The 121,896-nt window shown below is 43.5% G+C and overlaps 1 protein-coding gene across 2 annotated transcripts; it reads right to left on the reverse strand.

Annotated features, from left to right (window-relative positions):
• Window positions 1-1,700: 1,700 nt before the first annotated feature.
• Window positions 1,701-120,441, reverse strand: LYPD6B (LY6/PLAUR domain containing 6B). Of its 2 annotated transcripts, XM_054043205.1 has the most exons (7): window positions 120,293-120,441; window positions 85,765-86,046; window positions 21,757-21,836; window positions 18,946-19,100; window positions 17,621-17,719; window positions 13,209-13,339; window positions 1,701-6,894 (listed from the first exon to the last, which is right to left on the reverse strand). In XM_054043205.1, the coding sequence occupies exons 4-7, from the start codon at window positions 19,058-19,060 to the stop codon at window positions 6,730-6,732; spliced, it is 510 nt and encodes a 169-aa protein (XP_053899180.1). In that variant the 5' UTR covers window positions 19,061-19,100; window positions 21,757-21,836; window positions 85,765-86,046; window positions 120,293-120,441; the 3' UTR covers window positions 1,701-6,729. The 2 variants fall into 2 exon arrangements, with proteins under 2 accessions (XP_053899180.1, XP_053899181.1); XM_054043206.1 differs by lacking the exon at window positions 85,765-86,046.
• Between the last annotated feature and the right edge of the window lie 1,455 nt (window positions 120,442-121,896).

The raw sequence follows: 121,896 nt of genomic DNA on the forward strand, positions 1-121,896 counted from the left end.
CCTGGGCTTGCTGGCTCTCCAGCTGCCCCCTGGCAGGTGGGTGTGACTGCCCAGCTCATGAGCTCCCTGGACTGGCCAGCACCCTGGCTGCCTGGGCTTGCCAAGCACCAGCTGCTCGCCTGGGAGACAGGCAGGCACAGCCTGGCTCTCCACCTGGTAGGCAGGCTGCCAGCTCCCTGCAAACTGGCCAGGCAGTCGGCCATACAGGTAACTGGACATCTTAAGAAGCTCACCAGCCCAGGGAACTTGCAAGCCAGGCATCCTCAGAAGCTGGGCACTCAGGTATCTCAGGTACCTGGGCAGGCAGCCAGATGCGGAGCCGGGCAGCCTGGGAGCCAGGCAACTCATCAGACAGTATGCTGGGGTGCTAGGCAGCCTAGCAGGTAGGCTGCCAGGGAGCCAGGAGGGATGGAAGGAAGCCAGACAAACAGGCTGACCAGCCTGCCTATATTCTGTTAAAAGTGTTGATGGAATAGACATGTCCACATAGAACGTTTAGATTTCATTGAATCAGCATTCATTTCATTGAGTAAAATTTCTGGCACAAAAGTTTGACCAGCTGTAATTGCAACCTTGTTGGCCACCAATTGAGGAATCAATATGGTTCCATATGATGGAACATCTATTTTTTTTTCAGGTTTTTTTTTAAATAGCAAGTTATATTGTTAATAATAATTGCATTAAAAGAATCTTAAGATTGCAAAATCAAGCACTCAAAGTTAGGAAATGCCAGAAATAAGCAGTCCTTATTCAGTCTCCTCATTAAGAGCGCAGTCTTTAAATACATGACAACATCCTGTGCTTTCCACAGGATCCCTGCCTCACTCAGTGCACAGGGTAGTATTGTGAAGGAGGCTGCTGTCCATAGGACCCCGTTTCATTAGTTACAGAAGCTGGAAGTTATGCAACTGAGATAGGGGATTGCAGAAAAAGAAAGGATAGTCTTGTGGTTAAGACAGTTGAATGCTAAATTGAATTCTATCCCTGCCTCAGCCCTGGGCCGTCTCTAGGCACCAGCCTCGCAAGCGTGTGCCTGGGATGGCAAATGGGAAAGGACGGCTTCCCAGCAGCCTTAGGGAGACACTGCGGCGGCATGCCAGCAGCAGCTACTCCGGTGGTTCCCTCTTTCGTGGCGACGGCTCCTCCGGCGGTTCCCTCATCGGCATCAGCTTTTTTTTTTTTCCCCTTTGCCGCTTGGGGCGGCAAAAAAGGTAGAGCCAGCCCTGCCTCAGCCACAGATTTCCTATGTGATGCTAGGAAAGTCAAACTTTTCACAGGTGATCATTAATTGCATGTTTCTTGGTTTTTCTTTGTGCCCAACTGGAGACTTTTCCTCCACTGAGACGCTGACCTTCAAACCCAAGAACTCTGCTACCAATCAGCAGAGGGCAATGGTAGTGTCAGAAGCTGGGCACTGGCATTGGAAGACGGGGTAACAGGAATAAACAAGAAGAGTATAAACATCACAATCTGACCTCAAATTCTAGATCAATAAATCCCACAATACCAAAACCTGCCACTCTTATTACCAAATTGAGTAATATACAAGTCCATTAGAATCGATGGACTGGAATGGCTCCGCCTGAGTCAAAGTGCTAAGAAGAGTGACAGTCTCTGGCCCACACTATTTAATTTTTTTAAGTAACAAAATTCCATTCTTTCTTCTTGGCTATTTCAATATATAAATATTCTCCACCAACTAATATTTTAATACCTTTAATCAAAAGTGCCAGTTTTTCAAAGGACGCTTAAAACAGGAACAGAGATAAGAAACACTGATACAGACACAAACATTGAATAGTGAAGATGTTTTGTTACAAATACATTCAAACTTTGGAAAAACAATCAACTCTAGACTGTGCCTAGTACAATGTAAAAATGCAATATTTAAACAAAGCTGTTTACCACTTAACTGTACAAATTACTTCAAAGACAAGAGCAATACCCTTTTTGGGTCCTATTCGTTATAAGCTTGGAATAAACATTTTGTGGTCATGATAGCTTAATCGTCATAGCAGTTCAACCTTGGTATAACTCCATGGATTGGATTTCACACCATATATTTAATTTTATTTCAAAGCATAATACAAAGGAATTGTTCTGTCCTGGGATACACTTGAATATAGTGCTCATTGATTTTAATGATTGCTTGCTGCATCCAAAGACATTTAGCCCATCACTGATGACAATGCAACCACACTTAATGTCTGTTTGGTAGGAGAAAATGCATGTGTGTAAGTACATGCAATGCCTAGCTACTGAAAATCATACTCCTAGAGTCAAATGGTGCCCCCAGATGCTCCCACTGAAATTAATAGGATTTGCATATTGATAACTGAGGGCAGAATGTAGGCCATATTTTAACCTATTTCTTAAATACAAAAATGCTACATTAATATAACATGATTGCACATGCAAGCCTTATAAAGTCAAAAATGTGAAAGCTAAGGTTTAATATGAAACCGCTGTATCCCACTGTGATGCAGTCTTAAATTATGTAATCACATCCTATTTCTCTAATAATAGAACACTAGAATACAATCTTTTTCTATGAATTTAAATTCACAAGTATGTATTTTATCTTGGACAATCACAAATATAGAGGTTTTACAATAACTCCTCACTTAAAGTCGTCCCGGCTAAAGTTGTTTCATTGTTACGTTGCTGATCAATTAGGGAACATGCTTGTTTAAAGTTGTGCAATGCTCCCTTCTAATGTTTGGCAGACGCCTGCTTTGTCCACTGCTTGCAGGAAGAGCAGCCCATTGCAGCTAGCTGGTGGGGGCTTGGAACCAAGGTGGACCAGCAGCCCCCCTATCAGCTCCCCACTCCTCTAAGTTTCTGGTGCTGCAGCCGCCCATCAGGCTATCAATTGACAGTTCAGCTGTCCCTCCCCCCACTGCCATGTGCTGCTCCTGCCCTCTGCCTTGGAGCTGCTCCCAGAGACTCCTGCTTGCTGGGAGGCGGGGGCTAATGTCAGGGTTTCCCCCTCCCCCCTGCTCCTGCACCTCGCTTACCCCTTCTCCAAATAGAGCAGGATGGGCACACGGACGGAGAGAGACAGAGAGAGCTTGGGACAGGAGATGCTGCCTCAACTTCCTGATCCACTTAAAAAGACAATGCACTTAAGAGTGGGTCAGCTTACTTAAAGGGGCAGTGTGCATCTCTCTCTCTCTCTCTCTCTCTCCCACACACAAGGTGTGTGTGTCTGTCTCTGTCTGCTATGCTGTCTCCCCTCCCTCCTGTTCATGCTGCCTTGATGAGAGGCTACATTAACACTGTGTTAACCCTTGAGGGCTCAGCCGAGTACCAGTTCATCATTTAGCAGCAAGGCATTCCCTGGGATATATCCCTCCTCCTTCCACCCTCTAACTTCACCACCTCAACCAAGCTTCACAATCATCATAGCTGTGAACAGTATTAAATTGTTTGTTTAAAACATATACTGTGTGTATATCTATATAATGTATAGTTTTTTGTCTGGTGAAAAAAATTTCCCTGGAACCTAACCCCTCCTATATACATTAATTCGTATGGGGAAACTGGATTCGCTTAACATTGTTTCGCTTAAAGTCGCATTTTTCAGGAACATAACTACAACGTTAAGCGAGGCAATGATGCACAGTCAATCTTAGCTTTCACATGCCCTGATCCGAGTGCTTAATTGCAGCCTTCATGTTGAATTGACCATTTTTTGCATTTATTTCCTAGGGTTTCTTAAAAAGAAAAAAACAGTGTTATAACTAGCAGGCACCAATTAACCAAGGCCAACTAGAGCCTATCAATGTCATTAGCAGCCTGCACATGTGCAGATTTAACAAGCACCAGACTGCCAGTGAGGAACTACTGTCTCTTATTATTGTCAATTGCATTTCTCACCTCTGCATGCACAGGAGATAATCTTATCACTTCAAGAAAATCTTAAAGTAGCATAAGCATGGCCAACCTTCTGGCCAGTACTTCAAGATCCTAGCTCTGCTCCCAAATTGTGTAGTTTGGAATCTTATTTGCAGAATAAACAAATCTAAAGTTTTAGAACTTCTTAAACTATTTACAGTAATCTCATCTAAGGCCACAAGCCTTGTTAAGCCTTATATTGTCATTTTCAACTGCACAAATCATTCCAAGGAATAGAATTTGAGGGAGCACCTGGAGGGCTGGCCAGTGGTGGGAGTGTGCAGGTTAAGAGGCAGAAGTCAGGAAAATGTATTCTTACATGCTTTCATAGTTCAATCAAATTAAAGCAAAATCTTTTCAATGGTTTTCTGAAGAATTCACTTCGGGCAGAGAACCAAGTCCCGAAAACGTCAGCCCAAAAGAGAATGTTTCAGAAACCTAAAACCAGGAACTAACAATGGAAAGTGTTCTGTGATCTCAGCTATAGCTGTCATTACCTGCTAGACTGATATAACAATTAAAGAAGCATTAAAGACATTACATTTAAAGAAAGAAACATTTTGCTTAATACTAGGAAATTCTTCCTTATAGCTTGATCTATTAGGCTTTGGAATAGTCAGTCTTCCATAAGATGATTTCAAAAATCCATTGCTTGAAATATTTAGATTTAGATGGCAGGAAAGAACCCTGCATTGGCAAGCAAAGGGAGTGAATGATCTTTTCCATCTGTAACTTTTTGCAACTCTAAATTATTTTTTGTAAGTACCTCTTCATCAGATCATGGAGATAGATTTTAGACATGTCACATATTTGCATACAAGAAAAAGGGTCACCATTCTAAGAACTTCTCTGGATATTTGTTGGTGTAGACCATCATCAATTTTGAAAACATCAGCGAAGGAGGTTTTCCAATTGCCAATTAAAATTAAAATAGCTAAGTGTACTTAAACAACTTAGAGAGAAATACAAAAGATTTGACACACACAGGCTGAAACTACAGAGTTGGTCAAAATTTTCAGAGATTCAATTTTTGATGAAATCTTTATGTTGCACTGAAAATTTCAATTAAAAATCCCACAAAAATATTTGGACAAAATTTTCACAACTTCCCGCCTCCCCTGAATTTTTCAACCAATTCTGATTAAACAGAAAGCTTTGTTGAAAACTAAGATGACGAGAAATCCAAAGAGTCTAACTTGTTAGTGGTGAATTCACAAATAAAGTACCAAAAAAAAATTCTGAAACAAAAAATGCAATACAGTGCCCTGTTCCAACTGTATGGGTCAGACTCATGACCATGTTGCAGTGCAAAGGGGATGGTGGATCCAGTAAGTGAAGGCTCTGGGTGCAGGCTTGGGCAAAAAAGGAGGCATGGCTGAAACTTCCCTCCATCCATAACCATCAGCCCAGGTCCCAGAGACTGCTGGGAGCCTTGAGGCTTGAGGTTGTGCTCAGGACCAGGCTGACAAATGCTGGTCCACAGGATGAGGGAGTTTTCAAGCACAGAGAATCTGAGCCAAAATATTAACAACAAAAATAATCAACATTGGCGTATGTTGCAAATCAGACCGAATACTGACTGAAAATAAGTGAAATCAATTTCTATCAGTCTTCAGGATTGACTTCTTCATGTGAAAGAGACAGTGAATCTGAAAGTATCCAGCCCTTGAACCAGAGGGATGAGAATACACATAAATATGACACACACATTGTTCATTGCAAGGCCTACAAAGAAAAACAGATTTTTTTGTAACGTGCAACAGTAACCTAAATTCTACCATTTCTAATTTTTCCAACTGGTCAGATGTGCGACATTAGTCAAAATATGCAATAAACCAGGCTTTAAAAAAAAAAATCTACTACAGCTATGAAAACAAAGGTAAGACTGGCAACATTATTTTTAGAAACTTAGGCCATACTTTTCAAAGCTGGGTGCCTAACGTTAGACTCCTAAATAAAAGTGGTGAGAAGAACCACTGGAAGAATCTGGAAGAACTGATCACCCACAAATCCTATCAAAGAGATACAGGTATTCAGCACTCTTGAAAATCAGACCGCTTTTAGTTACATGCCTAAATAGAGACCTATAGGAACCTAAGCAGTTGGGCATCTTTTGTTAGGATTTTGTGTGTGTGTGTGTGTGAAAATTCATCATTGTATAATCTGAGGAGGTGTCACAATGTTGTAGTAGGAGAGACAAAAAAAAATTTTACAAATATTTTTCAGTTTTTCCATAGGACATGAAAGTTCTGACCAAAACTGAATTTAAAAAGGCACTTTTGTCTATTTCTTAGACACCTTGTTGGAAAATGTACAGTTCTCCATGAACACCATGTTAAGGATGAACTTAAACGTAACATTTTCTCATCAATAAGGCAGACAAGAGACTCAACACAACAAGTCAACACACAAAGTTATGAAAAAAAGTGGCTTCTCTTGAGATAAGCTTGGCACAGCTTTTGCATCTAGAAGTACCTCTTTATCTCACCTGGTCAATTGACTGCCTACAGACAATCAGTTTCCTTGTTCAAGTAATGTGCAGAGTGTATACACGCTTCCACCACCAAATGAAGAATTCAGATAACTGGTTAAAGTCTACTGCAGTGTCTGGTCAGCAGTTTTTTTTTTTTTAAATACTTCAGACTCTTTGAAAGAATTTTCAGTAAATGATCAACAAATTTCATGATGTGCATGTCCATGTTTTCCTACCATCTTCTATAATCTGAAGGAGGACGGAGACTTTGTTCAAACTGAAACATTCTTCTTATAGCGTCATGTTAGAGCCCATAAAGTTTATCCCTCTGAATGACATTTGGCACATGGAAAGCTGCATCATAACAACATAATTGTTATGACTGATGCAAGTACCAGAATGCTAATTGTCGTCCTGCTGCCATCTGATTTCCTCTGAGCATGCATTACTGAAAACACTGCATTTGTTTGATTGGTTGGTATTTCTACATTGCAGATCATCCCTTCACAGCAAGAAACGCATTCCTGTTAACAAAAAGGAGATTGGTAGGCAGGAGTGACTGCAACAGAAGTTTATAGAGTATATGCTTTCAATTGCAAGGTTTATTACTAGGGCTGTCAAGCAATTAAAAAAATTAATTGCAATTAATCGTGATTAATCATGCTGTTAAATAATAATAGAATACAATTTATTTAAATATTTTTGGATGTTTTCTACATTTTCAAATATATTGATTTCATTTACAAACAGAATACAAAGTGTACAGTGCTCAGTTTATATTTATTTTTGTTTACAAATATTTTCACTGTAAAAAACAAAATAAATAGTATTTTTCAGTTCCCCCATTGCAAGTACTGTAGTGCAATCTCGTTATCATGAAAGTTGAATTTACAAACATAGAATTATGTAAAAAACACCTGCATTCAAAAATAAAAGAATGTAAAACTTTACAACCTACAACTCCACTCAGTCCTACTTCTTGTTCAGCCAATCACTCAGACAAACAAGTTTGTTTACATTTGCAGGAGATAATGCTGCCTGCTTCTTGTTTACAATGTTACCTGAAAGTGAGAACAGGCATTCACATGGCACTGTTGTAGCCAGTGTCACAAGATACTTACATGTCAAATGCTCTAAAGATTCATATGTTCCTTCATGCTTCAACCACCATTCCATAGGACATGCATCCACGCTGATGATGGGTTCTGCTCGATAATGATCCAAAGCAGTACAGACTGATGCATGTTCATTTTCATCATTTGAGTCAGATGCCACCAGCAGAAGGTTCATTTTCTTTTTTGGTGGTTTGGGTTCTGTAGTTTCCGCATCGGAGTGTTGCTCTTTTAAGACTTCTGAAAGCATGCTCCACATCTAGTCCCTAGCAGATTTTTGGAAGGCACTTGAGATTCTTAAACCTTGGGTCGAGTGCTGTAGCTATCTTTAGAAATCTCACATTGGTACCTTCTTTGCGTTTTGTCAAATCTGCGGTTGTTCTTAAAACAAACAACATGTGCTGGGTCATCATCCGAGACGGCTATAACATGAAATATATGGCAGAATTCGGGTAAAACAGAGCAGGAGACATACAATTCTCCCCTAAAGAGTTCAGTCACAAATGTAATTAACACATTTTTTTAACAAGCATCATCAGCATTGATGCATGTCCTCTGGAATGGTGGACAAAGCATAAAGGGGCATACGAATGTTTAGCATATCTGGCATGTAAATACCTTGCAATGCCGGCTACAAAAGTGCCATGCGAACGCTTGTTCTCACTTTCAGGTGACATTGTAAATAATAAGCAGGGGCAATAAGCTTGTTTGTCTTCGCAATTGGCTAAACAAGAAGTAGGACTGAGTGGACTTGTAGGCTGTAAAGTTTTACACTATTTTGTTTTTGTGTGCAGTTATGTAACAAAAAGAAATCTACATTTGTAAGTTGCACTTTCACGATAAAGAAATTGCACTACAGTACTCATATGAGGTGAACTGAAAAATACTTTCGTTTATAATTTTAGAGTGCAAATATTAGTAATCAAAAATAATAATATAAAGTGAGCATTGTAAACTTTGTATTCTGTGTTGTAATTGAAATCAATATATTTGAAAATGTAGAAAAACATCCTAAAATATTTAATAAATTTCACTTGGTATTCTATTGCTTACAGTGTGATTAAAACTGTGATTAACCGCAATTACTTTTTTTATTCATGATTCATTTTTTTGAGATAATCGCGTGAGTTAACTGCGATTAATCAACAGCCCTAGTTGTTACTAAAAAATAAGCTAATCACCATTGCTGGGCAGGAAACCGTTTTCCTGTCCCACAAGAGTTTAAGGTTTTGCAATTTTTTTCCCACCCTGAATCTTGACAAAAAGTCAAAGTCTCAAAAAAATTTGTGAACCTAAAATCCAATCAAAATGTTTCATTTAGATTTTGACCTTTTTAAAAATAATACAATAAATTAACTAGTATTTTGAAATGAAAAGTCCTTTCAACCATTTCCCCCCCAAAAAATTAGGAAATCAGATTTGTTGAAACGGACCCTTTCCCACAAATAGTTTGTTTTCACAAAATCAATGTTTAACCAAAAACAAACAAAACAAAAACATTTTACCAGGAAATTCCCAACCAGCAATATTAATTACTTCCATCTGGTAGCCTGTGATCTGAATTGGCCTATCAGTTACGGCTGCAAAATCATGCACGGCAGTGTTCTCCCAGCTCATTATCATGCATTGTAATTAATGGACTCCTGTTACCATGATCTGATGATAGTTAATGGTTAGCTATGTCTGACAGATTTCTCAACATATAAGAAAGTAGGGAAAGCGTCCCATAATTATCACCTTCCTATGTATTAAGCACAAACATGCTTTTGAATGTTTTCTTGTCACACATTTTTTAATGAAAATAGATTATGATCATGTTTAATTTCCCTTTTAAGCTTTTATACAGCATAATCTCGTATTTTGATCTTTACATTTGCATCTTCTGTCAAATTTCCAGTGCTAGAGAACAACTGTTAATGTTCATCATCTTCTTCACTAGTAGTTTATTTGGGGAAACATTGAAACTGATGTTCCTTACCTGAGCAGTTGCAGAGTGTACCCATTTCCACACTGCAGTTTGCATTGTATGCAAAGGAACAATAGTATATTTTACAAGATAAAATGCAGCATAAGATAGGCTGGAGCTCCTAAAGGCCATATATTTTCTTCAATCCATCAACAATCATTGACATCAACGGGAGTCTGTGCTCAGATCAAATGCAACATATATATGTCCTTTCATATTTAACATGCAGATTGTCTGCTATCTTCAATATATCTGAAATCTTACACACTAAGATCATTCAAATCCTGCTAAAAGATTTTACTAAGACACTGATTTCTAAAATATCCTTCCAGTTCTGTATTATATAGGATATAAAACATCCTAACCATTTTACCTAGTGTGACTAAGTTCCTCTGCCTTGGTGGGTCCTGCGCTTTCTGGCGGATTTGCTCGCCTCAGAGATTCACAGCAGTCTTCAGTTCGGCCGCTTTTGCTAGAGAGACTCAAACCTGCCATTCACTCAGCTAACCTCATCGCTGGCCAGCATGGGGGAAATGGAGAACAATCTCCGCAGTCTCTGTTGTCCCACCTAGTGGGTCGGGGACAGGTCAGATCCCTTTCCAAATTAGACCTTCCCCTCTGGTGTGTCTCACAGACCAGGTCAACTCCTCCTGTGTCAGATAGGGAGTTGGAGGGATGGGAGGAACCCAGGCCCACACTCTACACTGGGTTCCAGTCCAGGGCCCTGTGGATAGCAGCTGTCTACAATGTCTCCTGTATTAGCTGCGTGACAGCTACAACTCCCTGGGCTACTTCCCCATGGCCTCCCCCAGCACCTTCTTTATCCTCACCGCAGGACCTTCCTCCTGAAGCCTGATAACGCTTGTACTCCTCAGTCCTCCAGCAGCACGCCTTCTCACTTCCTGCTCCTTGCACGCCCCCCACTAACTGATGTGAGGTCCTTTTTAAACCAGGTGTCCTGATTAGCCTGCCTGCCATAATTGATTCTAGTAAGTTCTTAATAGGCTCCAGGTGTTTTAATTAGCTTGCTTGTCTTAATTGGTTCTAGCAGGTTCCTGATTGCTCTAGGGCAGCCCCTGCTCTGGTCACTCAGGGAACAGAAAACTATTCATCCAGTGGCCAGTATATTTGCCCTCTACCAGACTCCTGTACCCCACTAGTCTGGGTCTGTCACACTAGAAAGTTTGCTATACTTCCTTTTCAAAAGCAAGAGTTATAGCAATGGTTGTTTATGTCAGTCAGTATGTATAACACACTAGTACACAACTCTTCAACATTATACTGTATTCTATATTTTTAAAAATAAAGATATTCATTTTTACAGTGAATTGGACTAGAAATCAATGGTTTATACCACCTATATAAAGTAATCATCTATAATTTACCAGATGCTAAAATTAGGTCATAACTGAAATGGGACAAAAGCAATGTGGTAATAAGAATGACATGGTGTTAAAGTCTGCTATCTTGTTAATCAGACATATCAACAAACGTTGAGGTAATTTTTTTTCCACTTACAAATGGTTGTGATCAAAATCACCTCTCTATTCACACCCCACACATTATTGTATTAATCTATGTGCAAAATATACTTTGTGAGGTATCATTTAAAAACTAATAAACAGATCAATATTCTTGTGTAAAACATGAATATTAACAGTTATGAACATAAGCTGAAATTCTGACTACAGTGTGTATACCAGACAAGTCTGTGGAGGGGGTAAACTGGTTTCTCAAAGACAAATGACAAGCTGATGCCTTTAGCCAGATGCCAAAGTTGATTGGCAATCACTGGTCAAGTGGCCATTCTTTGGCAGTGAAGGGAGGGCAGGAACAGATTGATCTGCAATTTAGCAAACAACAACATGGAATCTCTTTCACCACAAGAGTCCATGTCTCCGTTCTCACGGCTGGAATGAACTTTATCTAGGGGGAACCCTCAGGAAAACGTATTTCAAAGGGTGACTGGACTATAAAAGTGAGGGGCAAAAACACCCCAAATTCTCTCTCTCTTTCTCCTAAGATGACAAAAGAACCAGCCCCTTGACTTTGGAGGGAAATCCTGACCTGAGAATTTGGTTAGTCCTGTTACTGGGAACATGTAGTAAGGATTTTACCTTGAACCAAGTCTAGCTTGTTAAGTTTTAGCTACTAGAAAGCATTCTTTTGTTTCTCTTGTAACCATTTCTGACTAATAGATTATACTTGTACTCACTTAAAACCTCTCTCTTTGTAGGTAAATAAACTTGTTTTATTTTTATCTAAAATAATCCAGTGTGTGTTTAAACTGAGTGTTTGGTAACTCCAGTTAAAGTAGCAAACTGTTGGATATTGACCCTTTACAGGGGCAATGGACCTTTGATATCTGAACTGTCCAGAAGAGGGCTGGACAGTGCAGAACATGTTTATGGGAATGTTTAGGACTGGGAGCATGTCGGAGTCACCCTGCAAGTAGTAACCGAGGCTGGCAGAAGACAGAGTGTGACTGAAGTGTTGCTGATAGGCTGCTGGAGTCAGAGTTGCTGGACCATGGCTGTAGCTGTACAGAGACACTCCGGGTGTGACCTGCATGCTGTTAGGCCATTTATGAGTGGCCCTGGTTGGGGCTACAATGGCAAAGCATTGAGAGCTTCCAAGGTTGTGGAGCAGGCAGTGACACAGCCCTTCACTAGTCTGGATTTCACCCCAGAATGAGACAATGGTATATAGCTTTTGTTTCAGTCCCTTGTGGTTTGTAAGGCGTGGGTCCTTTTAACTTACACCAGCCCCTTAACGTAGCAGTGCTTTTTTGACACTTCTGTCCAAAGAAATATAGCAAGTTCCAAGCCTAAATCCAGTGTTGTTTTGTTTCCATGACTTACACTGGGGAAATTATCCTTCTGACTGAATAAAGCTGAACATGGCTGCCTCTAGCCAGAGAAGTCACTATAGAGCTACAAGAGGTGCATCCTCTCCAAAGGGAAACTACTTCTTTTATGAGCAAGCCAGCCAATTGACATCTAGAAAAGGAATGGCCAAGTTTGAATTGGAACTCTGATCCTCTACAAGGTAGCTTGATGTTATAATTACCATAATAAATGGTATTATTGAGCTAAGTTTGACTCAAGAATTTGACCGTCCCTCGCAAATACAGCTTAACTTCTTCATAGAAAAATAGGAAGAGGTGCTAATCTGGCTCCTGTTCTAGAACTTTGACCTCCATTACTAAAACATTTTCATGATCCAGGGGCCTCAAACCCAGATCTACAGGGTTTACAGGAGAAGCCACACTTCAACCTTCCACTTGGCAGCCTGCTGACAACTGCTGACCCAGGACGCCGAGCCCCAGTTTGAGGCTCTACCCTTGACATGCCAGGGTAGCCAACCTACTTAAACCAGCAACAGGAAGCTGTCCAAATGATTGGGATCCATCATGCTCTATACGGTGTACTTTGTGCCTCCTGGCTCCCCTGACTTGACTTCCCGGTGCCCTGACCTGGCTTGGCTCATGGCATCTGACTTGTGGTTCTGATCTCCAGTTTGTATTATGCCTCCGATCTCCCAGTATCTTGACCCAGCTGACCCTTGGCTCCTGACCGTGAACCCCAGCTCTGACTACAAGTTCCGGCTCCCATGACCCAGCCCTGACAAACATTAAATAGTCTCATTTGGCAGGTGTTATTCACTCCAGCAGTAGTTATTTGAGTAACAAGTGCTGAACAGGACCCTTATTTAAAATGTCTTAAAACAAACATTCTCCATTACAAAAACTGATGCTTACTGTATGGCCTGTCTCTCTGTGGGGGTGACAGCCAACAAAATGGCATTCATCCTTGGTAGCACATTTTTTGGTCACAGATGTACTCCTTCCATGGCTTGTGAAATGATGAACTGTCAAGCAGTACTTTGTATCTAAGAAATAAATCAAAATTAGGTTTATTTTCATGCAGCGTGTTCTCTTTCACATACTTCAAAAGTTTTCACTAAATGACAAGTTACAATAAAGTGCTTGCACTGAGAAAAGTTAGATTGTGTGGGGTTTAGAGCAGTAAGATGGCATTATGTTCCAAAAAATTTGTCATTTAACAGTCATGATGTATTAGCTAGACCTTAAATTAAATGGGCCATTTGGCACCTAGACTGCAACTTATGAAGAAGAAGGCCATTGAGATTTGTACTGTGTATCTAACACTTCATCTCTAGCTAGCTAGTTTTAGCAGCGGCTCTCCTGGTTCTTCCTTTCCCTCTTGCACTCCCTTCTCATTCTCTTTCCCCTCCATTTAGACTTCTTTACCTTTTTCATTTCATTCTTCCACCCCACCTCGCCCCTACCCCCCAACTCCCCTTCTTCCAACATTTTTCCTCCTTTCCCCTCTCTTTGGGGTACGTTACCTTCCTTAGTTTCAGTGACCCTGCTATTCTCTCTTCCAAGTGTGATCTTCAGGTCTTATTGCCAAATGTTTCTGCACTACCAATGGATGCACTAACATGACACTTCCCATTTTGAGAGTTCACATACAACACATCTGAAACCACATGCAACAATGATGTATGCCTACAGCTTAGCATAAACCTTGCATTAGACCTTTTATATAGCTGTCTTTTCTAAAGTCATTCCTAAATAACAAATCTGCACTAATTATTAGAAGTAATTGTTTCGGCTCCTATGTTAACTTTTCAAAAGACACTAGGACTGATGGTAGATTTGGTAGCACATTTAGCTTTGATTGCGGGACTGAATTAAGAAATAGTCTTTACCCCTGAACAGCTGACTCTTGGAGACAGTACTAAGGTAATAACTGGCTTTGGAGAGGGGAATATCATTTGACAGTGCAAACTGTTTTCCCACCATGTATCAGTGTTGGATAAGTTAATCACTAAGTTCAGAGGAAATGCAAACAAGACCAACATTACATTAGAAGTATAAAGACAACCTAATAAAACTATTTGTTTCTTCGCAAGCACCGGGAAAACAGGAAAAAGGGATTGGAAAACAGGAATCCAAAGTGTGCTGCTAGAGATTTATGATACATATTAGATTAATCTGGCATAAAACTACAAAGAGGGAGGATAACATAAGAATGGCCAAACTGGGTCAAGACCAATAGTCCATGTAGCCCAGTATCTTGTCTTCTGATAGTGGCCAGTGCCAGATACTTCAGAGGGAATGAACAGAACAGACAATTTTTGAGTGATCCATCCCATCACCAGACACAGCTTCTGGCAGTCAGACGTTTAGGGATACCCAGGGCATGTGGTTATGGCCCTGATCATTTTGGCCAGGGCCGGCTCCAGGCACCAGCTGACCAAGCACATGCTTGGGGCGGCACCTTGGGGCAGGGCGGCACTCGATTTTTTATTTTTATTTTTTGGATTCAGTGGCGCAGCGCTCGGAGCGGGGGCGGGGACTTCAGGTGGCACGGTGCTTGGAGGGGGGCGGGGGCTTCGGACGGTGCTTGGGGGGGCGGGGCGGGGCTTCGGGTGGCACGGTGGCTTCGGGTGGCGTGGTGCTCGGAGGGGGGGGCGGGGCTTTGGGCGGCGCTCGGAGGATGGGGGCTTCAGGCGGCGTGGTGCTCGGAGGCGGGGCGGGGCTACGGGCGGTGCTTGGAGGGAAGGCGGGGGCTTCGGGCGGCACGGTGCTCGGAGGGGGGCGGGGGGCTTTGGGCGGGGCTTGGGGGCGGGGCTTCAGGCAGCGTGGTGCTTGGGGGCGGGGTCTTGGGGGGGCGGGGGCTGGCGCGGTGCGGCGCTCAGGGGGGGCAGGGGCTTCAGGCGGCGCGGCACTGGGGGGGCGGGGCTTCGGGTGGTGTGGTGCTGAGGGGGCGGGGATTTCAGCAGCACTCAAGGGGCGGGGTACAGCAGGGCGGCTCTCTTCTTTTTTGCCTCAGGTGGCAAAAAAGTTAGAGCCGGCCCTGATTTTGGCTAATAGCCAATGATGGGCCTATCCTCCACAAACTCACCTAATATTTTTTTGAACACGGTTTACTTTTGCCCTTCACAAAATCCCCTGGCAACGAGTTCTACAGGTTGACTGCGGGTTGTGTGACATACTTCCTCGTGTTTGTTTCAAACCTGCTCCCTATTAATTTAATTGGCAACCCCCGGTTCTTGTGTTAAATGAAGGGGTAAATAACTCTTCGCTATTCACTTTCTCCACACCATTCATGATTTTATAAACCTCTCTCTTATCCCCCCTTAGTTATTTCTTTTCCAAGCTGAGCAGTCCCAGTCTTTTAAATCTCTCCTTGTATGGAAGCTGTTCCATACCCCTAATCATTTTTGTTGGTCTGCTCTGTACCTTTTCCAATTCTAATACAGCTTTTTTGAGATGTGACAACCAGAACCGTATGCAGTATTCAAGGTTTGGGCATATTGTGGATTTATATATTGGCATTATGATATTTTCTGTCTTCATAGCTATCCCTTTCCAAATGGTTCCTAACATTCTGTTTTGACTGCTGCTGCACATTGAGTGGATGTTTTCAGAGAACTATCCATGATGACTCCAAGATCTCTTTCTTGAGTGGCAACAGCTAATTTAGCCCCCATCACTTTATATGTATAGTTGCAGAGGTGCTGGAACAAGTTGTATAGTGGGGGTGCTGAGAGCCATTGAACCAAACTGTAAACCCTGTATATGATGGAAACCACTTCAAGCTAGGGGATGTGGCAGCACCCCTAGTTTAAGCATCTATGTATAGTTGGATTGTCTGTATTACTTAGCACTTATTAACATTAGCAAAGAGTCCTGTGGCACCTTATAGACTAACAGATGTATAGGAGCGTGAGCTTTCGTGGGTGAATACCCACTTCTTCGGATGCATCCGAAGAAGTGGGTATTCACCCACGAAAGCTCACGCTCCTATACGTCTGTTAGTCTATAAGGTGCCACAGGACTCTTTGCTGTTTTTACAGATCCAGACTAACACGGCTACCCCTTTGATTATTAACATTGAAATTCATTTACCACTATGTTACCCAGTCATCCAGTTTAGCGAGATAGGTTTGTAACTTTTCACAGTCAGCTTTGGACTAGCTATCTTGAGTAATTAAATGGAAGTCTCAGATAGGGCTGTGCTTTGATCATTCATTTTGAATCTAGACTGTATACAGGGCTGAATTCAGCTATATACTTAATCTCAAATCCTATATTCTCCACTCAGTGCACACACATCACTAGAAGGCCTCCATCCACCCAAAAATGTGACTATGCTTTAAGACTACAGTACTCAAAAATTCCTCTAAAATCTTTAGCACAAGCTAGCCAGCCCATCAAAATGGTCGAGTTACATTAACGAATTTCTAGTTATACATACTCTAGTGCAGTGGTTTTCAAACTTTTTTCTGGCAACCCGGTTGCAGAAAATTGTTGATGGCCGCGACCCAACAGAACTGGGGATGGGGTGCGGGGATGAGAGCTGTGGGGTGGGGCCGGGAATGAGGGGTTCAGGGTGTGGGAGGGGGCTCTGGGCTAGGGCAGGGGGTCAGGGCTCTGGACTGGGGATGTAGGCTCTGGGGTGGGGCTGGGGATGAGGGGTTTGGGGTGTGGGCTGGGGCAGGCGGTTGGGCTGTGGGAGGGGGTCAGGGCTTTGGATCAGGGATGTAGGCTCTGGGGCAGGGGATTGGGGCATGGGGTTGGGGCCGGGGCTTACCTCCGGCGGTTCCTGGTCAGTGGTGCAGCCAGGGTGCAGAGGCAGGTTTCCCGCCTGTCCTGGCACCACACCCCGGAAACAGCTAGCAGCAGGTTCGGCTCCTAGGTGGAGGCACGAAAGCAGCTCTGCATGGCTCTCGCCCGCAGGCACTGCCCCCCCAGCTCCCATTGGCCAGGAACCAATTGTATTAAGTCAATGTTCAGTTGTAAAACTTCTGAAAGAACAACCATAATGTTTTGTTCAGGGTTACGAACATGTCAGAGTTACGAACAACTTCCATTCCTCATATGTTCATAACTCTGAGGTTCTACTGTAAGTCTAACATACAAGGTCTTCAACATGATTTGTAGTATTGCTGAGCATATTCAAATGGCTGGAATATCCATCTCAAGAGAAATCATAAGACTCATTACTAAATATATCCCCAGGGCATCAGTGTGATGGTATGTTAATCCTATATAACTAGCTGCCTGAGACATGGTTAAATCAGGGGAAAAACAAAATTAAATACCTTAAAGAATCTCCCTAAGACAGGCACACTTACTTTCAGGACACCATTTATCTTCAGCCCATCTGTTACAGTTGTAATTGTCAACTGCATTTGCACAGGTGAAACACTTAAAGCTGTTTGGAAATGGAGTGGCTTTAAAAATATAATAAGTATGTTAAGTTTGCAAATATCAAAAATTAAAATTTCAAACAAAAAGTGTTTGCTTTTACATTTATTAGACAAAAATACTTATATAAATATTAGCATATTATATATATATTATACACACACACACACTCACACATTTATACATGTGTATAAGAATAGCATATACAGTTCATGTCAATCTATTGGGTAAATAAGAACTATTTCATACCTTACCATAGAAGCTTTTACTTCTCGTACTATCATCATGTCTTAACTTTAAAACATTTCCTGGCCTTTTCATTCTCTCTCACAATTAAAACGCTATTTAAATGGAGAGAGCGTGTATCATTGCACATTACATATACAATATTATAACATAGAAGATACACATATCTTCTTTATGTATGTACACATGTACACTGTCGCACAATCTACATTTAATCAGTTTTTGCTTCCCTAGATGTGGCAGATACTGCTTTGAAACCAACTCCAAGTCACTGCCCCCAACTCTGAGCAAGAAGTTGCCAATTAGGGATTAGTGAGTTAGATTTCAAATTCTGTTTTATAACATTTTATATACACACATGCGAGAGTTTTAAAGCAGCTTGGCATCAAACACCCCACCTGCTAACCATCACTACTTTTCCACTTTAATCCTTTATATCACAGAGACTGTTATCCAATGTGAGTGCAAGGTAAGAAGCAGACATGTGATGCTATTACTAACAGCTGATTTCCCAGCTACTACAGTGGTTTTAACTTCGTACTAACTTTCATACTTTCATTTAGTGATAACTTTAAAAGTGTTCAATACACCTACCTCCCTACCCCACCCACCAAAAAAGCAGTACAACAAACAGAAACAGCTAGTCCATTGCAAACATTTATATTGTACAAAATAAAGTCATTTTGAGACATAAAACTGCAGTAAAAGCATCCAAAATCTGAAACGGTTTATCATCGAAGTACAAATCAAAGAGAACAGTTCTCTCCCTCTCTGTTCAACTCCATTCAGACTGTATCTCAAATGTTAGGAATGATACTGAGTAACCATAGGAGACACCGAAACGAATGTTTTGTTTTACACTCTAGAGGAGATCCCAAATGTCTAAGAGACAGCCACTTTATGTTTAAGAGTCAGCCCTGAAAACAAGGGATAACAATGGAAAAGCTGATAGCTGAAACATTAACCTATGTTCTCAAATACAAGAAAGCTGCAACTGGCTACTTACGGTCTAATGGAGGTCTCACATTATAGAAGTTGATGTTCTTGGCTAGCGCCCAATTCCCTGAGAGGATGAAGATCTGAAGAGAAGCTACAGCCAACATGTGAGAGAATAATAGCATGCTGACTATTACTGAACAGGGAAATCTAAAATAGTTGTGCCTAGAAAAGAAGAAACATACATTATGACAGAGGAACCATAAAGAACGGAGAATGTGGAGCATTGGACTTTCTGTAAACTTGATTTGAAACCTTGACAGTTCAGTGATTGGATCTGGACTGCTAGTGCCTGTAAGCATACATCACTAACCATTACGAGCCATTCAAAGCTGAGCAGCTGCTGCCTTCTACTGGTTAGCATTTTGTACAGGACAGCTACATTTCTACAATCAGTACTGTAGTAATTTTGGTATGCTATGTTATTCAGCTACATGATGAGTTCCCCCAGGCAATATCAGTCTTAGAAACGGCTTATAAGGGTATGTCTACACTGTGATACAAAATCTGAGGCACTGAGTCTCAGACCCCATGTCAGCTGACGGGCTCATGGGCGCTCAGGCTGCAAGTCTAAAAGTAGCAGTGAAGACATTCAGGCTTGGGCTGGAACCCAGGCCCAAGGATATGTCTACAAGAGGATAAAAGCCCCACAGCATGGCTGCACCTGGCTCAGGTCAGCTGACTCAGTCTCACAGGGCTAAAAATTACTATGTTCAGCAATTTTTCAGCCCCAGGAGCCTGAGTCAGCTGACCCAGGCCAGCTGTGGGTTTTTTATTCCCATGTAGACAGACCCTGATACCCTCCCCCTCGTGGGGTCTCAGAGCCAGGCTCTAGCCTGAGCCTGAACATCTACACTGCTATTTCATAACCCCACAGCCTGAGCCCAAGTCTGCTGTCCCAGGTCAGTCATGGCTGCCCCACAGGGTCTTTTATTGCAGTGAATAGGGTTACCATATTTTGTCCCTCCTAATGGAGGACACTCCCAGGGGCCCCGCCCAGGGGCCCCGCCCACGCCCCCACGCCCCCGCCCCAACTCCGCCCCCTCCCCTGCTTCCCGCGAACATTTAATTCGCGGGAAGCCTGAAGCAGGTAAGGGGGGGTGTGGGGGGGGGGAGGCGCGGCCCAGCCCAGCCCAGGCTGGCTCCCCCGGCGGCTCCAGCCTGGGTCGGCTTGGGCCCTGGGGTGCCGGCCCCGGCCGACCACCCCCGGCCCGCCCAGCACTGCCGGCCCCCGGCTCCCCGATCCCGGCCCGGCTCCCCGCCCCGCGGGCCCGGCCCCCGGCCCGACTCCCCGATCCGCGGGCCCGGCCCCCGGCTCCCCGACCCACGGGCCCGGCCCCCGGCCCGGCCCGGCACCATGCCCCCGGCCCCGCACAAAGAGGCCCCGGCCGAGCCTCCCGATTTTCCCGGACATGCCCGGCTTTTGGGGATTTCCCCCCGGACGGGGATTTGAGCCCCCAAAAGCCGGACATGTCCGGGAAAATCCGGACGTATGGTAACCCTAGCAGTGAAGAACTACCTTTAGCGTTCATGGAAAAATACTTTCCTATCTTGCTTATAACACGAGTTTGACAAAATGAAAATATTTGTAGACCAGGCAAGATGCAATCTCAGATGTTGTTTTTAACATCAGCAATGTAAAATCTAAACTCAAAGGGCCAGATCCCAGCTGGCATAAATTGGTGTAGCACTACTGACATCAATGAATTATGCCAATATACAGCAGTGCAGAATCTGGTCTAAATTGTTGGTTCTTGTTTTTCATAAGCACACTTCTGACTGGCATGGTATTTAAATACATACGCTTTTACAATTTAATTTATCCTTAAAAAAAAAATGTATTCCTCAAAGAAAAGCCGAAGCAAGCTGTCGTCATAACCACAAATTAGAGGGAGAACCGTTAATAGCATTCTGTCATTCCTTTACCCTGGTGCACTTGCAGTAAAGAGTCCAATCATCTTGGACTCTTTACTGCAGTCCCCACCAAACCTCTTTTGTACACATTCCGCTTTGTGTTCATACTTTTCAAGCAACTGCATGCACAGGTCATAGGTCTTCAGTGTGAAACTCTATTTGTCTCCTGAGCTTTTGCACGTAAATTCTAGCGCTGGTTGAAATCATTTCACAACTCAAAGTTTTTCTTTGAAAAACAGGGACACATTTTTTGCAGACATTTTCACAAACAATTCATGCTACTTTTCTTTTTTTAGCCAGTTCCAGTACATTCTATCCCCTGCATGCTCAGGCATTAAGTCCTCTCCCCTGTCTGTGTTAGTGCAGAGGAAATATGTGTGCGGGCATTTAGGTGTGCATTATGGAGGCAATCCTGTGCCCCTCTGCATGGATGTGGAGGACCTCAGATTCAGTGGAATGGTGACATTCTGCATGGAGAAGGATAGGGTTGGGATGGACGTTGGGCAGGCCTTAGGGGCCCACTGCACACAAGTGTGTGGCAGACCTTTGAAGACAGAGCAGGGATGGGCAAGGAGAGCTGATTCGTGAATCCTCCAGTCAATCCCAGTCCATGGGGTGGGGGGAGTCAAAGTGCCATCAAGTCAACTCCAGGCCAGTAGCTGCACAAACTGCATGTGTGGCACACTGTGGGGAAAGGGAGAAGGGCCTGAGACTTTCTTCCTGCTCCTGTGCTTCGGAGAAGAACTACTTCAAACAGACTCTTGGCCTGCAACCAATCAGTGGCAGAAGGTTTTGTTTTGTGCACTAGGCCTTACTAACTTTTGTGAACAAAGATTTTTTTTAATTTATGTTTATTTTTAGGATATTTTAACAGATATTTGAGAAACTGTTTTTGCACCACACTTACAGTGTATCTCCAGGACTGTTTCCTGCGGATGCCCCAGGTCTTCTTAGTACTAGAGCCCAAATTGTTCACAAGAAAAGCATCTAAAAGAACCAAACAGTGGCTTTGTGATCATTATTCGGTACACAGGGAAAGAGTCAGCTCAGACAAAATATGCCTTTAATATTATTGGTAATAAAAGAAAAGAACATATGTATCTAGGCCAATAACATATATGCCATAAAAGATTTGAACTATATTACCTTACTATTCACTAGTGAGTGCCATGCTAATCACGTTGCCAACTTTCACGTGGTAAATAAGCACCCCGACTTTCACAATAAACCAAAAATCAAGCTAATCCCATTTCAAAACAAGGCCAAAACAAGCCAATTCCTAAGAACCCCAACATTTAACAGATGGGACAAGTGTGTGTGTCATGAGTGATACTTTCCTGCTGGCAAGGCATAAATCAACATAACGTTGCATCACAATGTTGTAAATTGATGTCATGATGCACTGATGTTCCATGGGTGCTGAAGTCTATTTAAGGACACTTTAATATTCTGCAAGATAGATTTGCAGAGCCTGGGATTATCCCATAGAAATCAGAACCAACAATGGGAAAAAAACAGGATGGTGACCCTAGAACAATTTACCATTGTCCCAGCATGTCATCTGGCTTATTTTGTCCTCATTTAATCCTTCCTAGAACAAATGGTTTGAACCAACATTTGTTGAGAGAGCACCAGTCCCCCAAAAGTTCTCTGTGTGTTCTGTATTATTTGCTTTTATTTTAAATTAATGCCTGGAGAAGGTCCCATGGCAGAAACACCACTTATGCTCTTTTCCCACCCTGTACATTATAAATCATGTGGTTCGTGTCTCAGTTCTTGCTACTAGATCAACATATTATCCGTGTCAAGAGATGGAAGTTTTTCAGTTCCTTTCCTCTGAGAGAGCCATTGAGAAAAGTGATGAGTTCCTTCTTTGCTTCATTGACGAAGCTAAAAAAAATCCTCAGCGTACAGTAAACTTGAAGTTTTCTGCTCAGGTTTCAATGCACTGCACAAGGGAAGAAATCAAACACTGCCATGCCATCATTCATTAATAAAGCCATACCACCACCCCAGGATAAATGAAAAAGTGCAGTTGTAAAAGCTCTTCAGAGTAAATCCCCATTTAAATACATTGCCTATAAAGATACACTTCCCCTAAAAACAGCCATATTAGAAAAAGGTTATCTGTTTAAATGATCAAATTAAATGGTCAAGATACATTGGGGCTAAAACTTGGTTCTCTCTCCTAGCTCTCAAATGAGAGCACCAGTGTGTGCATTTAGAACATCTAGGAGGGGAGATTAATTAATCCTAATTATGATCCATTTAAACAGCCAGCTCTTTTCCATTATGCCTATTTTTACAAATACAGAGGCCAGTCCCCACTCACACAACATACCATATGGGTCACTCTGGTTGCACAAAGGGAACTAAGCTGCCCTAAATGGGCAGGGTGGGATTCTGCAGCAGTAGAGGTCATTCACACATACAGCATCCCCTTCGCCTTCCCTGCTGCACATACCCCTTATATGTCCCTGGCATACTAGGGTAAGGACATGGATGGCCACTGGTGCACCCTTAAAATTATGTCTGCCCTGAGGCTGCTCTAACTTGAGCCAGGACAGGGGTGACAAAGTTGCCTTTATGCCTCCACCTCAATCCCTGCACCCCTTAGACGGGCAGCATGACATGTTTAAACTCAGATCGATTTTGAATGTTTGCATCAAACCCATAAGGGCTAAACACTTAATTAGGCCCTGAATCCCTGCATGATGCTTTGAACATTTTGGTGGCACTGCCCCAACTCAGTTGTTTTTTTGCTCCGAATGCAAACAATTAATCTTCCATTCTTTCATTAAATAGCCCATGCTATGCTCTTCAAATATCACAGATTAGTTGCTTTTACCTAGTCAGGACAATTTTAATCAATCTTGACTCTAAATGTACTTCTGACAGCTGAGCTAGCAAGCCTATTGTTTTATGCTTGCTCTGTGAAGGACTGAACCATTTCAATGCACAGCAGTAGTGAGGTTTATCTGCCTCATATACATTTCCTTTAGTTTGTATTGGCAAATTGGGAAACATTTGCCTTTCTATAAAGAAAGATCTACAAAACCAGTGAACTTTATCAAATACACCTGGGTAGCACATAGAAGCACAATTACACCTGTGCCGGTGTTCTACAAATTCAAGATTTCCCCACCCTATCCCAGTTCCCATTGCTCAAATCACATAGCCTGTGGCAAATGGAAAATTTTAGGGAATACAAATACAGAAGGGCGGGTTCTCATCCGTGCACAGGCAGGGACTTTTCCCCATGCCACTCCAAACACAGGGCCTCAGGATCTCCCTCCTTCACCCAAAACTCTTCTCCCTTTCTCCCCTCCCCCCGCCCTGCCCCTAGGACTCTCTCTCTGCAATGAACCTTCATGAGAAGCACTGCTCAGCAGCCAGCATCCCCTGCTGGGATTCAAGAATATAGCTCCACATACCAGGAATCCAGCAGGCAGGCAGGGCCCTCTCCCCACAACACCCTTCACGGGCTGAGGTGGACAAGCATGCGGACAGCAGAGTGGCTCAAAAATAGATTTGGGAGGTGAGGGGGTGAGGGCTGATCCTGCTCTAGCCCTGGCCACCTGCTGCCTATGACAAAGGGTGATAGACATATGTGGGCACTGGAATACTGGCAATCTAATGCACACACTATGGCCCCACTCCTGCAAACACCTATGGATGTGAGTAATATTAGAAATGGCAGTATTCCCACCAAAGCATTTGCTGGATTGAGGCCTACATTGGTAGACACATACACACCCCATGAGTAGGGTTGCTAACCAGGATTGTCCTGGAGTCTCCAGAAATTAAAGATTAATCTTTATTAAAGATTATGTCATGTGATGAAACCTCCAGAAATATGTCCAACCAAAACTGGCAACTCTACCCATGAGAAAAAGTGGTACCTATTTAACATGATGATTTATCATGTACCTTTCACTGTCTAACCTGGTCTCTGCCCATTGAGCTGTGTCCATGAAAATTACTCTTAAAATTGCAAAGCTCAGATCATCTTTGAATCACCTTTTCCCTTCTTCCTTCCTTCCATCCCTCTTTTAAAAATAGAACCGGCCATGAGAATGTTTCCTCCTCCGCTCTGCAAATGTTGAATTTTGTCAAAGAATTACACTTGCCGAAGGGCAGGGATAGGCAAGCAATTCAATCCTGGACCTATAATAGCAATCATGTAGAACAATGTAATGACTTTAAAATCTGCATCTCCCAACATTGGGAGCTTATACCAGTCAGGAAGAGGAGTTTACTTATCTGTAACTGGAGATATGTGGTCCCTATCTGTGTTCCACTGAAGGTTTCTGCATGCGCACCATGCATCTGGAGCCAGAGAATTTGAGAGTAGTAGTGTTCGTTGGTCTGCCCATGCACCCTTGTTCTGCCTTATGGTTTTGACTGTGGTGATAAAGGGCGAGGCAGACCAGGCTGCACCTCCACTTCCTTTTTCACTACAAATTGAACAGATCTGCAACAAAGGGGAAGGAGGGCGGGAAGTGGAATACAGATAGGGACCACACATCTCGAAGAACCTCCAGTTACAGGTAAGTAACCTCCTCTTCTTCTTCGAGTGATGGTCCCTATTGTATTCCACTGTGAGTAATTAACAAGCAGTACCTATTTTGGAGAAGGGTACAAGGAAGAGGATGGAATGGTGGATTGGAGGACAGCCATGCCGAATGAGGCATCCGTCACAGAGTCTTGCACCAAGACATAATGCGTAGTGAAGGTATGTACCGAACTCCACATGGTTGCCCTACATATGTCTGGAAGCAGTATATTGTGCAGGGTGGCCGTAGTCGATGCTTGTGCTCTCGTCTAATGGGCTCTCACCCAAGGCATGGAGGCAGTCCTGACAACTGATAGCAAACTGTAATGCATCACGAAATCCACTTAGAAATCCTCTGTGTGGAGATTGCCTTCCCCTTAATTCTTTCAACTATAGCAACAAACAGTCTAGGGGATTTCCTGATTGGTCTTATTCTCTTCAGGTAAAAGGACAAGGCCCTGTGGACATTGAGAGAGTGAAGGCACCACTCCTCCACTGAGACATGAGGCTTCAGAAAGAAAGCAAGTAAGCGTATGGGTTAGTGGAGGTGAAACCGGGATACAATCTTTGGTAGAAACTTGGGGTGCAGATTCAGGGAGACTTTGCCCTTATGGAATATGGTGAAAGGAGGAGTCCGCCATCATGGCCCCCAGTTACCCTTCTCATGGAAATAATAGCTACTAGGAAGATGACTTTCATGAAAAGGAGGGACAGGGAGCAGGAAGCCAGTGGCTTGAGGGGCAATGTCATTAACAAAGAAAACGAGATTGAGGTCCCACTCAAGAGCAATAGGTTGGACGGGTGGGAAGGTTCTGAGGAGACCCTTTCAAAATCTGGCAGTCAATGGATGCGTAAATATGGAGTGGCCTCCATGGGGAGAGTGGGGGGATGGAGTGGTGGGTACTAAGAGCCACTATGTGGACCTTGATGGAGTTCAGAGTGAGTCCCAACATCTTCAAGGAGAGGAGGTAGTCTAAACAAAGGGGAATGTCCATGTTTTCAGGGACAAGGCCCCTCTGTTGGGCCCAGGAGGTGAAGCACTTCCCCTTGGCCCAATGGGAATGCCTTGTGGACTCTTTCCTGCTGCTCGAAAGGATGTCTTGTACTCCCAGGAACATTCCCATTCTAGCGAAAATGCCCATCCAAAAACCAAGCTCTGAGGTGAACTGTGTATAGATCGGGATGCCTGATCCCGCCGTGTTGCGTGAGGAGTTTCAGGAAAGCTGGCAGGGGACACAGGGGACAAGTCAACATGCAAAGAAGCGGAGGAAACCAGAATTGGAATGGCCAGAATGGGGCAACCAGAATGACTATGGCCTTCTCCCGCCTGATCTTGTGGAGGTCTCGTGGCAGGAGCAGGAGATGGGGAAAGGCGTAATTGATCTGGTCCAACCAGTGAAGGACAAAGGCATCGCCTTGGGAATGGACACTAGTACCCCTTCCCATGGAGCAGTAGATGGGGCACTTGCTGTTGGCATGGGAGGCAAAGAGTCCCCCATTGGCTGAAAATGTCATTGATTGCAGTGTCATGAAGTTTCCATTCATGGTCGGCCATGAACTTCCCGCTGAGAGAGTCTGCAATCACATTCTGAGGCCCTGGAAGATAGGCTGACGACAACAGGATCTTGTGGGCAATGCACCAATCCTACAGATAATCCACTTCCGCATAGAATACAATTGACTTCATGTCCCCTTGTTTGTTGATGTAATAAATGGTGGTGGTGCTGTCAGACATGATGAGAACACGGTGGGAGCAAATGAATGGGAAGAATGTTCAACATGCTCTCCATGTCACCTGAAGCTCCAGAATGTTGATGTGCATTCTGGATTCCCGAGGGGTCCAAGTCCCTTGCGTCATGTGCTCACCCATATGGGTACCCCATCCAGTAAGTGAGGCATCCATTATGATAATCATGTCCAGGGAGGATAAGAGGAAAGGCATCCCAGCACAGACCTGCCTCAGGTCCGTCCACCACTGGATGGAGAGAGTACTATGGGGAGGACTGTCAACAGAAAGTCCATAGTATGTTGCATGGGTGAATAGACTCTCTGGAGCCACAGCTGAAGATAGCGAAGGAGGAGGTGAGCGAAGGCAGTGATGTACATGCAGGCTGCCATGTGGCGAAAGAGGGATAGGCAAATCCTGATCGGAACAGGACCATGGACCACTTGGGTGACTAGTTCCTGCAGGATCTGGAACCTGTCCCTCAGTAGATAGGCTTGTGCTGAGACCACATCGATGAAGACCCCTATGAAATCCAGAGACTGTATGGTAACCAAAGTCGATTTTTTGACATTTACACTTACCCCTAGGTAGGAAAGGATTCTTAGTAACATGGAGGTCGAGGCTCGAGCCTCCTCTGTTGAGGACCCCATGACACTGGAGGTGGGCTGCTACAACAGAGAAAACCTTGGTGAAGACCACGGAGCAGTGGTGAGTCCAAATGGTAGAACCCTGTACTGAAAGTGCTGAGGCCATACCATGAATCTCAAGAACTGTGGATTGAATGGATGTCTATGTGAAAATAGGTATCCTGCATATCGAGAGCCGCAAACCACATGCCTCTTTCTAGCGACAGTATGAGGGCTGCTAAGGTGACCATATGAAACTTGGGTTTGCAGAGGAAACAATGGAGGCAGCAGAAGTCCAAGACTGGTCTCCACCCACCCTTCTTCTTGGGTAACAGAAAATAAGTGGAATAGAACCCCATGCTTAGACAGTTCAAAAGGAATGTGTTCTATCGCTCCCCTTTGCAGTAGGGAGTCTACCTCTAGAGTAAGGATACTGTCATGAGAGTGGTCCCTGCGGAGGAATTAGGGTGGGGGATGTGGATGAGGTAGTGTTGTGAATGAGTTTGTATAGCCATGTCCAATGACATCCAGGACCCACTTGTCCAGTGTTATCACACTCCAAGCTAGTAAAAAGAATACTAGATGATCTCTGAAGTGTCGGGTGCATGGCAGGAAGCAAGGTGGTTGGCAGCTATCTAGGTGCATTCAGAAGTATCACTTCTAAGAGGACTGAACATGTGGTACTGAAGGCTATGAAGGTGGTCCTGGAAGACGGGATTGCTGGGACTTCTGTAGCTTGTGAGGTGGGTTGTAGGGTCATTGGTGGAAGAACTGGGGAGTCCTGAACCCTTGTGCAGGTGGCAGATCGTAGAAGTTTCACTTGGGTGCAGGTGTATGAATACCCAGGGATAGTAGTCTGGCTCAGGGAGTGGAGGGAATCATCGGTCTTCTTGTTAAAGAGGTTAAACTCATCGAAATGGAGATCTTCTATGGTATTTTGTACCTCTCTGATGAATGCAGCCACGATTCCCTCCGCATGACAATTCCCATAGCCACAGTATGCAAAGTGGTATCCGCTATGTCCACAGCAGACTGAAGCACCATTCTGACGATCAGTTTACCCTCTTTCAGAATAGCCAGGAAACAGGCTCAATCCTGCTGGGATTTGTCAGTAAAGCCCTCCAGTTTACTGTAGTTGAAAAAGTCATATTTGGCCAATGAGGCCTGATAGATAGAGATCTGAAATTGAAGGCTAGCCAACAAGACCACCTTTTGACCTAGACGGTCTAGTCACTTACCCTTCCTGTCTGCCAGGGTGGATCGTGGGTGCTGTTGCCTGGCCTGCTCCGTTGCCACTTGGATCATGAGGGAATTGGGCGAGGGGTGAGAGAACAGAAACTCAGACCCCTTTGCCGGTACATAGTGCTGTTTTTCTGCCCCCTTTGAGGTAGGTGCACAAGTGACTGGGATATGCCCAACAGTTCGAGCTGACTGAAGAATGGCATCATTAATTGGTAGAGCAACGCTGGTCAGTACCAAGGTATGAAAGATGTTATGCCCAAATAAATTTATTAGTCTCTAAGGTTCCACAAGGACTCCTCGTTGTTTCAGCTGAGGATGTCTGTCTTGTACTTCCTCCAATGGAATATGAAAGTCAGCAGCCACCCTGTGTAGGAAGTCTTGGAACTGGCGAAAATCATCTGGAGGTAAGGGGGGGAAGAAGAGGTCACAGTAGCATCTGGAGATGTTGATGGGAAACGTTCCTGTTCCATTGCTACTGAACTGAGTGGCTCCTTAAAAACCAGTACCGAAAGCCTACTCAAGGATGGCTGAAGCAGGGATGAGGTGAACCCTCTCTTGCTGAGCAGGAAGGCTCCAAAGGAAAATATTGAGACCAAGACTCCCAATACAACCAATAGGATGGATCTGGAGGATGCTGCAGAGTGCCTCATGGAGTAGGATACCAGTTCTCTGCTGGGGAAGTGGAGGGTACTGCCACAAAGCTGGTGGTCCCTTTGGGTATTCCTAGTGGCGGTAAGGGATGGGCGTCCCCTGCGCTTCATCCAAATCCTCTGATGACAAAAACTCAGATGCCAGTTCCAATGGCAGTACCGTCGGAACCGGTGGAGCGGTGTACACCATAGGGGAATGGGTGGAAGCAGGACTCGGTAAGTCCTGGGTTGGAGATCATACCTCCCTAGGTGCAGTAAAGGAAGGCATGGAGATGACAGTTCCCCAAGGACAAAGAGTTCATGTGGTTCCAGCACAGTCTCCAACTTCCCGGTGTTAGCGGCACCCACACTTCGTAGCCAGAACCAGAGCCAAAGTGGAGGACTGTCTCGAAATGATGGTTTCTCTTGACTTAAGGTGGGGGCCAACATGGAAGGCATGTGTGGCTCTGTGCTCCGTACTGGCGGATCAGCCGGTCTGCATGATTTCTTGTCCTGCTTGTGAGCCTTGGAACGCGCCACTTCTCCGTGGCTGGAACTCGTAGAAGGCACATCATCCTTCTTAAGCCTGGAGGAAGACTTACTGCCATGCTTCCTTGCCTCCCGACTAGGCCACAGCACAGGGTCTGTAACATTGGTACCGCCGGAACCAGACTCAATCTCTGCCGAAACTGGAATCGATCTCTGCGGTCCAAGACACGCTCCTGGGTTTCTTAGGCCGATGCACTGGAGGGTTTCCCCAGCCTGGATCCTACTACGGCCTCATGGTGACCTCCATGAGGTGCCTCTTAAGGCAGAGAGCCCAACCTTCTCAGGTACAACTTGAGAAGGATAGGCAGATACTGCACCTGGATGAAATGTGGGCTTCTCCCAAAGCAACAGAGGCAGTTTTGGTGTTCGTCACTTACTGAAAAAGAACGCAGGCAGAAGGCGCAGATCTTGAATCTGGATGTCTTTGGCATAATCCAGTATTCAGGCATGCGTACTGGATCAGGGGTTGGGGAAGCCTCACTGGTAAACCGATTCCCCAAAGACTCTTCTCTCCTAAAAACTACTACTTTACACTAAACTGACTTAAAACAGCAAAAACTAGAAGAAAATAAATTTTATACTATTCTAATACTATGTGGGTTTTTTTAAAATGCATCAGAGACAAGAGGACAGTAATGGCTCCAGCTCAGACCTTGTGGCCGTGAGAAGAAACTGGAGGCCCTGCCCTTTGTCACTTCAGCTGAAACTGTGAGGCAAAGCAAGGGCGCATGTGCAGACCAACGAACACTGCTACTTTCAAATTCTCTAGCTCCAGAAGCATGGTGTGCATGCGTATACCCTCAGTGGAATACAATAGGGACCATCCCTCGAAGAAGAAAGAGATGTTTCCCATGTAGCAGAAAGCTTTTACTTTCCTTGTGGAAAATCAGAAGGAAAGGATTTATCCACCCTTGCTTCAAATTGAGATACACACACACACACACACACACACACACACACACACACACCTTTCCTGCTATCTCTGAAAATATTTGAATGCTTCTGCATGTCTCATTTCTTTACTACATTGCCAAAATTGCTATATTTAGGAGCTTAAGCTTCTTTCAATATCTCATTTAACTATTTTAACATGAGGATACTATATAACATTGTAAAATATTATTATTTTATATTAAAGCTGACTTAGCACTTTACATGGTCAATGATTGAGTATTATTTCTTTGCTAAAAGCACTCATAAATTAGACTGTTTGTTTTACTATTTTACACTTTTATGGAACTTAACTTTCAAGTCCCTCAAAGCACTAAATCATCATTAACTAACTGAGTCTCAATACCCCTGTGAAGTAGGTAAAAATTAGTACACTCTTTTTACATATGAATAAACTGAGGCACAGACAGGTTAAGTGATTTAAATAAGGATCATATAAATCATCATCAAACAAGCTGGGAATACAACCCAGGACTCCTGACTTGCAGTTTCTTGCTCCAGATGTGTCTCCCTTCTTTTACATTATAATGTTCTGTATTATTACATACATAGGAGAATAAAGAGAAATATAAACTATTTGTTTCTCTCAAACAGTTGCTCTGTCATTAGGTAAAATTATTATTATATTGGTGACAATTGGTACCATGAACAACTTTGTTCCAATGGGCTGAGATTAAATCATTCCTACCCTGTGTAATTCATGTATGATACAGTTTAACACTGCATGTTCCATAAATAGCAAACCAGAATTGTCCAGTATATCTTCTGGGGGGAAGGAGAAGGGAGGACAGACAGTGGTCCAAAAAACAATGGATCAGATCTTAAATCAGCCTGGCTCCACTGATGTCAATGGATTCTTGCTGATTTACACCACATGAGGATCTGGCTCATCATGCGTAATACTGAGTAGAAAATGGAAGTGCCAACTTGTTGCTGTTTTTTAAATATAGCATAAAACTCCAGAATACAGTTGCTTCATTTTTGTTGCTTTTTATGTTTCAGGAGGAATTCTGTTTCTGATACAAACTGGTCCCCAATAACTTAAATCTAGATGCAATGCAAAGATTATGCACCCACAATCCATCTTGTAAAGTAAGTCATTCTAGGTAATAAAAACTGAGAACATTCACAAGGTATTTTTGTTTATCATGAGTCAAAATGCTATCTTAAGCTTTTATGAAAAGGATTATAGCAACAAATAATCTTCAGCCACAGCAATACAAAATAAATCTTTTTTGTACAACTGTATAACCAGCTAAAAATAAATTTTAAGCCAAATTAGCATAACTGTGATTAAGCCGGTTAGAAGATATGGCCTGACAGCTTTATCTCATTATTCATAACAATATTTCTCACAAGCTTCACTCTCAATTACATCTCTCAACCAAGATTTCAATAATTTGCTACCTTGATTTCAGAGCTGAAGAGAATGCTTCTCTCACTCTGGTAACCCAGCGTAACTGACACAGGGCAAACCCCTTGATATCAGCCTCCACTTATCTACACCTGCTCATTGATCTCATTTCATGACACTTTGTCTTCTTTCCCACCAGCAGAAAGTTGATTACAGTCACACACACCCCAAAAATTTGGGTTCTCTCTACCTGATCTTTTCTATTCTTCCCCCCTTACATAGGGCTACCATATGTCCGGATTTCCCCAGACATGTCCGGCTTTTCGGTCTATAAATAGCCGTCCAGGGGGGATTTTTAAAAAATCTAAAAATGTCCGGGATTTCCCCCCGGTCTGCTATTTATAGATAGAAAAGTGGCGGCCAAGCGCCGCTGGGCAGCCAAAGCCCCTTCCTGGCTCCCCCCATCCCCTGCAGCCTTAGCACGCCCCCGGCCCTGCAGCTGTCTTCCCCCTCCTCCCGTCCCCTGAACGCTCCGCCCACCTGCTCCTCCCCCTCCCCTGCTTCCCGCAAATCAGAGCTTCGCGGGAAGTGTGTAAAGAAGCAGGGGCAGGTGGAAGGCAGCAGCAGATAAGCTGGGGCGGGCGGGGGGGGCGCAATGAGGAGAGCTCCGGGGTGGCGCGGCCCTGGCCGAGCGGCACCCGGCTGCCCCAACAGCGCCGGCCTGGCTCGGGCCCCAGCACCCCCGGCTCGGACCCGGCCTGGCTCGGGCCCCAGCAGCGCCGGCTCGGGCCCCAGCACCCCTGGCCCCAGCACCTCCGGCCCGGCTCGGGCCCCAGCAGCGCCGGCCAAGCACCTCCGGCCCGGCCCCAAGCCCCGCAACCCCAGCCGGAGCGCAGCCCGATTCCTGGGCTCTTTAAAGCTGGCCCTGGTCAGGGGACAGGGAGGGAGGGTTGGATGGGTCGGGAGTTTGGGGGGGGCCTGTCAGGGGGGCAAGGGTGTGGAGAGGGGTTGGGACAGTCAGGGACAGGGAGCGGGGGGTTAGATGGGTCTGGGGGGGCTGTCAGGGGGGCAGGGGTGTGGAGAGGGGTTGAGACAGTCAGGGACAGGGAGCAGGGGGGGTTAGATGGGTCTGGGGTTCTGGGGGGGCTGTCAGGGGGCAGGGGTGTGGAGAGGGGTCGAGGCAGGCAGGTAGCAGAGGGGGTTGGATGGGGCAGAAGTTCTGGGGGTCCTGTTGGGGGCAGGGAGCAGTTGGATAGGGCATGGGAGTCCCCGGGGGTCTGTCTGGGGGCAGGAGTGTGAATATGGGGTGGGAGCAGTCAGGGGACAGGTAGGGTCGTAGGGCATTCTCAGGAGGGGGCAGTCAGGGGACAAGAAGCAGGGGGGCTTAGATAAGCGGTGGGGTCCTAGAGGGCAGTTAGTGGCAGGGGTCCCAGGAGGGGGCAGTCAGGGGACAAGGAGCGGGGGGGGGGGGTTGGGAGTTCTGAGGGGGGCTATCAGGGGTGGGAAGTAGGAGGGAGTGGATGGGGGTGGGGCAGGGGCAGGGCTAGAGTGGGGCTTCTCCCCCCCCAGTGTCCTCTTTTTTGCTTGTAGAAATATGGTAACCCTACCTTACAGCCAACATCTTCCAAGTCAAAACCAGTTCAGAGCAGTGTACATGTTAATGTAAACTCTAATCAGTGATGCCAACTTCTGCTTTCAATAAGTGAAACTCAAACTTTGAAGGAGGGAGTTTTTTCTTGCCAGAACCTTTCCGTGAAAGCACTAAAGGTTCCAAACTAAAAACAGTGTCATACAATAATAGCTCCACTTTTACAATGTGTATGTGTGCTGTTCTTTCATATGTTTCATGCTGCAAACTTGAACAGCCACATTCCTAACCCTACAATTCTCTTTTTTTTCCCCCACTCCTGCCCCTATTAGCTCATTGACAGAAACTTTGGTCTCTTATCACCTTTCTCTCCAAAGGTCAATTTTAGCACCACACTGGTTATGTCATTTCTAACAGAGAACACAAGATATAACACTCCAGATAGAACTAATCAGTCCCTGGCTCCAGCACAAAGCAAACATGCAAGATCATCTTTCAAAATGTTTCTGCCCCCAGTTTATTTTGTAATTTTTGAACAAAGAACTAGGCAGGAAAGAGTTAACTTCCATTTTTCCATGTGAAAGATGAGGGGGAAAAACAAACACAGCAAGGTACAGAGAAATATATTTGCTCTAGTAGTATGAATGATCCTAAATGGACAGAATAATGAACAATCCACTGCACTTAAATAGAGCCACAGTCTATCAAAGCAAATTAGCAACATCAATGAATTTAGCCTCACAAGAGCCTTCTGAGGCAGGGAAACAATCACATCTCAGTTTTATGAATAGAGTAACTGAAGTAAGGAGATTGACTGACTTGCCTCACATCACACATGAAGTCTGTGGCAGAGCTGGGAATAGACCTCAGATCTCCTGAGCCCCCAACTCATGCTTGAATCTCGACACTACCAAGGACCTTAATGAAAGGTCTGCACCTGTTCAACACAACTGCACATACTGCGGTGTCCCGGGTCCCTAAATTATGCTCCTTTGGATTTCCTAGCACATCAAAATAGTTTGAATGAATAATGCACAAAGTCAGTTTGTTGTACTGTTATTCATTTGAGTTCTGATCTTTTCTCAGTATATCACTGGAGATGCTGATCAGAATGGGCAAAGCCTGACCCATATATTCATGTGGAGATCAAGGGCTTCATTCTTCCCTGCATACAAGCTCTACTCAGCACAGAGGGGAGCATCAAGTAGTGATTTAAGTAGTCCCTGTTTCAGCATTGACGGACCCCTAGGCTGCATGAATTGGAGCAGCCTAGCTCTGCCATGCCCCCATCCACCTTCTCCCTGTCCCAGTACATCCACTGTCCCAGTGCATCCACTGTCCCCCACCACACACCCCATGATGTGGATGGGAGAGGCAGCTGGGTTTTGTACCAGTGGGTAGCTCCCTGCTGCCAGCATCAGCCTCCATTGGCCAGAATCTGACCATTTTGCACTGCCTGAGCACCACAAAGTAATGCAGAACTCAGACTCTGACACTCCCTCCCCAGAGTTCCCGAAAGATGTAGTGATGTAGTCAACCACACAGAGCCTAAAATTCCATGCAGAGATGAACAAGGTCAGTTGAGAATTTTGTTCACATGGGTGTTGTGACCCGAAGTGCCTAGGGTAGCCTACATTGTAAATGCCAAAGTCAGGGCAGACAGCAAAAAGAAGAGCAGATTCCCCCAAAACTGGTGGTTAACACTGTAGTTAGACTCACCAACCAGTCACAAACTGTGCTTCTGATTCCCCACATGAGTTATCAAGAAGCTGAATTAAAGAAATCACACAGCCCCCTTTATTGCATTCCAGTCTCTGACTCCCAGTCAGCAAACAGGCCCAGTAAACTGAGAGGCTTCTTAAAACTCTATTCAATATACAAAATGTTTTTCTGATACTCAAAGGGGCCAGCCACATTACCAGATCAATACATGCTCACAAACATAGGATGAAATTCAATAAGGACAAATGCAAAGTACTCTCCTTAGGGAGGGACAATCAGATGCATACATACAAAATGGGAAATGACTGCCTAGGCAGGAGTACTACAGAAATGGATCTGGGGCTCATAGTGGATCACAAGCTAAATATGAGTCAACAATATAACTCTAAAAAGAACGAGGTGTATTTGTGGCACCTTAGAGACTAACATTTATTTGGACAAACTTTCGTGGGCTAAAACCAACTTCATCGGATGCATGCAGTGGAAAATACAGTAGGAAGATATATATACACAGAACATGAAAAAATAGGTGTTGCCATACCAACTATAATGAGACGAATCAATTAAGGTGAGCTATTAGCAGCAGGAGAAAAAAAAAACTTTTGTAGTGATAATCAGGACGGCCCATTTCCAACAGTTGACAAGAAGGTGTGAGTAACAGTAGGGGGAAAATTAGCATGGGGAAATAGTTTTTACTTTGTGTAATGACCCATCCACTCCCAGTTTTTATTCAAGCCTAATTTAATGGTGTCCAGTTTGCAAATTAATTCCAATTCTGCAATTTCTTGTTGGAGTCTGTTTTTGAAGTTTTTTTTGTCAGAGAATTGGTCTGTAATTTTAGGTCTGTAATTGAGTGACCAGGGAGGTTAAAGTGTTCTCCGACTGGTTTTTGAATGTTATCATTCTTGACATCTGATTTGTGTCCATTTATTCTTTTGCGTAGAGACTGTCCGGTTTGGCCAATGTACAATATAAAACTGTTGCCAAAAAAAAAAAAAAAAAGGCAAACGTCATTCTGGGCTGTATTAGCAGGCAAGTTGTAAGCAAGATCTGAGAAGTAATTCTTCCACTCTACTCCATGCTGATTAAGCCTCAGCTGGAGCATTGTGTCTAGTTCTGAGCACCACATTTCAGGAAAAGGATTGGACAAATTGGAGAAAGTCCAGAGAAAAGCAACAAAATAATTAAAGGTCTAGAAAACATATGTGGGAAGATTGAAAAAATTGGGTTTGTTTAGTCTGGAGAAGAGAAGACAGAGGGGACATGATAACAAGTTTCAAGAACATAAAAGGTTGTTACAAGGAGAAGGGAGAAAATTATTCTCCTTAATCTTTGAGGATAGGACAAAAGGCAATGGACTTAAATTGCAGCAAGCGCAGTTTAGGTTGGACATTAGGAAAAACTTCTAACTGTGGTTAACCACTGGAATAAATTGCCTAAGGAGGTTATGGAATCTCCTTTGTTGGAGATTTTTAAGAGCAGATTGGACAGACACCTGTCAGGGATGGTCTAGATAATATTTCGTCCTGCCATGAGTGCAGGGGACTGGACTAGATGACCCCTTGAGGTCCCTTCCAGGCCTACAATTCTATCTCCAGTGCACTGTAGGCGGAGGCTGCCTGGGCACATTGAAGGAGCTAGCAAAGCCAGCTTTTATGAAATAATCACAAAAGTGTATTTTTGTAAAACTGAAGTGAATGGAGATTTCAGGTCTGAGAATTATGTTTTCATGGCTCATGTGTTCTTATGTGTATCAAGTGAATTGATTTTAATCAGAAATATGTTGGAGGCCAGGGGTGAAAAAATCCTGGCTCTATTAAAATCATTGGAGAAACTCCCATTAAACTCAATCAAGCTAGGATTTCACCTATGGTGTTTGTGTTTTCTGAGAGGTTTGCTAAAAGCAGCAACTAGCTAATTCATATAAAACCTCTTCACTTAAAAGGTTTGGACCCTAGATGTTTTTGTATCATTATAACTTAGCATAACATGTCACATTTAATGCTGCAGTGAAGTCATGTAGTACAATTAATTTCAAACAGAAAATTATACACAGTACCACCCATTATACCTACCAGATAATGCAGACCTTATTGTACAAGTCTGAACTCTACCATATTTCTCATATAGACACAGGTTCTGGCAGTTGACTGAAAAATACTCTCTCTCCCCATCCACATCCATCATGAGCTCAAGAGACTGCCCCATCTCTCCTCTCTGCTATCTCAGAAATTCCCCTTTCCCCGACAATAACCTCCTAAATTTCTCTGCCCTTGGGATGTCTTCACTGGACAGCCTGCAGATCCTCTTTTTCTCAGATAAGCCTGAGCCACCTGACGCATTCCTATCAAGCATTGCTCTATGATTTTTCTCACAGAAGCACTTTACATAAATAGATCAGTCTGGATTGATGGATGCTCCAATTAAAATTTCTTAAAGATGTAGTAGTAGGCAGCCTATAAAAAGCTATGGAGAGAAATAAATGTGATTCAATTTCCACTATGAAGTTTTCCGTTTACAGTATCACTGAGGACTCTTTCCACTTGAACCCTTTCACTCACACTACTTTCTATCAAAGGGTGAGATGATAGGCTGGAGTTGATGAGAGTTACCAGTGCTTGACATGTGTGGCAGTATACATGACAGCATTTGCTTTTTAATTAGTGGCTTGCAAACAAGGTACAGATCCCCTCCACCTCACAATAAATGCAAGTGATGGGGAAAGGAGAAGCAGTTTTTATAATGTTTGACAAGTGCTAAAAGTTTCCCATGAGTATTAGTGGACAGATGTAAAGTCAGTTTTAATTCCTTATGTGCTAACTGTGGTGTCTTGAGGACCATGTTGGATTTGCAAGCTATCACTTTAAGCGATCACTTTAAGCGTGGCGCTGGGGTTTTCCTGTTTTTTTCTTGCAAGCTAGGAGGCAGGCTCTGCTCTGTGTGATCAACAATCAGTTTTTCTGAAAGCCAACTTACAATAAGATGGGGCACGTTGTGAGTGAGTCTACCCTAGGTAGCAGCCCATTTTCTGTTTTGGGGTTCTTGCATGGTTTAATTCTGAATTCTCAGAAATAAAGTAGACTATGTTGCAACTTTTCAACAAAGGTAATTCTAATTTTTCTGTGTGTATGCTGGGAACATAAACAGTAACAAACTCAAAAAGAATAGGAGTTAATTGCTGTATCTCTGGACCTGGTTTCACAGATTTCCTGCCCAGAAGGAACTGTTAGATCACCTAGTCTGACCTCTGTATAACACAACCTTTGTTTCACACCATCCAACAGTACAACCCAGAAAGTGGAACGTAACAAATGGCAGATCACGCTGCTCGGTTTTCAGGCTTGCTAGCTCACAACTATTTTAGTGAAGCATTGTTTGGCTCAATTTATCTTTCCAACGTAATGTATTACTTTTGGCAATGTAATAGCCAAATGAATTGCCTATACTGCTGAATGGTGTGTGAACATAAATATCTCCTATTCAGAAGTGTCCAAACATGTATGTAGAACTGCAACTCGAAAAAACAAAGATTGCTCTGCTTCATTCCACTCAAAGGGTCAAATCTACACAGCTGTGAGCACACAACTTCTACTCACAAAATTCCACTGGCACAATCTGCTGCTAAGCGGTAGGTTTTGTACAATTTTTTATGCTCCAACCTCACCACGAATAACCTGTCTCCAGACTATTGAGCTGGAGTTGTGGTTTATTCTAGAAGATACGAGAAACTTTATTAACCATTGCACATGCCAGCTGAAAGTGAGACCTAGCTTCCACCATCTCTGGGTTTCTAGGCTCATTTGCTAGAGTGAATCATCCAAACACACATTCCCAGGGTTCAGAAAGAATCAGAACATCCAAAGATACAGGGCACTTCAAGGTGCTCATTGTCAAAGCCAAGCTGATGTTTATTTTATTAGAGATACATGGGGAGTGAAGAAATAGCTTTTATTGGACCAAATTCTGTTGGTGAGAGAGAAATGTTTGAGTTTACCCAGAGCTCTTCTTACCCTCACCCACCTTGTCTCTCTATTATCCTGGGACCAACATGGCTACAATAACACTGCAAACAACATTTATTTTATAATATTGTTTTCACCAATGATTCTCTTTTCTTTCAGTCTGATGCGAAAGGCACTGCAGCCTGCACAGGCCTGGGAGTCAGGAGCACCTGATTTCCAACCCCAGCTTTGCAAGTAACTCACATATGAACTGCAGCAAGTCACTTTATCTCTGTCTCAGGTTCATTTCCATACCTCTGCCTGTATCTGAAGAATACAAATCACCACACTTGGGACCCTTCCATTCTCCAGATATTAGGAACAGCCCCATCCTTATTTTAGTACACAGCATCATGGAAGGATGCAGTAGGCTAGTGCGCTCTAACCTTTTGCCTGTGGAGAACTGAGTTCAAATCCTGTTTTGACCACAAATCAAAGCGATTGTGGGGTCTTTTTTCCTAATCTGTGTGCATGGTAAAAAACACTGTACTGAGCTGTACGACTGGCATTCTCTGCTCAAACAGAGATCCACCAAATGGACTGCCTTTCTCAGTGCTATGTACACCTCTCTCCCTGCCCAGAGGCTCTGTTTATCTTTTTACAAAGTGGCCCCAACCAGGCAGAGAGGATTTCCCATCAGCAGGGCTGGCTGCAGCATGTCCTTGGTTGAGAGGAACCCTATAGAGAATTAAATAAGAGTTCTGTGCATGCCTGCTCTGCTCAACCATTGCACATGTATCAGGAGAGATTGAGCTATTGCCCCTCTCCACCTCATGGACAGAGGTCCATCTCCCCTGTTGCATTCCTGGCATAATGACCTGCTACTACACCCATTAGCAGTTGTTTCACTCAGTTGGCATGCAGAGGTTGAGAGGCCTAGACATAGGTACAGAAGGAGTTGTACAAATTACATTGCTTAGGGGCCTGCAAAAACTGGGTTTCGCACTGTCAAGAACAGACCATCATGCTAATGATGATGCTATAAATTCACTAGAGGTTCCACTGCTAGGAACTTTTTCCATTATACAAAAAAAATCAATCTTTCCTTCCTACAAAGTGTATGCACTATGGGAAATGCCGCCTCCATAGTAACATGGAAAAATTCATTGCCTCTGCTTAAACTTGGAATTCTTGAGTGAACTGGGAATGCCAGCAATTGAAGAGCAGTAGCACTTCTCTCGCGAACAAATGCTCTGTGAACAAATGCAGCCTCTACAAACCCTGCTGACAATGGTTAGACTTTTAGTGTGCATGCCAAGGTACAGTAACATTAAGCTTTATCCAAGTTAGAATTGTGAAAATTTGGCAGTTTCAGTTTTCAAGAACCTTTTCTTCATCCTAGTTCCTACATGTTCACAGCCTCTGATTTTAACTTAAGTTTGGGATTTAAACAAACACTGAGCTGAAAACCAATAATTGTACCTGCTTCTTAGATGAAATCATGGGGTTTGCATGGTTTCAACTACAGGTGGTCTGAATTGGAATATCAGATCCACATACACACATCAAATGTGGGAGTAGGTGGGGTTTAGAGATGATCCTAGAGCCAAATTTTACTGTTTGACCATATCTCTAGTTTCAGGGCAAAACCATATATTGGTCCAGCCTGGAAAGTTAAGCAAAGATATTATTACCTCTAGACTATCCTGGGCCTTGTTTCTAGTTAATAATGAAACCCAAACCAGGCATGCTCTTCAAGGGTGGAGCTTTTGGTTCTAGTGAGGTCTCACCTTCCATAACACCTGCCTTCTCCCACCCTGCCTTCACCCCAAATTACCATTAAAAAGCAGCTGACATAATCCTTGTTATTACACTGGAGAACTAAAAAGTCTCTTTGAAAATGGGCTGTTTAAACTGCAGAAAACAAAACGCTGACTGCTTTGAATACTTCTAATTAATTATTGCCTACCACCAGCAACTTCATTAATCTAGTTGGTTTTGCAAGTGTAATGGTGCATAACAGAGTCTGCTACTATATGGCTTCCTGAAGCAAAGGGCAAGAACAACTAGTGAAGTTTAGCAAAAATCTGGCATTTCTTATACTTAGAAACTAAAGAGAATGCAATACCTCCACTAGTTTTAATTTCTATTTTTTATTAAAAGGTAAATAGAACTACTGACAGTACCAGGCATCCTTTTACATAAGACATAAGAACATTAGGTGTACAAGAGAATACATTGAGTTATAGGTTAGCCTGAATACAAACTAAGTCATAAAAGATATAACAGTGATTTGTTTTTAATCAAGTCTTTCCATTTGCTCCAACTTTCCTTATATAGTTGTGTTCAGTTATAGCAAAACAGGCAATAAGTCTTTCCATTTCTCTTAATTGTTGGCTTTTATTCTTGCGAACAGCAGTTTCACCTCAATTCACTGAAGATTATTTAATGTATATTAACGTTTCTGTCAAACATAAAGGTTCTCTAAAGATCTGCACTGTACCTATTTTATTTATCAGTAAATGTCTGTCAAATCTTCCAAGGCCTTGGCTACACTTGCAGATGTACAGTGCTGTGAGTTAAACCTGACTTTGTGCAGCTGAGTAGGGAAAGCGCTGCAGTCTGTCCACACTGACAGCTGCCCAGCACACTGTCATAGCCACATTTGCAGCAATTGCAGCGCTATTGGGAGCGGTGCATTATGGGCAGCTATCCCACAGAGCACCTTTTCCCATTCTGGCGCCGTGGGTTGTAGGAAGGGGGTGTGAGTGAGGGGGATTCTGGGTCCTGTCCCAATGCCCCGTGATGCATCGCTTCACATCCCAGAAATCCCTTTGTTTTCGTCCACCTTTGGCGCCATCTTTCAACGGTTTCTGTGCCGCGCGATCTGTCTGCGGGAAATGGAGTCCGAACTGCTGAGGTGTATGCTGACGAGTCTCGCCAGCACGTCACATTTGGCTGTCGAACTATTCCTTAAGATCCAAAGTGACAGTGAGGGTGAGGAGTCCGACGATGCTGTCGAGCCGCATAACGCGTACGACACAAAATTGCTTGTGGCATTCATGGACATGCTCAGCACCGTGGAACGCCGCTTTTGGGCTCGGGAAACAAGCACCGAGTGGTGGGATCACATTGTCATGGAAGTCTGGGATGATGAGCAGTGGCTGCAGAACTTTCGGATGAGAAAAGCCACTTTCATGGGACTGTGTGAGGAGCTCGCCCCCACCCTGCGGCGCAAGGACACGAGATTGAGAGCTGCCCTGCCAGTGGAGAAGCGGGTGGCTATTGCAATCTGGAAGCTGGCAACTCCAGACAGCTACCGGTCAGTCGCAAACCAGTTTGGAGTGGGAAAGTCGACCATTGGAATTGTGTTGATGCAAGTTTGCAAGGCCATTAATCGCATCCTACTCAGAAGAACCATGACTCTGGGTAACGTGCAGGAAATAGTGGATGGCTTTGCACAAATGGGGTTCCCTAACTGTGGAGGGGCGATAGATGGGATGCACATTCCTATTCTGGCACCACCCCACCTAGGATCCGAGAACGTTAAGGGGTATTTCTTTATGGTTCTCCAGGCACTTGTGGATCACCGTGGGCGTTTCATTGACATTAACACAGGCTGGCCCAGAAAGGTGCATGACGCATGCATCTTTCGGAACACTTGGCTGTTCAGGAAGATGCAGGCCAGGACTTTTTTTCCAGAGCAGAAGATCATGGTAGGGGAAGTTGAAATGCCCATTGTGATCCTTGGAGATCCCACTTACCCGGTAATGCCGTGGCTCATGAAACCCTACACAGGGAGCCTTGACAGCAGCAAGGAACGGTTCAACTACAGGCTGAGCCGGTGCTGAATGACTGTGGAGTGTGCCTTTGGCAGTTTAAAGGGCCGCTGGTGATCTCTGTATGGGAAACTGGACTTGGCCGAAAACAGCATCCCCGCGGTTATATCCGCGTGCTGTGCCCTCCATAATATTTGTGAAGGGAAGGGTGAAAGCTTCACTCAAGCATGGACCTCCAAGGTTCAACACCTGGAGGCTGAATTTCCACAGCCAGAGAGCAGGGCTATTGCAGGGGCCCAGCGCGGGGCTGCAAGGATTAGGGATGCCTTGAGGGAGCAATTTGAGGCTGAAAACCAGCGGTGATATCTGATACCCTGCACAGGAATGAAGTGCAGTAGTTCCAATCTTTAGGAATCAGTGTCTGCTTAGCAGACAAGCAGACTTGCAGTGCCTGTTTATTTCCTGGGCTAAGGAGTCTTTTACTTTATACAATAATAAAGAATGTTTTCAAAGCCAAAGAATCCATTTATTGAAAAGAAAAAAAATGTATTTATTGAAAAGAAACAAGGGGGTGGAGTGGGGAAAAATGCAATCACAGATTCGTATATGTCCTGTCTGGTGTGCTGTGCAGTGAGTGCTGCACTTCAGGACAGCTATACTGCATGGTGATGGGAGTTGAGTGCAGAGGGTAAGGGTTGTGGTGAAGATACTGGTGTTGGAGGCAGCGGGGGCATGAAGAAAACGGAAGTTGGGGAAAGTGGGTTGGAGGTGACAGTGGGGCACAACGGAAAGAGTTTTGGGACAAGGGCTGTAGGGGGGGTGGCGTTTGCAGTACTGCTCCTCTTTCTGCATGGCTACCAGCTCCTGGATAGCATCTGCTTGGTGCTCCAGGATGCTTATGAGCCTATCAGTGCTTTGCTGCCGGTGCGCTGCGTTTTCCTGGCAGATCCGGCTTTCTCTCTCCCTCCAGTCCTATGCTTTCTCATTCTCTTTAATAGATTGCCGCATCACTTCTTGCGGCATGTCTTCTTTGCTTTTTTGCGGTCTCTTCCTGAGTCTTTGCAGTCTCTGAGCAGGCGATAAGAGGGACGGCTGAGGTCTCAAGTTTGATGCAGCTGTATAGGCAAAATGCAACATTTAACAGAGGCAGCATTGTTTATACCAGACAGAGTAATGATTCCCCCCGCACTTAAGGAGTAGAAAACACACAGGGTCTACACAATAGCATAATTTTCCCGTCTGAAACAGAGCACACATATTCCACAGGAGCCTCAAAATGGTGAGTAAGGGGGACTGATTGTTTCAGGGCTGCACTGTCCTCTGGGTTTCTGTGTCTTGGGGAGAGCCAACAGCTTCAGGGGGCACCTACACTGAACACTGTCGCAACATTTTCCACAGGAGTTCGTCCTGGACGATATCTCGCTGCTGAGGGTGACCTGGGAAGCAAGGGAGGGTCTTCTACTGCAACGCGGCTTCCGCCCTGGCCCATATGCAGCTTGTCTGTGTGCAGCAATGGTCCCCCCCCGCCCCTCGCGGCACAGTGACGCGGACACGTTAGTCTGGCTGGGACAAGGACCACGGTGGCTCTCCTGATAAACCTGCGCAAGCACATTGCACACGTTCTGGATGAGACATTCGAGGAGATTACCGAGGCCGATTACCACGATGTGATAAACCACATCAATGCACTACTCCGCATCTAGGCATGCATGTCTAACCCTCCTCTCCCAAAGAGCCCGCACTGAAAAAATTCCTTCCGGAAAAAAAAAAAAAAAACGCTTACCGGGAACCTGCTCTTCTGTTTGTCCTCCACCAAGTACCGGCCGCTGCGACTGGCTACCTTCCTCCTGGCTTGAGAAGAGCTCCTGGCTGCATGGCTCCAGGAATTCTGGGGTGCCTCCATCCGGCCCACCACCATCACTCCCGTTTTCCTCCTCCTCCTCCTCTTCCTCCCCCCCCCACCGGCTCTGAAGTGTCCACGGTGGTGCTTGGAGTGGAGGTGGGGTTAACCCCAAGTATCACATCCAGCTCTTTGTAGAATCGGCAGGTCACGGGGGGGAGCACCCGAGCGGCCGTTTGCATCACGGGCTTTACGGTAGGCACGCCGCAGCTCCTTCACTTTAATCCTGCACTGCAGGGCGTCCCGGTCATGGCCCCTTTCCATCATATCCTTTGATACCTTCCCGAAGGTATCGTAATTCCTACGGCTGGAGCACAGCTGGGACTGTACAGCTTCCTCCCCCCAAACACTGATGAGGTCCAGCAACTCGCCATTGCTCCATGCTGTGGCTCGCTTGGCGTGTGGAGGCATGGTCACCTGGAAAGATTCGCTGATAGCACACTACACCATGCCGGGCTGAGCAAACAGGAAGGGGATTTTTAAAATTCCCGGGGAATGTAAAGGGTCGGTCACATGGTTGGTTACCTGAGGCCAGGGCAGTAGAGTTTGAACTGATGACCAGAGTGGCTAGAACAGGCATTGTGGGATACTGCCGAATAATTCTGGAGGCCATTCACAGCGCATTGGGCGACCACACTGGCGCTGCAGCGGCAGCGCAATACTCGCTTTTCCTCTCGGAGAGGTGGAGTACATGCAGCGCTGCAACCACGGAGATACAGCGCTGCAAATGCCTTGCCAGTGTGGACGGGGAGTGAGTTACAGCGTTGGGGGAGCCTTTACAGTGCTGTAACTCGCAAGTGTAGCCAAGGCCGTAGCCAAGGCCCAAGACTAAGAGTGAGTCAAGTGCTCACAGAATGTTAAGATTCCTAAACACCCATTTTCTAAAAGTAGAAGGCAGACACACTCCATGAGCGTTCGCTTTTGACATTTCCAAACCATTTTACCAACCCATTGTACTGCAGCTAAATTACAGCAGGGTTTCCCGACTAGCATCGCTTTTCTTTTGTTCTATAGGGCTCGTTCACTCAGTAGAGCCTGGAATTCCTGAGTTCAAATCACCTAGGATGACAGCTGTTAAGAGATTGCTCTACATTTGTATATATGTAAATAGTTAATAAATAAGATGTCAGTAGATGGTGCTCAAAAATATTTAGCATAGCTCCTGGGTTTTGTAGGGCCGCTAAAAATACTTGTTCTTCTGCACTGTAAAAGGCTTAATCTGTGGAGCGTTTTACATCAGCAAACAACTTATCTTTACAGTGTCAATCAATATACGGTGAGTGACATTAACAAATAGCATTTACTGCATGATATTTTATTAAGTTGGTTAACACAAGAAATACTGCAGATACATTGGTAAATGTACCAACCACAGGTATTAAATGCTAACTGCTTTTTAATCTAAGCTCCTTGGGGGTAGGAATCGCTTTTCTCCTCGGTGTATGTATTACTTTATAGTACAATAAGGCCCTATCCAATGGGGGCTTTGAGTTGCTGAAGCAATACAAATGATAAACTACAATAATGCCACCCAGAAAGCCTTGGACAGGGTCCCTCACCAAAGGCTCTTAAGCAAACTAAGCAGTCATGGGATAAGAGGGAAAGTCCTCTCATGCATCAGTAACTGGTTAAAAGATAAGAAATGAAGGGTAGGAATAAATGGTCAGTTTTCAGAATGGAGAGAGGTAAATAGCTGGGTCCTCCAAGAATCTGTACTTGGACCTGTGCTGTTCAACATATTCATAAAAGATCTAGAAAACAGGGTGAACAGCGAGGTGGCAGATGATACAAAATTACTTAAGATAATTAAGTCCAAATCTGACTGCGAAAAGTTACAAAGGGATCTCACAAAACAGGGTGATTGGGCAACAACACAGCAGATGAAATTCAGTGCTGATAAATGCAAAGTGATGCACATTGGAAAAATACTCCCAACTATATATACAAAGCTCTGGGGTCTAAAAATTAACTGTTACCAGTCAAGAAAGATCTTGGAGTCACCACGGACAGTTCTCTGAAAACGTTTGTTCAATGTGCAGCAGCAGTCAAAAAAGCTAACAGTGTTAGCAACCATTAAGAAAGGGATAGATAATAAGGACAGAAAATAAAATATTGCCACTATACAATTCATGGTATGCCCCACCCTGAATATGCATGCAGTTCTGGTTGCCCGATCTCAAAAAAGATATATTTGAATTGGAAAAGGTGCAGAGAAGGGTAATAAAAATGACAGCTTCCATACAAGGAGAGATTAAAAAGATGGGGACTGTTCACCTTAGAAAAGAGACGATTAAGGGGGAATATGATAGAGAGCTATAAAATCATGAATGGTATGGAGAAAGTGAATAAGGAAGTGTTATTTATCGCTTCATAACACAAGAACCATTGAACATAATAGGCAGCAGATTTAAAACAAAGGAAATACTTCTTCATACAATGGACAGTCAACCTCTGGAACCTGTTGCCACAGGATGTTGTGAAGGCCAAAAGTATAACTGGGTTCAAAAAAAGAATTAGATAACTTCATGGAGGATAGGTCCATTAGAGGTTATTAGCCAAGATCATGAGGGATGCAACCCCATTCTCCAAGTGTCCCTAAACCTCTGGTTGCCAGAAGCTGTGGCAGGACAACAGGGGATGGACCATTTGAAATTGCCCAGTTCCATTCATTCCCTCTGAAGCATCTGGCACTGGCCTCTGTCAGGACAGGATACTGGGCTTGATGGACCACTGGTCTGACCCAGTATGACTGTTCTTATGTCCTTACTATAAAGGAAACCACCACCAATAAAAAAAATATTCTCTTAAGTGATGGGAAATAATGAGATCTCTGTCCCTTTGGATGATTTTGAACTGACTACTTAAAAGCTGCTGTTTTCTTTTAAGATGGGATGCTGGTTCCTGCTTATGAAATCCCCATACTTTCAGATTAATGATGAATTTCTGATGTAATATCACAGACTTACAAACTGGTTATCAGGGGGCAATGAAAGGACTGGTTAAAAAGTCAGGACACAGATGCTCAAACTATCCTTTTTACTTATCTGAAAGACTCCTCACTAAAACATGGCATCACAACCCCACCTCGCCAACATGCATGGCGCAGCATCACATACTCATTGGAACAAGCAAATCATTTCACTACTTAAAGATAAATGTTACCTGCAAGTTAAGACACAACTTCATATGTAATCTATGCACACAAATACACACTGGGTGTGTTTCAAAATGGGTGAAATGGGTAAAAGAGCGAATAAATGCTTTATTCCTGCTGCTCCTCCTTACTTTCTTCATTATCAGCATGTACACCAGGTCCAAAATCTATAAGACACTATTTCAAAACGCTACCTCTATACATGAACACCGTTGAAAACTTACCTTACTGCTATTCCACTCTAAACAGGAGGTAATTCACTGGGTGGGGGGAAGGAAATCCTATTCCTTTTGTGTGTGGAAGCTCTCATTCAAACTATTCACAATCAAAGCTACCGGGTGCTTTTCATAATGATACCCAAAACTTTGCACAGATTCTTTGAATGACCTTGGATGTATTTTAGGAAGATATGGTACTATCAAATTATCAATAGAATAAGTCGGACATAAAGGCAAAAGAAAAACATTGGTAAGCAATATACTGGGATCTCTGAATGCAAGAGCTATTCCTTGTACATGGAGTCTTTGGTGATACTCCCATATCAAGAGAGTTTTACAACCTCCAAAAAACAGGCTACATTTATTCTCTTCATTGATCACAAATAATTATACAGTACATGCAAAGAGAGGGACTGCCAGGAAACAAGGGAGTAAGACTATTTCATTGATTAAAGGTTGCATTCAGATTCATTTATATCTAAGAAAATAAGACTATAGAAGACAGATCTCCTCAAATGGTCTTTCCTTTAAGTTTGGAAATCAATATTCCAAGGTATTAAAGCCAATTTTCATTAGAAAAAATAAACGTAGGGACCTGATCTATAGGGATTTAACTCTGCATATAAGATTCTTGGATAATTTTAAAGCATTAAAAATATATATATATAGATATATATATAGATAGATATATAGATATATAGATATATAACTGTGTAGCTTGGGGGATTGGCAATGAGACATGGATCCTTTTACGTCTAGGTCACCAATTCAAATTCACATATTAGCTACTTGCAGGAAGGCAGATTGGTCGCACCAAAATCCAGGGTTCATTGCCTAATGGATTTTTACACCATGATAAGTATCTTATGTTTAAAATCTATATTCCAGCCTCAGATCAGTGAAAGGGACATACAGGGTTTAATAGAATGAGAATGAATAGATCTGCTCACCTGACTAGAGGAAGAGACATACGTGCTTATATACAAAAGCTCCACATAAGCAGATTAGGTAAAACATTTGTAGAAATAGCGTAGAGGACAATCCTGCACTGTAGTAAGTGGGCTTATTGGGGGGGGGGGGGGGACAAGCTAGATGATTCTACAGGTCATTTCCAGAACCAATCATCTATGATCCATGTTGCTTTAACCACCACATTCAAAATAAATAAAAATCATGACAAAGTCCTTAATCTGCATTCAAAAGCAATTAATGTTAGGAGTATTCAACTTCTGCTTTGGGGAATTTTTCCAGAGAGAAGCAGATCTCCTTACACCTTTCCTGAAGAGGCCTTCAAGCTTAGTGGAAGGGCCATCACATTTACATGTACACCCTAAAACGTCATACCAGGCATGCCTATAAATGTATTTGGACAACTGTTGTTACCAGCTCTAATAATCGTATTGCAAGTCTTGAGAGATTTGGCATTTCTTTTCAAGTTTTTAGCCCCTCCCTCTCCTCACCCCACGGTCATGAAGAAAAGCTGAAAAAACATGAATCAGAAAGGCTCCAAAATCAGAAGGCAAATAAAAAGGAACCACACAGTTTTAAAATCTCATTAATTTTAAGTGCATCTCATAATTTTGTGGACTTGACTCAATTTTTGAGCCCTTGGGATTGGCAATTCTGCTATACATCTTCCAGGACTATTTTTTTCCGAGTAAATGTTTGTGTACTACAAGACATCTTCAATTTATTTTCCATTGGGGTTAAATAAATGATTTTTGCAAATTTTTCCATCATACTTTTTATGTGAAAAGAAGAACAGCCATTTTCAAGTATCCAAGATGTCACCATTGTTCTACTGTTAGCTGTTCCCAGGAGGAGATAATGATTCAGACTGTGCTCCAGGGTAGCAGTTTTGAAATTCTTCTCTTCTTTCTTTGCAAACTAGTTCTGGTATGCACACTGTGCTCAATGTCATGAACTTGCTAGCTATTGGCCCTACAATCTGAAAAAAATATTAAAAATGTTAAGTGACTATTTGGCCTCCATTTCTACTCAGCTGCTGCTTTATCTCATTTCTGCTAATGATATCCCCAATTTCTATGTTTTAGCATATGCATTTCCTATTAGGCGCCTGAAGAAAACATGTATCAGAACCTGGAAGTGGGCTCTCCAAACAGAGGATAACTGTACATATTGTATGAGCTGCACTATACCATGCAGAATGTGAAAATGAATGTTAAATCATGGAATCAGTCCTTCCTCATATGGACAATCCTGCCACCATCAATGAGATTGCTCATGTAAACAAGAGTGGAATCATAGTTTGCTATTACCTGTTATTTTAAAGTGGATTATCTAAAAATTGACAACAGAAAATTACTATCTACTGCATGACTTTGTAGCTGTGCGTAAATATGCAGTAAAATCTTTCACAAAGCATTCCCAAGTTCAGATCTTCTAACCAAAGTGTAAGCCTGGGGCAAATTTTTATGGCTGAGCTACAGTATTCATTCTTGAAAACAGAGAGGGGTACATAAATGATATACTGACAGACTCTTAATTACTACTGTCCTGAAAAAATATAGCTTAACAAGAGAGCCAGGGAGAAAACCCTCTTCAAACATAAAACCCAATATGAACTGAATCAATAAAATAATTAGACAATAAAAATCATAGGCAACAGATCTAGGACTTAGCTCAGGGTGTGAAAAAATGCACTGAATTAGTAAATATCTTTTATTTTTAAGCATAAATTGACAAATTCTGTGGCATTAATTTACACAGCGGGTGTCAGGTAACTGTTTTCTATATCACCATGCAAATGCATAGGAAGCAATTAAGTTTATTACAGGAGAAAAGAAGCTCAACAGCCTTTTGAAAGAAGAAAACCTTCCTGTTGGAATTCTCTGCTTTCCATTTATCTGTCATGAATGGATTTCAGCGACTCAAATGCAACAGAAAAAACATCAGCACCACACCTAAACATGCATACCTGGAACATGCTTATCCTAACCTAAACCAAACACTCTGTTGCATTGAATGCCATGGTATAGGGTGGATCCATTCCATAAACTAAGTTAACATATAAACAGAAGGACATGTACAATGTCGTGACATAATTATCAGGCAAAGCACTTTTACAATGTATTTACATTCTAATACAATTTCTATAATAACTGTATAGAGTTATGATTTCTCTCATGTGTGGAACCTGTCCATTAGTAGGTAGGCCCATACTGTGACTGAATTGATGGTGGCCCCTATAAAGTCCAGAGATTATGTAGGGTCTAGGATCGATTCTCAACATTGATGCTGACTCCAAGGGATGAAAGAATGGCAAGTAGCATGGAGGTTGAAACTCAGGTTTCGTGCCTGATCATGCAACTAGAAGCCAGCCGTAGAGATATGGAAACACTAGGACCTTGTAACATCTGATATAGGCCACTATGATGGGAACTATGATTATTCTTAAGGGGAGCACCTTGTACTGGAAATGGTGGGTGCTGACTGTGACTCTCAGGACGTGTGTGTGGCCTGGGTGAATATCAATGTAAAAATAAGGGTCCTGCATATTGAGAGCTGTAAACCACATGCGTTTTTCTAGGGATGAGATAATAGCTGCCAGTATGACAATATGAAACTTGGGTTTGTGATGAAGCAACTCAGATGACGGAGGTCCAGGATTGGTCTCCATCTGCTTTTCTTCTTGGGTATCAGGAAGTAAGTTGATTCCCATTCCCTAATATTCCAGGGGAATGTGTTCTACCACTCCCCATTGTAGTAAGGAATTCACCTCTTGGGGGCAAGAATGCTGTCGTGAGAGTGGTCCCTGAGGAGGGGAGTTCTGAAGGAGGTAGCATGATTAATTTGATCGTATAACAATGGTGGATGACATTCAGCATCCATTTGTCCATTATTATTGCACTCCAAACTTGAGTAAAGAGTGCTAAATGACCCCCAAAGGGGGGTAGTGTGGTTGTGAGGTGGCAGCAAGTTGGTTGGTGGCTCTTGAGATTGTTTCAACCTCCGACCAAGAGATATTTCTGAAATTGTGAGGTGGAAGCCTGTGAAGGGGGTCCCAGGAAGTTGGACCTCTGGGTCTTCTGTTGCTTCCTTGGTAGATCATAAGGTCTCTGAGACTACAATTGGGGGGACCTGTAGTGTGTGGGTGGCAGGCGGTGGAACTTATGCTTTGGGGCAGGAGTGTAGATGCCCAGCAAGCAAATGGTGGCTCGAGAGTCCTTGAGGGTATGTAGGGAATCATCTGTCTTCTGATTAAAAAGATGGGATTCATCAAAGGGGAGGTCTTTGATAGTGTTTTGCATTGTCCTGAGGGAAACTGGAAAAGTGGAGCCAAGACTCTCTATGTATAACTATGGCTGTAGTCACAGCCTTGGAAGAAGTATCTGCTACTTCTGTGCTGTTTGAAGTGCTGTTCTGGCTACTAGCTTCCCTTACCTGGTGGGTGTCTGAAAATGAGTCCAGTCCTGTTGTGGGAGTTGATTAGCAAATTCCTCAAATTTGCTGTAATTGAGGCGGTATTATTTGGCTAGCAATGCCTGATAGTTCAAAATCCTGAATTGCAGACTGGCTGAGGAAAACACCGTACTCCCCAAAAGGTCCAAATGATTGCCCTCCTAGACAGCTGGATTGGCACAAGGATGCTGTTGTCTGGCTCATTCAGTGGCTGCTTGGAAAACCAGGGAGTTTGGGAAGAAGGGGTGTGAGAAGAGAAACTCAGACCCCTTAGCCAGAATGTAGTAGCATCTTTCTGCCCCTTTGGGGATAGGTGTGCATGTGGCTGGGGTGTGCCATACTGTCCTGGCAGGCTCAAGAATGGCATTCATTAATGGCAGTGCAACTCTAGTTGGTCCCGAAGAGTGGAGGATATCCTGGAGTTAATGCTGGGTATCTTGGATTTCCTCTAGGGAAATGTGGAGTTCCCCAGCAACTCTGCACAGTAGCTCTGGAACTTCCTAAAGTCATCCAGAGGTGAAGGAGATGCCTCATCAGGTGGGAAATCTCACCGGTTCCGGTGGCACCATCAGTGCTGGGCTAAGGGGTTCCTCCTCCATCAATGGATCCGATCATCTGCTAGAAGAGGCCCTCAATGTGTTGACCGAAACAGGAGACTAAAATAAAAGTGGCCCAGATATTTTGGTCCTAGGTTCGTCCCCTACCCGTATCTATCACCAGAGGTTTATATGAAAGACTTCACAAATCAAGGTACGATGAGGTTTTATTTAAGGGAAGAATATGGCAAGGACCCCAAAGGTGAAATAAACAGGGCAAAATAACCAACAAAACCAGTTGTAACAATAGGGAACAGTACAAGCAGACTCACAAGATCACATTACCATCTCTAGCAGCTTTCTCCCTCTTAGTCTGGCGCAGCACAGCAGGTCACCGGATCCCCTGGATGGAAGTGGAAACCCGAAGCAGGGGTGCTTGAGCTTCTTTAGGTGAACTGATGAGTCCTACCCTCCCTCTACCCTTTACCTGCGTCGTCATGGGTCTAGTATACGAATCTCCTAGATGATGTAGTGAATATGTGCAAGTGAGAAATTCCCTAGCCAGAATAACTCATGTGGGGTGAATGGCCTACCCTTGATTGTCTGCTCTGCACTCTTCCACTCAGACGGGAAGCCCCGATCTGATCAGAACACCACCTTATATAGACTTCCAGTCACTGGGCAGATTATATGATTGACAGCTCTCTTATTCCCGCTGAAACCAGGAAAAGGGCGCCAAACTAGGGTGGGGAAGGAGCAAGAAGGCTCACAAAGATGGACGCCTAGTTGTCCTTAAGAGGATTCAAGATGGCCACCAGATTATTTTGCCTCTACAAATGGGGAGGAAGGTGAAGGTTCCTTCACAGATCGGGCTGGTTCTGAGGGAGGGTATTGGGACCAGGGTCCCCAATATGGCCAGTAGTTAGGATCCAGAGGATGTTGAGGTGGTCCCCATGGCATGGGATACCAGTGGCTTCGTGGAGATTGGAGCAGAGGATGGAGTTGACTAGGATGGCCTCCATGAGACCATGTATGGGTGGTACAACGTCAATGGTCCCTCCGTGGCTCAAACTCGTGGAAGGAGCATCCACTTTCTTTGCTTTTGAGAAAGACTTATTCCCAGTTTTATGGGTATGCTTGGAGTCGGTACCAGGAGGTGCACTCCTCGTGATTACAGGCCAATGTGCAGGGAGGTCCCCCAGCCTGGGTCAGAGTGAGGCCTTATGGCAACTTCCATGTTGTGCTCCCAGAGGCAGAGTGCCGGGCCTTCTCGGGTACAGCTGGGGAAGGCCTGGCAGATACTGCACCTGGATGCGATATGAACTTCCTCCAAGCAGTAGAGGCAGCTCTGGTGTTCCTCACTGACGGAAAAGGAGCACAGGCAGGAGGAATGGAGTTTAAAGCCCTGGGTCCGGGGCATAGTCCAGCACAGTAGAACCTCCGAGTTACCAACACTAGAATTGCTAACTCACCGGTCAACCACACCCCCCATGTGGAACCAGAAGTATGCAATCAGGCAGCAGCAGAGACAAAATAATAATAATAATAAAAAAAGAGACATGTTAAACAAACTACAAAAGAATAAATAAAGGGAAAGCAGCATTTTTCTTCTGCATAGTAAAGTTTCAAAGCTGTATTAAGTCACTGTTCAGTTGTAAAACTTCTGAAAGAACAACCATAACGTTTTGTTCAGAATTACAAACACTTCAGAGTTTGTACAACCTCCATTCCCAAGATGTTCATAACTCTGAGGTTCTATTGTACCTGTGTGTGGGTTGGGGGAAGGGAGCGGAAAGACATGATCTATCTATACTAATCACTAAAAACTATTATAAACTACAATACAATTTTTAAAACTATGATAAAACTCTAAAATTCTAAAAACTATTTACAACTATGTATTTAAAGATGCATCAGAGATGAGGACACTGGAAGTTCCAATCCAGACCATGCAGCGGCGAGAAGGAAAGAGGGACCCCTTAATATTTCCTTAATCCCCTTAATATTTCCTATTTCAGATCTCCACCACCAATCTCCAACCCTCAGCATCTGAACAATTTTCTACCTGCAGGTCATCAGTGCAGAATCCGAAGACAGAACCCCTTCACAGCAGCATGTTTTGTTAAACGGTTCAAAATGATTGGGGTTTTGAGTATTTAACCCATAATTTCCTAAATTATCCTGCATAGCTTTATGCTTTGATAGCTTGTGTCACTGGTACAAAAGATCACCAGAAGCATCTCAGCCATATGACAACGCTTTCAAAAAGTAGTTTCGCATACATGGAATATAGGATGTACCAGAAATAAGGAATCCTACATTCATCACACCTGGTGTCCTGCCTTCAAGAGTTACCACTACTTGGAAGAGAAAACCTCACAAAACACACCTAGTCAACTGGGTAGTGCCATACATTGGGTCTAGTGAAAGAGCATATCTTCCTTTAACATTTTAGATAGAGAGAGAGATAGATATAAAACCAACTTTCTTAATTAATCAGTGTTATGGTATAGCTGCAATACAACATGACCTGTTACTATGTCATACTGAAACTAGCAGCTAGGATGCAGGTGAATACACAGTAAGCGTTCAAGGTATCTGGTTGTTTGGCAATTACAATACAGCTCTGACAAAGCTGGGCTGGGCAGCAAGCTACTGGCATCTAAATGTGCCAGCACACAAAGCATCCTAGTGCAGATCCCTTGCGCCTCAAGCCCACATGGGCTAGGAGTAGTACAGTGGCAGCATACCAAGTTCCTAGGTGGAGCAGTGGGAGAGGAGAGAACGGTTTATCTCCATCAGGCCTGCCCAGCCAATATTCCACATCTGATGAGCTAGGAGGATAATCTCGGGCAGCTTTCTGTACTGCAATAGTCTCTTTGAGGGGACGAGGCAACAATGAGATGGACATGAGGGAATCCCAAGCTCTATCCCAAAATTGTCTAGATGATGCAATGTGCTGTAATATTAAGTGCAAAACAATGTTAAAATGTTAAGCCTAGAAAAATAATCTGAAAACATTCCCACCATCAGCGCTTAAACAATTCAATCCTACAAGCCCCTGCCACATTGAAACCCTGCTGACACACACAAAAGGCTAGAGAAGAGCAGCTAACACTTAAGCACCTAAGTGCTCTGTTAGTATGTGTGTGTCACTTCCTATGCTTCACACACTGACTTTGGCTGACTCTTTGATGTTTCATAGATTTAAGGCTTAGAAAGGACCACCAGGGTCAGTCAATCTTGTAATTCTACCACAGACAGTATGCCTGTCTGATCTTTGATGTGCACTATTTGCAGCCCTTAAAGACGGAAACCCCTTTGCCTGTATTTTAAATTTGCTCTCGAGTATGCAACTAGCAAAACTTGTCATAACAAATCTGTGGCAACACCCCACCCCTCCACCCCCCAGCCATCAACTATTCAACAAACACATAGCATATGGGAATAGAATATAGCAGTGGTTCTCAAACTGTGGGTCGGGACCCCAAAGTGGGTCCCGACCCCATTTTAATGGAGTCATCAGGGCTGGTGTTAGACTTGCTGGGGCCTGGGGCCGAAGCTGAAGCCCCACCACCCTGGGCAGTGGGCCTCAGGCCTTGGTTTCAGCTCAGGTTACAAGCCCCCCCACCCTGCCCGAGGCTGAAGCCCTTAGGCTTCTACTTTAGTCCCCCTGCCAAGGGCAGCAGGACTCAGCTTCAGCTTGCCTCCCATCCCCCCGGAATGGCAGGACTCGGGGGGCTCAGACTTCGGTCCCCACTCCTGGGGTCATGTAGTAATTTTTGCTGTCAGAAGCGGGTCACAGTGCACGGAAGTTTGAGAACCCCTGGAATATAGCATAGTTTCCTCTAACATATAAGCCTCTACTACTTGTGCTAGGAAAAATATCTGGTAGCTGCCAGTTGCATCACTGCCACCAGTAAGCTGTAGAAACATTCACGCTTGTTTAGGGTTTGTTTAATTTATTTGATTTACTATATAAATTGCACCCAATTATCTGTCCTAAGGGTTAGAGCACTCTGGATCTATCAGGTAAGCAAGGGAAGCAAATTCCTAAATCAAGAGCACCCAGCTTAAAAAGGGCCCCATCAAAATGGGGCAGCCGGCTGAGTCACACCAATCAATACTATCACAAAAGCAAGGTAGATACTGTAGCATTTTTACTGGGGGGGAAATTGTCTTCAGTGGGAGGGAACAGAACCTTCTAAACTATCAATATATCTATACTGTGTCTGTAATTATGGCCTATACATGTAGACAGACTTTGCTCTGTCCAAGGATAATTTTCCATATACAAGTTAACTTGTATCAATATTGCAAACTCAGTATCCTTAAAGTCTGACAAAGCAACTTCAGACTGAATGCAACAAAGAGACTTTTGACAAAGCAAGAGACCAAGGAATTCTGCTCCTCATTCTCTAGATAGAGTGTAAACATTACAACAGCCATGGGAAGATAAGCTTCTCAGTCCACCGATGGTTGCTACTGTTATCCCAGAATGGGGTCAGAAGTTAATGCACCCTAATTAAGCAGGCCCAGCTCAGGAACACGATGGTGTTTTATTACCGCTTAAACCCATGCTTTAGAGAATGAAGCCGTAAAGCTGCTCAGCTGGAGAATGAAGATATTTGCTTGCAAGTAGAGCAGGTCAGTCCACCCAGGAGAACAAGAGATAAGGTAAGTTAAGGACCTGCTACCCTGCACTGAGAACAGCTTACTGGAAGCAATCTGAACAATAACTAGTGACAGGAAAATTAATGTGATAAAGGTGCTGGAATGAAAGAAGAACACTTTAATCTCACTCCAGAGCATTAACTGTTGTACTACTCTTTGTATAACATACTCTGAAGTTAAAGAACAGAGACCAACTATAAACTCCAGGGCTAAGTGGCCTAAGATAAATCACTGGCCATTTACCTGAAGATGTAGAAATGAAGGATGGTCCAGTACTTAAGGCACTTGCTTAAGGGTATGTTGGCAGTGTGATTGACCCCTGGATGGGACATAACCACACTAGTCCAATAGAGGTAGTGAGCAAAAAAATAGAGTGTAGCCACAGCAGTATGAGTGGCAGGAAGGGCTAGCTACCCTAAGTACTTACCTATCAGTCAATAGATACAAACTCAGGGTGGCCAGCCCCTCACGCCACTGCTGCTATACCTTTTAGCACACTAACTTAATCGGAATTAGCACTGACATATTTCCTTGCACTAGGGTGACCAGATGTCCCAATTTTATAGGGACCATCCCAATTTTGGGGGCTTTTTCTTATATAGGCACCTATTTACCCCCACGCCCGTACCAATTTTTTACACTTGTTATCTGGTAACCTTACCTTGTGCTGGCAATCACATCTCCAGCTCAAAGTGTAGACATATCCTAAGATTGTGAGGTGCTCAGATACTATGGTGATAGGGACTACATTAGTACTTAAAATGGATACATATAGAGTTCAAATCCAACGCTAAGTCACAAGTGAAATACAGTTAGTGGAATCCCCCTAATTCACAGTAAACATTAATCCATATCACAAAACCCAGTACAGTTTAACAAAACTGTTTCTACTCTTGAAAGGCAAGGAAGGAAGTGGGGTTTTTACAGCCCAGGGCTGAAGTTCATAGCAGTATTGCCAAATCTTCCTGTTTTATCATGAGTCTTGCAATATTTAGGTTTTTTCCTTAAATCCCCAGTTCCTGGATTCATGTAAGTACACAGAATCTTAAGGCAAGGTGGGTATTTTTATTTTCTATTTTGTTTAAAGTTTCTAGCCCTCCTGGTAGTGGCTATAAGCTTGAAAATGTGACCCGTAAAGGGGGGTCAAAGACCAGAAGGTGAATACAAAGAACCCAACATTTATTTTCAACCTCTTGTGATTTTTAAGCCAGTCTCGTGATTTTCTGGGACCAGCCTTGTGATTTTTGATTGCTTGTGATTGGTAACATTGCACTGGCAGAGGTCTGAATTGAAGCCTGCACAGCACCCTTCCTGACGGAGACTTGGCTTTACATTCCTAGGAAGGAGAGAGAGAGAGAGAGAAGCAACGCACATTTTAAACTTACAAAAATAAAACTGTGTTGTCTCCAAAAAAAAAAAACAACAGATGTGAGATGTAGATGTAGATGTCCAATTGGTGATCTACAGCAGTGCTTCTCAAACCCGGTCTGCTGCTTGTTCAGGGTAAGCCCTTGGTGGTCCAGGCCGGTTTGTTTACCTGCTGCGTCTGCAGGTTCGGCTGATCGCGGCTCCCACTGGCTGTGGTTCGCCACTCCAGGCCAATGGGGGCTGCAGGAAGGGCAGCCAGCACATCCCTTGGCCCACGCGGACCGGAGTCAGAACAGACTTGATATACCCACTGCCATCATATATGGTCTCCATGAATATTCTGCTGACCACCCCTATGTCCCACTGCCAATCTCAACAGAGGAAGAGGGTTGAATAGGCAGCACTGAGACACTACTAGCATAGCTCACAAAAGATCTGAAACTAATTCTTCAGCCTCACCCTTCCATTTGCTAATCTCAGGCCTTCTGAGCATTCTGTTACTATCCAACTCCTTCTCTGCACTCTCTGCGCCTCACCATTATATGTGTGGGTGGGCATGTTTGGGGGGTTCTTTTTGTTTTGCTAAAGGTGGTAGCTCCCTGAAGCTTATATGCAACCCCCTGATTTGTTGACACAACCGTACCAATCCTCCTTGGTTCTTCCCAGAAGGAATTTCCTTGTGAATACATGTGGAACACACCTCTGTTATTAAAAGTAAATCACCTTCAGGTACTCCAAGGTCTGCAAATAGCGACTTTTTCAGTATCACCTGGGTTTCTGGTTTATCTTTGTGCAAACAGCAGAGGAATGTGAATCACTGCAGATTTTCCTCTGTGAAAATCAGAATTTTATAAACACCAGGCAAAGGGGAATTTGTCAAACCTGGGCAGAGATAAATTGAATTTACACTTCTGAGTTAGTCAGCCACTGTTTGCAGTTTCAGAAACATTCATCCATCAGCCTAGAATTGTAATAGGGAAAACATTCTAAGTGATGCATAGAGAGAGTAACAGCTCCACTGGAGGGGTCTGATATTAATGGGAAATAAGTGCATGCAGTTAATGGTCACAAAAAAAGTGGGGAAGAAATTAGCATCAGCTTTCTCTTTCTGGGATTGTCACTAGTGCAGGAGAGATGGGGCAAGGGTACCAAACGGAGCAGCCCACTGTCAGCTTCCTTTTCCACCCCACCCCTCCACCCCCATGAGTTCATTACTGCTGGAGGTAGGGTGACCAGATGTCCCGATTTTATAGGGACAGTCCCGATATTTGGGGCTTTTTTTTAATATGAGCTCCTATTACCCCTCACCCCGTCCCGATTTTTCACACTTGCTATCTGGTCACCCTAGCTGGAGGGAAGGGAGACTATATAGGAGGTTTCCAATCAGACTTTTATACTCAAAGCTGCTGCTGCTACTGGGAGAAAATTCTTCAGATCAGCTCAAATTACATAGCCACAGAACCACGGAATCCAAATGACCCAACTTATACACTTCCATATGTACAAAGCCCTTCTGAAGGATCAGTGAAGTCAGCTCACTGAACTTCACTACATAGACGACACATGGTGACCAGACAAATGAAGCACACAGATTTCCAAAGAGACCATTTAACTGCACTGTAAAACTTCCTCCCACAACTAATCTGGAAAGCCACCAGCCTCTCCTTAAAATCCCTTCTTAAGGCCCACTTCTGCTGTGACACCGACAAGAAATTTGCCAATAAATACTGGCTGGGCTGTGGGACAGATGGAGATAGCTGCTATCATTCATAGATTTTTTTTTAAACTTTCAAAAATTTGGATCCATTCAGTTGTGTATATAGCTAACCTCCAGAATAGCCAAAAGTCCAGTGGTTAAGGCTTACTCTCATGGAGGACTGGATGGCTAAGCACCTGCACCACGTTTGGATAACAGACCTCAAGAAAAGTCTGTGTTGCAGGATATGGTGCTGGGGCTGCATTAGACGATTTTCCTTCCAAAACTTCTCTGAATCAATCATGGCATTAGGGGCTCTGTTGCATTGGAAGTAAATACTGACCTATTTTTCAGATATGTAAAAAACAGGTCCTGAACACTTGTGACCATTAAATAGCCCACGGTACATTTAGCAAGGGTATTTTATTATTGCTGCTGCCTTGGCCAAATCCTAATTTAGAGAACTACAATCTGCCTAGCTAAATTCCCTATGCAGTTGGATACAGTATCCTACATTTTGCTTGGAAGTGCAGAAGTGGTTGAATCTAGAGCTGGGGAGTAAATGATTTTCCCAGGCAATGAGAATGAAAATTTTCCCCCCACCCTGAATCAGAACAAAAAGTTGAAATCTGAAATTTTCATGAACCACGCCCCCCCCCCCCCAAAAAAAATTCAGATTGGGCAAATCAAAGGGTTTCATTTTCATATTTTCCATTTAAATTTTGACCTTTATGTTTAGATTTTTACTATGATTTATTTTTGAAAGACATTTTGAAATTATGGAAAAAATTGACATTTTCAAAACTTTTTTCAAAAATTGTTTAAAATGGGAAATTCATCAAAACTGACCCTTTTCCAATGTTGTCTACATGTTGATCCCAGGATCTGAGACACACAAAGTGGGTGGGGTAATACATTTTATTGGACCAACTTCTAATGGTGAAAGAGACAAACTTTCAAGTTCCAAAGTTCTTCAGGTCTTGGAAGAAGCAGCTCTGAAGTAATAGTCTGTGTAGCTCGAAAGCTTGTCTCTTTCACTAACAGAAGTTGGTCCAATCAGAGATATTAGTCACCCACCTTGTCTCTCCTTTTGCCCCATAAAAAGTTTTGGTTTCAACAAATCAGAACATTTCTTTGAAAAATGCCTGAGCAGCTCTGGCTGAATCCAGTGATGCATAAAGTGATTCATTTATACATGGGTTGCAAAGTGCTTTGGGACCCTTCAAGATGAAAGGCACTATGTGCCAAATGAAGGAGGCCTGGTCTACACTCCAAATTTATGTAAGTATAGCTATGTTGGTTAGGGGTATAATTTTTTTGTTTGTTTTCTTTTCTTTTACCGACATAGTTGAAATGATAAAAGCCTGGTGTAGATACAGTTATACCAGCAAAAAAGTGTTTTGCCAGAATAGCGTATTTGCTTGGTATAAGCTATATCAGCAAACCCTTCATAATGTAGACAAGGCTTTAAACACAGACAGAACTCCACTGACTTCAATAGAAAACTTTATCAGGAACATTTACTGAAGGCAATGAGACTTTTGCTTGAGTAAAAACTAGTAAAGACTTAAGGATTCGGGCCTTTAAGATATACATTTTGAGTAACAGATATAATTTGTGACAAGTGACGCTCTACATACCCCCATGACTTTGAACAGACTAAGGACATGGGTCTTGGGAACTATTTCTGCCTCTTCACCTTCCTTTCAAAACTTTAGCTACAGATTTCAGAGTAGCAGCCGTGTTAGTCTGTATCCGCAAAAAGAAGAACAGGAGTACTTGTGGCACCTTAGAGACTAACAAATTTATTAGAGCATAAGCTTTCGTGGACTACAGCCCACTTCTTCGGATGCATATATATATATATATATATGTTCCATTCTATATGCATCCGAAGAAGTGGGCTGTAGTCCACGAAAGCTTATGCTCTAATAAATTTGTTAGTCTCTAAGGTGCCACAAGTACTCCTGTTCTTCTTTTAGCTACAGAAGCACACAACTTACTTCATTCCACACTTTTATTAATTTGACAGGGGTGGCAAGGAATGTCTCAATAGGAACACAGAGTGCTACCCACAAAGGATCTACGAGTTGCCAAATGGAACAAAATTCATTATTTGCAGCTAATTAAAAAAATCTAGAGTGAAAAGTTGTGCACTTATGTTTTATACATTTCTCTTCCTCACGTTTTATCTTGGTAAGAAGTTATAAATACAGCAGATACCTCATGAAATCCTGCCACAGAACCAGAAAACATACATCACTCTCTTTCACCCAAGAGATGGCTGCATATTATGGTGGACCAACAACTCCAGTAAGGTAAGGGTACTACTCCCATTAGCTATGCTGACTTTGCTGTGAGTAAAGAGATCGCTCCATTTTCCAGTATACTGCATACTTTAAAGCACAACAAACAAAATACATCTTTCATGTTAGATCATCAAAATATTGTATAGATCATGGCTATATTCCTCTTATTTCATATCACTGAGATACTGCACAGCTAATTCTAATCTAATTCCTCTAAAACCAAACCCAATAGTGTCAAAGTGCTACTGAACATTTATAATACTAAGTGTCACATATGCGTTTTTTTTTATTGCACTTTCTTTATATTTCTATTTGCTCTAGGACCCATATTTCCTTCACATTGAAAATTGCCCAAGGCTTATTGTTAGACATGGAGTGCAAGAAGTTTTATGGTTTATCAATCTCAGTTTATTTAGGTTTGGCAGACAATATAAAACTAAGTGTCTCTGATTGCTTACGTTTCACAATATCCCTATTTACAGAATGATGACTGTTGGCAGAGTTGTCCACTTAAAGTACAGTACTTTGCTTCTAAAAATGCTGAACAGGAGTTTCAAGGGTTTAGCTATCTTGATAAATGTCACAGCTCCTAGGAAACTAATACACAATGCTATATGTGTTGTGCAACTGTATCATCGTTTTCTATTATGTTACTGACAGTCCCATCTCTTTTCTTCTCCAAACAGACTCCAGCACAAATATTCTTTCATATGTCATAGGGCATATTTTAAAAATTGCACTCAAGGATCTTTTAAAACCTTTATTTTAATATATATTAATTGGGACTTGTTTTTAAGATCTAGCAAAAAACAACAACAACAAAAAACAGAATCAAAGATGCAAAAAGCTTAAAATTTCCAGCTCTCACACCCCTTCCCTCTGTTCCCTTGGACAAGTCATTCAACTGCTCTGCCTCAGTTTGCCCTTACATAAAATGGGGAAAATACACATATCTGGGAAACTGCCCACACATTCTTGGAGCACTAGGACCTAGCTGGTGTCCCCTGCATCCACCAACGTGGGCTTGGGAGAAAGCTGCAAAGAGGAGCTATCCTGAGACTCCATCCTGTTAAGGGCAGAAGCAGCCGAATCAGTGACCTTTGGCCCTTCTGAGACCTTTCTACAGTTTTCACTGGACTTTCTCTGCCCTGTGCTGATTGGCTGTTTCCTTTAACCATCCCACTCCTTCTCCTTCAGTCACTTCACCTCAGTGTCACTCTTACCCTATTCATCCCTTCCTTGTCCCCTGCACCCCCTTTCCCTGCAGCTTATCCCCTCCTAAATAAACCCACCAAAGAAAAAGAAAAGGTAATGGAACTCAGAATCCAAGTACAGGAAAAATCAAAGCAGTGTTTGAGGTTTCTTACCATCCTCCATGACCACCTGATCCTGCTCTTGATGTCGGTGCTTGAGTAACAAGTTTCTATTGCTTATGTGCTTTGGCAATAAATCATTTCACTCACAGCAGGTATGTACTTGCTTGTGCTCAGACACCTATATGATATAAACACCACAGACAGATGGGGCCTGCTCCTGCTCCAATAAAAGTCAATGGAAAACCTCCCATTGAAGTCAATGGGAGATGGATCAGACCCACAGTGCTGAGTTTCCTCAGACAGAATTAAGTTCCTCTGTAAGGGCCCAGTACTGAAGACCTGACGCACAAATGCGATCCCACTGACTCCCAAGCCAAAGTCAAAACTACATGAATAAGAGCTGCAAGATTAAGCCTTATTCTGTTCTTACCGTGGAACCCAGAGTCATTCCTAGGGTTGCCAGGTGTCCAGTTTTCAACCAGAACGCCCGGTTGAAAACAGACCCTGGTGGCTCCGGTCAGTACTGCCGACCGAGCCGTTAAAAGTCTGGTTGGCAACGCAGTAGGGGCCCAGAGCTAAGGCAGGCTTCCTATCTGCCTTGGCCCCACACGGCTCCCGGAAGTGGCCACCAGATCCTGGTGGCCCCTCGGCGCAGGGAGGCTCCACACGCTGCCCCTACCTGAGTGCTGGATCTGCAGCTCCCATTGGTCACGAGCTGCAACCCATGGGAGCTGCAGAGGCAGTGCCTGCAGGTGTGAGGACAGCATGCAGCGCTGCAGAGCCTCGCTGGCCGCCCATGCAGTTAGGGGCCGCAGGGACCTGACAGTTGCTTTCTAGGAGCCATGGTAAGTCCTGCCAGGACCACGCACGTCCTCCCGCACCCCAACCCCTTGCCCCAGCCCAGAGTCCCCTCCCGCACCCAAACTCCCTTCCAGAGCGCATACCCCACACACCCCCAATACCCTGCCCCAGCCATAAACTCCCTCCTGCACCCCACCCCAGAACCCACACCCCCCAGTTGGAGCCTGCACTCCCCCCCTGCACCCTACAACCCTGCCCCAGCCCTGAGCCCCCTCCTGTACCCCAAACCCCTCCTGCACCCCAAACCATCCCCAGCCCCACTCCAGAGCCCTCACCACCCCTGCACCCCAACCCCCAGCCCGGAGGCCCCACACATCCCCCAAACCCCTCATCCCTGGCCCCAAACCCCATACTGCACCCCAAACCCCTTTATCCCCAGTCCCACCCCAAAGCCCACATCCCCAGCCAGAGCCCCAGCCCGGTGAAAGTGAGTGCGGGTGGGGGAGAGCGAGCAATGGAGGCAGGGGGGATGGAGTGAGCAGGGGCAGGGCCTCAGAAGAGGCGGGGCATGGGCATGGCCTCTGGGAAGGGGCAGGCAGGGGTATTCGGTTTTGTGCTAGTAGAAAGTTAGCAACCCTAGACTCATTCCCAGGTCAGAATGATTAACTTGTAGGCCAGCAGATAATGATTTCCAATGTTGTTTATATGTCTAGTTCCATCCTAGTAATGCCAACCACACCAGGGAGCTGCAAACCTCTGAATGAAGCCCAGAAATTTGACTCTGCAACCTTTTCTCCCTCAGTTACCTCCAAAACTGAAAATGAGTCCTCACTAAATCTCAGAAGTTAATCTAGCTGTCTTTCATCTCTCTCTCTCTCACTGCCCCTGAAGGGTTGTTGTCTACAAATCCTTTAAAAAGAAAATCAAACATCCATAATTAAGTGATAGATCAAAGTAATTAAGCCTGAACTGTCTATCTGTCCAAGTTATTTTTAAAGGACCCATCCCCCCGAATATCTCAACATGAGCACTGAGGCTCCTGTTCCATCATTGTACCCTGGTAAATGTTTACACTTAAACTAAAATCACGTTCCCCTTCACAAACTCTTATAATTTCTACTTATCCAGTTTAAGACAAAAACAGCTACTTGCTAATACATGCTACAGCACCTGTCACCACTTAACCTGAAGTTCTCTTGAGCCAACACTTATAGTGTTTGCATAAAATTTCTAGGTACTCCTGTAACATTATTACAAGAAGAGGTAGAAATGGGGTCAGCTTAATGAGATGTCAGATTACATCTCCTGGTCTCCCTCTGAAAATGTGTACAGCTGAGCAGCATAAAGTCACTGTTTCTTACTTCACTCTCTAACAGCAACACTCTTTGTGCATACCTGACACAAAATGAGATGCCTTCATTCTAGTGCTAATAGCCCTAATAGAAACAGCAAAGATATCAGTGCTTGCATTCCATGAGAAAATCTGGGCTTTGTTAACCCACAGTGGCAATCATCCAGATACTAGGAAAATGCATTGCTATTGATATACCATTCTTTAGTACTCAGAAGACCGACAGGTTCCATTATATGGACACCAAGAAATTATATTTTGAACACGGCCCAATCAAAATAATTAAACCTTTTTAAAAAAATGAGGCGGGAGGAGAGAATCTGGGGGAGTGGGTGAGGGAAGGAATCAGAAGCCATTTTTGTTGTTCATGTTTCAAGAAAGAATTTGTTTTCATTTATTCCAAACTTTTAGTGAATTTTTAATAGAAAATTTCCATTTTCATTCTCCCTACCTCTTTGCATTTTTTTCTCATTTTCCCTTCCTTTGCCATTGAAATGGGCAGAGAAGAAAGAGGAAAAAGTGTGTGTGTGGGGGGGAAGAAAATAAAACAAAAACAAAAAGTTAATATTTCCAGTTTAATTGAAAATGTTTTATGGAAATTTTTGAAAAAAAGGCCATTTCTCAGACCTTTTCTCAGTGCCTGTGCTTAATTTGTGTTTTTGATGATTTACCTTCTAAAAAAGATCGCGCATGTCTCGCACCCCCAGAAAGGGCATCTCGTGCCCCCCAGGTTAAGAACCACTGCACTAAACTGATAAAATCTGCATTTTAATTTAATTTTAAATGAAGCTTCTTAAACATTTTAAAAACCTTGTTTACTTTACATACAACAATAGTTTAGTTATATAATACAGACTTCTAGAGAGACCTTCTAAAAATGTTAAAATGTATTACTGGCACGCGAAACCTTAAATTATAGTGAATAAATGAAGACTCGGCACACTACTTCTGAACGGTTGCCGATCCCTGTAGTATACAGAACCAGAGGGGAAAGCACAAGAGTTTCCTTGCTCACACGCATAGCAGTTTGAGTTATTACTTGCAGCACAGATCCCCACAAGCACAGACCTGTGTGCCCACAGCTACGCAGGAAGTTGCAGAACCAGGATTAGATTCCACATCATCTTATTACAACTCCTGTGCTTTAACCACTATATCTATGGATATTGGCAAATAGGACCATCACATTTTGATATGTATTTGTACAGTGCCTAGTACAATGAGATGCTGTTCCATGACTGGGGCTTCTAAGTAATACCAATTTAAAAAAAATCAGTTTATATAGTTCCCAACTATACACTCAAACATTTTGATTATGTCAAGTCCTGATGCATTACCTGGTGATTTATTGCTTTAAAGGAAAGAAGACATCACTGAAAAATAAAATCTGAATATCACATAGGTGAAAACACACCACAAACTAGACAAAAGAACTTGACAGGTCCATTCCTGAGAAAATCCACTGTCAGTGCACTAACACTGCAAGTAGCCACAGCCTATTTAACAAGTATCACAAATACACCTTAACTATTCTTTTGTTCTGGATCAAAACCATGTGGAGAGAGTTGGAAACAGAATAAGCTTTTCTCCGTCACAGTGATTACTATTAAATGAAGATCAATAATTAAGATCAGTTCCTCAACAGTACTAGAGCTTACCCTAAAAGAAAGAGCTTCAATACACACAGCATCTGATAAGTTCTTGGCAGATTTTAATTATAAACAATGGGAGTCTGTCTTGAAATCTACTAGGTATCAGTGTCCTGCTAAACTCCTAACTGACAAGGAACCATGAAGCATTGCATTTGCAATTTTCTCAACAAGCTAAAGAAAGCAAGGGGACTAATTTAATGGGGGTAAGGCCAACTACAATTAGTGTATATTCTACACCTGTAGGTCACATGCCTTGCTTTTAAGCAGTCTCAAACATACCTACTCTCTCCCCGTACCCAACCCCCATAATCTGTTTCCAAGTTACAGAACATCCCTTTCAGGTGGAGCACACCATCTTACTGGCCCTTGATTTAAAAACAAAACAACCCCTTCCTTGCACATTTTCAAATAATTTTAGTAAATGAGAAACAAGTAATTAGAATTCAAGAAAGGGACATTTTGTTCAAGGACACAGAGGCAAACCACAAATTTTATGCAAAGCTTAAACAGGATCTCTAATGTCCACATGGGGCAGACAGAACGTCACTTTTTAAGATGTGATACAAAAAACATTTACATTGTAAAATAAGTGGGCTCTCAATTTCTGTATATTGACAAGATGAAGGACTGGATCAATTACATACAACAGCAGTAGCACCACCAGCACACAGCTTTGTAATAAATAACCTTTCAGAAAGTTGTGTTAAGAAATTTAAGAATGTTTTTGCAGTTCAAGTAACCCCAAGGGAAAAAATTCTGCATTTTGCCTTCTGCAACAGCCTTCAGTTTGAGAGAAGAGAATAATAATTCAAATGCTATGTTAATCTTGCATCAGATTATCTGGCAAAAGTAATAAAAAATTATACAGGAGTGACAGAAGCATGAACATCTACAAAATATTTAGAAATTAATATAGATACAAAATCAACTTCCAGAACAAGAAAGTCCTAATAGTGGACACAAGGAGGATTCAGTGAACCAGTTAACTTTGAGGGCTAAAAACTATAAGGAGGTTTCAGGATAAATCTGTCTTTTCACTCAGCAAACAGTCCTACTATTCATACCCCAGAACATCTATTAGGGATTCAACTATGTATTTCAATAAAAGATGAATTATTCATTAAATAAAAGATGCACTTCACAAGGTGAAAGTGATCATTTACAAACATGGAGCGGGCTTTACAGCAGGTGGCTGGCTTTAGAGCTGTTTTCATACAACAGATCTTCTGCAGCACTCATGCATGACCTTGGGATGAAGAACAAAATACAGAAATGAAGAAGTAACTTACTGTTGTCAAGGTAAATTTCATTTCACAGAACAGACAGGAACTACTTACTATGCAGCCAATATCTTTTACAATTATATATTATCCGGGTACATCACCAGCCCTACACACAGCTTCCCAGCAATAACTTCTCCCCTCCCATACTCCTTCTGTACCCTTTTGTAACTGGAAAGCCCCCCCTCCTTTTTTCCCCCCTTTCTGGGGCCAGCCACCACACTTTCTCCTTGACTTTAATTTTAGCTTCTCCTGTGTCTTCCAAGACATCTCCAAGCATGGATTTTCCTTAGTCTTGCTCCCTTAAACAAATGTTAGGTATTTGATAGCGTCACATGATGAGGGAAGAGAGATGGTCACAGGGCTCAGTTCTCCTGGTCTAATAGCAAGCAGCAGAGAACATTAGTTTGATCAGCATTCATTTCCCTAAAATCAGGGAAAGGAAGCCAAGCATTGATCAGTGATCAGCACTGTCATGTGACACTGGCAAAGAAGTACAGAAAAAGCCACTTCTAACACTGAACAATGTTAAAATAAGGAAACAGCATTAGCCGAAGAAGCTACTCTTCCCCTCTCTTCTTCACTGTCCAGCTACTACCTAAAACTTAGCCTAGCTTTCCTCCTACCTGACTTCCTGATGTAGATTTTAAGAAACAGTGAATGTATTCTCACAAGCTCTAGCAACAGTTCACACCATTAGTTACATGCATCATTAGTGGCTAGCCACAGTTCTACCAAGACAATTTGGTGGCACAACAAGAATTAGCTGATAGCAGTGTGACTAGAATGTAGCCTTCCTTCAACTTTGAGCGTTACAAGTTAATAGCGCTATTAGCAGCAGATGCTACAACTCTTCCTACTGTCCCATGTTAGTAGCAATCTCCAACTTGACACACAGAATCACAGCACAATGAGTCCCAGCAGGGGGGAAAAACATGCAGTAAATGAGACAACAGATTTTTTTTTAATGACAAATGTGCATTATCTGCACAGCCCCATTTTAAGCAAGTCCTTAAATAAGTCATCATTTATCCCATATGAAGTCACACCAGAACTGCCTGCAGAGCTACAAATAGAACTAGATCTCCTAAGTTCCAGTGTTGTGCAAAACTACAAGCTCATCCCTTCCTCTCAATCCCCATGACCTGTTCATCCTTGGCCAAGCTTTCTGTGAAACTGACTAGACTTTTTATAATAAAATGAGTTTGATTGCAAATGGACAGCACAGCTCCAGATGTTACTCTCTAGTAAATAAGTAAGTTAATATCATGTTTTAAACTAGCCCCCGACAGGGAGGCCCTTAAAAAAATCAAATTTCCATCTTATTTAAAAAAAAATACATCATAAAAACATTATAGTCACCCCTTTTACTCCCCCAAATCCACAATAATAGAAATTTTAGGCTTGGGGCATTGAGGAAGAGTGGATTTGCAAATAATATGGCAAGCATACAAAATACTTGCAAAGTTGTCCCTGTATGAGGCCTGTAAAGGTCCTGGAGAACTTGGTAACAAGAGGCATCTCTTATCAACACGACAGTTTACCAGCCAGCAGCATACGGACTGTGCAGAACATTATTCAGTTACAGAAATCAAGCTACAAAGGGAAGCAACAAAAAGGTACTGAGATTTCTTCCCCGAAGAAAATGGATGTTAGGAACATGCAGTGGAAACTGAACACAGAAAATGTCATGGATTCTTTTCCAAGGGATATAAATAGTCCTGAAGAAATGTTTACACAGGGAATAAGAACTCAAAATCATCCCCATAAACAGTCTGTGCATACGTGACACATTACTGCTATCACAGGTGCCTTATAAACATAGGCAAGTGGTGCACCTAGTCTGGTCTCTTGTCTCCAACAGTGGCTAATCGCAAATGCTTCAGAGGAAGGTGCAAGAAACACCACAGTGGAATACCTTGCCCATAAAGGGAGTTTCTTGACCTAGCCCATATCAGTTAGTGATTTAATTATAGATTCAGAGATTCCTAGGCCAGAAGGGACCTGAGGCATAAGGGCTCACATCCTTGATAACTTTGTCCTATAAGAAGTAATTGTGGATTCATTGTAAGTGTGGATCATCTCATTATTTACATACGGTTTTATGATATGTGGTGGCAAGGAGTTTTGCCAACTAATTAAATATGGTGTAAAAAATTTCCTTTTATCATCTTTAAATATATTGTCTTTCAGTTTTATTCTGTTCCCTTATTTTTGTTTTATGAGAAAAGGTAAACAGGAGCACCTGATTTATCTCTTCTCTACCATTCCATATTTTGTGTTCTCATCTCTCCTCTCAACTAAACTATCTAGGTCTTCTCAATCTCTCCTCATACAGAAGTCTCTACATGGCTCTAATAATTTTTGTCACCCATCTCTGGACATTTTCAATTTCCTCCATTTCTAATTTTGAGAAGGGGTCAGGTCCCTGAACATAATATTCCAGGTAAGAGTGAGCCATCAATTTATATAAAAGGACTACAATATTTTCAGTGGAGGGGATCAAAAATAAGGGGTGTATTGGGAGAGTGAAAATGTTCACAACATTTGATTTCCATTAAAACTTTTTTTTTTTGGTCAACATTTCTCTGAGCAGCTCTAATTTTGAGTATGATTTTCTATCCCATTATTGAGACATTCAAATCACTCTTATTTTTTAACAATACTGTGTATTGAGCTAGACACAATGCTATGGGTATTTTCTAAGAGAAGTTACAGTTAATTTGCTAAAAGTTAGGCTATTTGGTGTGGTAGACAAGTATGAAACCAGCCTTCTATTTTAAATTATCCTGGGGCTAATTGAAGTGTTGTATTTCAAAGGGATGAGGAACATATAATAAAAATCAAATCTCCTGAGTGGCAGTTCTTAAAGTAGGAAAACAATATCTTCACGGGTAGAATACCAACAGCTTTTCTATAAAATGTGTATTACCAAAGTTAAATCAAGATCCAGCAATATACAGTACTGCTCAGCCTTTTCTAAACAGTTTGCACATCTGATGCTTTGTTGACTCCATTACAGAAACTTAAACAGAAAGCTTTAATGCTTTCATCAAAAATCTCCTAAGATGACCTACCTCATTCAGCAATTTTCCTTCCTTATATTTTATTTTTTGAGTATTGCATGCCTCTTTGAGAAAACTGTGATGATAGATCGATGGTTATGACCCTAAAATTCTTCAAATTTTGTTTTTAATGAAATGAAGGTGGCTGTTGCTAGTTTCTGTGGGCTGAGAGCCAAACCATGTAATAGAAGTCTATGCTTCTCACATCCTTCTGAAGTTCAAAGTTAATGTGTAAAGTCCAGAAACAAAAAACATGTGTCATGATTAAAAGAACATTCCAAAAGAAAGACTTTCCCCCAAGGGCTTGAAGCAAATGGTGTCAGGGAAATACTGCCCTAATGTCAAAGATAGGTCTTATTCATCAAATTAAATTCAGGCATTCATACAGTACTCCAGTCACAGAGACTCCATAATGTAAAAAACAATAAATTGCTCCTGAGCATAATTCTTGCAACAGATTTAATCATATTACATCACAAGAGTTGTGCAGCTTCCTTGAAATGTATCATAGTATTTAAAAAGATACAGGCAGCCTCTTTACTTTGGGGTTGTTGTTTTTCCAAAGATAGGGAACGCAGTGCTGCCGCATGGTTAGACCTGGGGACTGGGAGCCAGAACTCCTGGACTCTATTCCCAGCTCTACTGCTCACATTCTGTGTGACCTTGGACAAATCACTTCACTGGGTCTGTGGCTCTGTCTCTACTCTTCTGCAAAAAGCTTACCTGCCCCAGAGGGTTGGTGTGGATTGTATGTCAACTCAGTAAATTCAGCTATAACAAAAAATAACTTCACATATCATTTAAACTTCCAAGTCTGTTCTGTTGTATCTCACCATGTTTCAGTGTTGAACTAGACATCACACAGATCTCAAGGCTGAAGTCTCCTTCAGGTTCAGCTATCAATTACACAAGCCAGAGTATCTAGACGGACTTCAGTAGTGAGCCCACCTACACACTGAAGTAAATAAGAGAAGAATCTGGCCCTCTGTATTTAAATTACATCGATCCCAATTTAGCAAAACATTTAAGCATGTGATTACATTCCATTTACTGCATTCGAACATAACCACCTGCATACATGCTGTGCTGAATCAGGGCCATGAAGCTGTGCACTCTCTCCTCAGAGCCCAGACTAGATTTAGTTCAGCAATGCAGAACCCTACTTTCCCAGGGCCTTGTGCCAGCTTCCCTGTGTGGCCACTGACACACTGAATCCAGTTCTTAGTGTGAAACAGGGTATTGTAGGCTCCCAAAAGCCTGATACAAAAATGCTTGTGGAAGCTATAAGGACTATGATTCCTACTGATTCGGGGTAATATTCTGTAGAATTTCTCATTGGACAGTATAGCACCATTAGAAGCATTGTCAGAATAGTCAGAAAACTCCTCTGAAGCATTTGGTACTGACCACTGTTGGAGACAGGATATTGGAGTAGATAGACCTTGTCCATGCTAATATGGCAGCTGCTAATGTTCAGGAAATATCTATAAATTAAGACTGGAAAAAACAGAAGCCAGGACTGGTAAAAAGGTTTTGGATTTCTGGTCTACAGTGTACAACCAGTCTCTCTGCTTGTGTCTGTCATTACAGATTAACTCTCTAAGCAGCCCTGTATGAACCTCTGTGTTGTGATAAAAGTGAGATTTTAAAGCAGGGGTCGGCAACGTTGGCACGCGGCTCGCCAGGGTAAGCACCCTGGCAGGCCGGGCCAGTTTTATTTACCTGCACATTGCTCGCCCGCGCCGCTTCTCGCCGCCCCCATTGGCCCGGGACGGCGAACCACGGCCAGTGGGGGCCGCGATCGGCCGAACCTGCCGCGTCAGCAGGTAAATAAAACTGGCCCGGCACCCTGGCAAGCCGCGTGCCAACGTTGCCGACCCCTGTTTTAAAGTTTTCATCATTCCCAAAAGCTTCATTTGAGGCCTGCTTACAGTCCCATGTTAGAATAAGGCTGACTTTTTAGGTCTTCTGCATTTACAAAGCAATTTCTCCTCTCAAGGATCCGGTGTGTGGGAAGGTGCAGGGGATACATCACTTTTACTCCTGGTACCTCATCATTCTGCTGCCTGTGACTATTTCTTTAAAAAGTTATACTCTGTTTATTTTGGGTTCCATTTTTCTTGCTTTTCAAGCACAAAATATAATAGTATGTATCATCATTGACCTCTCTTTCTGCAATGGTGTCTTGTATTCTTCCATTGTCTTGATACCATCTTAAAAGACTACCACAAGAATCTATTTTTCTAGAATAAGCCCAAGATATTAAAGTTGAAACAGACAAGGAAGAAAAATGCCAATTGTCTTATTAGTACCTTATTTTCACACTAAAAATAAGATTACAATGACACTGTCTGCCCCATGTCCAGAGTGAATGCACAAGGCATTATTCAGAAACCTCACAAGCTACAGAAAAGTGCCAAATGTTCATTAAGACAGTAATATTGCATATTTAATAGTTGTCTTTCAAACTTCATGTTTCTCCTTTAACACCCCTGAAACCCATACTTGGAAAAAAGACCAGTGGAGCTCACTTGATGAAAATACTATGTGATTTTTTTAAAGATAAATACAATTGCTTTCTAAAAAAACCTAAATATTTCCCATAGCCCATGTGTTTTAAAGGGTAGAAACCCTGTGAGAAACTGTGCATCCTTAACTCCAATGGAAGTCAACTGAAATTGATTGTACTCTACCTTAGGGTTTTATACTGCTGCCCATCACCATAGTCTCCCACGTAAAATCAATAACAATAGCAAAGTTCCTAGGGGATTTCATAGAGTCACTGACCCTCCTCCCTTTATAGGGTCAAAGCTTTGCTTGCAGGTAGGGTTTTGTTTTTTGTGAGATAGTTGGCAGGGGGTTGGAAATAAAAGGAATATTTTAATTGTGATCATCACTTACTGGCAGAAATTTCTTCTCAAAGAGAAAGGCTTTCCAATATGTCCTGAAGATAGTCAGACTCTTGATTTGCTTGGTCTCCCGTGGAAGATTGCTCCATAGCTGGATGTCCTCAACAGAAGATGCTTTGACCCCAGCTCTCAGGTGTTTTGTGCTGGGCTTTGAAATATGCATTGTCCTAAAGGAGAACCACCATCATGGTGGCCCATAAATCAAAATTTAGTCTTCGATGTAGCTGGGGCTTGATCCATAAACTGCTTTAAAAATTAGGACCAAGGTCTTAAACTGGCTTTGGGAGGAGGTCTGGGAGCCAGTAGAAAGACTTGAGCACAAGCCTAATATGCTCACAGTGATCTGAGCTATAACTTCAATTTTGCCCGGATTCCGCTTGAGACAGCTACTCCTCGCCCAAGAGCCAATATCTTGTCAGCATTCTGACACTTGAGCAGTAGCGGTGGTTGCATCAGCTGAGAATGAGATACAGAGTTGAGCGGCATTGACACAATGCTGGCAGCCAAGTCCATGGCATCTCACTATCTCTCCCAATGGTTTCATGTAGATATTGAAGAGAAGCAGTGATCATATGATCCCTCTGGGACCCCAGAAGGGGAGAAACCAATTACTCACCACCACTCAGGGAGTTCTGATAGAGAAGAACAATTGGAGCCATTATATTGCTTCAACATCTACTCCTGCTAGGTCATGTAGGCATTTGACAATACTCGACTACAAATAGTACTAAGGCTGCAAAGGGGTCCAGCCATACTTGTCAGCCACCTATCAGGAAACACTTAGCATTGCACACACCTGGGACCTTGGACAGCTGTGCATGCACGCACATGGAAAGCATGGACTTTGGGACTTTTCTATTGCACATTCTTACATTTCTGAACAATTAGAGCTTCATTAAACCAAAACCAAATTATTCTGTCCTAACAAAGACACTATAGCTCAGTTAGATCTTAAAATTATTTCCAAGATCATACTCTGATAGGACAGCATCATTTTCTTTGTACAAAGTATCTTTGGAATTGCACAACAGATGCTTTTACTGAAATACAGACATTGCAAACAATTGAGGCTTCTGTAGCACTACATGAGACAATCTTGAACCAAATCCAATATAGAGAGTTATAAATACTATGATTATGTCCAGCTATTGTTATGTCCAGCTATTGTCATGTCCAGCTATTGTCATGTCCAGCTATTGTCATGTCCAGCTATTGTCATGTCCAGCTATTGTCATGTCCAGCTATTGTCATGTCCAGCTATTGTCTGGCCAAGAGAGACGGCAACAGAAATTAATTGTACCAGCAGTTTAATTTAATCCAAATTAAAATTTGGATAGATTTCCTTAGGCCAGTATTTTGCCTGTACTCTATGAACATCACTCCCAATGCTTGGAATTCCACTGCAAATTTAAGCTAAAATATGGGCCTCTGAAAAAAATGAAGTGTATTACAAGATTGAACTTGGTTTTCTGAGGGACATCTATGTTTATCATCAGCTTGAATCAGACCCAACATGTTTTGGATGGTATGTCTACTGCATATATCTACTTATGCACATACATATACAGAGAGAGAAACCATCCAGAAGTATGCAAGTAATGCTGTAAAGATCATGGAAGTAACAATAATTTGTAGTTTTGACATGGTAGTAATTATTCAAGACCTCCAAGTCATGCTCTGAAATGTGATCTTATACTTTACTTTTTCTTGAATTGTTGCACACTGGCGAGATCTAAACGTAGAAAAACCACATTAATAGGTGTTGTGGCACATATTTCTGAGGCGAAGAAAAAGATTTATGTGCTTTTTATTAAGTGTTTAGCATATCATTATAGCTGCAGCCTCCAGGAACTGCCCTTGCACATCGGATACATTATTGGCCATTACACTGCAGGAAACACATATGCAGCCAAAGCCACTTCTGTTAAAACTTGGGTTAAAAATTCAGGAAGTTTTCTGAACCACTGATCATTGCAATGACAGGTCAATATGTCCAGCAGAGAAAGATATTTGGGTGATTTGTCAACATTCAGGAAGTGAAAGTGCATCCATGCACAACCTGCTACTAAGTCATTATTAACCCTTTCATGGCAAAGGCATCCAGGCTGGGAAAGAGTTACAACAAAGTTCTTTATTTGAACCATTCTTATTGTAAAGCTGATTACATCAGCCTCAGATTTCAGAGGGGATTTAAATATATGTACATCACTGCCAAAACTGCAACCAGTCCTGAAATTTGCAGAGTAGCTAGGATGGAGGTACATAAAACCCCTGAATATTTTTTCTTCCATGGGACAAAAAGATGGCAAACTTATCTGTGTCCAGAGCAGAACTGTAATTAGGCCACAGCTATAGCAGATTGTCAAAACAAACAAACAAAAAAAACAAAAACAAAAACAAAACCCACATGTGGTGCTCTTTGTGGCTGGAAAAATTCCTAAATGACTACAAAGGGTTAATGTAATAAATTTCATCCAATCTAAACCAGATACTGTTAGAAGCCAACAATATTGTATTGAGATTAATGATTGAATTCAGTCCCAAAGTGGGTTTGGAAGAAGTTGTTTAACAACTGCATCAGTGGTACAGAAAAAAAAACAACAAGCTTTACTGGTGAATGTTTGTTCAACTATACCAAGAGGATTTTGCTAGATGAGAATGACCACTTGACAAGGATTATAGCTATTACCTGAGCCTCTCAAAGGATTCCCATGTCTCTTAGCTACCTCTTCAAAGGACACTAACTATATTTACATGTAAAACACATCTGTTTATGTTGTGAGTATATTACACTTTTTTCCTGCAGTAGTAAAATGAGTAAAGTAAACATGAAGCTTTCCCTGTAATTTTATTGTTCAGTTTATGTTTTTCCCTAGCCCTCGGATAATCTGCCCTTGCAGAAGGCAATCTTAGCTTCACACCATTATTGTCACTACTGCTGATGTCCAACACATGCCAAAACTCCACTTGGAAATCTTCCTTGGCATGTCAATTCTGGCACAAAATATGGTATGTTAGGGCAGGAGTTCCCAGATCCTCTTCCTCCGAGGCCCACCTGTGCAACTGCAATAGGCACTGCAGCCCACTATTTACACTTCATTCAAATTAATAGTTTTCCTCAAGATTACCTGCATATAAATGTCACTGTAAATAAGCAATGCACGTTTCCTTTTCATTTTAATGTAAACAATTGTAATGATAGAAATCCCTAGCAATATGCACTCAAAAAATGCTTCAAGACCTTTGAAACCAAACAATTTTAGTAAAACTACACTTTAAAAAAACGTTGAGAGCAAAATGTGTTGTTCAAACAGGGAAAACACAACTTTGTATAAAACAGATTAATAAGCAACACAGAGCTAACAAAATTGCTTAAAAAAAAACCCCACACTATTGATTTTAAAACAAAATGTTTGTCCAACTATGAACACTATATTGTGTTTTCAATTTTTTATAGTGTAAAATCTGAATGTCTGTGCTGTTTAAGTAAAGACTCAACCCTACTCTTTACTAGTTAGAAAAGTATCAAATATTGTAAATAAAAACAAAATAACTTACAGACCCGGAGTCTTCTTAATGGGCTGAATGTGCCTGCTTCTCTTTGCACAGTTTTTCCAGGTGGGGACATATGTTAGTGAGGCTCAACCTGATCTCATCTTCAATTTTCAGCCCCCTGTTTACTCCAGCCCTTGAGTGCAGACCCATAGGCTTTCCCTATGTAGGCTCTGTCAGACGAGGCAAGTGGATGGGGCCATGTGCCCTGGAGCTGCGCTGAAGGACCAGGGGCGGTAGGGGAATGGAAAGGAAAGATGCAGTTTTTTGGAGAAGCGGCAATGCCGCTACATGCCCTCCCCCTCAAAAAAAACTCCGCCCCAGCTTGATTGGAGAATGCAGCTGTGCTAGTGGACCACCAGGGACTACGTCACAGCCCACCTTTGGGCTGTGACCCGCAGTTTGGGAACCCCTGCGTTAGAGAAATAAAATGCAATCCAAGTGAGACTTATCAACAGAGACCACAAAGAAAATTGTATTCTAGAGCAGTGGTTCTCAAAGCCAGTCTGCTGCTTGTTCAGGAAAAGCCCCTGGTGGGCCGGGCCACTTTGTGTACCTGCCGCGTACACAGGTTCGGCCGATCGCGGCTCCCACTGGCCGCGGTTCGTCGCTCCAGGCCAATGGGGGCAGTGGGAAGCTGCAGCCAGAACATCCCTCGGCCTGTGCCGCTTCCCTCGGCCCCCACTGGCCTGGAGCGGCGAACCGCGGCCAATGGGAGCCGCGATCGGCCGAACCTGCGGACACGGCAGGTAAACAAGCGGACCGGCTTTGAGAACCACTGTTTTAGAGGTCTCCAAACTTCGCCCAAATGAAAGCCATAGTGACAGGTTTAAGGTGCTAATAGTTGTGGATGCTCAGACCCATTGCAGGATCAGTCCCTTAATGTCATTAAACAACCCAGATTCCAGCTGACACCTTTAAAACAGAAATGACGGGATAACTGCCATTAGTCCCAATGCAAAATGTTTGTTGGCAGTGGAATCAGTGCAGGTCACTGTATGAGAGAAAGTGGCAATGTGGTAGCAAATAGGGAATGTGCAACTCCTGCACAGAGCCCAACCCAGGGAAAGAACCCTGTATGGAAGGTGCAGGGGAGGAGGGGCCAGGACACAGATTGGCAAGAGGAGTGATGAAGATGGAGGACCCACTACAGCACTGATAGTCTCATTCTCCCCACATGTGTGGGCTGGGTAAAAGCTGAAGGAGGTTATTTCAGCCATTGAGCTAAATTAACCTCTGCAGGCATGGCAGAGTCTGAGGCAGGGGTTAGAGAAGCCACGGCCAGCACATCGCTCGCCCGCGCCACTTCTCACCGCCCCCATTGGCCTGGGACGGCGAACCGCGGCCAGTGGGGGCCACGATCGGCCGAACCTGCTGCATCAGCAGGTAAATAAAACTGACCCGGCCCGCCAGGGTGCTTACCCTGGCGAGCTGCGTGCCAACGTTGCCGACCCCTGGTCTGAGGGAACGTAACCCAGGCATCTGTCTACCTGATCAGACTACTTTGGCTGAGTGCTGAGTAGTACATTTGCCCTTATAGTTGAAAATATATGTACTGCAATCTCTGTACCATAAATGTAACTAGTAGCAAACAAGGGGACCCAGCCAGCATAACCCAAAAGCTCTACATCATCCATCACTTAACTGATAAGCCAATAGCAAACATCTTCAATTGTAACAACTAACTGCTGTGCAAAGGTTGAGGTCAGTGTTGTACTTAAGTACTTTCCATAAACTTCATCCATGATAGCAAAGAAACAAAAAGTCAGGTTTTATTATGCACCGCTGTAGCCAAGGCAACACATAGGCTGTGGCCATTTTCAGACATATTTGTTTAAAAGGATTTCTGCGAGGCTTCATGTCATATCTTGCATATGACCAGATATGTGACTTACCATATTAGAAAAATTACTAACACTCCACCTACAGTAAGAAGCCTCTGAAACAGAGAAGTAGCAGGACAAACAGGCATATATTGTAGGATTACTACAAGCAAACCGTTAAGTATCTCTTCCTATTATTGTTCAGCCACAACAGATTACAACCATTTAATATGCTGATTAAATTCACGGCAACAAAACAAAAAAAACTCACCACTCTCAAAGCCAGGAACAGTCATAAAACAAACAAACAAAACACAGAGAAATTAAATCTAACTGTGAATTTTATTACTGCGCCATTGCATTTTAACAGTCCCAGGGTACATCTACACTACAGCGGGGAGTCGATTTAAGATACGCAAATTCAGCTACGTGAATAGCGTAGCTGAATTCGACGTATTGCAGCCGACTTACCCCGTTGTGAGGATGGCGGCAAAATCGACTTCTGCCACTTTTTGTCGGCGGCGCTTACTACCACCTCCGCTGGTGGAGTTAGAGCGCCGATTTGGGGATCGATTGTCGCGTCCCGACGGGACGCGATAAATCGATCCCCGAGAGGTCGATTTCTACCCGCCGATTCAGGCGGGTAGTATAGACCAGACCAAAGTAAAAGAAGGCTCATGACATCATCTAGAAGTGGTTAACCACAAACAAGGTTGCAGACACGGATTTAACTAGTTAAGAGAGCATTCTGTCAGTTAGACCCAGTCTCTTTTCTTATTTCTACACTTAGAGTTTATTTCCTCAGATCTGGCAGTGAACTGTACAGATTAAAATGTATCTTTCAGTTACATAACCTCTTTAATGTGGGTTTACATCAGTTCTAACATGCAACCTACCCATACTGGAATTCATTCAGTATGGATCTAGCCAGGTTCATGACTATTTTCAAAATATCCCTCTGCAATTTAATCAATCACACTGGCACTTACTTAAATATTCACACAGCCAAAAAATGTTTTTATATCTATGTAAAAGTAATTAAGACAAGACCAATATATTACACAAGTCATCCTTTCCACTTACTATTGAGGAAGTCTTGTGTAAACAACAGTAATTGAGTCTGGAGGAAAGTTTTAAAAACAACTGGGGTTAAACCACACATTAAGGGCCTGGCTACACTTACGAGTTACAGTGCAATAAAGGAGCCCCAGACGCACTAGCTCACTCCCCGTCCACACTGGCAACGCACGTTAGAGCGCTCTGACTCCACGGCTACAGCGCTGCTGGTACTCCACCTCAGTGAGTGGAATAAAGTTTGCTGTGCCCCCGCTGGAGCACCATAGCACCAGTGTGAATGGGGTGTTGCATTACTGCGCTCTGATCGACCTCCGGAAACGTCCATAATCCTCTTAAGTCAAGTGGCCACTCTTGTCTTTTTTTTGAATCACAGCAGGAATGTGGATATGCCCTTTGAAAGCTCTATTTCTGACAGCCGGCTGCTTATCTGCCCCGAGACAAAGCAACCATTAGTGTGGAATGCTGTGGGGAGTGGGGGGGGTCTGCTGCTGTCTGAACTTACAAGACAGCATGCTGACATGCTCTCAGCCCCCCAAAAACACACTCTCTCTCCCCACATATACACACAACACTCCCTGTCACACTCCACCTCACCCCCACATTTGAAAAGCACGTTGCAGTCACTTGCATGCTGGGATAGCTGCCCATAATGCACTGCTCCCAATGCTGCTGCAATTGCTGCAAATGTGGCCACACCAGTGCGCTTGTAGCTGTCAGCATGGACAGATTGCAGCGCTTTCCCTACTGCGCTCTACGAAGGCTGGTTTAACTCAAAGCACTCTACATCTGCAAGTATAGCCATGCCCTAAAAGACAAATGCCTCTGAGCTTCCACCAAATTCCATCATTAAAACTCAAGTAAGGTATCAATAGACTCAGAAGGAAGAAGTTAGAAGCATTAAATCTTAAGAATTCTCAGCATGGATCATACCCTGAAATAGGAAAATCTATCTGTCGGGGTACCATTAAAAGCAACTTTATCAAGGCCCTAAAATTGAGACACCTCTCAAAATGCATTTGCAGGAAAATTTCTAATGAAGTTTCTTGATAATGATTCACAAACAAAACTGGACTTTGAATGAAAAACGCATGTTAAATGTCAACATTTTTTATCTTCGTTACAGAATCATAGTGTGCTCTCCAAACTCCCCTCCCCAAATATATTAGGAGGCTAACATAAACTGACTTATAACATGGAAAAATAAAAATGAAGGATTGCTAAATGGTAAAATTAAAAGTTTTCTTATATTTAAATGATGTGCAATTATGTATAGTGAATGAGTACAGATAAGAAGACACTTAGGCCAATGCCCTGCTGGCAAGTGTGTGTTTTTGCCAATTCTTTGATATACATTACTGAGCTGCTTAAAATGTGGTTATTGCGGACAGAACAAAGGTAACCTATTGTGCTGGAAGTTTTGAGATAAAAATATTCAAACCTGCAACAACAACAAAACCTTTTTCTGGGAAGACCCAGGGCAGGATGACAAAAAATATGGCACTGAAATTGCAAAACCAGCAGAAAAAAATGCAGAAGTTGGGTAATTGAAACTTGTACATGCATAATGTACAAGTTACCACAAACCCAAAGGGCTGGTGTGTTAAAAGCCAGTTGGATAAGGTTAAGTAATCTATAATATAGAAATGTATAAGAGACCCAACTGGAGAAACACTGGACCAGAAACTGAAGGAAAAACAAGACCCGGGGGGGTCAGAGAAGGCAATGATTCCCTGGAATGTTTACCAATTCTGTCTGGTCTGTTATTATTTGTCTGGCATAAATGTATGTCCAGACACTATAAGTGGCAATAATTCTCTCTAAAATTGTATAAATAAAGGCAAAAATTGATAAGGGCTAAATTGGATGGACTTGTGACTCAGTTTCCCAAGTTTTACTCCAATATATCAATGAAAACTGTCAGTGTTCTGGTTTTCAGAGCCCCTCAAAAAAAAGTATGTGCCAGGCATTGTAACCCCCTGTAGACTCTGGCAGCCTGCAGGAACCACCGCCAAGCCAACAAAATTGACAGCAAGCTGAGTAAGTGGATATGAAATTCAGATGCCACCACTTGCCAGGCTGGTCATTTGTAGCCCGCCTGCCATTCTTCTCACCAGTAATCAAGTTAACCAGCTGTGACTCTCTCAGATTCAGGGCAATTCAAACCCCCTGGTCAGCTTTACATTAAACATAGCCCCTCCCTCCACCCAAGTTTTTGAAGACTGCTTCAGAGCTATTCCTAGCCACAATGTGTAGCCGCACAAGGAGGCAAGAAGAAAGCAGGGATTCCAGCCTCTCTCTCCAAGCTGTCAAAACCCTCCCTAGTCTGTACCTCTCAATTACTGACTCTCCACCATGCACTCACACAGACCCCAAACCCCTGTGAGATACTGTCCTAGCTCTTTTGCTTTGAAAAAAATCAGGTCACCCTAGCCAAAAGGCACCAACAATATTTCTAGTGTAATTCTGAAAGAAGTCGCCTCTTCCAAATTAACTCTTATGTGGACCACACAGAGGTTCCCTTAAGTATGTATGAATTCCCTAGAGGTGACCAAATTTTCAGGTGTTCGGCACCCCTAATTGGCCAGATTTCTCAAGGGAGTCCTCCTACTTAGGCACATAAAAAGAGTCGATATTTTCAAAAGTGCTCAGCTCCTGGCTGCTCCCATTGTGACACTTTTAGACAGGTTCTCAAAAGACAGCTGCACCCAACATGCTGAGCTCCATTCAAAAATCTGGCCCACACTGTAGGCATGCAAGTGTTTTCTACTGGTCTAAGGATTTTGCAGAGTTGCTGTTTTGTTCTTATGTGATTTTGAAGTCTACAGCTGAAATCCTAGCCCCTTTCAAATCAATGGGAGTTTTATTATTGACTTTCGGGAGTCGGGGGGGGGGATTAATTTCAGTAATGCAGCTAAAAATGAAAATCTTCTCTGGAAGGGAGGGCAACATTGCAATAGTTTGGAATTCAAACACAACAGCTATAGACAAATAAAAGTGCAGCAGGACCGATCAATCCATTATTACTATTATATATGTAGCACTCAAAAATGTATTAGTCATTTTATTAAGCTCCTTTATTCTTAAATGCAAAAGGGAACTGGCAAGGATTTTAAAAAAATGACTTGCTTCCTTTGCTGAAGGTTTACTCACGTTTTCCAGCCAATGGCTCCTTTATGGCTGTCATTCCATAGAGGTTACTTCTATTTGCTTTGCTGTTCCCAGGTGGGCCTCCCCAATGCAAAGTAAAATGGAGAGTGGATAAGAATTGACAGGCTGTTTACACTGGTGCAGGTGCTATCACATGAAGTTTTGGCTGCTTTATACTGGTTGGACAGTTCTTGGATTCATTCCTTGCCAGGTAATTAGTTGTCCAGGGCAACATGAAGTTTAGATTTTATGGAGACCTCTGGCCTTCCTTTCCACCGGGAGCTGCTGTAAAGATGTCAACATGTAAGTGACTTGTTTCTGCCCAACTCAAAAATGACACAAACCTGGATGGAAAACTTGAGTCTCTCAGTTTTAATTTAAATGTGCTATGTATCGTGACTAAAACACACTATGCAACCCATAAAAGGGACTTTAATACCAGTCTCTTGCTCCCTAGCTCAGCACTGATGAAAGGTAAGAGAACTCGGTACAAATAATACAGCAACCCTACTATTTCAAAGCTTGCCCCTGCAAGACTGGTCGATCAATGAAATCACTTCTGGCTTTGAAGCCAGTGTAAATAGAGTGTGCCAGCTAGAAGTTTCCCTTCTTCCCCTATTTATTCTTTCTGAGCTACCCCACTGTGCCTGCTGCATCTGGCTTTGTTTGGACTGCTGCAAACAATACTTTCCTGCCAAACAACCCCTTATTTGTCAAATCACTGGGATGTTACTAGAGTCAATGCTGGACAGTAAAAGGTGGGACATCTACTCTGGCATTTACCTAGGACTATCTCTGGGCAGAAACATGAGTTGACAAAAAAGGTCAGAATTTCAGACCTTGGTGACTAGGTGGCACCCACAAATCTTGTGTTTACAGAACTTGCATTTGAACAAACAGCATTTGCACCAAAAAAGGGAGTCAATTCTACAGAACCCACCTAGCATGTGTAAATGCAGATTTAGCACACATGCAAAACTTGCATGCATGCGATTCAGTCTGAAAACATTAGCTTAGAACATTTTCCACCTGGTTAACATCAGTACAGATTTCACCAGCTGATTCTCTTCACCCAGTTGGGACATGTAAATCCTAAACTGGCTGTTGTCCTCTGCAATTGTCTCTAGCAACACCACTATATATCCCTTGGGAGTCAGGTTTCAGAGCATTGGGGGCAAACGAGTAATTACAAATGGCAGGTATCAATGAGGATAGATACTTTTTGGCTAAGCAGACACAACTTGATTCATAACTTAAAATGACAACTAAACCAACATCTAAAGACCTCAGGCCACCATCCACTTGCCCCCCATTTCAGTACTTAAAACCAGACCACACTAATTGTTCAAGACCTAACCCCAGGGTCCTGACAGACCCATTGAATCCCAAGCCTGTGGGCCTCATGCAAGCTACTGCATGGTGAACTGCCTTACCTCACAAGGGCTAAGATGTTCATGCCAATCTAATTTACATCAGCACAGAAGTGCTAATACAGAAAAGGGCATTTACCCTATTTCCCAATCTCCAATGGGCAGGGAACCAACCATCACATCTTAATGATTCTAACCCCACTAACAGGGGACTGATCCCTGCTGCTAATGTAACCCACAGACAAATGTGTGTTACAAGTCCCCCCTGTGCCTGATCTGCAGAGGACATGAATCTGTTATAGATCTAGTCAGTGATCTTTAGCTCAAGTTGTAGTAGTTCATGAGGTTTTTTTGGCTCTGGAGATCCTGAGTTGAATTCCCAGTATGTTGACCAAGATGGCAGCCATCACACTAAGACAAATTGTTTCTGTTGCAATCCTATGAAAAAAATGTCAGTAAATTAAACCACAACACCCATGCTCATATCTTGGGTATTTTGTGACCATTCAACATAACCTGCATAATTGCTTTGAAGTTCAAAAGGACCCACACAATCTGATAACCAAAAACCCCGCAATCACTCAAAGCATGATAAAAAAACAGGAAGCAACACTTTAAATTGGCTCAAAACCAGTGAGCTCTGCAGGAAGGAGGATATTTGCAATAACAGAGATGGAACAGGAAAAGGCCTGCTTCTAAACTGCCTTTTAAGGGTGGCGTCCCATCAGCCAATCTTAGCTGCCTTTAGAGACCCCCCAAGATTGACCAATGGCAACACCCCTCTCCAACAAGAAAATTCTGGGGTTGGTCAAGAGGTGCCACAGCAACACACAGAGGTGGGGCTGGCCCTCTGAGCTCACAAAATGGCTCCAACTAAAGGGCCAGTGCCCTTATGTCTGTGTTGCAAGCTATTTCTAGTGCTTGAGGAGGGGTAGCAGGGAAGCTATTGTGAACCTGAATGTTGAAATTCAGTTTATCCTAGAGCGTACAAAAGTGGGCAAGTTCATTTTATTTTAACAACTCACCCTGCAATCTTCCAAACTAGCATAGTGACAATTGCCCTTCATTTTTGAATGACTAATAGTTTCTAAAGAGGTTCAAATGTGTGTTAAATTAACAGCGTACTTGAACGTATATAAATTAGGGCTCAAGCCTATACTTCAGAGCTTCGAGAGTACAAAGTGTTATATAGCATCTCTGCACAGTTCAAATTTCCTTCTCAGCCCTATACCTAATTTCTCTCAAGCAGTTATGCATCTGTTCCACACACTGAATCCCTTATTTCCTATAACTAATGAAGTAGAAAGCCTGGTTCATTTGTCACATCTTTCTGGTCATTTGATTAAACAGTGATTATTAACCACCTAACCGGATTCCTTCACAGGGAAATTGTTAGGGGCTTGCCTTCAACGTTATGCAGTTTAACTTCCAATGCTCTGTTGTTCTAAACCCTCTTATTTTCTTTAAGGAAAGGTTTTGAAAACATTCTTATTCTTGGTATTTGGTATAATAAACAAAATGTATATGTAATTCAAATTCTTTTTAGTCTTGAAATCTTTTTAAATCTTGAAATCCCCTGAAATGTGGGATTCACTTGGAAATTGCACTAGATATATGGGGGTAATATGAAGCACAAAAGTTGTTAAACAAATGCTACTAGGAATAAAACACAGCTACATCTATTCCAATACCCACTATGTTTATAACTAGAAGATCCCCTAGAATAAAAGAGTTAAGTTATTTGTCATATCAAAGGATATACCAAAATAAAAATCACTTCTTATAAAGTCCTTTGCTCTGTGATCCTCATAATGGAACCACTTAAAACGTGCATAGAAGATGCTGGTCTTAGATGCCTCTCTCTCTCTCTCTCTCTCTCTCTCTCTCTCTCAAAGCACTATACAATTTAGCTTGACTATTATTCCTTGCTCAGGAAAATATCACAACTGGAATTGTTGGATGATGCAGGACACAGACAGAGGTACACTGTATGTTGGGACTGAAGGAACCTTTAACAATACAGGACCTCCATTAGCAAGTTTTATTAAATTATCCTCCACCATAACTTTTAGATTGGAAGATCACTGAAGCAAAAAGACTGTCTGTATTTATGTCTTAATGTGATGAGCACATTATTTATGCTTAACAGAACAACAAGCACTGGTATTGGCTGATTTTTGTTTTTTTTTTAAATGCAAAAGCAGTAAAGATACCAGACCAACTAATGCCAAAGCTCATCACTCAAACTTCTGCTAACCTACCTGTATTAAATCACATCCACTCACTTAGGGAAAATAAAAATCTTATGGCTCAATCCTGCCAAACTCTTAACGAGCCAAATTTCAATTGGTCTGCACTTGAGCCAGAGTTTACAGGATCAGGTCCTTAATTATGTGTTCTGCTCTAAAGCATCCAGCATTGGCCAGGATAGCTTTATATTCCAGCAAAACAATAATTAGGTTAAATATGTTTTGTGTGGTAATTGCACAGCTATACAGACCGAGTCTCCTGGGTGGAGATGGGATGCGATACTAACTTGTGCCAGCAGAACCACCTGTCAGCCACGTGCTTTTAATAGAACAGAGGTGTTTAAACTGCACAGGTTTTTTCAGGCAGGTTATTATGAAACATGAATGACATTTACCTGCAAGCAGATTGTGCTCTAATCCTAATCTCTGTTTTACTGTCTCTTTCCAGAGCTGAAAAGGATTTCCTGGAAGTAGAAAATAAGTGAGAAGGTTTGAAAGGGAATTTGGGGAATCAACACCACAGCTCTCAGGCTCAGTTTCTTGCTCCTCACATAAATGCAGATGAATAAAACAGAGAAAGGCATAGTAGGTGTTTGAACAACTACCCTCAGTCTTTTTATACTTGAGACATGAACTTTGGTAGCTCCATAGCTCCACTCCAGGAAACTACTTTCCCACCAACAGAACAGGTTGGACAAACACCTGTCAGATATGGTCTAGGTTTACTTGGATCTACCTCAACATGGGGGCTGGACAAGACGACCTCTTGGGGAGCTTCCAGTCCTACATTTCTATGATTGTATAGACTAAAAGTTTGTAAATTTATTATGTACCTACTGGTGCATAACATGTAGCATTGTCCATACCTTAGTAGGTTCAATAAAGTTGTTATGCACTGCCAATGGCTTCCGAATTCTTCCTAAGTTCTTAATATAGTAAGTTTTTGCACTTTTGTTTCAAGTACGTCTTTTCTCTTTAAGCTGGGGGCAGAGAGGGAAGCTGGGAGGCAGAATCCCCCTCTTTGTATGGGCACAATGCTTTCCAATTCTGCATGCAGTGCCACCATAGACATTGTTATGATCAAAGTCGATTGCTTAATCCTCACAACACTCCTGTGAGGGAGGTGGGTAAATATTATTAGCCTCATTTTAATTATGAACAAAGCGAGCCACAGAAGTTAAATTATTTGCCGAAGGCCACACAGCCAGTCAGTGGCAAAGTTGGAACACACCTCAGCTTTCCCAGCTTCCACTCCCCTGCCTATCCAATGTAAAACAACACGAGGCCTGAGCCTAGCAAAAAAACAAAACAAATGGAGAGCCCCCCAGGGCAACATGCTTCATCTCTGATTTGAAGGCAACACAACTAGGGGGAAAGAAGTTCCACTTCCATGCTCACTACGTCTTTCTGCATGAACTGCCAACAACAGTGCTTGTTGGGATGTGTACATCTAAGAACTGGACTCAGACCACAGCAACAGTTTTCAGATTCTAATCTCTTTTGCACAAGCACTGTCACTGTAGGTAATAATAGCCACACCTATTAAGGTTGCTTGGCGGCTCCTATTATAAGATTCCATTTTCAGTTGTTTATAATTTTGTGAAAATTTAACCATTTGGCTGAAATTTTGCATGCCTGGTGGCTGTCTCAGCTGTTTTGTGTGTGTTTGTTTTTTATTTCAGCCAAAACATTCCAGCCAAAACATTCCAGCCATTTTCTAAAGTGAAGCTAAAGAAAAATAATTTTTTTTGCCCATGTTAGACAAAAAATTGAGACCTTTGCTTCGAACAGCTGTTGCACCTCCATGTTTTGGAGCAGGAATGACCTTTGTGTCAGGGATGTGCTATTTGCCATCCCCATGAAAATCCTCCCAAATTTGGCCAAGTTATAAGCCTTTGAAAGATTGCACATCGCACATGCTCAGTAGAGATTTCTTAAATTGGAGCCGCTAAAATGTCTGAAGATTCTATCCTTACAAAGCATGCTTGAGCCTCTCGCAGCTCCTTGTGCTAACCAGACTGCACATGTTCCAGCCTTGGGCTACTGGAGCTTAGAAAGGCTTTCCCTTAATGGCTGCCTCCAGCTGCTCCAGGCCAGCGTGGGGCCTGGCACTACAACTGACAACAGGCATCCCATTTCTCCTGGGCTCTCAATGACCCCACTGTTGACATCCAGGCAACATGGAGACAGAAGCTGTCTGATTCAAATGAAAAGAGGGGACAAAAATTGGACTGAGGGGAGGGAAAGGAGAAATTGGAACAAAGAGGCTAGTGATAGACTGGATGGCAGTGGAGAGAAACTGGAAATTGAAAGGGGGAGATTCGGACTGAATGAGCAAGGAGGCTGGGTGCCCCAGTAGGAAGGGCAGGCTAAGACTGGTTGAGTGGGAAGGCTGGGACTAGGAGCCAGTAAGAGTTATGTAGGGAGGGGAGGACACAGAGATAAGACAAGGAGCTGGAGAGGAGACTGGGAATGTCTGAACAAGGAAACTAGGATTAGCAGCCCGTATGTGGGGGGAAATGGAGACATGGGGAAGGGAGAAAGATCTGGCAAGGAGATGGAGTGCAGGGGAAAAAGGGGAAGTGCTATATAATTCTAAGTGCTTTGAAAAATCAGGTTCTAGTCATCTCAGATTGGTCACCAAAATTAGTGGAAATTAGACCTTAATATCTCTGTGCCTCTTCTCCCCATCTGTAAAATGGGGCTAATACCTATCAGGAGTGTGGTGAAGATAAATTAATGCTTGTGAAGCACTCTGATACTGTTGTGGGGTGCTCCAAAGAAAAGCCCATGAAAAAATTAATAATTCAGTCTCCTGAGCTGGGTTTGAACAATGTGCAACAGATAAGGCCATACAGCTGTACCTTTGTACAGTGCCAGACATAGCGGGGCCCTGACTCTAAGCCTCTAGACATTATCATGATTTGAATGTTCAACAACTACTGATTTTGGATTAGATTCACCTAAAGGTTAAAGACACTGCGACCCATTACCAATTCCATGCACCATCTGGTCCCATTGTTATGTTATCTGAATGTATTACCCACATATAGTAGACGGCATTAAAGAGCCAATATTCCTTAACAGTTCTCACAAGTCTGTCGTATGCTAAGTACCGTGTATGTGTTGGGGCAGGGGAGAGGGGTGGAACGTGGTAGTCTAACTGCTATGCTAGTGTCACAGAGTTTGGGGGAGTCAAGGCCCTGCACCCCCGGCTTCCTGCGATTCACCATGACTCTTAGCCAGCCAGTAAAGCAGAAGGTTTATTTAGACGACAGGAACACAGTCCAAGACAGATCTTGCAGGTACAGACAACAGGACCCCGACAGTCAGGTCCATCTTGTGGGGCCAGGGAAGCCAGAGCCCCATCTGGGCTCCCCTCCATTTTACCAGCCCGCTCCAAACAAACTCCCCAGCCCCTCCTCTCCCTTTGTCTCTTTCCCGGGCCAAGAGATCACCTGATCTCTTTGTTCTCCAACACCTTCAGTTGGCACCTTTGCAGAGGAGGTGCCCAGGCCATTAGTTGCCAGGAGACAGGGTGTCGGCCATTCTCTGTGCAGACCTTTGCACACCCCTGCCCTCTAGGGCTCTGCAACAATCGCACACCCTTATCCCACCATCTAGATACTTAAGAAATGCATAGGGGAAACTGAGGCACCCACACAGTATTCAGAGAAAACATTAAATAAATAAATAAATAAATAAATTAATGGAGATATCCCATCTCCTAGAACTGGAAGGGACCTTGAAAGGTCATCAAGTCCAGCCCCCTGCCTTCACTAGCAGGACCAAGTACTGATTTTGCCCCAGATCCCTAAATGGCCCCCTCAAGGATTGAACTCACAACCCTGGGTTTAGCAGGCCAATGCTCAAACCACTGAGCTATCCCTCCCCCCATTCCATTAAGAACATTCCCACTTCGTCACAGCTAGCAAGTGCCAACTTGTTAACGGCAACCATCTACGGTACACAGTTTGACAGATCTAAGCCTAAAGGTCTGCCAAACCTATTTGGAAGGATGTGTTCTACTTTACAGAAGGCTGATCTCTTTTACTATTGAGTCCATCAATCCAGTTCTCAACGTGCTATGATAGAGTCTGTGAGTTACTGTATCATGATTGCCCACCAAGCTGGGGAAGTTAGGTGGAGACAAAACTCATGTGCAAACATTCCCATGACACTTCATCTGTACATGGTATCCTAAAACTAAGGAGATGGAGGGGTTTTGATCAGGCTGAAACTATAGAATTGGGGGTCGGAGGGGGAGAAATAGCTCAAGAAGTAATCTAGGAAGCTCCTTCAGTTCAACCATTACATGAGATGAAATAATACTCTGAACAAAGATATTTTGCTTAAAAAAAAAATATATTGATCCCGCCTTTGCTCTTTGGCTCTTTCAAAAAGACTTTAGCTCACTAGCTAGGCAGATTTGCTTTAACATTTGTCCTGACTAAGACATCCTCAAGTGCTATTATACTCTGAAAATTGAATAAGTACAGCATTTTTGTTTCTTCCAAATGACTCCATATCAAATGTGCTCAGTTTATAGATATAGAATTTTTTTCCTGTCTGCCCTATAAACTGAAGGCTAAGGGCATATCTACACTACAACATAAGTCCACTTAAGTTTAGGTTATGTCTACACTACTTTCCTTCTGTCGGTGGTGCTCGTCCTCACCAGGAGCACTTCCATCGACTTACAAGGGGCAGTCCAGGTTTTCAGCTCCACACACAGCTCCTCACCAGGACCCCAGCTCTGCCCTGGGCTCTCAGCTCCCCACTGGGAGCAGGCCTGCCCTCTCAGCTCCTCACTTCCCACCAGGAGCAGGCCTGCCCCCTGCTCTCAACTCTGAGCTGGGGGGACAGCTGGGCTCTAGCTGGAGTCCCAACCCCAGCCCCAGGTGACTGCCCAGCTTACTTGTCAATTTCACAGCTCCAGCCTGGAGACATGAAATTGACAAGAATGAGAGCCAACAGCCAACCTAAGTAATCCGCAGCATCTACGTGGACACGGCATCAACCTAACTACCCCGATATAAGCCCTATGCCTCTTGTGGAGGCAGAGTAATGATGTGGCTGTAGTAGGGCACTTACATTGGTGGGAACAAGACTATAGTATGACATAATTAGGTCGACTTAAGTTACCTTACCTCGACTTAACTCTGTAGTATAAACCAAACCTATGCTGTACTCTCTCTCTCACTCATCCATCATTACACCAGACTTAAATAGGACTGTTCATATGACTAAAGTTAGACTTTTTTTAAAGTATCAGCCTAGTAATTTAGAGCCTCAATTCTGAGAGGTTCTGAGCACACTCAAATTCCACTGAAATTAATGGATATTGATACAAGTAGGCCTGTAAAATGCTGTGCATCAAGTCCTTAAGTTATCAATTCTGTTCATGTAAGACCCAAAATAGAATCTAGATAATTCACCCTTATCTGTATTGGCTATTAAGTGCTGACGTGCAAAATGTAGTAAAAATCTACTTTATTCAGGAAAATAAGCAGACATGATAGTGAATATATAGAGACAATCCTCTGAATAAGAATGAGTCATTTTTACCATCACTTTTCTGAGTGTAACCCAATTTTAAACTGCTAAACTTTATGCAATATATTTAAAGCTCCCTTGGTGCAAATAAAATCATACAGATTTATAGGGGAAAATTATATGCATCACTCCTGAGCCAAATCTTGAATGATAAATTTCACTACTCGGCAAATTTTGTATGACTGAGCCATAGATAAATCCCAGAAATATGGCATTTAGAATAGCAACTGTGTCATGCCATGGATGGCACCTCCAGAATGCTACACAAAAGCATTACACCTCTACCCCGATATAACGCGACCTGATAGAACATGAATTCGGATATAACGCAGTAAAGCAGTGCTCCAAGGGGGCAGAGCTGGCATTCCGGCGGATCAAAGCAAGTTCGATATCACACGGTTTCACCTATAACACGGTAAGATTTTTAGGCTCCCGGGGACAGCGTTATATCGGAGTAGAGGTGTACAGAGAAAAAACAAATATTGACTCAGAAAGAATCTCATCTTCAGTAAAGTGTTCGCACAGTTAATGAGGGATTGCCGTTAGCTCAGGAGATGTCCATACCAACTCTACAAAGTAACTGACTTCAATTTTCTTGTGTTCCATGTCAGGTACATTCACCAAACAAAACATAGGCCCAATTTATCAAACACTTAACTGAGAGCACTTTGCAGCTCAAAGTGATGTTCAAATATTAACTACCGGTAATTAATTTTCACAACACCTTCAGGTAAGTAAATATAATTAGCACCATTTTACAACCGGGAGAGGAAGAATGGTCCAGTGGTGGGGCACTAGCCTAGGAGATAGGAGATTTGGGTTCAAGACCCTATTCTACCACAGACTTCCTGTATGACCGTGGGCAAGTCAATCAGCCTCTCTGTGCCTCAGTTCCCCATTTGTAAAATGGGCCTACGTCTAAGATGGCTGGTGATCTAGGTACTTACCTAAACCAAGAAACAGTCAGAAGTCACTCTTATCCAATATTGGCATTGGACAAAGTAGATGAACGGCGATGATTTTACATATAGGGAAACAGACTAGGTCAAGTCACTTGGCCAAGGTCACAGCAAGTCAGAGAGCCAGGACTAGAACCTAGGATAGTTCTGGTTTTCAGTCCTATACCCGGTTCTCTCATCCCCATTTTATGAGAATCTCATATTAACCTGCTGTATTAATGCCACTTGAGGGATTAAGTCATAAGGGACACGAAAAAAAGACATGGGTTTAGGTACTAAATGTTATACTTGGGCTTGGTTCTGAATTCAAAGTGTGCATGGATTTCAATGAGAGTTACAGGTGGAGATGTAATGCAAAATGTAAGCCTTTAGTCTAGTCCAAAAATTGATATTCAGTTTCTTATATATTCATAAGAGCCAAATAGGCAGCTCCCTGGGTGAAGTGTTTGTGTCTCAGAACTGTATGAAGAACTATTTAAAGAGAAGAATTCTTGGCTGCAAAGTTCATGTTTAATCATAAAAATAAAGCGTGAACTTTCTAAAACCACCAAGTAAAGGTCTGTCAGGAGCACAGCAATCCTCTAACACATTCACTTAGCTCCATCTGGGCCAATAATGAAAGCAGCTAAATTCTTACTTCAATAAGAACATAGAATTGGTTAACTTTACATGGGTCCAACTTGAAAATGAGAAATGCTTATAAAACTGGTAACTGATGTATTAATTTAGATGGAATATATGAGCCCAAAGAGTTAAAGGTGTTAAGATAACATAGTCATGGTCCAACATTAAACAGTTTTAAACAAGGTTCAAAGTCTGGTATACAAAGACCTCATCCTGCTTGGTACCATGGCAAATACATCATTAAACATCTTTTTAACCTTTTAATAAAGATACAGAAAAGAAAAACAATCAAGCATTTGAAATAGAAAACAATAAATAAGGCTCTCTTTTTAACATCCCTTGTTCCCTTTCCCTTTAGCTAGAGAATTCTTAAGACAAAAAAAAAAAAACCTTGCTTGACAGTCTTTTAGATGATATTAAATATGGTAATAGCTGTACATTTTGGGGAAAAGAAGTCCGTTGAGATGGCCTGGAGCTGTTGTTATTGTTAAAGTCTGATCCTGTTTCCTAAGACAACAAAACAAGACAAACACACACAAAAGGGGAGATAAAAGAACAGCAAATAGAAAACACAGCTTCTGTCTCTAGTATTGACTTTCACTTGCAACCTCACTGCTGGGGAGGGGGCCACAAGCACAGCACATCATCTTATCAGACACTCAGGCCTTGTCTACACTGCCAGTAAATTGACCTAAATTACGCTAATCCAGCTCCTGTGAATAATGTAGCTGGAGTCGACGTAGCTTTGGTCAACTTACAGCGGTGTCTTCACTGCGCTACGTTGACATGAGATGGTCTCCCATTGATTTACTTTACTCCTCTTGTTCCGGTTGAGAACCAGAGTCGACCAGAGAGCTCTCTACAGTCAATTTAGTGGGTCTTCATAGACCCACTAAATTAGGGTTACCATACGTCCGGATTTTCCCGGACATGTCCGGCTTTTGGGGGCTCAAATCCCCGTCCGGGGGGAAATCCCCAAAAGCCGGGCATGTCCGGGAAAATCGGGAGGGAGGGCTGGGCCGGGGTCGCGGGGCCGGGCGCGTGGTGCCGGGCCGGGGTCCAGGGGCGCAGTGCCGGGCCGGGGCCGCGGGGTCGGGCCGCCGAGGGGGTGCGCTGGGCCGCGGGGCCAGGAGCCGGGCCGCCGGGGGGGTGCGCTGGGCTGCGGGGCCGGGAGCTGGGGGGTCGGGCCGGGAGCCGGGCCGCCGGGGGGGGTGCGCTGGGCAGCGGGGTCGGGCCGCCGGGGGGGTGCGCTGGGCCGGGGGGCCTGGGGGTCGGGCCGGGAGCCGGGCCGCCGGGGGGGTGCGCTGGGCCGCGGGGTCAGGCCGCCGGGGGGGGTGCGCTGGGCCGCCGGGCCCGGGAGCCGGGGGGGGTGCGCTGGGCCGGCGGGGGCCGGCAGTGCTGGGCGGGCCGGGGGTGGTCGGCCGGGGGCCAGGGCCGGCACCCCAGGGCCCGAGCCGACCCAGGCTGGAGCCGCCGGGGGGGCCAGCCTGGGCCGCACCTCCTCCCCCCACACGCCCCCTTACCTGCCCAGGCTTCCCGCGAATTAAATGTTCGCGGGAAGCAGGGGAGGGGGCGGAGACTTTGGGGAGGGGGCGGGGCTGGGGGCGGGGCCAGGGCCCCGTGGAGTGTCCTCCTTTTGGAGGCACAAAATATGGTAACCCTACACTAAATCAACCCCCGCTGCATCAATCGCAGCAATGTCGATCCCCGGTAAGTGTAGACATGGCCTCAGATCAGGCAAACTTATACAGTATCAGCTGCTTAAGACATTGCTTTTAGCTGCCTCTCTGCTCATAGGTTCACAGCAGTGTTGCAAATCATGGAATCTTAGCTGGCTAAGCCAGACTCTTATTAAACAGAAGGCAAAAGGAGAGAAAGGAACGACAAGAAATACGGTGAGGCTTCTTGTTGACCATGCATGGTCTTAACACAGTCCTTGAATTTTATTAAGAGGTCTTTTTGTTTGGACTAATTCAGTCTGTCCATCTTGCTTCTGCATCTTTTCCCCATCAACATTTGTTGTTATAGCTTATTGTGACATCTTATGAACTTTCACTGACTTTTTACAGTTGAGCTCAAAATTCGGGCCTACAGATTTACCCTGTTATCACAACACAACTAAACTTGCACATTCATTCTGATTTTACACAATATGGACAACATACACCCTGCATAGCCAATACCAGTATCTGATTTGGGGAACCAAGTGACATTTTTGTTCCAGGCAATGCAGGTTGAGGCCATCTGAAGATGGGGAGACCATACTGACACGTAAAGGTGCTGTCCAAAGCTAGTGTGGCTCAAGACAGAGTAGGCAAGGTCTACTGTACCCAAGAATCATCTACTTCTCCCAGCTTTCAAACTTTACAAGAAATAACACTGTATTATGGAAAACTGAAAAACTGTTGCACTTCAGCATATTTTGGAGCAACCAATAGTGACACTGGGTCCTATTCTCATTTTCACTAAGGTATCCCATTCCCCTGCCAGCTAAAGGGGGCCTTATTTACACCCCATTTAAGTTCAGTCAGAGCAATGTAAAGGGGTCTTGGTGTAAATAAAAATTAGGCTCTGTATAATTAAGTCTGAGTTTAGTTTTGCAGTTAAAACAGAATTTAAATCCCTTAGTCTCCATGAAAATAAAAGTTGATCAAAACCAAAACGCCATCACTTGTTCTAGGGGAAGATCTAGTTTCTAGCAAGTCACCATTCAGAAAAATAAGCAGATATGATTGTGAATATATAAAGAGAGGGTCCACTGAATAAGAATGAATATATTTGTTCACTAGTTGAGGCGATTAAAGGAGTTAAAATTTCAAAAAGGAGTAATGTTAGGGCACTCTTTTTAAGCGTAACATCTAGGAATGTTACCATCCTTCTTTATAATAGAAGATGAAAGGAAACATAAGGAGAACAATCATTTGTTAGCTATTTTGTTCATATAAATAGGCCTACCATATGGATTTTCTTTTTCAGTACAAGTATGTCTGATTTGCCATGCAAAGTCTGACTATTGATCCTTTCAATCAATCAGATATACTGCCTACTATAACAGCCAATACTCGGTACATTCGAGGAAGGTGAAAATAAAAATGCACACAGCCGGTTCATAAATGCAATATACAAGGGGATAAACAGTCCTTCCTGGATCCTACAGTGATTAGTTTACACCCTCATGCCTGACATTTCATACACTTCTTTGTTCACATAGATACAAATTACATTATCTTTAAAAACGTGTCCTGTTTCAGTATTCAATTCAATAGCACTTTGTAATAATGCTGCATGTTTAGCATTAAATTAAGCTTGGTTTAACAACAACTGATTTGGATTGTGATTTAAAAAATAAAATAAATAAATAAAGGAATCTTTCAGTATGTGGATTCAAACAATCCACTGTTAATGGATTTTTCACTGTTCCCAATTCTTGTGATTCTACGATAAGCCTTGCAATATTTAGGTTTTTCTTAAAGCCTGATCTTCTGCACAAATCTGAATAGTTGAGAAACTTAGGGGTTTTTTTGTTTGGTTGGTTGTTTGAATTATGTTTCTAGCCCTTGTATTTACAGGGAAAAGTTTGAAAATGTGATGGATGACCCAAAGTGAAGCCAGGAGGCAAATAAAAAGCACCCACAATTCTTCTCCCCTCTCCCCCACCCCAAAAAAAATCTTTATTTTTAAACCAATGTCATGTCTGTTTGTGGGGAATGGATTTGTGATTCTTGAACGTTTTACATTGGTGACACTGATTTACCTGGAATGAATTAGACACACGGGTACCTACTAAACCAAGACTTACAATGGTTATGTTTGAAATGGTTCCCCATTACAAATCTTGCCACAATTCTATCTGTTTTAGGTACTTATGTAGCCCTCCATTACTGTAGTATCTCATTGTCTTTCAACTTATCTATCTTCACAACAGCCCTTTGAAGCATGGAAGTGCTATTATCTTCATTTTACAGTTGGGGAACTGAAGCAGAGAGACTGAGTGACTTGCCCAAGGTCACACAGGAAGTCTGGCGGAGCAGGGAACTAAAGCCACAACTCCCAAGTCCCAGGTGAGAGACCGAACCACTGGGCCATCCTTACTTTCTTACCATCTGTTGGCATTCGGGTTTCTTTCCTTCCATGAAAGCAGAACTCTCCCATAGGAGAGAGATCTCCAAGGCTTTGATTCAGCAAGGTAATTAAGACCCCGAGTGATCCTGTTGATTTCAGTGGGGCTACTTACATGCTTAAGTGTCTTGATGAACCAGCGCCTAAGGCCCTGTCTACACTACACAACTAAGTCGACCTAAGTTAGGTCACCTTACAACCACCACATTAATTACTGCAGTTTTTCATGTCCACACCACCCTCCTTCTGTCTATGGTGCATATCCTCACCAGGAGTGCTTGCACTGACTTAAGAAGGGCAGAGTGCGGGGCTGAGAGCTGGCCTCTCAGCTCAGTGCTGAGTCTGACTGCTTTCCAGGTTCTCAGCTCCCCCCCTCGTTCCCCCCCCCCACTGCATGGAGCTCCCAGCTGGAGCCCGGCTGTCACCTGAGCTCTCAGCTCCCTGCTGCACAGAGCTCCCACATGAACTACATTGACTAAGCCTTACGCCGCTCGTCAGAGTGGATTTATTAGGTCGGCATAGCAGGCGAGTTACAGCAGTGGGAGGAACAAGTCATCATAAGCTGCCTTACATCAATTTAACATTGTAGTGTAGACTTGCCCTAAGATATCCTTGAATAGCTGTATTTCTTTACATCTTCTGTAACTCTTTAGTGATCCTCTAATACTCCCCATTGCTGAAAAACAAAGAAAAATAAAAGACAGGAGCCCCAAATTTTTTCTTTTTTGTGTGCCTTTAAATTGTAGGGGGCATGACCCTGAGAAAAGTGGTAACAGGCATTTACCCCTGGCTAGTGAGCTTAATTCCCAGGATACTAGGTGTGTAAATCTTTCAAGCCCTGTCCCCAAAGCCTCTCATTAATTAAATAATCCTGTGACCCAAAGAAGCCAATTGTGACCATGGGAAACAAGGAGATGTAGATCACATTTTTCTTAGCCAGTAAATAAATCTGAGGTAGTAAATTCTCCTGCTTTATTTGTATACTAAAATAGTTTTGCTATATATGAGGCATGATCACTATTCGAGGACAGAAAAGGATTGTATGGGACAGGAACAGGCACAATGCTTTGGTATTAAGCCAAAAAGAATGAATGACAATCTGACGTCCAAGTGAACAACCACCCCTTAGACTTAGAGAAGTGAGGTTATCAGAATGTATCTGCCAACTGACAGGCACTTATTACCTTAACCTCAGTGATGTGCTATTAGATGTTCACTATTCAAAGAGCTGTTAACAAGTACATGCTTGAATACCAGGTATCATCTGTCAGAAAGGGCAATCAAGTGGAGTTGTCAATAGGATGACAGGCTGGGATCTGAACTGGTTAAAAAAATGCCCTTGGTAAAATTTCCCTAGGGAAAGAGGCAGTTGAAGAATTGCAAAGGAATGTAAGGGCTCATAGACTGCATGTAAGCAAGCTATAATGGCATTTCCCTTTCCCATTTTGAGTTTTATTGTCACCACCTGAGACCAAGCACTGTGCAATTAAAAAAAAAAAAAAAAAAAAGCTTAAAGATTATTAAGTTGTTAGCATCCTGGTGGCCTTTAAGTTTTGTACAGGTAGGTGAGATCCCCTGAAACTTACAATCATACGGTGTTTCGATACAAGGTACATCCTAGTGGCCGTGCATGCTGCTCAAAACCTGAGATGAAGCCCAGTGTCTAATCAGGCTAGACATGTTACACAATATCCATCTCACCTCTCGTTTGCCTGGAACACTTTGTTGCATGTCTTTTGTTTTTTTAAGAGAACAATTTTGATCCTTTTTTAGGCAATTAAATGAAATTATCCTGGATTGGAACAGGTGTAGGAAACGATCATTAGTTTGTATTTACATTCCACAAGAGGAATATCAAATTGACATTTACCAGCAAGGTACTGTAAAGGAAGGTTAGATCTACAGGTGTGGGGCTGCAAAATATAATCCACCATTCACCCAATCAGTTACCAAACCACCCAGATGCTAATAATTGGAACGGCCTCTAGACAGTCCCAGGATCAGGGACAGTAAGCCACCTTTGTGCCCCAGCTAAGCACAATTCAGGTGGATTGGAGGAACTGGACCAACATGCCAGCTTGCTGTTCATTATTTTTTCAAAACTGAAATGAATGTAGGCTTTTGAATGTTTGTGTTTTTAATTATTTTGCTGTTTAACACAAATTCAACCTTTTGAGAAAACATTTTAAAAAAATAAACTCCGTTTGTTTACATCCAATTCATAGGCATAGATTTGTAGAAAGCAGACAAAGGACTTGTTGTGTGGACAAAGTCAGATTTTGGAGTAGTTTGAAACTTTCCTGGGTAGCTCAGATTCCAGCTGATAATTTTCCCTCCCCCGTCACTTTTGTGTAATAAACATTAGGCAAAAGACAATATCATGCAGTCTTGCAACCATGAGGGACTGAGAACTGGGTACAAATAATGGCAATGACAAGTATGAGTGAGGTGTTGCATTACCTAAGCCAGACAGGGGTCTTCTGGGAAGAAAGCAGATTCCAACCCAGAGTACAATGCTACTGTGACAACACTAGTCATGAAGCTACGAGCTGTGGGGAATCTGCTTGGAAGGAGCAATGGCCAAATTTGTTTTCCTAACTAGCCTTTACTTTTGATGGGAGAAACATCATCAGTCAGAGCCACCTTGAGCGATGTAAGTGACACCGACCTAAATGCAGGAGTGGACAGCACTATGTTGGCAGGAGAAGCTGTCCCGTCGACATAGCTCTCGCCACTCGGGGAGGTGGAGAATTATGCCGACGGGAGAGCTCTCTCCCGTCAGCACAGAGCATCTGTACTAGCAATACTACACCGGCGCAGCTACATTGGTACAGCTGCACTGCTGTAGCAATTCTAGTGTAGACTAGCCCTAAGTGAAGCTTCATCTATGGTGGAAAGAAGGTGGCTAGTAGGCCAAGCTTTGGAGTCAAGGGGACATGCACGGTGCGTGCCAAGTTACCAAGGCTCTGTGATATTAGGTGCCCTATGTTTTCCCTATTGATTTCAGAAACTTCTAATCATAGCTCTATATATTCAAATGAGCTTTGAGTTTTAGTGCCACTTTGTTACAACAGAATCAATGCAATCATCAAGACAAGTATTGTGGCTGCACTTTTTTTTTAAAAAAAGGAATAGATGCTAGATGACTGTATAACTATTAACATCTGCAGTTATGCAAGTTTCAACTACAGTAAAGGTAATCACCACCACATTTCAGGGCATAACCTATGAGGCGTCAAAGAGGCATTCCTATCCACAACCTCATGTTAATGACATTGCACACATGTATTAGAGACAGATTTTAGTCTTCCTTTGAAACAGATGTTGGGCACGGCCTGAGACAGATTATTGGTCTAAGATCTATGATCTAGTCTATTGTATCAACTTGTGTGTTCAAATATTCAAAAAATCTCTGTATTCTACAGTCTGAAGATTAAGTCTTATTTCAGACTGCAATTATTTGCTCCTCTAGCTATTTAAGGATTCATGACAGCAATCCACCAAATATCACAGAAGTATTTTCAGAACAGCAATACTATTACTGTCAATGGTTTATAATCCACTACAAAAAAGTGGACAGTCTTTTATATAAGCTTGCCATTTAAATAAGTGGGCAAAAATCACAGCACTTCACATTTAAACCTAGGATAAACCCAATAAAATAAAGTGAAGCACTGCTCCTACCACTGGTGTCAATCTTTAATCCTAACTAATCACCTAATCCAGGGTAGAACTAAGTATTTCAGGTTCATCTTCTCTATCGCTTGTATCTACAAGTGCAATTTTATTAGGCTGTAAGAAAAATATTCCTAGAAAATCCATCAGCTAATTTGTCTGAAAGCTCTCACACACAGAGGTATTCTTGACAGACAAAAATTTAGACATGAGCAAAAAATGCCAGACCTCCTGACTCCTTGTATTGTGCCTCAGCCACATCCTCCTCCTATCATTAGGAAAGATAACAATCAGCTCTTCTGAAGTACCTATTGCCATAATAGCAACATGCTGCACTAATGTGTTTAAGCTATACCAGGTTAGCCCATATACCTTTCCACCTGGTTTGAAATTCCTGATCTATAGGCAATGGGTTCATTTAGCTTAACAAAAAAAAAAAAAAAAAAAAACCAACACCTCGCTAGACTGAACTGTTTGTGCTGTAACTGATTTAATTTAGATAGGGGGCCAAATTCTGCCCATGATACATGTGCACAGCTTTTACCAATGTAAACATAAATGAGGGCAAGACTTGACCTGGTACATTCTCAAATCAAATCACTTTTTTTCAATACTTTGATTCTTTCAATATTTGGCTCCATTTTTTTTAAAGCTTCATTTTCAATCAAATAACTGCTTAGCAGAGGTCAGATTTTTATGGCCCATCTATACTGCAGACACAATGATGTTGAGATACCCAGTTATATCACAATTGTCCTCAAGTAGTATCCAGTTCAGAATACTACCCAGAGATGTAACCATAACTGGAAATGGGCCAACCAACATGCAGATAGCTCAGCCGGATTTGATAGCAAACTTATCCTCTGATCCCATTCCATCTATGTTAAGGCCCAAGACAAGAGGCACACCCAGGGGAAGGGAAACCATCTATGAGAAGCCCTGGGATGGCTGGGCAAAAGCAGTGTTCCATATGTGGACGGCGGCAACACTTGGCCAGGGATTGCCCAATCCACCCACTGAGGCCCAGTGCAGTGCTCGAAAGGCCAGCTGCATCCTAGCCCCTCAGAGTTAGCTGTGTGATTGAAGCTCTGGTGGGAGAGAGTCGCACAGCCAGTCTGCCAATGGCATATAATGTTCATGGTGAGACATTCACACTTCAAATCACTGCCCACGTCATGCTACACCCTCCCAGGTACAGCTCCATCTACCCGTCAGTGGGAGAGGAAGGTGGTAGTTAATGGGGAGACATTCATTGGATGGAGCGATACTGGGGCTGCTAAGACTATAGTTAAGCCCCAAGTCATGAAACCCCATCAAATGTTCCCAGGGTGTGAAATCTGGTTTAAAGTTTCTGGTGTAAAAGCCTTCGCTCAGCCGACAGCACAGATGTCTATCCAGGATGCTAGTACAGGCACATTGTCAGATACCCCACAATCTTTCCTTTTGGGGAATGATATTATGGCTTTAAAAGAAGGAGAAGTCAATCAGACCCCCTCAGGTAGCTCCAGACATGAAAGTGACTGTGTCAGCCAAACTTCAAATGGAGTAGCTGACAAGGAGGAAGCTAGTATCCAAGAGGAATCAGGTTACCTCCATGGAGTATGCAAACAAATACCTGTGGGGGGGGGGGGGAAATGAGACCCCCATCCTTCAGAGAATTAAGATCTCTGCCTACCCTGAAAAGAGAACCAGAGGCAGTACAGAGAATGGTGATGGCAGTGTCTCCAGCCAAAAGTAGGGATATCGACACCAGGGCAGGTGGGGTTCACAGCCAAACCTATAACTCCCACCCCAGAGGGGGAAATGCTCAAATAATGTGTAGGACAGCTGCCTGGGAAACGATAACAGTAACTACAGCAAGGAAAGACAGGGAACTTCTTCCTACAGTCTCTGCCTGATGGTCTGTAAAAACATAAAGCCAGATGGGACTGGGAGAGGGAAGTCTGCTCACCTACACCCAGTGACTGGGGAACAAGAAGCCACCCTAGCAGGGTAGGAGGATCATTACTCCCCCTCCTTCCTCCAGAAAAAGTGAAGTTAGGCCACCAGGTCCCAACCTCCAAGGAGATGGCACAGAGAAAGGAATTTTGCTAACGGGCAAAGTTTGAAGACCCTCCCTTGCCTGGCCCCTTTGCTGTTAAAAGCAGCTGCATGGTCGACAGCCACTTTACAGGGAAGCGGCCCAAACATGTTTCTCCCTGTGAAGTAGAGAGGTAAGCATTATTATTCCCCCTTAACAGATAGGAAAGCAGAGAAAATAAGTGGCTTGTCCAGAGCTAATTAGTTAGAGTCACAACTAGAACCCAGGTTTCCTGACTACAAGTCCCATGATCTAATCACATCACTACACTGCTCACAGAGTTCTCACAATTGCTGTGTAAAGCACAGTGGATTCAGTGCACAGAAGTCTGAACAAACATTTGTTTCACTCACACTCTAAGGGCAAGTCTACACTATAAAATTAATTCAAGCTAAGTTCCGTTGACGTACAGCCGCCGCAGTAATTAAATCACTTTTGCATGTTCACTGTGCTCCTTGGGTCAACAGTGCATGTCCTCACTGCCAGGGCTTGCATCGATGCAGAGAGCAGTGCACAGTGAATAGCTATCCCACTGTGCAGTTTGCCACCATCTAGCTCAGGGTGTTTTAGAACGGGTTTGCAATGCCTCAGGAGGGCAAACGAGTTGTGCAGGGGTGACTGGGAACATGGTTTCAACATCCCATGATGCAGTTTTACTCCATCCCAGAATTTTATCTGCATCCCATAATGTTTCGTGCCTCCTTTCAAAAGCTCTGCAAACCAGCACGTCTGCCATCGGTGTGAGACACATGGATCCTACACAGCTCTGCACTACTATGATGAGTGTTGCAAGCACAATGTACCTGATCCTGCAGTATTTGCAGAGCCGCCAGAGGAGCCGGGCAGCAGAACAGGACAATTCCTTAGGGGCTGCCTTGCTGTTGGACCTAGAAACAAACAATTCAAGGTTGTTGTTGGCATTCATGGAGCAGCTGCAGAAAGTGGAGCACCGGTTCTGGGCCAGAGAAACAAACACTGACTGGTGGGATCGCATCATTACACAGGTATGGGATGATGAGCTGTGGCTGCAGAACTTTTGGATGCACAAGGCCACATTCCTGGAAGTGTGTGTGGAACTTGCCCCAGCCCTCCGGCATAGCAACACCAAAATGAGAGCTGCATTGACAGTGGAGAAGCGAGTGGTGAGGACTTTGTGGCAGCTTGCAATGCCAGATTGCTACCAATCAGTCGGGAATCAATTTGGAGTTAGGAAATCCACCGTGGGGGTTGCTGTGATGCAAGTGTGCCAGGCCATTAATTGCATCCTACTGCAAAGGACTGTGATTCCGGGCAACATTCAGAATGTAGTGGATGGTTTTGCAGCAGTTTGGCACCAGACCACCTTGCCATGGAGTACATCAACAGAAAGGGCTACTTTTCTATTGCAAGTGATGGTGAATCACCGGGGATGTTTTACCAACATCCGCGCAGGATGGTCAGGGAAGGTGTATGATGCACTCATCTTTAAGAACACAGGCCTGTTCAGAAAGCTGCAAGCAGGGACCTTCTTTCCAGACCGACAGATTACCATTGCGGATGTTGAGATGCCAATAGTGATCCGTCGAGACCCAGCCTACCCCTTATTTCTGTGGCTGTACACTGGCCACTTCAACAGTAGCAAGGAGCACTTCAGCTACAGGCTGAGCCAGTGCAGAATGACAGTTGAATGTGTCTTTGGCCATTTGAAAGGCCGCTGGTGCAGTCTACTCACAAGATTAGACCTCAGTGAAAAAAAAAATCTCAATGGTTATAGCTGCCTGCTGTGCACTTCATAATATCTGTGAAGCAAAGGGAGGAAAGTTTCTGCCAGGTGGAAGAGGAATGGTTGTCTGCTGATTTTGAGCAGCCAGAAATCAGGGCTATAAAAAGAGCTCAATAGGGAACTATAGGGACTCAGGGAGTCATTGAAATATCATCTTAATAGTGAGCCACAGTAATGTGCATTTCTGTAGCATGCTCTGCCTGGCATTGTTTTTGTGCACCCTGGTATGAACCTTGTAATGAGTGCAGAGAGTAACATCACACGTACCTATTGCTATTATCTCTGAATGATCCAAGACCCAGCCAGCATATGTTGTGAACTAGTAAAGATTAATTCAGTTTCCATAACTAGCTATTTATTCCAAATCCAGGCAAATAGGACATATTTATAACTGAATGAGACTTTATAAATACGGGGGAAAATACCTTTGAAGGGGCAAGAACAGTAATTTTCATTTCACAAACACATACACCAACTGTGTCTCTCATGGGTCACTGTATGTGCAGCTGTGATTGTCTGTACTGTCTTCCAGGGTGGAGTGGTAGGTGTAGAGCCGCAGCCCCGGACACCACATGGAAGGGGGGGGGGGGGAGAAGAGGTAGGGAGGTCCCAAAATGCAGTTCTCTGTGGGCTGCAGAGGGAAGTGAGCACAGGTCTGTTGAAACTGAAGTTCAACAAGTGTCTCCAGCACGGCTAACACTTCTCAAAACGCAAACAGCATGTCCTGCTGCATGTCTCTCTCCTGTGCTTTTCTCCTCTCTGCTCTATCCCTGTCTGTTCTGTCCATGATAGTGATCCTCCAAGCCTGTGCTCGGCTTGCAGGATCTCTTAGACCATGTCATCTCACGTCCTCTTCCTTCTCCTCCTTATCTGGCGGAGCTGCTCTGCCGATGTGAATGGAGAGTCCCTCAAGGCCACATTTCCAGCTGCAAAAGATACAATGCACAGAGCTACTATTGAGAGCGTATTCACAAGATAAATGGAAACTTGGCATACTGAACTGACTCCCTTTGGTCCACACAAGTTCCAAGCACTACATTCTCACTTCTCCTTGGGATTCATGGAACACGGTGGCAGTCCCAACCATGGGACAGCTTGGGTGGGGGAGATTAATGGGCAAGTTGGGACTATGGAGGAGGGTAGCTCACGGGCATGAGTATATGCGGATAGGGCCATTGAACTGAATACTGGCACCATTTTTACAGGTGGTGGGTGGTGATTTTAGCTGTTATCACACTCCTGAGGGTAATGGAAACCGAAAGGGTGCTCCTGCATGCGTCTGACTACAGACCAGGTCCGTAGGCTGCTAGCTTGTATGCTGCAATGGTGCCTGCTGAAGTCATTGCTTAGTGGTGTTGGGAAGTGTCCTACCACAGCAGAAAAAAATAAGGCAGCCCTCCCCAGAAACCTTAGTCACAGAATTGAAGACTACCTTCAGGAACCTTTTGAGATCTCTATGGAGGATTCACAAGACATCCCTGTGCACATAAACTGTTCTGCAGGACCCCCTCTGCCTAATTATGCAGGGAAATGAGAAGCAGATAGCAACTCTACCTTTCTTAGTTATTTCATTACCTCTTCCTATTTAAAATTATTAAAAAAGAGTAAATGAACAGATGTGTCCCTGCAATATCAAAGTAAACTGCATATTTACCAGGAGGTTCCTTCCCCTGCATCAGTCTTGCCCATGCTGGACTGTAAGGACTGATTCGACTGCTCTATAGTCAAGAACAGGTGCTGGTTCCCTGCACCACTGGATCCCCGAGTCACCTGTCCCTCATACTCCTCCTCCTCGCTGTGACTCCAGCTCCCCCAAAGTATCCATAGGACTCTTGGTAATGGTGGTGTCTTTGCCAGGGATGGCACACAGCTCTTTATAAAAGCAGTATGTGTGCAACTCCACACCAGAATGACTGTTAGCCTCCCTTGCCTTCTGGTACACCTGCCACAGCTCCTTGACTTTCAGGTGGCAATTCTGCATGTCCCTCTTGTAGCCTTTCTCTGCCATGCCACAAGTGATCTGCTCGTAGATATCTACCTTTTTATGGCTGGGACAGAGCTGTGCCTGCACAACCTCTTTTCCCCATGGACCCAGGAGATCCACCACCACCTGTGTACTCCAGCCAGGAGTGCATCTGCAGCATGGAGCCAGCGTGGTCAGCTGGGCAATTGCTAGGTGAGCTCTCCACGCCAAGAAAACAGGAAATGGAATTTCAAAATTTAGCAGGGCTTTAAAAGGGGAAGGGCGCATTCATGTGTATCTGGCCACCCGGCAGCAGAGCTCAAAATGGTAACCAAAGTGGTCACGGTAGGGCAGTGGTTCCCAAACTTGGTTTGCGGCTTGTTCAAGGTTAGCCCCTGGGAGGCCGCAAGATGTTTTGTTTACCTGAGCATCCGCAAGTACGGCCACTTGCAGCTCCCAGTGGCCGCGATTCGCCATTCCCAGCCAAGTGTAAGCAAAATAATGCAGAGTCCAATGATGCAGCTTGATTCAACACTTACCTTACTAAACAACACACCAGACTTTTTAGTGAAATACAGAGAAACTGGATTCAAAGAAGCATAGGTTACAGTAAGAGAGTTTGCAGAGACACTTGGTGTAGAACCAAAATTTCCATGTCCAAATGTGACAAGAGTTTCGAAAAAAAAGTGGCAAGCAGAATATGAAGGAGCAGATGAACCCATAGAAGATCCAGAAAAGAAACTGGAGGTTGAATTTTCTAATGTTGTGATGGATAAAGCAATACCTGCTGTTGATGAAAGGTTTAATTCTTGACGAGCACACCATGAACAGTTTGGATTTTTGTATGACATAACTAAATTCAATGAAATAGGAAAACAAGAGCAGCTAATTACAAAGTGCAAGAACCTAGAGAGCCTCCTGAACCATTTGATTTAAATGGACTTGAACTATACAAAGTCAGTGATGGACAATGTACAGTTTATTCATACCAGCAAACTTGACGACATATATTCTATGTATATATATATCTTCCTACTGTATTTTCCACTGCATACATCGATGAAGTGGGTTTTAGCCCACGAAAGCTTATGCCCAAATGAATTTGTTAGTCTCTAAGGTGCCACAAGTACTCCTCATTCTTTTTGCTGATACAGACTATCACGGCTACCTCTCTGAAACATATCCTAATGTGTACATTGCCACTCGTATTCTTCTGATAATTCCTATAACAGTAGCATCAGGAGAATGGAGTTTCTTAAAACTAAAGCTCATTGACTGATCTTGCTATTCTTTCAATCGAACAAGACATCACTTTGTGTTTGTTATAAGATCACATTATTACTGACTTTGCAGCCAAAAAAGCCAGAAAGATTGCTTTTAATTAAAAACAAATCCATGTTCCAATACCTCTTCATAGTAATTTCCAATAAAATATTGACAAATTTTAAAAAATTTATTTGCATCATTCTATCAATAAATTAGAATTTTTTCTATAGCACTACTTCTTTAGTGCAAGTCCATCAGCACTATAGTGTGCTTAATTTGTTTAAACTGTTTTTAATAAAGTGCACGTGGCAAGTTTTCTAATACTGTAAGCTTACGTTTGTGTTGCTAAGAGCAAGTCGGGCATAGGTGCACGAGTTTAATAATACTGCATAGGGCCCATTAAATCCTGAGGATGGCCCTGTTGACCTAACTCTATAGTGTAGACCAGGCCACGCACCCCCCACACCCACACGCACACCCACACAGAGAGTTTTGGGTTTAAACCCAAACTGCAAAGTGAAACGCAGATGAAGCTACCAATCTGACCTGGTTTTAAGCAAAAATCATACAAAACCAAAATATTCCACCTCATTGCTTCCAAAGGCTGTAGCTCAACCCAAGTTCATCAGAAAGCCCAAAAACATTGGGGAATTGAAACCTGAACCTAGCTCTGTTCCAAATCTCAGGCACAGCTTTAGTGTCAGCATTTCCATTCAGAAGCAGAACAATGCCCATTATGTTGTTCAATGTATGATTACTCAAGAGACAAGAGTAACTTGATTTTTTAAAAGGCATTTCAACTACAAATATTCACCGCTATTTGGAATTTATATAGCTATACGGGATGGCCTAGAAAATTCAAGTTTTACTTCCTTAGTTAATTTATTGTTAAAGCAATCAGGCAGACTGAGATTCCCCCCCACCCCTTTACATCTGCTTCCCATGTTAGAAGAATATATTTCCACACATTGAAGTGTAAATCCTGCAGTCCTTACTGCAAAAATTTAAAGGATTACAAGGAACATGGTTACACTTATTATAAGGACTGCAGGTCTGGGCCCTGAGTGGGACACCCCACCCCCTAGCAAACAAATATTCCTAAATAAGTCAACAAACTCGCATCAACCTTAACTCGAGAAGTAAAAAGCCTCTCAACACATGCTGCCATAATATTTTAGTGAAAACAAAAACAGCAATGCTTTGGATTTTAACATATGTCTTATATCCTGATTCTGAAGTACACTTTGAAGATCGAGCAAGAAAAGAGCACAGATAGGGGTAGAACTGAACTCTACCTTGGTTTCATTCAGGCATTCTGGACTTAGAATAAAGAGCACTGTGATCAGCAATCTCCTGTAAGCAAATACAAAGCCCAGAAGATTTTTACCTATTATGTAGATTGAATGACTCATTTAACAAGTAATAGTAGAATAAAATGGAATCACGCCTGCTGTACACAACACAAGACCAGGACTCAATCTCTGAGTAAAAGTTATTATTGGAAGTTTTGAAATGAAAATATTTACCTTCAGAACTGTACCTTTTAGTACCAATGGTTTTGATCTCTAAGTGTTAATGAAAATTTGGCTCTGCTGAGTCGAAAGTTTACGAACGCTGCCGCCTTAGCTGTCATACACACGCTTCCACCTGCTCCAAACTGTCAAACATACACCTAATCCCAAGCCTGGAAGTCATTAAATTTTGACTCACTTTACATACATGTAACAACATAACTGTAAGTGTTCTTTGAATCAACAGAATCCCAGTTACAGGGCATGAGTGTGGCATAAGGATAAACAACATTCCACAAGTAAGGCTTAATAACCCGTCTTATTTTAATTTCTCATTTTCCATGTAGCAGAAATGAAACCTTATTTCTGTATGTTGGAAGAGGGGATTTTCCCAAAAACCTTCTGAAGGGTAAAATGGATTAGGGAAATAATTTTATTTGTATCTATTGTTCCTTCAGTGCTCCCAGAAACTTGTGGATTGATGAGTGATGGACAATCACAAAAGTCAGATGTCCACTAAACAGTCAGACTAGCTCCTCATCCTACCAGGTGTCTCCCTTTCTCTTAGAGAGACCACCCATCTTGTGTTTTAAGAGATTTTTCTTATTAGGTTGAAGGACATTAGGCACCAATCTTCAATAAGAAGCTAAGAAGTATGACTAAAACATCAATTGTCTCTTGAAAACAAGAACTGTATAGCAAAGGGGCCTTGATTCTTAAAGGCCAGTCCACCATCAGAATGACAAGCACAACAGACATCTCCCTTCTATCCCTAAATCCCTAACAGCAGCAACAACAACAAAAAGGGAAATGAATAGTCTAAATCAGAAAACACCCCACTCCCCAAATTAACCTCTAGTGCAAGTAGAGATTTTACCCCAAAGAGGGAAAAGTGCCAGAGACCCCATTAAGTGGTCTAGGGCCTTCACTATTGAAGGTGCTCAGGTATTATGGTGATGGGCAGAGCTGATGAGAGGGGAGAACAAATGAAAATTGTATCAGGGCCCCAAGCTTGAGGGTCCCCAAAAACATATGTAATATCTGTGTAAATAAAGTGAAATGAGAGGGAGTGGGGCCCCAGGAAACATGATGTAGGGGGGCCCCAAATTTATCTCAATAGACCTAGTGGTGGGTCCCAGGATAAACCCACAAGATAGATTTTTCATGTGACCTTTATTTCCCTGATATGTAGTTGGTCACGTTCCCTCTCCACCTTAACTTTATTTCTCGTTATTAATTATTTGTATTACCTAAAGCAGGGGTCGTCATTTATTGTTGTCAAGGCCCAAAGTTCTTGGTCAAGGTATAGTCAAGGTCCAGATTCCAGAGAAAAATAATAAACATAATAACAGCAATGATAATAATAAGTAAATAAAAAGATTTTGAGGTCCATTCAAAGCATCTGGCAGTCCGGATTTGGCCCACAGTCCACCTACTTATGACCCCAGACTTAGAGACTTGTAACTCCATGGTCCTAGATGCTATACAAACATAAAACAAAAATGAAGTCCCTGCTCCCAAACAGCTTACAATTATCTGTCTCTAACCTCTCCCTCTTTTTTCTCTCCTCTTTTCCTTATATGGCATTTGCCTTTTCCTGCAGAGCACCTCTAGAGGAGGATCAGTGTTGTGATGCTTCATACACAGTGGGGGGCAAAGCTTATTTTTATTTATACTACAGCAGTCTCAAATAGTTCCAGTCAGAAATCAAGGCCCCATTATTCTAGGCACTGTGCAAGCACAGAGTGAAAGAAAAGGAAAAAAGGAAAGGATAGCCTCTGCCCCAAATAAAGCAGCAGAATTAAGCTAATGAGAATTGCATGATGCGTATCTATTCCACTCTGCTGTGCCAGGTAAAGTACCCTGCTCTAGAGTCGCTCAGAGGACAGCATTATCCTTCATTTCTGGATTGTCCCAGAGCAAAGCGATGGAAGTAGGAAGGGAAGATGACAAACCAGAAGTGAATTATTACTAAGGCTGTCAAGTGATCAATTGCACGATTAAAAAAATTAATTGTGATTAATCACGCTGTTAAATAATAATAGATTACCATTTATTTTAAATATTTTTGGATGTTTACTACATTTTCAAATATATTAATTTCAGTTACAACACAGAATACAAAGTGCACAATGCTCACTTTATATTTATTTTTTATTACAAATATTTGCACTATAAAAAACAAAATATATTTTTCAATTCACCTCATACAAGTACTGTAGTGCAATCTCTTTAATATGAAAGTTGAATCTACACATGTAGAATTATGTAAAAAAAACTTCAAGCAAAAATAAAACAATGTAAAACTTTAGAGCCTACAAGTCCATTCAATCCTACTTATTGGTCAGCCAATCACTCAGACAAACAAGGTTGGTTACAATTTGCAGGAGATAATGTTGCCTGCTTCTTGTTCACAATGTCACCTGAAAGCGGTAACAGGCATTCGCATGGCACTGTTGTAGCTGGCATTGCAAGATATTTACATGCCAGAGGCGCTAAGGATTCATATGTCCCTCCATAATTCAACCACCATTCCAGAGGACATGCATCCATGCTGATGACAGGTTCTGCTTCATAACGATCCAAAGCAGTGTGGACTGATGCATGTTCATTTTCATCATCTGAGTCAGATACCACCAGCAGAAGGTTCATTTTCTTTTTTGGTGGTTTAGGTTCTGTAGTTTCTGCATCAGTGTTGCTCTTTCAAGACATCTAAAAGCATGCTCCACACTTCATCCCTCTCAGATTTTGGACGGCACTTCAGATTCTTAAACCTTGGGTCAAGTGCTCTAGCTATTTTTAGAAATCTCACATCAGTACCTTCTTTGTGTTTTGTCAAATCTGCTGTGAAAGTGTTCTTAAAACGAACATGTGCTGGGTCATCATCTGAGACTGCTATTACATGAATATGTGCAGAATTAGTGGGTAAAACAGAGCAGGAGACATACAATTCTCCCCTCAAGAAGTACAATCACAAATTTAATTGATGCTTTTTTTTTTTTTTTTTTTTTTAAACCAGCATCATCAGCATGGAAGCTTGTCCTCTGGAATGGTGGCTGAAGCATGGAAGGGGCATACGAATGTTCAGCATATCTGGCATGTAAATACTTTGCAATGCCGGCTACAAGAGTGCCATGTGAATGCCTGTTCTCACTTTCAGGTGACATTGTAAATAAGAAGCAGGCAGCAGTATCTCCCGTCAATGTAAACAAACTTGTTTATCTTACCGATTGGCAGAATAAGAAGTAGGACTGAGAGGACTTGTAGGCTCTGAATTTATACACTGTTCTGTTTTTCAGTGAAGTTATGTAACCAGAAAAAAAAAATCTGCATTTGTAAGTTACATTTTCACGATAAAGAGATTGCACTTCAGTATTTGTATAAGGTGAATTGAAAAATACTATTTCTTTTGTTTATCATTTTTACAGTGCATATATTTGTAATCAAAAATAACAATATAAAATGAGCACTGTGCACTTTGTATTCTGTGTTGCAATTGAAATCAATATTGAAAATGTTGTATAGAAAAACATCCAAAAATATTTAATAAATTTAAATTGGTATTCTATGGTTATAAGTCCGATTAATCGCGATTTATTTTTTTTAAATCACAATTAATTTTTTTGAGTTAATCGCATGATGAGTTAACTGTGATTTATCTCATTAGACTGACCTCACACTTGGTAAAGCAACCCCCATCCTTTCATGTATTTATACCTGCTCCTGTATTTTTCACTTCATTCATCCTATGAACTGGGTTCTAGCCCACAAAAGCTTATGCCCAAATAAATTTGTTAGTCTCTAAGGTGCCACAAGGAATCCTTGTTGTTTTTGTTGATACAGACTAACACGGCTACCTCTCTGAAACCTGTGATTAATGAAAGCCCTAATTATTACATGACCTCATATCACGCAAAATTCATCACATTTTGACAGAGGTATCACATGCTAAGAGATGTGCTCTTCCACTGACTTGCACAGGAAAACAGGGCTGCCCAGTGTCCTGCAACTCATGTGACATGGATTTGCCAGCTCCACCACACACATATAGCAGGGATTACTCTGCAGTACCTCCTCCCTGCCAGCTGGGGCCACAGCTGCTCCCCCTTCTCTCTTACTGTTCCCCCAATTGGATCCGAGTGGGGACAGCTGTAACAGAGGCAATGTTGGGATAGAAGTTGAGGGGGGCCCAGTACTGGTACTGGTCTATCCAGCATCCTCCCCAAAGAGCCCCCAAACTCTCTCTCACCCATTCCAGATGCAGCTGCTAAGCTCCACCTCCCCACACTGCTTGGGAGCAGGCAGAGATGACTAAATCAAAGTTTATAGTGGATATGCAAATATGCTCACTAAATAATTTGCACAGAATATGCAAAGCTGCAGAAAGTCCAGCGACCTATTGGTATTGCTGACCACATAGCCTCTCCAAGCTGAAAGGTCCTACAGTCAAATGGAGGGGTTTCCTAATAGGTTTAACCTTACTTTGCATTAGCATTTTCAGTCTCTCTCTCTCAATTCACTGGTTGAGACCAGGACGGCCAGACAGGAACTCTGCCAATATACCTTCCATAGTACCCACATAACTGACACAATGCCAGCTTCCACCTGTGTGAAAGGGAGCATTCCCTGTCCCCTACCTCACATCTGCAGATGGGTAGGGGCAAAGTCCTAGGATGTTAAATTAACTGGGTGGAGAGGATCGCATTGCCATTAATAGGAAGTGACACTCTCTCTCCTGCAAAGTCCCCAACGGTGCAGGAGAAGTCTCATCTCCTGCAGTTCCTGCACCTTCCCCTTGAAGCAGCTTGTAGAGGCTGCACTAGCTAATCCCGTGTACCCCACACCATCCACAACTCATGGACTCTCTCTCTCCTCTCATATCTGCTACATCATCCAGCAGAGAATGAGCGGGACAAAGCATGCACCATCTGGTGCCAGCAGGGGGTGGAAGTCATCAGATGTGCTCCAGGGATCAACATGCTGGATCCATCCCATATAAGCTGATCACAGGATTTACTGGACTGCATACAGTTAACATTGCATGGATAGAATGGCAGATGTCAAGTGTGGGAGACACAGCTCTTATAAAGCCTGGCTAACACCAAGTGCCCTATCACTGTCTGCTTTGGGAAGGATGTCATTAAAGGGATGGAACTGGCTGCAAAAGAGAACACAGTAATTGTTGTGTTGGGAAATCTAACCCCCTTAAAGTGATCAAAGGAGGAGAAGGAGAGGGAATGGCTCCTGTGGACAGAACAGGTAACTAAGCTAATTGTGCTGATAAACTGAAAGAGCAAACGTATACCAAACATGAAGCACTGGCCTCTTCACCAGGGCCAAATGGGACAACTCCCTTCATCCAGACTATAAAATGAACATCTACAATTACATCTGGATGCCATTACTAGAACTACATAGGAAGCAGATAGGGTGACGAGACAACAAGTGTGAAAAATCGGGATGGGGGTAGGGGGGTAACAGGAGCCCACATAAGAAAAAGACTCAAAAATCAGGACTGTCCCTGTAAAATCAGGACATCTGGTCACCCTAGAAGCAGATGACCTTGTGCTCCTTGCACAAAGTGGCTTGATTATTTGGATACGGTGACTAGCCAGAGTTGGGTCATCCTCCATCTAATTTTGCATTCTCTGTTTTCCGGTCTGAACATCTGTTTTCATATACATTCAAGGGCTTCTTTACCTACTGGCATGATTTCAATCACAAGTTTTACATTTTGGGGTGTTTTTCTTTGTTTGCTTTCCTTTATTTTAAAATCTAATGCATTTATTATAAATCCCAATGAATCAGTCAATCTGCTAACACTACTATGACCAGGTAAAGCACTATCAGGTCCATAGGATTAGTAAATGTAATAATATATACAAACGTCTCATACAAATAGGACACCTGGTTTATAGTTTGGATTTAAAGTATTTAATAATGAACACCTGATGCCCTTCAGATTTTCACTCTCATTCTTGTTTCTTGAACATTAAATAAAGTTTCCGTCTCATTAATCTAGAAAATGTAGATCTGATCTCTCTCTTTAAAGTAAGTGCTGTCTGTCTTTCCATGTATTATATGCCACTACAGTGGCTATAAAAAGAATGGTAAACTGTACATGGAAGACAAATGGATAGATATGTCCATAATGGAGTGTACGGTTATACTGGATGCCCACCAGGAGCGGCGCCAGGGTTTTTGGCGCCCTAGGCAGGGGTCCTTCCGTACTCCCGGTCGTCGTCGGCAATTCTGCGGCGGGGGGTCCTTCCGTGCTCCCGGTCTTTGGGGCACTTCGGCGGCGGGTCCTGGAGCGAGTGAAGGACCCGCCGCAGAATTGCCGCCGAAGACCCGGAGCGTGGAAGGACCCCCCGCCGCTGAACTGCCGCCCCCCCAAATCCTGGTGCCCTAGGCGACCGCCTAGGTCGCCTAAATGGAAGTGCCAGCCCCAATGTCCACATGCCTTGAATGCACTGAAAAGCATGAGGTCAAAGGCCAAGTGATTTCAACAATCCCAGAAGCAAAGGAATCCTACATAACTGCACTGTTTGACACAGTCCATCTTCTGGGAATTACTTTGTTAAATGTTTACAACAACCTGTCAATGGGAAAGGCAGTGTGATCTAATTGTTAAAAGCAACGGCCTGTGTGCTTCTCTTTCCTGATCTGACAATAATTCATTCTGACCATGGACAAATCACTGCACTCGTACCTCAGTTTACCCATCTACAAAACAGAAATAATACTTACACATTCCACCTGGATTGGGGGGAGAAGGGTTGTGAGGTTTAATTAAACTTTATACCGCATTTCGCAATCCTAGCCTGAAAGGTGCTGCATACGAAGTATGAGTAAAAAGCTCTGCTCTGCTTTATGGAAACCTTCCCTGGCCAGTCAGATTGCTCCTGTCCTGTCATAAAGCCCATGTGAAACACAAATAAAGTGACGACTGACTAGCTTGGGTGTGACGTTATGTCACGGTAGCGACTGGCTGAGCTATGCTCACAAACCCCAAGCCCGGGGCAGTCTCGCCGTTGTTGCTAAGCCGGCCGAGCGTCCCGGCTAGAAACACCGCGCCAGTGACAGCAGAAAGCTCCGGCTCCTTGCCCGGGCGCTGGAAGGGAGCGGGCGCGCTGGGAGAGGCGATGAACGGGGCAGCAGGACGGACCCTGCCCCTGCTCGCGCTGCCCGCTCGGAACCGGTCCCAAAGCCCCGCCGACGCTTAACCCACCTCCCGCCGCCGTGCGCTGCCGCTGCCGCTGCTTCCATCCGTCACACCCAGGCGCCAGCTGCCCGCCCCGGGGCAGAGAGTCCGAGCGGCTGCGCGCTGGGCAAAGCCTGCAGCCCCGGGAGCGCCCCCACAGCGGCGCTGGGAGCCGCCAGCCCCGAGCACTCACCCGCTAGCTGCAGCCTCCCGGCTTTCCGAGCGCCTATTGCCGCTGCACCGGCGCTGCCAAGCCCCTTCCCAGCCAGCCCCCAAGGGGGTGGGGCCCGTCTGCGGCGCGGGGCCAGAGTCGGGCGCGAGCAGCAGCCGCGCACCCCTGGCTGCTCCAGACCCCAGCCCGCTGCAGCCGCGCCCCTCACACGCGCCTCACCTGGGCGGCTGCTCAGCCGGGGCGGGGCGGGGCTTGCTCCCTCCCGGGGGCGGGCTCCAGATAAGGAGCGCCGGGTGCGAAGTCCCTGCCGGCTGGGGCTTGGTGCTCCGCTGGCTGAGCAGTAGAGCCTGGCCGCAGCCTTCTCCCATCTCAGGGAGCTCCCTTGAAACCCTGGGGCGCTGGCAGGGCGCCAGGGACAAGGTCTGTCCCCAGAGCTAGCACCCACCCAGGGCGGGCTCCAGGCACCAGCGGCTTGGGGCGGCAGGTCCCAGTCTTCGGCAGAGGGTCCCTCAGTCCCTCTCGGAGGGAAGGACCGGCCACCCAATTCCTGCCGAAGAATGAAGCCAGGCGGTAGAGCAGCCGCCAAAGTGCCGCTGACCGCGGCTTTATCTTTTTTTTTCTTCTTCTTCACTGCTTGGGGCAGCAAAAAAGCTAGAGCCGGCCCTACCCCCAGCGCCCTGAAGCCAGAGTGCAGGGCCCCTGGGGATTTCCAGAGTGCTGCTTAGCAAGGGGGAGTAGATGCCAGCTCTGCCCTGGGGCAAGGCTGCTCTGGGACCTCCCCCTTACAGTAGGGTTTGACACTACAGTCATGCTTGTGGGCACTTGGTACAGGTAGCTGGTCCCTAGCTAGGCTTGCCACAGGAGAATGAGCCAGGCACCTGAGAGTTTCTTAGTGGCTGGGCAGCAGTTACTCGGCTCAGGAACACCTGGGCCTGATGACAGGGCAGGAGGGCTCACTGAAGAAGCCAGAATGCAGAGGAAGCTCCTGAGGAGAGGGACTGCTCTGGGGAGCTAGTCAGAGAGTGCCCCAGGAAATGAACTCCTAGAGCAGGGGTGTGACACTCTGTAATCTCCAGGGAACACCCTGCACCCCCACGTTCATCCTTAGAAGATGATTGTGTGGTATCCAATGCAAAGTTTGTCATGGCGAGTGTCTTTGGAAGGCTCATGATGCACTGAGCATTGTTGTTAGAGGTTGTAATTTCAGGTATGTAGTTATGAGCAGGCCGGCTTTAAGCCGATTCGGCCGATTCCCCGGAATGGGGCCCCGCAACGTCCAGGGCTGCCGGTGGAGTGGGGGGGGGAGAAAAAGCCGCGTCCTGCTTCTCTCCCCTCCCTCCAGCGCTTGCGCCGCCATACAGCTGATCAGCTGGGAGGGAGGGGTGAGGAGGAGGAATGCGGTGTGCTTGGGGAAGACACGGGGCCAGGGCGGGAATTTGGGAAGGGATCAAATGGGGCAGTGAAGGGCGAGGCTGATCGTGGGGCCAGGGCAGGGATTTGGGGAGGGATCCAATGGGGCAGGGAGGGGGCAGGGCCGGGGCAGAGTTGGGGCGGGGGGTGCGCGAGACAATTCACGTCCCGGCGTGGGGCCCCGCACCTGCTAAAGCTGGCCCTGGTTATGAGGC

The sequence above is a fragment of the Malaclemys terrapin genome, chromosome 11 (assembly GCF_027887155.1).
Source record: "Malaclemys terrapin pileata isolate rMalTer1 chromosome 11, rMalTer1.hap1, whole genome shotgun sequence".
In the NCBI taxonomy this organism is placed as follows: domain Eukaryota; kingdom Metazoa; phylum Chordata; order Testudines; family Emydidae; genus Malaclemys; species Malaclemys terrapin.

What these genes read in the sequence shown, in the direction of transcription:
- LYPD6B (XM_054043206.1), bottom strand. Translation starts at nt 19,060, where the DNA reads ATGCTATTATTCTCTCACATGTTGGCTGTAGCTTCTCTTCAGATCTTC. An exon ending in TGTGAGACCTCCATTAGACC is followed by an intron (nt 17,720 to 18,945) that starts GTAAGTAGCCAG and finishes ATATTTTTAAAG; the next exon opens with CCACTCCATTTCCAAACAGC. An exon ending in ACAGAGAGACAGGCCATACA is followed by an intron (nt 6,895 to 13,208) that starts GTAAGCATCAGT and finishes TTTTGTTAACAG; the next exon opens with GAATGCGTTTCTTGCTGTGA.